We start from the raw sequence: 144,179 nt of genomic DNA on the forward strand, positions 1-144,179 counted from the left end.
TCCCTATAACACTCTGTCTTCCTACATCACCACTGTTCACTATAACACTCTGTCTTCCTGCATCACCACTGTTCCCTATAACACTCTGTCTTCCTGCATCACCACTGTTCCCTATAACACTCTGTCTTCCTGCATCACCACTGTTCCCTATAACACTCTGTCTTCCTGCATCACCACTGTTCCCTATAACACTCTGTCTTCCTGCATCACCACTGTTCCCTATAACACTCTGTCTTCCTGCATCACCACTGTTCACTATAACACTCTGTCTTCCTGCATCACCACTGTTCCCTATAACACTCTGTCTTCCTGCATCACCACTGTTCCCTATAACACTCTGTCTTCCTGCATCACCACTGTTCCCTATAACACTCTGTCTTCCTGCATCACCACTGTTCCCTATAACACTCTGTCTTCCTGCATCACCACTGTTCCCTATAACACTCTGTCTTCCTGCATCACCACTGTTCCCTATAACACTCTGTCTTCCTGCATCACCACTGTTCCCTATAACACTCTGTCTTCCTGCATCACCACTGTTCCCTATAACACTCTGTCTTCCTGCATCACCACTGTTCCCTATAACACTCTGTCTTCCTGCATCACCACTGTTCCCTATAACACTCTGTCTTCCTGCATCACCACTGTTCCCTATAACACTCTGTCTTCCTGCATCACCACTGTTCCCTATAACACTCTGTCTTCCTGCATCACCACTGTTCCCTATAACACTCTGTCTTCCTGCATCACCACTGTTCCCTATAACACTCTGTCTTCCTGCATCACCACTGTTCACTAAAACACTCTGTCTTCCTGCATCACCACTGTTCCCTATAACACTCTGTCTTCCTACATCACCATTGTTCACTATAACACTCTGTCTTCCTGCATCACCACTGTTCCCTATAACACTCTGTCTTCCTGAATCACCACTGTTCCCTATAACACTCTGTCTTCCTGCATCACCACTGTTCCCTATAACACTCTGTCTTCCTGCATCACCACTGTTCCCTATAACACTCTGTCTTCCTGCATCACCACTGTTCCCTATAACACTCTGTCTTCCTGCATCACCACTGTTCCCTATAACACTCTGTCTTCCTACATCACCACTGTTCACTATAACACTCTGTCTTCCTGCATCACCACTGTTCCCTATAACACTCTGTCTTCCTGCATCACCACTGTTCCCTATAACACTCTGGCCTAGAAGGTGAATCGATCATCCTTTGTTCCTAAGCCAAAGGATGACAGGGGGAGGAGAAGATCAGCAGAGGTTGTTCTGGAGCTCCTCTAGTCTACACACGTCTGCCATGAACAAAATAAATGATAAAGAAAATGTGAAAAGACTTGAAATGACTGACATGGCCCGGTCTGATATGAGAAGAACAGAGGCAGGAGAAAGATGACTGACATGGCCCGGTATGATGTGGGAAGAACAGAGGCAGGAGAAAGATGACTGACATGGCCCGGTATGATGTGGGAAGAACAGAGGCAGGAGAAAGATGACTGACATGGCCCGGTATGATGCGGGAAGAACAGAGGCAGGAGAAAGATGACTGACATGGCCCGGTCTGATATGAGAAGAACAGAGAGGCAGGAGAAAGATGACTGACATGGCCCGGTATGATGTGGGAAGAACAGAGGCAGGAGAAAGATGACTGACATGGCCCGGTCTGATGTGAGAAGAACAGAGAGGCAGGAGAAAGATGACTGACATGGCCCGGTCTGATGTGAGAAGAACAGAGAGGCAGGAGAAAGATGACTGACATGGCCCGGTCTGATGTGAGAAGAACAGAGAGGCAGGAGAAAGATGACTGACATGGCCCGGTATGATGTGGGAAGAACAGAGGCAGGAGAAAGATGACTGACATGGCCCGGTCTGATGTGGGAAGAACAGAGAGGCAGGAGAAAGATGACTGACATGGCCCGGTATGATGTGGGAAGAACAGAGGCAGGAGAAAGATGACTGACATGGCCCGGTCTGATGTGGGAAGAACAGAGAGGCAGGAGAAAGATGACTGACATGGCCCGGTATGATGTGGGAAGAACAGAGAGGCAGGAGAAAGATGACTGACATGGCCCGGTCTGATGTGAGAAGAACAGAGAGGCAGGAGAAAGATGACTGACATGGCCCGGTCTGATGTGGGAAGAACAGAGAGGCAGGAGAAAGATGACTGACATGGCCCGGTATGATATGGGAAGAACAGAGAGGCAGGAGAAAGATGACTGACATGGCCCGGTCTGATGTGGGAAGAACAGAGAGGCAGGAGAAAGGCAACAGAGCCACACAGGGTTCACGTGGAGAAGGCTTGTCTTTGTCTTTGTTGTTTGACCATCAAAGGGGGAAGAGTTGCCAGACACAACCTCAGGTCTCTCGAGATGAAACACTCTGAATGTGTCCCAAATGGCACCCTATTCCCTACATAGTGCACTACATTTCTACCTAATTTGAATAGTGCACTACTTTTTTTATAGCCCTGGTCAAGAACAGTGCACTAAATAGGGAATAGGGTGCCATTTGGGATGCAACCTTTGCTATTATTGCAAAGTATGTCCCTGACGTTGCAGTTCATCGGCAACTGGATCTGTGTGTTGCCTTTTCTACTGAGGAGCTGAACTGTGATGAACAGCTGTGAGTCTGGTGCTAACATGAACAGAAGAGAGGGGATACACTGGGGGATGGAATCAATGAACAGAAGAGAGGGTACAGATGTAGGATCTTAATTTGAGACAATTTGATACAGCAGAAAAATTATTCTGCAGCAACAGGAAATGTGAATTATTATGTGGATTATAACGAATAGACATTTTTGCAGAAGTTGATACATTTTTCGTAATGGTTAATCAAGTCGGAAATTTCTACGTGGAAATGACAAACTTCAGAATCCTTTGTAAACCTCAAATACACTACATATTTAAAATGTCCTGTATTTCAGGAAAGTTCTCCTACAACAGGTTGATCAAATTAAGATCCTACATCTGGGGGATGGAATCAATGAAGAGGAGAGAGGGGATACACTGGGGGATGGAATCAATGAAGAGGAGAGAGGGGATACACTGGGGGATGGAATCAATGAAGAGGAGAGAGGGGATACACTGGGGGATGGAATCAATGAAGAGGAGAGAGGGGATACACTGGGGGATGGAATCAATGAAGAGGAGAGAGGGGATACACTGGGGGATGGAAACAATGAAGAGGAGAGAGGGGATACACTGGAGGATGGAATCAATGAAGAGGAGAGAGGGGATACACTGGGGGATGGAATCAATGAAGAGGAGAGAGGGGATACACTGGGGGATGGAAACAATGAAGAGGAGAGAGGGGATACACTGGGGGATGGAAACAATGAAGAGGAGAGAGGGGATACACTGGGGGATGGAATCAATGAAGAGGAGAGAGGGGATACACTGGGGGATGGAATCAATGAAGAGGAGAGAGGGGATGCACTGGAGGATGGAATCAATGAAGATGGTTGAAGAGGTAGAAGTATCTGTTACAGTCAGAGCACACATACGCAATACATACATTAAAATACCCAATAGAACCACTACTGTTCTATAACGGAACATTTAGAATACTAGATGATCTACAATGGAATCTTTAGAACCACTACTGTTCAATAACGGAACATTTAGAACAACAGGTGTTCTACAATGGAACCTTAAGAACCTCTGATATTCTCTCCCCTCTCTCCAGCTTTCCCCTCAAGTGTGTTCGTGTGTGTGTGTGTGTGTGTGTGTGTGTGTGTGTGTGTGTGTGTGTGTGTGTGTGTGTGTGTGTGTGTGTGTGTGTGTGTGTGTGTGTGTGTGTGTGTGTGTGTGTGTGTGTGTGTGTGTGTGTGTGTGTGTGTGTGTGTGTTCCCCTGAATCCTAAGTATGACAGGCAGACAGGCTGTTGTGTGTTAGTTTGTCATTGTTTTTGGCAGATTACTGTTTGACTGAGTGCTGTCTGGCAGAAAGGCAGAGTTGGGGCTGATTCCACATGCCCTACGAGAAAGGGAGTTGGTGACTTGGCTGCACACACACACACACACACACACACACACACACACACACACACACACACACACACACACACACACACACACACACACACACACACACACACACACACACACACACACGCACACACACACGCGCTCCCACAAGTCCTTGGTTGGTTAAACTGTTGTCTCCTTCACAGTCCCACAATTGGTTTATGATGCTCGAAAAGGTCATGCAGTACTTGAAGATAAACTTTACACTTCTCTAAATAATATTCTAAGATTCTGAGAAGGTCTCTGAGTAGGTCCCAGGAAGGTTCAACTGAACATCTATTGACATAGTATTGCTAAATGACAACGATGCTTGGAAAGTGGAGAAGTCATCGAATTTCAAAAAGCAAACCCTGCTGGAGACCTTTATATTTTGGAGACAGCGTTACGTATGCTAGAAAAGAGATCTGCAGTGGCTGATTAAGGATAAATAAGTAAATTATTTAGCCCACAGTTAGCCAAGATAATACACTAGCCAGCTAAGTTTGTTTGGTTAGAAATAGCTTCTACACTATTTTGCTAGCTACAGTAGGCTGACATATTACTTGTCTTAAAAAATTGTGTTTACATTTGACCATTGTGACGCTCATCCATGCATATCCACTTTCTATGTGTAAGCAGTCCCAGAAAAAACTCTAGATGAAGGGCCCTAGATGAAGCCTAGCCTAGAACTAAGACCCAGAGTTTGTCCAGGTCAGGTCACATGGTCCTATGAATAAGCCAGTGTGTGAAATTGGAGTCTGCTGTATTTCAATGGTTGGGATTTCTGCACTATGCAGACCCAGAGAAAATGATAAGGGACAGGAGGATTTGGAATGAATCCAGCCTTATGGAGATAGCAGAGGTAGTGGTACATTGCACGCGTGAGCACACACACGCACACACACGCGCACGCACAGACACACACACACACACTCTCTCTCTCACACACACACACACACACTCTCTCTCTCGCACACACACACACACAGAGCGCTTTTCTGACCTTATTAAGTGAGTCTGCTGCAGCCAAGGTTAGATATTCTGTCTCAGTTGGCTGGGGAGGGTCGAGAGAGGCTCAGAGAGGTTGGTAGTGTGAGTGATGGAACAGTCTGAAGATGTTTAAATTCATCCTACATTCACAGAGGATTACGTTCCGCTCAGTTAGATCGCTCAACATATTCTAATACAGGTTTATTTGACTTTCTGAAGCTAGATGGATAGACTGATACGGTCACTTCAAAATCCTTCCTCACCAAACTAGTTACTTTACGGAATGTTTCCCCCGAAACATTATTACTGATACGTGACATGTCACCGTTTGTGATATGAATAAAGTGAACAGTTAGACAATGCTACATGTCATCAACACGCCTAATGGGCTACGGAAATGACTTGACAAGCAGACGCTCAATGATGGCGATAGAGATACGCCAGACATTTATCACAATGTTGCTATTTCCTTTCCCTGAAGCAGCAGTCCACAGATGTAATGGTTCCACAGTAATATCATTGCCATAGGCTATTGTGGACTAATTGCCATTTTAGCTTCCATTCAATTGGAACATTTGTGAAAGGTCTCCTCTAAACAGACTGGATATAACTGAAATTGGTCGCAAACGAATAAATTCAACTGCACGGTCTTTCTGTATATTTTTCACCCAGTTGAAATGCATTTATTTCCTGAACGTAACTTCAGGGAGTTGCGTTCGCCAGATTGCAGAACTGCTTGAGTCTGTACTTGTCAGAGTCGTGTGTATAGGTGGCAGGGAAGTCAGGCACAGGAGAGTTAAACGGAGTTTAAATGGAGACTTTTAATAAATGTCCACTTAACATGCTCCAAACACAAAAATGTACATACATAAAATAAACATGGGTACGAGGACCCGTCGCGTACCTATACACCAAGAAACTACACTTGACATAAAACAATCTCTGACAAAGACATGAGGGGAAACAGAGGGTTACATACACAAGAGGTAATGGATGGGATTGAAAACAGGTGTGTGGGAAGACAAGACAAAACCAATGGAAAATGAAAAATGGATCAATGATGGCTAGAAGACCGGTGACGTCGACCGCCGAACACCGCCCGAACAAGGAGAGGCAACGACTTCGGCAGAAGTCGTGACAGTACTCCCCAGCTGCTATGAGTACGGTGGTGTACTTTTTCCCTGCTTCAGAAAACCCCCGATTAGATTTGCAGTTCTGCAGCTGACTCCCGAAGAGGATGTCAAAAAATGCTGCAATAGCGGAACGCTGCAACACAATTAGAGGTTTATCACTGTTTTGTAATGGGTTGCTTTTTTAGGGGGGGAATAGATTTTTCAGCCAGCCTTAGCATATACTTCGTAATACCCAGGTTTGGGAATAATCTCAACACAACTCAAGAAATAAATAGAAATTCTCAATTTGTCCTGTAAAGTGTTAATTCTGTAACAGTCAAGTTCAAAGCCCTATATGTATAGCCTGTATCTAATATGATCTGCCCAGTTAACTTGACTGACATCTCTCTACCTTATCCAGATACAGTGCATTCAGAAAGTATTCAGACGCCTTGAGTTTCTCCACATTTTGTTACGTTACAGCCTTACTCTAAAATGTTTTAAATTGTTTTTTTCCCTATCATCAGTCTACACACAATACCCCATAATGATAAAGCCAAAACAGATTTTTGTTTGCACATTTATACAACATAAAAACGCAAATATCACATTTACATAAGTATTCAGATCCTTTACTGAGTACTTTGTAGAAGCACCTTTGGCAGTGATTACAACCTCTAGTCTTCTTGGGAATGATGCTACAAACTTGACACACCTGTATTTGGCGAGTTTCTCCCATTCTTCTCTGCAGATCCTCTCAAGCTCTGTCAGGTTGGATGGGGAGCATTGCTGCACAGCTATTTTCAGGTCACTCCAGAGATGTTCGATCGGGTTTAAGTCCGGGCTCTGGCTGGGCCACTCAAGGACATTCAGAGACTTGTCCCGAAGCCACTCCTGCATTGTCTTGGCTGTGCTCTTAGGGTTGTTGTCCTGTTGGAAGGTGCACCTTCACCCCAGTCTGAGGTACTGAGCGCTCTGTAGCATGGTTTTCATTAAGGATCTCTCTGCACTTCATCTTTCCCATTCATCTTTCCCTTGATCCTGACTAGTCTCCCAGTCCCTGCCGCTGAAAAATGGGAAAGTTTCCTCCAGACGTGACACTTGGCATTCAGGCCAAAGAGTTCAGTCTTGGTTTCATCAGACCAGAGCGTCTTGTTTCTCATGGTCTGAGAGTCCTTTAGGTGCCTTTTGGGAAACTCCAAGCGGGCTGTCATGTGCCTTTTACTGATGAGTGGCTTCCGTCTGGCCACTCTACCATAAAGACCTGATTGGTGGAGTGCTTCTGGAAGGTTATTCCATCTCTACAGAGAAACTCTGGAGCTCTGTCAGAGTGACCATCGTGTTCTTGGTCACCTCCCTGACCAAGGCCCTTCTCCCCCGATTTCTCAGTTTGGCCGGGCGGCCTGCTTAAGGAAGAGTCTTGGTGGTTCCAAACTTCTTCTATTTAAGAATGATGGAGGCCACTGTGTTCTTGGGGACCTTCAATGCTGCAGACATTTTTTGGTACCCTTCCCCGGATCTGTGCCTAGACACAATCCTGTCTCGGAGCTCTACGGACAATTCCTTCAACCTCATGGCTTGGTTTTTGCTCTGACATGCACTGTCAACTGTGGGACCTTATATAGACAGGCTTGTGCCTTTCCAAATCATGCCCAATCAATTGAATTTACCACAGGTGGACTCCAATCAAGTTGTAGAAATATCTCACGGGTGATCAATGGAAACAGGATGCACCTGATCTCAATTTCGAGTCTCATAGCAAAGGGTCTGAATACTTATGTAAATAAGGTATTTCTGTTTTAAAATGTTATAAATTAGCAACAATTTCTAAAAACCTATTTTCACTTTGTCATTATTGAGTATTGTGTGTTGATTGATGGGGGAAAATAATAATTTATTCAATTTTAGAATAAGGCTGTAATGTAACAAAATGTAGAAAAAGGGAAGGGGTCTGAATACTTTCCAAATGCACTGCAGCTCATAAGGTAACATGGCATCAGAAGTGGCATCCGAACCCACACCTAAAGTAACAGCATTGGCTTCAAGTTTATGTTTTAATGAAGTCCAGTTATAGTACTATATTGCATGTAAATATAAAGCCATTCACACTGTTACAGCAAGGGCTAAATACAGTTGAAGTTGGAAGTTTACATACACTTAGGTTGGAGTCATTAAAACTCGTTTTTCAACCACTCCACAAATTTCTTGTTAACAAACTATAGTTTTGGCAAGTCGGTTAGGACATCTACTCGGTGCATGACACAAGCAATTTTTCCAACAACTGTTTACAGACAGATTATTTCACTTATAATTCACTGTATCACAATTCCAGTGGGTCAGAAGTTCATATACACTAAGTTGACTGTGACTAACAGCTTGGAAAATTCCAGAAAAAGATGTCATGGCTTTAGAAGCTTCCGATAGGCTAATTGACATAATTTGAGTTGATTGGAGGTGTACCTGTGGATGTATTTCAAGGCCTACCTTCAAACTCAGTGCCTCTTTGCTTGACATCATGGGAAAATCAAAAGAAATCAGCCAAGACCTCAGAAAAAAATCAGAGACCTCCACAAGTCTGGTTCATCTTTGGGAGCAATTTCCAAACGCCTGAAGGTACCACGTTCATCTGTACAAACAATAGTACACAAGTATAAATACCATGTGACCACGCAGTCGTCATACCGCTCAGGAAGTAGACGCGTTCTGTCTCCTAGAGATGAACGTACTTTGGTGCAAAAAAAAAAAAAAGTGCAAATCAATCCCAGAACAACAGCAAAGGACCTTGTGACGATGCTGGAGGAAACAGGTACAAAATTATCTATATCCACAGTAAAACAAATTCTATATCAACATAACCTGAAAGGCCGCTCAGCAAGGAAGAAGCCACTGCTCCAAAACCGCCATAAAAAAGCCAGACTACGGTTTGCAACTGCACATGGAGACAAAGATCCTACTTTTTGGAGAAATGTCCTCTGGTCTGATGAAACAAAAATATAACTGTTTGGGCATAATGACCATCGTTATGTTTGGAGGAAAAAGGGAGAGGCTTGCAAGCCAAAGATCACCATTCCAGCCGTGAAACACTGGGGTGGCAGCATCATGTTGTGGGGGTGCTTTGCTGCAGGAGGTACTGGTGCACTTCACAAAATAGATGGCATCATGAGGGGGAAATTCTGTGGATATATTGAGGCAACATCTCAAGACATCAGTCAGGAAGTTAAAACTTGGTCGCAAATGGGTCTTCAAATGGACAATGACCCAAGCATACTTCCAAAGTTGTGGCAAAATGGCTTAAGGACAACAAAGTCAAGGTATTGGAGTGGCCATCACAAAGCCCTGACCTCAATCCCATAGAAAGTTTGTGGGCAGAACTGAAAAAGCGTGTGGGAGCAAGGTCTACAAACCTGACTCAGTTACACCAGCTCTGTCAGGAGGAATGGGCCAAAATTCACCCAACTTATCGTGGGAAGCTTGTGGAAGGCTACCCAAAATGTTTGACCCAAGTTAAACAATTTAAAAGCAATGCTACCAAATATTAATTGAGTGTATGTAAACTTCTGACCCACTGGGAATGTAATGAAAGAAATAAAAGCTGAAATAAATCATTCTCTCTACTATTATTCTGACATTTCACATTCTTAAAATAAAGTGGTGATCCTAACTGACTTAAGACAGGGAATTTTTACTTAGATTAAATGTCAGGAATTGTGAAAAACGGAGTTTAAATGTATTTGGCTAAGGTGTCTGTAAACTTCCGACTTCAACTGTAGTTCAGGTCTGTGCTAACTATACTGTAAACCTCATAATAATCTGTCAGCGTGGTTTCATTTGACTCTTTTCTCCATCAATGTGTGCTATAAAAAGTTGATTATTGAACTAGAGTTTAGTCAACTGAGCGATGCATAATTACTGACCTTTTTATAAAGCACATTGCTGAAGAAGTGTCAAATTAAATCACACTGCAAGATTATAATGAGTTTTATGGTATTTGTCACCCCAAGTGTTATCAGTGCAGTTGTAGTCCAGTATTCTAGGCCAAATCCTGGACTCCAGTACCAACAATCCCCCTGGGCCAGGTTCCTTGTCGGCTGGCCCAGTTAGAGGAACATCAGACAGTTCTCACTGGGGATGTACAGTATAGCAGACTCAATGTGGACTTGGCTCAGTTAGAAACTCCTCTAAAGCCTAATTCATAACCTACATAGGTACGGACGCAAGAACTACGATTAGCTTAGCAAAATGGTGATCGTGCGCAGCCCCGCAATTTGTAACTCGACCCAAGTACGCAGGATCGTCATTTTGAGTAGCTAATTGTGTTCTTGTGTTGCATACGTATGTACGTAAGGTATAAATGATCTAATTGCTTTCTATACCAGTGATCTGGACCCATGTTCATAAAGCGCCTCAGGGCTGGACCGGTTTTGCTTTTTAAATTATAATGAATAAGGAAAGAGACCTGATCTTAGATCAGCACTTTAACTCTGAGATGCTTGATTGATGCATACTGTACGGTCCCTGACCTTTTCACAAATCCTACTGTATTAGCCTAACCGGAGTATTATGCAAACGATGAACTGAAAAAAAAGAATCTCATAAATGAATAGTGAACAGCTAGATAAAAACATAATAAAACCCTCAGAAAACCACAGGCTTTGTTATGCTGAGCAATATTCTGTCATCTCTCCATTGAACCTCTTCTTCAAACTGAAGACAAAAACGTGAACGATAAAGAAATATCACAAAACAATAAAGAGTAAGTATGACAACCACTTCACACAGCCAATATTCATTTCAAAGGACACCTAAAAACAAAAGTTGCTACTTTGCGAGAGAGAGGTCCAGTCACACAGACACAGTAACAGTCAGAACAGTTGACTTTTATTGTGGTATATTCCAGTTTACAGCTGTTGCCATGATGTGTGCATCTAACTATTTACAGACTACTACAGTGTGCTGCGGCTCACAGTTCCTGTGTTGAAGGCAAATCCACTGGGTAATCATTACACCGCTCAGGGGAGAAGTTTCCCCTAGGTACAGATCTAGGATCAGCTTCCCCTCCCCAATCCATCGGTGAGGAAAATGCTAAAGTGACCCAAGATCAGCATGTAGAGCACAGGTGTCAAACTCATTCCACGGAGGGCCGAGTGTCTGCGGGTTTTCGCTCCTCCCTTGTACTTGATTGATGAATTAACATCACTAATTAGTTAGGAACTCCCCACACCTGGTTGTCTAGGGCTTTATTGAAAGGAAAAACCAAAAACCTGCAGACACTCGGCCCTCCGTGGAATGAGTTTGACACCCCTGATGTAGAGGCATCTTCGTAGGTCGGCATTTTTCATCCTGAATCTTGTTCTGGAGGCAGCTCTGCAGAGTGGTCACTAGAGGGCGCAGCCACAAAGTAATAAAATCTGATTTTAAACCTAACCCTAATGTTAACCATACTGCTAACCCTAATGCCTAACCCTAACCTTAAATAACATTTTTACAATATAGACAATTTTGACTTCGCATCTGACCTATCTAAGGAGGATTCGCTCAATTCTGCCTCCAGGACAAGACTCATGACAATAAACGTCAACCTGCAGTAACTTCACCCTTTAGGTGGGGGGCTCAACTCCAGTCCTCTCCTAACGGGCAAACCTGACATCAAACTGAGTGGTCCAGTGCTTCATTATCAGGTTATTGTGTCCACTTTTGAACGATTATATCAAACAAGAGAAATTCTAATGTTTACAACCTGAAGTGCGTACTTCCTCATGTACATTTTTGCAGTATGACAACGTTCTCTCCCATTTGTGCTGGGAACACCTGAAGTGGCAAATAAATACTAGCATAAAAGGTTGCGTTCCAAGCCAACTACATTGCAGACGTTGCATTGCATCAACCAACGGTTGCTTGCCACGTCATCGACTGCAGTCAGGCATCAGATTGCTACATCATAGGATCTATCCAGGCGTTTTGATATCTGCCAGGAGTCTGCAATGTAGTCAGCCTGGAACACGGCCTAAATGAACTAACTTGAGAGGGAAACCGAGGAGGACTGGAGTAGAGCATCCCCTGGTTTACGGTTAACTGGGTGACGTGTGTGTGATCGGCCATCTTGGTTTGCGTACTGTCTCTGAGCTCAGGTTCATGAGTGGAGATGTGAATCTCACGTTGTGTCCCAGAACTATGAAATGGCTTCCCCTAATCATCTCCTTCCTTTCATCACCACCGCTACAGTTGATGATGAGACAAGGACGTTCTTCAACACTATTGGGACACAACCTTAATGGCAGGCAGTTCGCATTCAGTGGTTCTAAGGCCTCTTAGGAGACTAGATGGGTAGGCAGGGCTTGAGTGGAGGGACTGTTTCTTTACTTGAATCAGATTCTTACAAGGTGTTACAATGCCTTATAAACATTCATAGCACATTCAAACCACATTGGACTGCAGTCATGGACCGTTACGAAACTGTAAAGTAAAGCAACGAGGCATGGGGCTACTAAGATGTCATACATCCACGATACATCATAACCTATTGTGTCGTATTGATTAATTAATACAACATGTCATAATGCTCTATAGAAGGTGCTATGAATGTTTATAAGGTGACACAGCACTTCATAAGAAGCTTCTGCAAGTGTTAGTGTTTCTGACAGCCTGGGAGATTGGTGCAGTCGATACCGCTGACTGAACTAATACAAGTGTTTCTCCCAGAGGTGCTCAGTTAGTCAACAGTAGAAACATCAAGTATTTACTGTATAAAACACTCTCACAAGGCAAAGAATACCTCCCTACTTCAGAGCTCCCTACTGCAGCTATGTGCTTTTGGCTAGTAGTTAAACTATCTAAAGCAAGGACAGGAGAGCAACATTCAACTCAATTCTGCTCCAGAGACCATGAGAAACGATATGTGTGTTTTGCTCTCTCTGTGAGTAATGCTACTTTCAATACATTCACGTTAGCTCTGTAGTGTTCTATATTGTTTTTACAGTCTACTGTATGTACTGTCTGTTATTCGTCTATTTCAACTACAGTACTTCAATATACTGTATATGTCTATTTAGAAAAGGCATTGCACAAAATCCCATGAATTAAAACTCTGGTTATTATTATTATTATTATAGATAAAGATAAATAATATCTGGTGCACCTCATCACATTCTACCAGATAATTCATCCAAAAATAACTCTCATTAAAATACATTATACAGCAATTATACTAAAATAAAAATATCAGACGCTGTCTACAAAAACAAATCCAGCTGTCGACCGAATACTGTACAGATAATCTGTTTCAGTTAACAAAAACATTGGCTGGGTAGCGGCTTTGTTGTTTTTGTTTGAATTGCAGATTGCCCCTTTAACAAGGAGAAAAAGTGAAATAAATAATGTACTCGTAATATTCTGGAACATCGTACACCAATACAATATACATTTAAATGTAAAAGATATACTGTAGACATTGTGTACATTCCCGTTGCATACCGTCTGTCTTTGATCATAAATACATACATGTCAATAAGTAAATATAGGCAACAATAAATAGAAAAGATCAAACTTGCAGCACTCCCCTCTGAACAAAGTCATTTTGAATGTGTACTGACGATGGCCTCATACCACGAACATAGGCCGGATTCACATTAAACAATACATGTACCTCACTCTTCAAACGTCCACATAGCCAGTCCGAGGGCTGCTCCTGTAATTGGACTGATACCATATTGCTGACACGTATTCAGTTCTTTTACAATTAGCCAGAATAAACAGGGGCAGAGGGAAAGTGTGCGACTTGGAGCACTTCGTAGAGCCCGACTTGGAGCACTTCATGACTTCATAGTGCATATGGGCACGACGATGACCAGGATCACAGTGCAGGCGGCCGCGGCAATCAGCGCTCCAATCTTGCACACCTTGGCTCTCCGAAACGCCGCTTCCTTCCTCTTCAGCAGCGAATCGTAACCCGGCGTGTAGATATCCTCCATCCAGTACTCCAGGTTATTGGGGTTCAATGACTCCTGCGTCTGAAAAGGAAAGAAGGGGTTTGGGGTGGAAAGGACATTTGGAGTTCAAGTCAAACAGTTTTGCCGGGTTGGGGTCATTTAGATTTTTACGCCAGTCAACTCAGAAAGTAAACTGAATTTCAAATTCAAAAATTTAAGAAAATCAATTTTCTTTTCAATTAATTCTTAATAAACTGAAAAAGAAAGGTATTTATGTCAAAAGTTGTAACATAAAAAAAAAAAAAAATCCAATTCACTGCCTGAACTGAGTGACTTCAATTCAAATTGAGCCCAACCCTGGATTTTAAATAGAAAGGCTACGTCCCAATTCTGCACTCTTCTTGCAAAGTGCACACTTGTACACTCCTGGTCATGGATTTAAAATAATTGGATTGTTGTAAACATTGGCCAGAGGGAGCTTTCACCATTGGGAAATGCATTATGGAAAGTGTGCAAGTGCACACTTTGGGAAAGGAGTGGAGAATTGGGACTCAGCCAATGAGGAAGCAAGAGAGAAAGAGAGAGATGGATTTAGTGGATCTGAAAGACAAAGAGGGAGAGAGATAGGGCAGTGAAAGAAGAAGACAGTTAATGAAGGAGACCAAGAGAGAGCTACTCTGAGTCTATCTGATGGCAGAATGAGTAGGGACAGCAGTATTCAAATGATTTCATTCAAGTGTTATTGTAACACGCACAAATGTGTTTCTGCATGACGACTTCCTCACTGTACAGTATACTAGGGCCAAGTTACATTGTCAAGGATTTAGCACCACATTGACTGAAACAGGGCGGTGGGAGAGAGTTTGTAGGTGAAACAGTATGTAGGTATGTAGGTGTGTAGGTGAAACAGAGAGGTGAGTGTACATTTCATGAAGAATGCATTGATTATTGAGGAGTTATTATTATTTCATTCTGGTTGAAACAGGACAACAGGCAAACAGATTGAATTCCCTTCTTATCCCATGTCTCATATGGTTCGTGTGAGTATACTATGGGGGGCAAAAATTATTCTTCCAAGATTGGATTTCTAGCAATCATATATTGATATTTTAATTGACTCTCACATTTCAAAGAGAGATTGTAAGAGAGCGCGATAGAGAGAGAGAAAGGGATAAAACAGGAGAGATAGATCAGAAGAGTGAGAGCAAGCGAGAGAGAGAGACAGAGATATAGAGAGAGCGATAGAGAGAGAGAAAGGGATAAAACAGGAGAGATAGATTAGAAGCGAGAGAGAGAGAGAAATGAGATGAGTGACATGAGAGATGACATGATGACATGACATGAGAGAAAATAAGACAAATAGAGAGAATCAGCGGGAGCCAGCAACCTCATTTTCCACTGCTCTGCATGGACTTGTCCTCTGTGGCTCTCCTCTCAGCATCCAAGATGCAGCAACAACCAGGGTGTTCAGTATAGGTTGGCAGGCTACCACCCATAGAGCTGCAGTCAAAAGTAGTGAACTATGAAGGGAACAGGGTGCCATTTGGGACGCATCCCGTTTCCCCTGGGTCCTGACAAATTTATCGGAATAAACGCCCCTTGAAACTGATTTTGGGTCAGTTTTGCAGATCCCCCATAATGGTTAAGGTTAGGATTCAGGGGGAGTAAAATGATCCTACATTTGTGCCTGAGCGAGATCCTGGGAGACTTCTGACTCTGACACTCCAGCCTTCCCATTTCTCCCATCTGCTTGTTTCTCTGACAACCCTCTCTTGGCTAGCCTCACCCCCCTTCAGGGTTATTGCCTATATGGACCCTGTGGTAAACATTTGCGGTGGTTGGCGAGAATCAATGGCCGCCGACGGTAATCCGTGTCCTTGTGAATGTTAGTTTCCATCTGGCTCCCTGGGAGACATGGGAAGGAGAGGGCAAGCTGTAACATTCTGGACAACAGAGTTGCAATCTGGGATTGGTACATACACTGTTTTACTTTGAAATCAATTACATAACAGATTATTTTTAAGAATATAAATATGATACAGTCGGCGGCCAACGATTCTTGCCAACAACCGCTCAAGTTTATCACAGGGTCCATTATTCCTTTTGAGCTTATATCAACTGTCGTACCCAATCAGAACCCAAAAATGAGCTTGTTGACCTCCATTTGTTGTAAACAATGTTTTACATTTACACTCTTATACAGAGCGATTTACAGGAGCCATTATGGTTAAGTATCTTGCTCAAGGGCACATCGGCAGATTTGTCACCGGCTTACTGGACCAACACTCTTAAACGCCAGGCTACCTGCCACCCAATGTAAATGTAATCACTGTATAGCTGAAAAACAGGATTAGAACTATCACTCTGATCTCATGGATGGTCAGTCCTTGCATCCATAGCGCAGTCTATGAAATTGAGAGTGGTTACATTTCTCCAGCCATATTCCTCAGCTGTTAACCAAAATAGTGGCAGGGTGGGGCTTTGTTGCTAATATGGTGGAGGTTTACTGCAGGGAGAGGGTTGCTTCATTGATTGGTACAAAAGGACGTCTTTGAGCAAAAATGCTGGGGGATTTAATGATGTTCTTGTGTTGATGCCGGCAGGGAGAGAGAGCATCGGAGAGAGAGAGAGAGAGAGCATCGGAGAGAGAGAGAGAGAGAGAGGAGCATCGGAGAGAGAGAGGAGAATAGGAAGAGAGAAAGAGAGAGAGACAGACAGACAGACAGACAGACAGACAGACAGACAGACAGACAGACAGACAGACAGACAGACAGACAGACAGACAGACAGACAGACAGACAGACAGACAGACAGACAGAAAAGCATGTACTGTAAGAAGTTAAATGCCTATCCGTTCATAATTGGAGATAAGATAATAACTCATTCACTGCAGAGTTGATTATCTCTCTCAAAAGAATACTACTGGCCTCATTCACCGCAGAGTTGATTATCTCTCTCAACAGAATACTACTGGCCTCATTCACTATAGTTCAACTTTGAATAAGGAAATCGTAGTGATTTTCTGATCCACATATCACCAAAACCATCGTTTTCTATCTACTGTGCAGTGTGTCGATGCAATGCTTACTTTTTTTCAAATCAATCTCTCTCTCCTCTAGTCATACTCACACTGCTTTCAAATACATCCTGATCCTCCTCTGAGTATTTTATGCCCCTCATTAAGATTCACAACATACATCTGCAGTTCATGGGTATAGGGTTTATCTAAATCCCTCAATATTATGCCTCCCTCTCTGTCTCTCTCGCTCTCTCTCTTTCTCTCTCGCTCTCTCTGTCTGTCTCGCTCTCTGTCTGTCTCTCTCTCTCTCTCTCTCTGTCTGTCTCTCTCTCTGTCTCGCTCTCTATCTGTCTGTCTGTCTCTGTCAGTCTCTTTCTGTCTCTATGTGACTCTCTCTCTCTCCCTCTCTCTCTGTCTCTATCTCTCTCTTTCTGTCTCTGTCGCTCTGTTTCTCTCGCTGTCTGTCTCTCTCTCTCTGTCTCTCTCGGTCTCTGTCTGTCTCTGTCTATCTCTCTGTCTGTCTCTGTCTGTCTATATATGTCACTCTCTCTGTCTCTCTCTCTCTGTGTCTCTGTCTCTCTCTGTCTCTCTGTCTCTCTGTCTGTCTCTCTGTTTGTCTCTCTGTCTGTTTCTCTGTCTGTTTCCCTGTTTGTCTCTCTGTTTGTCTCTCTGTTTGTCTCTCTGTCTGTTTCCCTGTTTGTCTCTCTGTCTGTCTCTGTCTGTTTCTCTGTCTGTCTCTCTGTCTATCTCTCTGTTTGTTTCTCTGTCTATCTCTGTTTGTCTCTCTGTTTGTCTCTCTGTTTGTCTCTCTGTTTGTCTCTCTGTCTGTTTCCCTGTTTGTCTCTCTGTCTGTTTCTCTGTCTGTTTCTCTGTCTGTCTCTCTGTTTGTTTCTCTGTTTGTCTCTCTGTCTATCTCTCTGTTTGTTTCTCTGTCTATCTCTGTTTGTCTCTCTGTTTGTCTCTCTGTTTGTCTCTCTGTTTGTCTCTCTGTCTGTTTCCCTGTTTGTCTTTCTGTCTGTTTCTCTGTCTGTTTCTCTGTCTGTCTCTCTGTTTGTTTCTCTGTTTGTGTCTCTGTTTGTCTCTCTGTCTGTTTCCCTGTTTGTCTCTCTGTTTGTCTCTCTGTCTGTTTCCCTGTTTGTCTCTCTGTCTGTCTCTGTCTGTTTCTCTGTCTGTCTCTCTGTTTGTCTGTCTGTTACTCTGTTTGTCTCTCTGTTTGTTTCTCTGTCTGTCTCTCTGTTTGTCTCTCTGTCTGTTTCTCTGTCTGTCTGTCTGTCTGTCTGTCTGTCTGTCTGTCTGTCTGTCTGTCTGTCTGTCTGTCTGTCTGTCTGTCTGTCTGTCTGTCTGTCTGTCTGTCTGTCTGTCTGTCTGTCTGTCTGTCTGTCTGTCTGTCTGTCTGTCTGTCATTGAACCAATTCCAAACCAATAGGGATAGAGAGATGGATTTTTAGAGGGCAATGAAGGCTCGGAGTCCTGTCATTCCTGATCAATGAGATACAAAAGTGGACTTTATAACTGACTTACCATTGCAAATTGTGTCGGGCTCCTCAACCCATTTGTTTTGGCTGAAACATAATCACTGGCTTACAGACTAATTATCCTCCATCAACAGACGCTTCAGTGTAAGTATACGGGCAATCACTGCAGATGTTCAGTCAGACACACCGACCGATTGACTGAATGCAGGTTTAGAAGAAAACATCTGCGTCCCAAATGACACTGTATTCCCTACATGGTTCACTACTTTTGACCAGAGAAAAGTAGTGCACTGTATAAGAATTAGGGTGTGATTTGGGGCACCACCAGCCCTTTCACCAATGCATCGCAGCACATCACCATTCTTCATTCTATATAATTACCACTCGGCACAGAAACACCCCATTTTCCCTAATGAGGCCATTTATCCCTGTTGAGTTGCTGTATTATTTTGAACTGGGACTGGGAATGTAATTGCATTGCAGGGCAATGCACGGTTCACTGGTGATGCAAGCTGACTTTTTGACTTCTGTGTACTCTCTCTGTCTCTCTGTCTCTCTCTGTCTCTCTCTCTCTCTCTCTGTCTCGCTCTCTCTCTCTCTCTCTGTGTCTCTCTCTCTCTCTCTCTCTCTCTCTCTCCCTCCCCCTCTCTCTCAATTCAATTCAATTCAATTCAAGGGGCTTTATTGGCATGGGAAACATGTGTTAACATTGCCAAAGCAAGTGAGGTAATAATAATATACAAAAGTGAAATAAACAATAAAAATTAACAGTAAACATTACACATACAGAAGTTTCAAAACAATAAAGACATTACAAATGTCATATTATATATATACAGTGTTGTAACAATGTACAAATGGTTAAAGTACACAAGGGAAAAATAAATAACCATAAATATGGGTTGTATCTCTCTCTCTCTCTCTCTCTCTCTCTCTCTCTCTCTCCCTCTCTCTCTCTCTCTCTCTCTCTGTCTCTCTGTCTCTCTCTCTCTCCCCCTCCCTCTCTCTCTCTCTCTCTCCCTCTCTCTCTCTCTCTCTCTCTCTCTCTCTCTCTCTCTCTCTCTCTCTCTCTCTCTCTCTCTCTCTCTCTCTCTCTCTCTCTCTTATTGTGGTCTCTTTCTCTATCAGCCTCTTCTACTCTCTCCATTTCATCTCCTTGCTGACTGTTGGATTATTGACAGATAGCTGCTGGTCTCCCAGGGATACCCCAGTCGACTGAGTACACACACTCACAATCCTGTGCAATCTCAGGCAACCGTTTCCTCTCACACAATCACCCACTTATACACACTTCTTTCACTCCAGGAAAATGTGACTCATCTCAGAGAGAGAATCAGTTTAGAAAGAGACCACCCAGTTAACTCTGTTGTTTTACTGTATGGTGGGGTCCTCTGTGATCACCCAGTTAACTCTGTTGTTTTACTGTATGGTGGGGTCCTCTGAGATCACCCAGTTAACTCTGTTGTTTTACTGTATGGTGGGGTCCTCTGTGACCACCCAGTTAACTATGTTGTTTTACTGTATGGTGGGGTCCTCTGTGATCACCCAGTTAACTATGTTGTTTTACTGTATGGTGGGGTCCTCTGTGACCACCCAGTTAACTCTGTTGTTTTACTGTATGGTGGGGTCCTCTGAGATCACCCAGTTAACTATGTTGTTTTACTGTATGGTGGGGTCCTCTGTGATCACCCAGTTAACTATGTTGTTTTACTGTATGGTGGGGTCCTCTGTGATCACCCAGTTAACTCTGTTGTTTTACTGTATGGTGGGGTCCTCTGTGATCACCCAGTTAACTCTGTTGTTTTACTGTATGGTGGGGTCCTCTGTGATCACCCAGTTAACTATGTTGTTTTACTGTATGGTGGGGTCCTCTGTGATCACCCAGTTAACTCTGTTGTTTTACTGTATGGTGGGGTCCTCTGTGATCACCCAGTTAACTATGTTGTTTTACTGTATGGTGGGGTCCTCTGAGATCACCCAGTTAACTCTGTTGTTTTACTGTATGGTGGGGTCCTCTGAGATCACCCAGTTAACTCTGTTGTTTTACTGTATGGTGGGGTCCTCTGTGATCACTCAGTTAACTATGTTGTTTTACTGTATGGTGGGGACCTCTGTGATCACCCAGTTAACTATGTTGTTTTACTGTATGGTGGGGTCCTCTGAGATCACCCAGTTAACTATGTTGTTTTACTGTATGGTGGGGTCCTCTGTGATCACCCAGTTAACACTGTTGTTTTACTGTATGGTGGGGTCCTCTGTGATCACTCAGTTAACTATGTTGTTTTACTGTATGGTGGGGTCCTCTGTGACCACCCAGTTAACTCTGTTGTTTTACTGTATGGTGGGGTCCTCTGTGATCACCCAGTTAACTATGTTGTTTTACTGTATGGTGGGGTCCTCTGAGATCACCCAGTTAACTCTGTTGTTTTACTGTATGGTGGGGTCCTCTGTGATCACCCAGTTAACTCTGTTGTTTTACTGTATGGTGGGGTCCTCTGTGATCACTCAGTTAACTATGTTGTTTTACTGTATGGTGGGGACCTCTGAGATCACCTGGCAGAGCATGGTGCTTGAAACTCCAGGATCATGGCTTGGACTAATATTGGGGCCACCCATATGAACGATGTACGCCTGCATGACTGCAAGTCGCTTTGATAAAAGCTTCTGCTAAATGGCCTACAGTATGACATCACCTACAGTATGACATCACCATTATTCATGATGGTGAGGGAAGCACCTTACAAAACAACACAAGGATTTCAGAGCAAGAAAAAAATCATCCAGCCTAAAATGATGGAGTACAGTACAACAAATGGTACCAGGTAGAAAATACTGTGTTCCTCTTTAAATAGGTTTGTTGTGATATGATTTAGACGTGTTAACTGTAAACAAGATGGCTAGTTGGCACCCTTAATACAGCTGGCCCTAGAATACAGCAACTAGATCAAATACACAGCAACAAATGACCATTAAAATGGAGTCCACCCATCTGTAGCCAACTAGAGCCAAGAAGCCTAGAGGCAGGTTCCGAAAGTGTCATTTGAGAATTGATTTGTGACATTCTTGAAAGATGAACAAGGTCACCGGTGATATCATTGTGGCTCTGTATCTTCACATGCCACTACACAGTAGGATTGAAAAAGTCCCATGACTCACACACACACACACACACGCACGCACGCGCACACACACACACACACACACACACACACACACACACACACACACACACACACACACACACACACACACACACACACACACACACACACACACACACACACACACACACGCAGCACATGAACACACACACACACACCTCTCAGTTCAGTAAAAATGGACGGTGGAGGTGAGAAAGACAGTGTCAGCGGTTCTCTAGTCATCTGTTTCTCCGAGGTGCTTTCTGCAGGTTGAAGAGGACCTTTGAATCAGCATCCAGGACCAGCATCCCAGGATCTACCAAAAGCTTTTCTATAGAAACCAATTCACTCCACAACATCATTAACTAGACAACAGAACTAGTGGGATCCACCCTGCAGAAGTAATGGAACAGCAATGGAAGGATGATTCTACATCTGTAGTGTGGTCCACTCTGTCTACTGTAATATCCACCCTGTCTACTGTAATATCCACCCTCTCTACTGTAATATCCACCCTGTCTACTGTAATATCCATCCTGTCTACTGTAATATCAACCCTGTCTACTGTAATATCCACCCTGTCTACTGTAATATCCACCCTGTCTACTGTAATGTCCACCCTGTCTACTGTAATGTCCACCCTGTCTACTGTAATATCCACCCTGTCTACTGTAATATCCACCCTGTCTACTGTAATATCCACCCTCTCTACTGTAATATCCACCCTGTCTACTGTAATATCCACCCTGTCTACTGTAATATCCATCCTGTCTACTGTAATATCCACCCTGTTTACTGTAATATCCACCCTGTCTACTGTAATGTCCACCCTGTCTACTGTAATATCCACCCTCTCTACTGTAATATCCACCCTGTCTACTGTAATATCCACCCTGTCTACTGTAATATCCACCCTGTCTACTGTAATATCCACCCTGTCTACTGTAATATCCATCCTGTCTACTGTAATATCAACCCTGTCTACTGTAATATCCACCCTGTCTACTGTAATATCCACCCTATCTACTGTAATATCAACCCTGTCTACTGTAATATCCACCCTATCTACTGTAATATCAACCCTGTCTACTGTAATATCCACCCTGTCTACTGTAATATCCACCCTGTCTACTGTAATATCAACCCTGTCTACTGTCAGTAATATTAACAGCAATGGAAGGAGGAAAATAGGAGGAAAATTCCTCTCTCATTCTCTGTCCCCCCCATCTCTCTCTCATTTCCCCTTCTCCACCCATCTCCCTCTTCTCCTCAGTCCGAACTGCAGATTCAGAGCTGTGAACCCCCCCCCCCCCCCCCCCCCCCCCCTATCAATCCTTACCTGCAGGTCCAGGGCGGACAGCTGCTTGCCTTTCTCGCCACCCGCATTGCGCTTGTACTCCTCGATGGTCCAGGAGGGCTGACTCCGTTTGCCGTCACCTGACAGGCCTGTGAGCCTGAGGTCCGTGTACAGGGGGCTGCCCTTCATGTGGGACTTGACGGAGGGGGGGAAGGGGTGCGGTGAGAACACCTGCTCCACCAGGTAGGAGTCCTTGGGGGGCTTTGAGGAGCGGTGGACCTGGGGGGCGATCTCATACTGGCGCTCCCGCTCTGACTGTAGTGGGGAGGGATGGAGGGGGGGTCAGAGGTTAAAGTGGAAAATTGGGGTAAATGGCCAGTGAGAGAGAGAGAGGAGGGAGGGAGGGAGAGACAGAAAGAGAGAGACAGAGAGAGAGAGAGAGCGACAGAGAGAGAGAGAGAGAAAGAGAGAGAGAGGGAGATCGAGAGAGACAGAAAGAGAGAGACAGAGAGAGAGAGAGAAAGAGAGCGACAGAGAGAGAGCGACAGAGAGAGAGCGGGAGAGAGAGACAGAGAGAGAGAGGGAGAGAGAGAGAGAGGGGGAGAGAGAGAGAGGGAGAGAGAGAGCGAGAGAGAGGGAGAGTGAGAGAGAGAGGGGAGAGAGAGTGAGAGAGAGGGGGAGAGAGAGTGAGAGAGAGGGGGAGAGAGGGCGAGAGAGTGAGAGAGAGAGGGGAGAGAGAGTGAGAGAGAGGGGGAGAGAGAGTGAGAGAGAGAGGGAGAGAGAGCGAAAGAGTGTTGTCATATAAAACTGTCATGCACACACTGTTGAGGTAAGACTAAAACAAGCCAGTACTTCTGTATTCAACCAATGTTTTCATTGCGTGACTGTGTGACCCAATAAAGAGACTATACCAATGTATCAGTGTTTTCAAACACACCGTCTTGCAGCTTGGGAAGTGTGCTGTTTTACCTTACCCCCGGAAACACAGAAACCAGTTTGGTTGAACAGTCCAGTTCCCAGAGTCATAAGAGAAAGATAATGCTACTGTAGATATAGACAGCTAGAAGCCCTGAACACAGCACTGTGTTATAGACAGCTAGAAGCCTGAACACAGCACTGTGTTATAGACAGCTAGAAGCCCTGAACACAGCACTGTGTTATAGACAGCTAGAAGCCCTGAACACAACACTGTGTTATAGACAGCTAGAAGCCCTGAACACAACACTGTGTTATAGACAGCTAGAAGCCCTGAACACAGCACTGTGTTATAGACAGCTAGAAGCCCTGAACACAGCACTGTGTTATAGACAGCTAGAAGCCTGAACACAGCACTGTGTTATAGACAGCTAGAAGCCCTGAACACAGCACTGTGTTATAGACAGCTAGAAGCCCTGAACACAGCACTGTGTTATAGACAGCTAGAAGCCCTGAACACAGCACTGTGTTATAGACAGCTAGAAGCCCTGAACACAGCACTGTGTTATAGACAGCTAGAAGCCTGAACACAGCACTGTGTTATAGACAGCTAGAAGCCTGAACACAGCACTGTGTTATAGACAGCTAGAAGCCCTGAACACAGCACTGTGTTATAGACAGCTAGAAGCCCTGAACACAGCACTGTGTTATAGACAGCTAGAAGCCTGAACACAGCATTGTGTTATAGACAGCTAGAAGCCCTGAACACAGCACTGTGTTATAGACAGCTAGAAGCCCTGAACACAGCACTGTGTTATAGACAGCTAGAAGCCCTGAACACAGCACTGTGTTATAGACAGCTAGAAGCCCTGAACACAGCACTGTGTTATAGACAGCTAGAAGCCCTGAACACAGCACTGTGTTATAGACAGCTAGAAGCCTGAACACAGCACTGTGTTATAGACAGCTAGAAGCCTGAACACAGCATTGTGTTATAGACAGCTAGAAGCCCTGAACACAACACTGTGTTATAGACAGCTAGAAGCCCTGAACACAGCACTGTGTTATAGACAGCTAGAAGCCTGAACACAGCACTGTGTTATAGACAGCTAGAAGCCCTGAACACAGCACTGTGTTATAGACAGCTAGAAGCCTGAACACAGCATTGTGTTATAGACAGCTAGAAGCCCTGAACACAGCACTGTGTTATAGACAGCTAGAAGCCTGAACACAGCACTGTGTTATAGACAGCTAGAAGCCTGAACACAGCACTGTGTTATAGACAGCTAGAAGCCCTGAACACAGCACTGTGTTATAGACAGCTAGAAGCCCTGAACACAGCACTGTGTTATAGACAGCTAGAAGCCTGAACACAGCACTGTGTTATAGACAGCTAGAAGCCCTGAACACAGCACTGTGTTATAGACAGCTAGAAGCCTGAACACAGCATTGTGTTATAGACAGCTAGAAGCCCTGAACACAGCACTGTGCTATAGACAGCTAGAAGCCTGAACACAGCATTGTGTTATAGACAGCTAGAAGCCCTGAACACAGCACTGTGTTATAGACAGCTAGAAGCCTGAACACAGCACTGTGTTATAGACAGCTAGAAGCCCTGAACACAGCACTGTGTTATAGACAGCTAGAAGCCTGAACACAGCACTGTGTTATAGACAGCTAGAAGCCCTGAACACAGCACTGTGTTATAGACAGCTAGAAGCCTGAACACAGCACTGTGTTATAGACAGCTAGAAGCCTGAACACAGCACTGTAGATATAGACAGCTAGAAGTCTGAACACAGCACTGTGTTATAGACAGCTAGAAGCCCTGAACACAGCACTGTGCTATAGACAGCTAGAAGCCCTGAACACAGCACTGTAGATATAGACAGCTAGAAGTCTGAACACAGCACTGTGTTATAGACAGCTAGAAGCCTGAACACAGCACTGGGGGAAGCAAAGAAAATGCTCCTGTTCAGAGTTGGAGAGTTGGCCATTTTTCCAAAAGGAACAAAAACAAATTGCTCTCTGTACTTGCATGTAATGATAAGGCCATTTGAAGAGCATATTGGACTATTGCGGGATAAGAGTAGAAATCAGTGTTCACTAACACAATGAAATCTATCATTTGGAAATTGACTAAGTAGTGCAAGTCTTTAAGTTCATTCAAGTCTACACTCAATATGAACCGTTACAACAATCAATCAAAACAAGACAGCATGTACAGCATGTTTCTATTGGCCAGATGAACATCCATTCATGTTATTGATTCATGGAAGACCTTCTCTCTTCATTCTAGAACACACTTCCATGACAACAAAATACATTTCCCCAAATTACCCCCTTTCATTTTACATTGTTATGTCTGCAATTCCCTCAAATGAACGATTCTCCTCTCCACTGACCAAGATAAACAATGTGAAGAACACGTCACTCTACTGTGCAATCTATTGATTACAAGTCTGGACCAGTAAAAACACATTTACCACAAATACTCAATTCTTCATGAGTGGTTTTAGGCTCTTTACACCCCTCAATGCAGGGACGCATTGGGACTAGACATTTCTAACACACCGGACCATTTTTTCCCTCAACGCCACCATTATTAGCCAAATAATAAGCATTTAGCGCAAAAACCCCAGACCAGCCCATCTGACATTTGCCTGAATTGCCCTATGGCCAGTCCATCTGCATCAACATGAACAGCAACGGGTAACGCCAGCTATCAGAGTCATAGAAGTGACTCAAATCTATTTCTGTCTCTGGTTAATTGCTCATATACACGTTGACAATGTGCCTTTGTCTCTGAATGTATAGGCGGCGACTGTATGTTCCAAATGGACGTCTCTCCAGCCATCTGGAGGGCTGCATTCAATGTTAATTGGAAGTTGATGAATACCAGGCTGTAGGGGGAGAACAGCACAGTGCACGTCTGGATTCAGGAATGCTCCTTTGCAGACAAATCGATGTGTGTATGTGTGTGTGTATGTGTGTGTGTGGTTTGTTTTGCCAAGTAAATCTGCTCTCAGCTCCTGATCACCCAGGCTCCTTGTCAATCAGGCTTATCTATCTGTGTGGTAGGTCTTCTTAGAGGATGTCCCTCAGCTGAGGTTAGTAGCTAGCTGTATCATCTAGGCAGTTGGGGATGATGGCCATGTTTATGGAATCATTCCAGAGACTGGAGAATGTTGTGCCTGCCTGCCTGCCTGCCTGCCTGCCTGCCTGCCTGCCTGCCTGCCTGCCTGCCTGCCTGCCTGCCTGCCTGCCTGCCTGCCTGCCTGCCTGCCTGCCTGCCTGCCTGCCTGCCTGCCTGCCTGCCTGCCTGCCTGCCTGCCTGCCTGCCTAACTACATGACTTACCTAATGAGAGTGACAAGCGAGATGAAAGCTTCAACACCGCCATCACACTTCTCACAATGTTGTTTTGGCACCCTAACCTGACATCCTTATTAACATTCAGGAGTTATACGAGTCTTGCAGAGGCTCTGGTGACAGGAAAAGGAGAGGAGGGAGGTGGGAGGGAGGGAGGGGAGAGGGAGGATCAGGGGACTGCTTGGTTGAAAGAGACGGCGAGGCAGTGGAGAGTGAGGCAGGAGAGGGAAGAACGGGGAGGAGATGGAGGTGAGATTGAGAGAGAAGAACAGAGGGAGGAAAAAGAGAGTGGGGGGTGGAGCAGAGAATGGAGGCAAGGAGCAAAGAGGAGAGGGGAGGGAGGGAGCAAAGAGGAGAGGGAGGGAGGGAGCAAAGAGGAGAGGAGAGGGAGGGAGCAAAGAGGAGAGGGAGCAAAGAGGAGAGGGAGGGAGCAAAGCGGAGAGGGGAGGGAGAGAGCAAAGAGGAGAGGGAGGGAGCAAAGCGGGGAGGGCAGGGAGGGAGCAAAGAGGAGAGGGGAGGGAGGGAGGGAGCAAAGTGGAGAGGGGAGGGAGAGAGCAAAGAGGAGAGGGGAGGGAGAGAGCAAAGAGGAGAGGGGAGGGAGGGAGCAAAGAGGAGAGGGGAGGGAGGGAGCAAAGCGGAGAGGGGAGGGAGAGAGCAAAGAGGAGAGGGGAGGGAGGGAGCAAAGAGGAGAGGGGAGGGAGGGAGCAAAGAGGAGAGGGGAGGGAGGGAGCAAAGCGGAGAGGGGAGGGAGAGAGCAAAGAGGAGAGGGAGGGAGCAAAGCGGAGAGGGGAGGGAGAGAGCAAAGAGGAGAGGGGAGGAGAGGGAGGGAGGGAGCAAAGAGGAGGGAGAGAGCAAAGAGGAGAGGTGAGGGAGCAAAGAGGAGAGGAGAGGGAGGGAGCAAAGAGGAGAGGAGAGGGGAGGGGAGGGAGCAAAGAGGAGAGGGGAGGGAGGGAGCAAAGAGGAGAGGGGAGGGAGGGAGCAAAGAGGGGAGGAGAGGGAGAGAGCAAAGAGGAGAGGAGAGGGGAGGGGAGGGAGCAAAGAGGAGAGGGGAGGGAGAGAGCAAAGCGGAGAGGGGAGGGAGGAAGCAAAGCGGAGAGGGGAGGGAGAGAGCAAAGAGGAGAGGGGAGGGAGGGAGGGAGCAAAGAGGAGAGGAGAGGGGAGGGGAGGGAGCAAAGAGGAGAGGGGAGGGAGAGAGCAAAGCGGGGACGGGAGGGAGGGAGCAAAGCGGAGAGGGGAGGGAGAGAGCAAAGAGGAGAGGGGAGGGAGGGAGGGAGCAAAGAGGAGAGGGGAGGGAGGGAGCAAAGAGGAGAGGGGAGGGAGAGAGCAAAGAGGAGAGGAGAGGGGAGGGGAGGGAGCAAAGAGGAGAGGGGAGGGAAAGAGCAAAGCGGAGAGGGGAGGGAGGGAGCAAAGCTGAGAGGGGAGGGAGAGAGCAAAGAGGAGAGGGGAGGGAGGGAGGGAGCAAAGAGGAGAGGGGAGGGAGCAAAGAGGAGAGGGGAGGGAGCAAAGAGGAGAGGGGAGGGAGGGAGCAACGAGGAGAGGGGAGGGAGAGAGCAAAGAGGAGAGGGGAGGGAGGGAGCAAAGAGGGGAGGGGAGTGAGCAAAGAGGAGAGGGGAGGGAGAGAGCAAAGAGGAGAGGGGAGGGGAGGGAGGAGCAAAGAGGAGAGGGGAGGGCGGGAACAAAGAGGCGAGGGGCGGAGGGAACAAAGAGGAGAGGGGGGGGGAGAACAAAGGTGAGTTTGGGTAGAGAGGCATGGGAGAGTCAGGGAGGAGGGAGGGAGAGGAGCTATAAGAACAGGGGACTGCTGATAAGACAGAGGGGGGATGGCTGGGCTTCAAAGGCCACTGATCAGATGGACTAACCTTTACTGTGGGTCTGCATCTGACCTCTCTCTCAGGACACTCTCTCTATTCACACGGACACAACAGTACTGCAAAAAACAAAACCTCTTCTAACATTAAATATTAACACACCAACGTATCCTCTGGAATGTTAGATACAGTATCTATACAATATGAATGTGTAATGATATGCAATATTGGGAATGAAGAAGACTATGACTGAAGCTTTGAACAAATGAATGGGCCTGTAAGAAACTGATCATTTTTACCAAATGAAGGTTTCGAATGCAACTTGAACTTTTTCAATTGGGGTGGAACTATTTTCATATAATCAGGTAACGTGAGATTTGGGAAGTGGAACTATCATGGAAAATAAATGTATTCATATTGCTGTGGATAAATGTATTGTATTCATATTGCTGTGGATAAATGTACTGTATTCATATTGCTGTGGATAAATGTACTGTATTCATATTGCTGTGGATACATGTATTGTATTCATATTGCTGTGGATAAATGTATTGTATTCATATTGCTGTGGATAAATGTATTGTATTCATATTGCTGTGGATAAATGTATTGTATTCATATTGCTGTGGATAAATGTACTGTATTCATATTGCTGTGGATAAATGTATTGTATTCACAACGCTGTGGATAAATGTATTGTATTCATATTGCTGTGGATAAATGTATTGTATTCATATTGCTGTGGATAAATGTACTGTATTCATATTGCTGTGGATAAATGTATTGTATTCATATTGCTGTGAATAAATGTATTGTATTCATATTGCTGTGAATAAATGTACTGTATTCATATTGCTGTGGATAAATGTATTGTATTCATATTGCTGTGGATAAATGTATTGTATTCATATTGCTGTGGATAAATGTATTGTATTCATATTGCTGTGAATAAATGTATTGTATTCATATTGCTGTGGATAAATGTATTGTATTCATATTGCTGTGGATAAATGTATTGTATTCACAACGCTGTGGATAAATGTATTGTATTCATATTGCTGTGGATAAATGTATTGTATTCATATTGCTGTGGATAAATGTATTGTATTCACAACGCTGTGGATAAATGTATTGTATTCATATTGCTGTGGATACATGTATTGTATTCATATTGCTGTGGATAAATGTATTGTATTCATATTGCTGTGGATAAATGTATTGTATTCACAACGCTGTGGATAAATGTATTGTATTCATATTGCTGTGGATACATGTACTGTATTCATATTGCTGTGGATAAATGTATTGTATTCATATTGCTGTGGATACATGTACTGTATTCATATTGCTGTGGATAAATGTATTGTATTCATATTGCTGTGGATAAATGTATTGTATTCACAACGCTGTGGATACATGTATTGTATTCATATTGCTGTGGATAAATGTATTGTATTCATATTGCTGTGGATAAATGTATTGTATTCATATTGCTGTGGATACATGTACTGTATTCATATTGCTGTGGATAAATGTACTGTATTCATATTGCTGTGGATACATGTACTGTATTCATATTGCTGTGGATAAATGTATTGTATTCATATTGCTGTGGATAAATGTATTGTATTCATATTGCTGTGGATAAATGTACTGTATTCATATTGCTGTGGATACATGTACTGTATTCATATTGCTGTGGATAAATGTATTGTATTCATATTGCTGTGGATAAATGTACTGTATTCATATTGCTGTGGATAAATGTATTGTATTCATATTGCTGTGGATACATGTATTGTATTCATATTGCTGTGGATACATGTACTGTATTCATATTGCTGTGGATAAATGTATTGTATTCATATTGCTGTGGATAAATGTATTGTATTCACAACGCTGTGGATAAATGTATTGTATTCATATTGCTGTGGATAAATGTATTGTATTCATATTGCTGTGGATAAATGTATTGTATTCATATTGCTGTGGATACATGTACTGTATTCATATTGCTGTGGATACATGTATTGTATTCACAACGCTGTGGATAAATGTATTGTATTCATATTGCTGTGGATAAATGTATTGTATTCATATTGCTGTGGATACATGTACTGTATTCATATTGCTGTGGATAAATGTACTGTATTCACAACGCTGTGAATAAATGTACTGTATTCATATTGCTGTGAATAAATGTATTGTATTCATATTGCTGTGGATAAATGTATTGTATTCATATTGCTGTGAATAAATGTATTGTATTCATATTGCTGTGGATACATGTATTGTATTCATATTGCTGTGGATAAATGTATTGTATTCACAACGCTGTGGATAAATGTATTGTATTCATATTGCTGTGGATAAATGTATTGTATTCATATTGCTGTGGATACATGTATTGTATTCATATTGCTGTGGATACATGTATTGTATTCATATTGCTGTGGATACATGTATTGTATTCATATTGCTGTGGATAAATGTATTGTATTCATATTGCTGTGGATACATGTATTGTATTCACAACGCTGTGGATAAATGTATTGTATTCATATTGCTGTGGATAAATGTATTGTATTCATATTGCTGTGGATACATGTATTGTATTCATATTGCTGTGGATAAATGTATTGTATTCATATTGCTGTGGATAAATGTATTGTATTCATATTGCTGTGGATAAATGTATTGTATTCATATTGCTGTGGATAAATGTATTGTATTCATATTGCTGTGGATAAATGTATTGTATTCATATTGCTGTGGATAAATGTATTGTATTCATATTGCTGTGGATAAATGTATTGTATTCATATTGCTGTGGATAAATGTATTGTATTCACAACGCTGTGGATAAATGTACTGTATTCATATTGCTGTGGATAAATGTACTGTATTCATATTGCTGTGGATAAATGTATTGTATTCATATTGCTGTGGATAAATGTATTGTATTCATATTGCTGTGGATACATGTACTGTATTCATATTGCTGTGGATAAATGTATTGTATTCATATTGCTGTGGATAAATGTATTGTATTCATATTGCTGTGGATACATGTATTGTATTCATATTGCTGTGGATAAATGTACTGTATTCATATTGCTGTGGATAAATGTATTGTATTCATATTGCTGTGGATAAATGTATTGTATTCATATTGCTGTGGATAAATGTATTGTATTCATATTGCTGTGGATAAATGTATTGTATTCATATTGCTGTGGATAAATGTATTGTATTCATATTGCTGTGGATACATGTATTGTATTCATATTGCTGTGGATAAATGTACTGTATTCATATTGCTGTGGATAAATGTATTGTATTCATATTGCTGTGAATAAATGTATTGTATTCATATTGCTGTGGATAAATGTACTGTATTCATATTGCTGTGGATAAATGTATTGTATTCATATTGCTGTGGATAAATGTACTGTATTCATATTGCTGTGGATAAATGTATTGTATTCACAACGCTGTGGATAAATGTACTGTATTCATATTGCTGTGGATAAATGTACTGTATTCACAACGCTGTGGATAAATGTATTGTATTCATATTGCTGTGGATAAATGTATTGTATTCATATCGCTGTGGATAAATGTACTGTATTCATATTGCTGTGGATAAATGTACTGTATTCATATTGCTGTGGATACATGTATTGTATTCATATTGCTGTGGATACATGTACTGTATTCATATTGCTGTGGATAAATGTATTGTATTCACATCGCTGTGAATAAATGTATTGTATTCATATTGCTGTGGATAAATGTACTGTATTCATATCGCTGTGGATAAATGTATTGTATTCATATTGCTGTGGATACATGTACTGTATTCATATTGCTGTGGATACATGTACTGTATTCATATTGCTGTGGATACATGTACTGTATTCATATTGCTGTGGATAAATGTACTGTATTCATATTGCTGTGGATAAATGTACTGTATTCATATTGCTGTGGATACATGTATTGTATTCATATTGCTGTGGATACATGTACTGTATTCATATTGCTGTGGATAAATGTATTGTATTCATATTGCTGTGGATAAATGTACTGTATTCATATTGCTGTGGATACATGTACTGTATTCATATTGCTGTGGATAAATGTATTGTATTCACATCGCTGTGAATAAATGTATTGTATTCATATTGCTGTGGATAAATGTATTGTATTCACAACGCTGTGGATAAATGTACTGTATTCATATTGCTGTGGATAAATGTACTGTATTCATATTGCTGTGGATACATGTACTGTATTCATATGCTGTGGATACATGTACTGTATTCATATTTGTCACGTTCCTGACCTGTTTTCTGTTGTTTTGTATGTGTTTAGTTGGTCAGGACGTGAGCTGGGTGGGAATTCTATGTTGTGTGTCTAGTTTGTCTGTTTCTATGTCAGCCTAGTGTGGGTTCTCAATCAGAGACAGATGGTAGTCGTTGTCTCTGATTGAGACTCATATATAGGAGGCTTGTTTTGTGTTGGGATTTTGTGGGTGTTTGTTACCTGTCTCTGTGTTTGTGTTCTGCACCAGATAGGTCTGTATCGGTTTTGCACATTTGTTATTTTGTAGGTTGTTTGTAGTGTTTCACTTGTGTTTGTATTAAACATGTTTAACACTAGCCTCGCTGCATTTTGGTCCTCTCCTTCACCCCTGGAAGAGAACCTTTACAGAACCACCCACCAATCTAGGATCAAGCGGCGTGCAAACGGGCAGCGACAGCAGTGGGAAAAAACCCAGGACTCCTGGACTTGGGAGGAGATCCTGGACGGCAAAGGACCCTGGGCTCAGCCAGGGGAATATCGCCGTCCCAAGGCGGAGCTGGAAGCAGCGAAGGCAGAGAGGCGCTGGATTGAGGAGGCAGCACGTAAGAGAGGCTGGAAGCCCGAGAGGCTCACCCAAAAATTTCTTGGGGGGGGGGCTAAAGGGGAGTGTGGCGAAGCCGGGTTGGATACCTGAGCCAACTCCCCGGGCTTACCGTGGAGTGAGAGGGCGTCGTACTGGTCAGACACCGTGTTATGCGGTAAAGCGCACGGTGTCCCCAGTACGCGTGCTTAGCCCAGTGCGGGCTATTCCACCTTGCCGCACTGGGAGGGCTAGGTTGGGCATCGAGCTGGATGTCATGAAGCCGGCCCAACGTATCTGGCCTCCAGTACGTCTCCTCGGGCCGGCGTACATGGCACCAGCCTTACAGGTGGTGTCCCCGGTTCGCCTGCATAGCCCAGTGCGGGTTGTTCCACCTCGCCGCACTGGCAGGGCTACGGGGACCATTCAACCTGGTAAGGTTGGAGAGGCTCGGTGCTCAAGAGCGCGTGTCCTCCTTCACGGTCCGGTATATCCGGCGCCACCTTCCCGCCCCAGACCAGTACCACCAGTGCCTACACCACGCACCAGGCTTCCAGTGCATCTCCAGAGCCCTGTTCCTCCTCCCCGCACTCGCCCTGAGGTACGTGCCCTCAGCCCGGTACCTCCAGTTCCGGCACCACGCATCAGGCCTATAGTGCGTCTCAGCCGGCCAGAGTCTGCCGTCTGCCCAGCGGTGCCTGAACTGCCCGTCTGCCCAGCGGCGCCTGAACTGCCCGTCTGCCCAACGCCGTCTGAACTGTCCGTCTGCCCAGCGCCGTCTGAGCCGTCCGTCTGCCCAGCGCCGTCTGAGCCGTCCGTCTGCCCAGCGCCGTCTGAGCCATCCGTCTGCCCAGCGCCGTCTGAGCCATCCGTCTGCCCAGCGCCGTCTGAGCCATCCGTCTGCCCAGCGCCGTCTGAGCCATCCGTCTGCCCAGCGCCGTCTGAGCCATCCGTCTGCCCAGCGCCGTCTGAGCCATCCGTCTGCCCAGCGCCGTCTGAGCCATCCGTCTGCCCAGCGCCGTCTGAGCCATCCGTCTGCCCAGCGCCATCTGAGCCATCCGTCTGCCCAGCGCCATCTGAGCCATCCATCTGCCCAGCGCCGTCTGAGCCATCCGTCTGCCACGAGCCATTAGAGCCGCCCGTCTGTCCCGAGCCATTAGAGCCGTCCGTCAGTCAGGAGCCGCTAGAGCCGTCCGTCAGTCAGGAGCCGCCAGAGCCGCCAGCCAGTCAGGAGCCGCCAGAGCCGCCAGCCAGTCAGGAGCCGCCAGAGCCGCCAGCCAGTCAGGAGCCGCCAGAGCCGCCAGCCAGTCAGGAGCTGCCAGAGACGCCAGCCAGTCAGGAGCTGCCAGAGACGCCAGCCAGTCAGGAGCTGCCAGAGACGCCAGCCAGTCAGGAGCTGCCAGAGACGCCAGCCAGTCAGGAGCTGCCAGAGACGCCAGCCAGTCAGGAGCTGCCCTACAGTCATGAGCTGCCCTTCAGTCATGAGCTGCCCTTCAGTCATGAGCTGCCCTACAGTCATGAGCTGCCCTCCAGTCATGAGCTGCCCTCCAGTCATGAGCTGCCCTCCAGTCATGAGCTGCCCTCCAGTCATGAGCTGCCCTCCAGTCATGAGCTGCCCTCCAGTCATGAGCTGCCCTCCAGTCATGAGCTGTCCTTCAGTCATGAGCTGCCCTTCAGTCATGAGCTGCCCTTCAGTCATGAGCTGCCCTTCAGTCATGAGCTGCCCTTCAGTCATGAGCTGCCCTCCAGTCATGAGCTGCCCTCCAGTCATGAGCTGCCCTCCTGTCATGAGCTGCCACTCAGTCCGGAGCTGCCACTCAGTCCGGAGCTGCCACTCAGTCCGGAGCTGCCACTCAGTCCGGAGCTGCCACTAGTCCGGAGCTACCTCTCTGTCCTGGGCTACCTCTCTGTCCTGAGCTACCTCTTTGTCCTGAACTACCTCTCTGTCCTGAGTTGTCTCCTCTATTGTAGAGGGGAGTTGGTGAAGGTTCCTGGACCATGGTCGGGGGCGAGGGTCGCCACTCAAGGGACGCTAAGGAGGTGGACAAAGACAATGGTGGAGTGGTGCCCTCGTCCACCGCCGGAGCCGCCACCGCGGACAGATGCCCACCCAGACCCTCCCCTTGAGTTTTAGGGGTGCGCCCGGAGTTCGCACCTTGAGGGGGGGGTTCTGTCACGTTCCTGACCTGTTTTCTGTTGTTTTGTATGTGTTTAGTTGGTCAAGACGTGAGCTGGGTGGGAATTCTATGTTGTGTGTCTAGTTTGTCTGTTTCTATGTCAGCCTAGTGTGGGTTCTCAATCAGAGACAGATGGTAGTCGTTGTCTCTGATTGAGACTCATATATAGGAGGCTTGTTTTGTGTTGGGATTTTGTGGGTGTTTGTTACCTGTCTCTGTGTTTGTGTTCTGCACCAGATAGGTCTGTATCGGTTTTGCACATTTGTTATTTTGTAGGTTGTTTGTAGTGTTTCACTTGTGTTTGTATTAAACATGTTTAACACTAGCCGCGCTGCATTTTGGTCCTCTCCTTCACCCCTGGAAGAGAACCTTTACAATATTGCTGTGGATAAATGTACTGTATTCATATTGCTGTGGATAAATGTATTGTATTCATATTGCTGTGGATACATGTATTGTATTCATATTGCTGTGGATAAATGTATTGTATTCACATCGCTGTGAATAAATGTACTGTATTCATATTGCTGTGGATACATGTATTGTATTCATATTGCTGTGGATAAATGTACTGTATTCATATTGCTGTGGATACATGTACTGTATTCATATTGCTGTGGATAAATGTATTGTATTCATATTGCTGTGGATAAATGTACTGTATTCATATTGCTGTGGATAAATGTATTGTATTCATATTGCTGTGGATAAATGTACTGTATTCATATTGCTGTGGATAAATGTACTGTATTCATATTGCTGTGGATAAATGTATTGTATTCATATTGCTGTGGATACATGTACTGTATTCATATTGCTGTGGATAAATGTACTGTATTCATATTGCTGTGGATAAATGTATTGTATTCATATTGCTGTGGATACATGTACTGTATTCATATTGCTGTGGATAAATGTATTGTATTCATATTGCTGTGGATAAATGTACTGTATTCATATTGCTGTGGATAAATGTATTGTATTCATATTGCTGTGGATAAATGTATTGTATTCATATTGCTGTGGATAAATGTACTGTATTCATATTGCTGTGGATAAATGTATTGTATTCATATTGCTGTGGATAAATGTATTGTATTCATATTGCTGTGGATAAATGTACTGTATTCATATTGCTGTGGATACATGTACTGTATTCATATTGCTGTGGATAAATGTACTGTATTCATATTGCTGTGGATAAATGTATTGTATTCATATTGCTGTGGATAAATGTACTGTATTCATATTGCTGTGGATACATGTACTGTATTCATATTGCTGTGGATAAATGTACTGTATTCATATTGCTGTGGATAAATGTATTGTATTCATATTGCTGTGGATAAATGTACTGTATTCATATTGCTGTGGATACATGTACTGTATTCATATTGCTGTGGATACATGTACTGTATTCATATTGCTGTGGATAAATGTACTGTATTCATATTGCTGTGGATAAATGTACTGTATTCACAACGCTGTGGATAAATGTATGATTGTATGACTTTGTCAACAATAACATGTCTGAAAGGAACTGCTCATTTAGACTATATTACAATCAATACCCAGAATTACACTCAAAATGTGAGCAGGACAATAATGTGGTGCTGATGTGTTGCCCATCACCCGTAGGCAGCCCTGCAATGGTCTACCCCAACACTATAAGTCTGGTAAATATATAATAACTCCATTATACCTACAGTAATTTAACATTGTCTTATTACTGTGTGGAAGCTACTGGAGTACATTGCACAGCAGTAACTGCCGTGTAGAGAATTGAAGAGGAAGTCAAAGTTGTGAGCCAGGCTTGGTTGTATGGCACCAGTGTACAGGTACACTAGATTCCTCAAATGAGTCTGAGCTGATTCAGAGTGTCATAAACAACTGGTTACCCTCCACCTGGGCAATATGCCAACAGAGGTAAGAAGAGAAGAGAGAGAGTGAAAGATGTATATTTTTGAGATGGTTTATCTGTGGCATTTGGAAATGGCTACGATTGACAGTGAGTCATGGTAATGATGTAATAAGGAGCTGAAGGGAGCCATGCCTTCTCTTCCTGGGTTCTATAGAACCAGGAGTAAAAGTTTATAGCTAGTCAAAAACAAAGTTTGCATAAAAAGCAAGATGACAAATGTATTTGACATTTTATTTTCAAAGCGTTTTTCATCACATATACATCACATATATAAAGCTTTTGCTTACACTTAACAATTTCAAGAATCTTAACTCTTAAGCCTAAAACCTAACATTTTATAGTTCCAGAAAGCTAGAGAACTAGGAGAACATAACAAGTAAATAAGTCAAACATTTCATCATAAATTCATCATCAAATAGCACACATAATATATTTCATAATACATTTAATTTTACATTTCATCATAAAGTTGATTGTAGATTTGCATAAACTACATTTCTGATTTCAAACATTGCCATTTGTGAATTATATTCAGTAGGGTAAATCTAGAACAAAGTCTGAACAAAGTTTTTACTATATTTCTTTGCCATGTTTGGATGAAATAACACTGTTTCATTTAGAAACGTTACATTTAGTGTGTCATTATCATTTTCTATCCACCCCAGACAGGATGGGGTTCTCCTCAGCAAGGCAGTCCCTGGTCTCCAGAGCCACCCGGAGTTTCTGCCAGAAGACTCCGGTGTGCTCCCCAGCTCTGGGCCAGCTCAGGTAGGTGTGTCTCTTCACCAGCTTTCTCATCCGGTGGAAGGGGGAGAGCTGCTGGTCTGGGACCTCCTCCAGAAACACCAGGATCAGAACGTCCTTCTGCTCATCAAACAGACGGAAGCTGGCCACTTGGATCTCCCGGGAGCACCACTCACTCTCCAGGTAGTGACGGCTGATCACGCAGATGGTCTTGCGGCTCCCGTAGATGGCGTCTGTGATGTTGTCTACGATGGGTTTGCCTGGCTGGAAGTCACGGTGATGCAGACACAGCTTCCAGCCTTGGTTTCCCTCCAGCTCTGGCAGAAGTTCCCTCAGGACCCAGGGCTCATCGTGGCCATTGTAGGAGACAAAGGCATCATACTGATGAATCACACGGACGTTCCTCCGCTTTGTGTCATAGAGATAAGCCTGAAAGAGATAGTAGGCGTAGACCACCTGCCATCTCAGGAGATGGTAGATAAAGGACCCCAGCAAGGTTAAGAGGACCAGAGAAGTGGAGGAGATGAAGTAGAAGAATCCTATATCTACTGAACAGTAGTGGGTGTCAAGGTCCAACAGTTTGGTACCTCCTAGACTGACCGGATAGTTGCAGGTAAAGTCATATGCATCAACAACCTGCGTTTGGTTTTCTGTTGTCACCCACTGGATAAACCAAGCATTGCTGCAGTCACAGGTGAAAGTCTTGTCTTGCAGGTCCAAGTAAACTAAAGCAGGTAAAGAACGTATCATTGTCTCACTGACTACTGTAAAGTCATTCTTTCTCACCTGTAAGTAACTGAGTTGAGTGAGGTTGGCTCCTATGAGAAAATCTAAAGACTGAAGTTGGGCTTTAGACAGGTATAGCCTGTTGAGTCGTGGGATCGGGTGAAACAACTCCTTGCTCAGGGCTGTGAACTCATTCAGGCTGATGTCAAGGGACCACAACTGTGGTGTGTTGTTGAATGTGTCTGGGTGAAAGGTCTTAATGTTAAGACTCCTTGCGCTGAACGCCAATAAATTTGTCAGACCATGAAGAAAGTTGGATGGTATATTCAACATTCCAAAAGGATGCTGAGCGGAGACGATCAGGATCTTGAGTGACGGCAGAAGAGAAAAGGGTGGGGATTTAAGTTCACCATAATGTAGATATTTAATACGATTCCAACTCAAATCAAGACTTTCTAAGGCTGTCAGTCCTCTGAACATAGTGGCCCTAATGCTTATTTGACTCATTCTATTCGATGCCAAAGTAAGCATTTTAAGATTGACCAAACCCTGAAAGGCCCCATCTTCCACAGTGTCAATTCGGTTGTCAAATAAAATCAAAGTTTTGAGGGATTGTAGGCTTTCAAAGTCTCCTTTATGGATAGTTCTTATCATATTGCCTCCCAATTGCAAGTTTTCTAGTTTTTGCAAACAATTCTTAAAAACATAACGTAAAGATGGGATACTGTTTCTTCCCAGATCTAGGAGTTTTAAGTCCTGCAAATCTTGAAAATCAGTTCCTTTAATGTCAGTGATTTCATTGTGGAAAAGACGGAGGTATGTTAGTCCTGTCAGATTGGCAAAATCGAATGAGCCTAGTTTATTGATGGTATTGTATCTGAGATCCAAGATTGTCAGCGATTGGATATTATGAGTGGCATTTGGCACAGAAGAAAGCCTATTGTTACTTAGATCTAGAGTAGTCAGTTGCTTCATTGAGCTGAATGACTGATGAGACAGATGAGTAAGAGCATTATGGGATATATCCAATTTAGTCAAGTATGTGCAGGACTTAAGCAGTTCCTCAGAGACAACCCTCATGTTGTTATAACGCAGACGGAGTGTTGTCAGTGTAGTAATATGGCAGGCAATGTTGGCGAGAGCCGTGATCCTATCTTCCCCTAAATGAGACAGTATGAGAGATGATAATGATGAGTTGAGGCTCTGCAGTACCACACTCATTTCCTTCAAAGACATGTGGACACCGCTCAAATTGAGACTTTTCATATTACTCAGAAAAGATCTGTCTGGTACGTCCCATGTCATGCTTCCATTTTGACCAGAGTCAGAGAGGTTTAAATAGTGGAGTTTAGGAAGAACATCAGCTGTGATCCTGAAGATTCTCATTGGATTCTGGGATAAATCCAGCACTCTCAGTCCTATGGACTTATTTGATATGTCCTGTGACTGGAAAAAGGTAAATCCGTTGCTTGCAATGTACAACTCCTGCAGGTGTGTGAATAGCAAGACTGTCTGAACCTTCTTTAGAACATAAAGTTGGTTGCCGGTTAAGTTTAGTACATTTAAGCTAAAGAGATTCTGAAAGGTAGAGGATGAAATGGTTTTGATGTGGTTGTGGTCTAGTCGAAGAACGGAGAGGTTGCCTAGGCCCTGAAACAGGTGGTCTGAGAGGGTGTTGAGTCTGTTATTGGCTAGATTCAGCTCCTGAAGAACGACCAGGTCTGAAAAAGCCTCATCGTCCACATGAGAGATCCGGTTGCAGGACATGTTTAAAGATTTGAGGGCTGAGAGATCTTTGAAATCAAATGTTTTGATCATCACAATGTTGTTGATGGAAAGGTCTAAAGATCTTACTTTTCTTGGAATGTCTTCCGGTATGGCTTGGAGGTTCTTCTTTCCACAGATTACTTTCATGTTGGTATCATTGAGAGATTCACGGACTGTGCATTTTTTCAATGAATAGCCCCTTACTGGATTTACAAGGATCCAGCAACATAGAAGAGTGCACAGAAAAATACTTGGTTGTGAATATGTAGTCCCATTGCGTATTTCCGGCATGGTTATCTTACTTTTCATCAATAGGCTCTTGATGCCAGGTCCCCCTCGCAAAATGGTGTTTCTAAACTCAATGGTCTTTTCCTTTTTAAATAAAGGTTTTTAAATAAAGGATAAATAAAAAAATGTCAGTTCATTTCTGGAGGAAGACGTGGCAAATACCACTTAATTAACACAAAGTTTGGTCCAATTTCTTCTCAAGCTTCTTATGTTCCACCAATGGACCGTCTTCTGAGTATATACTTCTTAGACAATAATCAGAAGACAACAGACTCACAAGTTGTGTGTCTCTCCCTCCAGTATATATTGCCATGAAATACAGAAGCATTCCATCACCTCAAGACGACTCAGTTTTACTTCCAGTCTCCAAAGACCCCTCCCCGCCGTTTCACTTCCCTTTGATCCCTGTGTATTTGTATCTAAGTTTATACAGTTGGTTGGACTAGTTTGGAGTGTATGTGTAGTTCCTAAATACATTTCAAATGTGTTATGTAGAAAACTTGCCTTGTTACCCAAACTCCTTGCTCTAGTCAAACGCTATGCCACGCCCACGTAATGAGTCGGGATGGAAATCCATTCAGTCTGATTGGTCGCAGAAACCGATGGGTTGGGCCAGAGACAGAATATGCATTGCTAAAGCGGCATTTACAAAATTTGTCATTGGCTTTTAAACTCTGAATGGTTAGAAATCATCCAATTGCTGATTACTTTGTTTTGTACAAAATCCACTCATTTTGACATCACCACAAATGCCTTCAGTGATGGCAGCCTCAGACTATGTAACAAATGATAGAGCAGTGGAAGAATTCAGTTTGAGTGTCAGGCAAGTAGAAAACTCTTCAAATTCACACTCTACAGCCCTGGGACACAGGCTCACAAACTCTGACCTTCTAACTCTGACCTAACCTTCAACCCAATCACTCCATTCTGCCACCTCTGGTCTCTTGGCCCTCCCACCTGTACGGGAAGGTGGCTCCTGCTCAGCCCAGTCCAAGCTCTCCTCGGTCCTGGCACCCAATGGTGGAACCAGCCTCCCCCTGAAGCTAGGACATCAGAGTCCCTGCCCATCTTCTGAAAACATCTGAAACCCTACCTCTTCAAAGAGTATCTTTAAATAATCCCTGAACCTGCATGACATGAGCCGCCCTCGCGCTCTCTCCCAACTTGGATAGAAAGTTGTCGATTAATGACAAAAAAGTAAATCCACCCTCAAAACACTAGCTTACTAGAGATTGTTTCATTATGCACTGTACAATCTATAGCTATAATGTATACCGTATTTAGCTGCTATTTATACACTTTTTATAAAAATAACAGCAAATAACCTCGCAATGAGGAATAAAAGATGACATGGAATAGCCTAGCAATGAGGAATAAAAGATGACATGGAATAGCCTAGCAATGAGGAATAAAAGATGACATGAAATAGCCTAGCAATGAGGAATAAAAGATGACATGGAATAGCCTAGCAATGAGGAATAAAAGATGACATGGAACAGCCTAGCAATGAGGAATAAAAGATGACATGGAATAGCCTAGCAATGAGGAATAAAAGATGACATGGAATAGCCTAGCAATGAGGAATAAAAGATGACATGGAATAGCCTAGCAATGAGGAATAAAAGATGACATGGAACAGCCTAGCAATGAGGAATAAAAGATGACATGGAACAGCCTCGCAATGAGGAATAAAAGATGACATGGAATAGCCTCGCAATGAGGAATAAAAGATGACATGGAACAGCCTCGCAATGAGGAATAAAAGATGACATGGAATAGCCTCGCAATGAGGAATAAAAGATGACATGGAATAGCCTAGCAATGAGGAATAAAAGATGACATGGAATAGCCTAGCAATGAGGAATAAAAGATGACATGGAATAGCCTAGCAATGAGGAATAAAAGATGACATGGAATAGCCTCGCAATGAGGAATAAAAGATGACATGGAATAGCCTCGCAATGAGGAATAAAAGATGACATGGAATAGCCTCGCAATGAGGAATAAAAGATGACATGGAACAGCCTAGCAATGAGGAATAATAGTAGTCGTCTTAAGGATAAATTCATCCACTATTTATTGTTGAACTCAGCCGGTAACAGCTTACATAAATGGGCTGCAAGGTCAATTACATTAAATCAAATTCATTCCAACTTGAGAGACTCCCCTGGTCTCCTGAAGCCCTCTTTTTTGTGTGTACATTTTTTCACCACGGCCTGTAGGTTCAGGGTGCGCGCCCGACTGTTTTCTATACTGAGTATTGTCAACCCAGACAGTCTTTCCTGAGACATTGAGCATTATATGTCCATTGCACTGCACACAATTTAAACTTAGTCTTGAATGATGCATGCTAAGATACATTATACCAGAGATAAGGGACTGTTGATATTTGTAACCACACATCTCAAACGCCGGTTCACCAGTATAAACAAAATGGCAAACCATTTGTTGTTGTTGAGCTGTCCAGTATCCAGACGACCCAGAGCTTCCTATACAGTTCATCTCTTTCCATAACGTGTTGAGGCCGGCAGTTAAGGAGAATGAGAGGCTGAATGAAAGATGTTGCAGAACTGCTGTATTTGAAGCATCACTTCCTTCTTCCCAGTTTCCCTGATGTTGCTACGGCGATCAAGCTGTTTTTACCATCCCTGTAACTGTCGCTTCTGCGGAGAGATCGTTTTCTAAACTAAAACTTTCAGTCAGTTAATGTTAAATGTATTATTTTTCAAGCCCTGAGGCACTTTTTCAGTCATATTCCTGAAGTCCAAGAAACAAACACTTAACTTCCTAGTACATATGGAAATTAAATGTAAGGTGTGCGTACTGGCAGCAGAGAAGTCAGGCGCAGGAGAGCAAAAACTGTGTTTACAACGGAGCAGTTTAATAATAAAAACCACCGGAATCAGAACAAACAATCAATGGGTACAAAACCCCTCGCACACCAAATAAACGTGCACATGCACTTACAATAAACAATTCTGGACAAGGACATGGGGGGAACAGAGGGTTAAATACACAACATGTAATGATGGAATTGGAACCAGGTGTGTGCGAAGACAAGACAAAACAAATGGAAAATGAAAAGTGGATCGATGATGGCTAGAAGACCGGCGACGCCGACTGCCGCCCGAACAAGGAGAGGAACCAACTTCGGCGGAAGTCGTGACATTAAAAATGTTTATGAATGTCTTTTTGGAGGGTTACTGTCAAAAGTATTTATATATTTATTAAATTATTAGACATCGGTGACAGGCGCATGGGCCCCCAGAGCTGTGTCCAGTACTAAAGTGATGCTAGCTTAGCTACCTAGCATGCTAGCTCATTGCAAGCATATATAGCTACTGTCTAAGCTATTGAATATTTTGTAGATTTTCATCTACTGTATATACACTACATATAACAATTAACATAGCACGTTGCTATCACCTTATTACCGCTGTGTAAAATATGTTATTTAAGTCCTTTCATAGAAACCCCTTGTACTAGTCCCCTCTTGCTACGTTGGTTTGTGTGCAATAAAGTGTGTTCTGTACATCTGTCTCCTACTGGTCATTACCAGGCCTTCTAATAGAGATGCCGGGATGATTATACCTATATTTAACCCGCACCTCTTTCGGAGACCACCACCAGTTGGTGGCACTCTTTTTCATATGAGAAACAGGTTATCAAATCACTTCATGTTTATGTTATTGCAAACGAAATGTGTTAATCTTGTGTGAAACTTCTGGTAGGGTTTAATTAAGACGAATTCTGATTCTTTGAGGATGAAAAAGAGTTGGTATTGACAGTCACCTAGATATTATTAGAATGTAATGACAGCATAATGACAGCATATTGTAGCCAAATTCATTTTGATCTATTCCATAAGGGTTCCAGAGTCATCAGACAGATGAGTACAGACAGCCGTTTTGCTTCCTGAAGTAAGACAATGGTGTACGTGTTAAGTCCCAACACATGGAAACTGACTGTGAGGAATTTGCTCATTCAGACTCTACTTTGGGAAGTGAACTATTTCTTCACGTGACCCTGGGTTTGGAATGTGGTCAGACAGAGGAACTAACTAACAAGGTTAGGGAGGGATTTGTATCATGAATAGACTTTTAACCTTTCGCATCCCTCCAAAACATTTATTGAAGTAGCTGCAGCTTAGAAATCTTATTTCAAAGGCACAAAACGTTCAACATTCAACCCCCCATTTCCACTTTAGAGGAAGTGATTTGAAACTACTTTTATGTCTTTGTTATACAATGCTGCCAACTCCCAAGAATCCTGACAGGGAAAAAGACTACCTTCACTTCAAAATTACAGAATGTTAATATACAATTCAAACCTCCGCAGTGCACCTGTCAGTGCTGATGAAGCAAAGAATATGATGAAATGGAGTGACTCAGGAGTGTTGGGTACACAAATAAAGTTGGAGTTCAGGGAAGGTGGAAGCAATACGGTGAGAAACGTATCCAGTCTTTTGACCTATCAAAAGACACATACACATGTTTTGGAAAGGTGTGGGGGGGCTCCCACACTGGGCGCCCAGGGAGCTAATTGTTGTGGGGGGTTGAGTGCCTTGCTCAAGGGCACAATGGCAGGCAACGGCATCTAGGATTAGACACCAGCAACCCTCCGGTTGCCAGCTCACTTCCTGCCAGACTTTTCCCACCGGACACGTGATACGAACTGGCAATCCTCCGGCTGCTGGCTCGCCTCTCTAACCACTAGGCTACTTGCTGCCCCAACTAAGAAAATTATGAGAGAGAAAGAGAAAGAGAGAGAGAGAGAGAGAGAGAGAGAGAGAGAGAGAGAGAGAGAGAGAGAGAGAGAGAGAGAGAGAGAGAGAGAGAGAGAGAGAGAGAGAGAGAGAGAGAGAGAGAGAGAGAGAGAGAGAGAGAGAGAGAGAGAGAGAGAGAGAGAGAGAGAGAGAGAGAGAGAGAGAGAGAGAGAGAGAGAGAGAGAGAGAGAGAGAGAGAGAGAGAGAGAGAGAGAGAGAGAGAGAGAGAGAGAGAGAGAGACAGACAGACAGACAGACAGACAGACAGACAGACAGACAGACAGACAGACAGACAGACAGACAGACAGACAGACAGACAGACAGACAGACAGACAGACAGACAGACAGACAGACAGACAGACAGACAGACAGACAGACAGACAGACAGACAGACAGACAGACAGAGAGAGAGAGAGAGACAGAGAGACAGACACAGAGAGAGAGAGAGAGAGGCAACTCATCTAGATGGAGAGGGCATGCATGCTAGTCAGTTATCCATTCAGTGGTCAAGAAGATGCATATGTAACACAGGGCTTGTAGAATGGCAGCTCGAGGTCGAACCCATTTCAATTAACATCCGCTCCATTTGGCTTTGCAGGGAAAGGTCACTGAGAATGAGTGTTACACCTGCAAACTGAGAGTGACATTTCAACATGCTGTTTAAAAGCCCTTAACACCGGGGAAGGGAAGGGAGGGGGTAGAAGAGGGTGCCCATTGGCACAGATCTAGGTTCCGCGTGACCTTCACCTAAACTAAACCATGAAGGGGGAATGTAAATCTGACCTTAAATCATCAGTCTATGGACCATTTCTTCTCCCATGGGAAGGGGGTGGGAGGGTTTGAAGAAACTCTCAGGAAAGGAATCTATTGTAATTCACTGCCCGAGAATTAGTCCGCATTATATAAAAACCAACAATAATCCCCAAACAGTCATTTAGAAACGGATAATTGTTCACAAACAGACCCTATTACCTCTGTCTGTATAACAGCAGTAGACCTACGATATGGCACTCTGATCCATGTAAACCTCACAACAGACTACCTTACAGACTTCCTTGTTAGCGTGTTACCTCCTGCTCTACTGTATATTTGGATGCCAGCTGTTTTTCTGCTAAGCCTGAAATGGCTCTGGTCCCTTCCCCTTGACGAGTGATGAATGATGAGAGTGGTAACCTGAGAGTTCATAAACGCCCCCAAGGAGAAGGATTCAGCCCACAATCCCTTGCCTCTTGTGTTCCTAAATTGACAGTATTAATCTCTCCTCTCATTGGAGAGATTGGTAGAATGCGTCTCATTTCTTTCTGTGAGACGGAAGGGGGATCTGGGTTTGGGATAATTTAGCTCCACTGACGTCTGTGACCCAACTATAGCATCAAATCCTGCCATCGAGCCAATTGCCTGTCTCCTTCGTGTCTGTGTGTGTTTGCGTGTGTGTGTGTTTGCGGGTGCATGCATTCGTGCGTGCGTGCGTGCATGAAATGTGTGTGTGTGCGTGCGTGGGAGATTTGAGGAAGGGAAGCGAGGGAAATGATATCCTTTTCATAGCAACTGTTTAATTAACACTGTTGAATCTCTAGACATTTGTGACAGTACTTCTATGACATCCCGTCTCTGTCTACATGTACATAGGAGATAATGACTTTACATACCGTAAAACTTCATTAATAGCCATTTATTTGCTTTAATCACTGAACACAACTGCCGCTTATTAGAGACAGGCGTCTATTTCCTTCATGCACACAGCTCAATAAAATGTTAAAAAGACAATGATGTTGCTCTCCTTTATCTTCTTTTGCATAATCTTTACAGTACTCACTGAAGTTTACTCATAAGCAATTCACTTAAACCTGGCATTTATTAGAAACACATGTTTATGTACTGAAATATATAGTTGACTGCATTTGAATTACTGTTACAGTGCTATTCGGATTGTTAATTGGATTCGTTCAGACATTTCTTGATTTCTTGTTGTTTTTATTTATTTATTTATTATCATTTGTGTACTTGTATAACATTTTACTACATTGTTAGGAGCTAGAAACATAAGCATTTCTCTGCACCCACTATAATTAATTAATAAGGCCAGAGGAGGTGTGGTATATGGCCAATATACCACAGCTAAGGGCTGTGTACAATGCGTTAAGTACGACGCATCGCAGAGTGCCTGGAAACAGCCCTTAGCCGTGGTATACTGGCCATATATCACAAACCCCCAAGGTGCCTTATTGCTATTATAAAGTGTTTACCAATGTAATTAGAGCAGTAAAAATAAATGTTTTGACATACCCGTGGATTACGGTCTGATATACCATGGCTGTCAGCCAATCAGCATTCAAGGCTCGAACCAACCAGTTTATAACATCTGCTAAACTGTGCACGCAACCAATTAACTTTGATTTGAAATATGTGCTGATGCCAGGCTATTAAAAGGGACAAGTGGCTATTTGAGACTTAATTTAAGTTTTACAGTTTATGTTTGTATGGCTTGTTTGTCATAGTCCTCGGGTTTTCAAAAATGCAATGTCCTCAAAATGCCACGTGATTAGACAGTGTGAGACATGGTACAGCTAATGTTTATATGTGTATGACGCCATTCCATTTGTGCCACTCCAGCCATTATTATGAGCCGTCCTCCCCTCAGCAGCCTCCACTGGTGTAGTTAAGGGTAGTTATTATGAGCCATCCTCCCCTCAGCAGCCTCCACTGGTGTAGTTAAGGGTAGTTATTATGAGCCATCCTCCCCTCAGCAGCCTCCACTGGTGTAGTTAAGGGTAGTTATTATGAGCCGTCCTCCCCTCAGCAGCCTCCACTGGTGTAGTTAAGGGTAGTTATTATGAGCCGTCCTCCCCTCAGCAGCCTCCACTGGTGTAGTTAAGGGTAGTTACTATGAGCCGTCCTCCCCTCAGCAGCCTCCACTGGTGTAGTTAAGGGTAGTTACTATGAGCCTTCCTCCCCTCAGCAGCCTCCACTGGTGTAGTTAAGGGTAGTTATTATGAGCCATCCTCCCCTCAGCAGCCTCCACTGGTGTAGTTAAGGGTAGTTACTATGAGCCATCCTCCCCTCAGCAGCCTCCACTGGTGTAGTTAAGGGTAGTTACTATGAGCCGTCCTCCCCTCAGCAGCCTCCACTGGTGTAGTTAAGGGTAGTAACTATGAGCCATCCTCCCCTCAGCAGCCTCCACTGGTGTAGTTAAGGGTAGTTACTATGAGCCTTCCTCCCCTCAGCAGCCTCCACTGGTGTAGTTAAGGGTAGTTACTATGAGCCGTCCTCCCCTCAGCAGCCTCCACTGGTGTAGTTAAGGGTAGTTATTATGAGCCGTCCTCCCCTCAGCAGCCTCCACTGGTGTAGTTAAGGGTAGTTACTATGAGCCGTCCTCCCCTCAGCAGCCTCCACTGGTGTAGTTAAGGGTAGTTATTATGAGCCGTCCTCCCCTCAGCAGCCTCCACTGGTGTAGTTAAGGGTAGTTACTATGAGCCGTCCTCCCCTCAGCAGCCTCCACTGGTGTAGTTAAGGGTAGTTATTATGAGCCGTCCTCCCCTCAGCAGCCTCCACTGGTGTAGTTAAGGGTAGTTATTATGAGCCGTCCTCCCCTCAGCAGCCTCCACTGGTGTAGTTAAGGGTAGTTATTATGAGCCGTCCTCCCCTCAGCAGCCTCCACTGGTGTAGTTAAGGGTAGTTATTATGAGCCGTCCTCCCCTCAGCAGCCTCCACTGGTGTAGTTAAGGGTAGTTACTATGAGCCGTCCTCCCCTCAGCAGCCTCCACTGGTGTAGTTAAGGGTAGTTACTATGAGCCGTCCTCCCCTCAGCAGCCTCCACTGGTGTAGTTAAGGGTAGTTACTATGAGCCGTCCTCCCCTCAGCAGCCTCCACTGGTGTAGTTAAGGGTAGTTATTATGAGCCGTCCTCCCCTCAGCAGCCTCCACTGGTGTAGTTAAGGGTAGTTACTATGAGCCGTCCTCCCCTCAGCAGCCTCCACTGGTGTAGTTAAGGGTAGTTATTATGAGCCATCCTCCCCTCAGCAGCCTCCACTGGTGTAGTTAAGGGTAGTTACTTATGAGCCGTCCTCCCCTCAGCAGCCTCCACTGGTGTAGTTAAGGGTAGTTACTATGAGCCGTCCTCCCCTCAGCAGCCTCCACTGGTGTAGTTAAGGGTAGTTATTATGAGCCGTCCTCCCCTCAGCAGCCTCCACTGGTGTAGTTAAGGGTAGTTACTATGAGCCCATCCTCCCCTCAGCAGCCTCCACTGGTGTAGTTAAGGGTAGTTATTATGAGCCGTCCTCCCCTCAGCAGCCTCCACTGGTGTAGTTAAGGGTAGTTATTATGAGCCGTCCTCCCCTCAGCAGCCTCCACTGGTGTAGTTAAGGGTAGTTACTATGAGCCGTCCTCCCCTCAGCAGCCTCCACTGGTGTAGTTAAGGGTAGTTATTATGAGCCATCCTCCCCTCAGCAGCCTCCACTGGTGTAGTTAAGGGTAGTTACTATGAGCCGTCCTCCCCTCAGCAGCCTCCACTGGTGTAGTTAAGGGTAGTTACTATGAGCCGTCCTCCCCTCAGCAGCCTCCACTGGTGTAGTTAAGGGTAGTTATTATGAGCCGTCCTCCCCTCAGCAGCCTCCACTGGTGTAGTTAAGGGTAGTTACTATGAGCCATCCTCCCCTCAGCAGCCTCCACTGGTGTAGTTAAGGGTAGTTACTATGAGCCGTCCTCCCCTCAGCAGCCTCCACTGGTGTAGTTAAGGGTAGTTATTATGAGCCTTCCTCCCCTCAGCAGCCTCCACTGGTGTAGTTAAGGGTAGTTACTATGAGCCGTCCTCCCCTCAGCAGCCTCCACTGGTGTAGTTAAGGGTAGTTATTATGAGCCGTCCTCCCCTCAGCAGCCTCCACTGGTGTAGTTAAGGGTAGTTATTATGAGCCGTCCTCCCCTCAGCAGCCTCCACTGGTGTAGTTAAGGGTAGTTATTATGAGCCGTCCTCCCCTCAGCAGCCTCCACTGGTGTAGTTAAGGGTAGTTACTATGAGCCATCCTCCCATCAGCAGCCTCCACTGGTGTAGTTAAGGGTAGTTATTATGAGCCGTCCTCCCCTCAGCAGCCTCCACTGGTGTAGTTAAGGGTAGTTATTATGAGCCATCCTCCCCTCAGCAGCCTCCACTGGTGTAGTTAAGGGTAGTTATTATGAGCCGTCCTCCCCTCAGCAGCCTCCACTGGTGTAGTTAAGGGTAGTTACTATGAGCCGTCCTCCCCTCAGCAGCCTCCACTGGTGTAGTTAAGGGTAGTTATTATGAGCCTTCCTCCCCTCAGCAGCCTCCACTGGTGTAGTTAAGGGTAGTTATTATGAGCCGTCCTCCCCTCAGCAGCCTCCACTGGTGTAGTTAAGGGTAGTTACTATGAGCCGTCCTCCCCTCAGCAGCCTCCACTGGTGTAGTTAAGGGTAGTTATTATGAGCCATCCTCCCCTCAGCAGCCTCCACTGGTGTAGTTAAGGGTAGTTACTATGAGCCGTCCTCCCCTCAGCAGCCTCCACTGGTGTAGTTAAGGGTAGTTACTATGAGCCGTCCTCCCCTCAGCAGCCTCCACTGGTGTAGTTAAGGGTAGTTATTATGAGCCGTCCTCCCCTCAGCAGCCTCCACTGGTGTAGTTAAGGGTAGTTACTATGAGCCATCCTCCCCTCAGCAGCCTCCACTGGTGTAGTTAAGGGTAGTTACTATGAGCCGTCCTCCCCTCAGCAGCCTCCACTGGTGTAGTTAAGGGTAGTTATTATGAGCCTTCCTCCCCTCAGCAGCCTCCACTGGTGTAGTTAAGGGTAGTTACTATGAGCCGTCCTCCCCTCAGCAGCCTCCACTGGTGTAGTTAAGGGTAGTTATTATGAGCCATCCTCCCCTCAGCAGCCTCCACTGGTGTAGTTAAGGGTAGTTACTATGAGCCGTCCTCCCCTCAGCAGCCTCCACTGGTGTAGTTAAGGGTAGTTACTATGAGCCGTCCTCCCCTCAGCAGCCTCCACTGGTGTAGTTAAGGGTAGTTATTATGAGCCGTCCTCCCCTCAGCAGCCTCCACTGGTGTAGTTAAGGGTAGTTACTATGAGCCATCCTCCCCTCAGCAGCCTCCACTGGTGTAGTTAAGGGTAGTTACTATGAGCCGTCCTCCCCTCAGCAGCCTCCACTGGTGTAGTTAAGGGTAGTTATTATGAGCCTTCCTCCCCTCAGCAGCCTCCACTGGTGTAGTTAAGGGTAGTTACTATGAGCCGTCCTCCCCTCAGCAGCCTCCACTGGTGTAGTTAAGGGTAGTTATTATGAGCCGTCCTCCCCTCAGCAGCCTCCACTGGTGTAGTTAAGGGTAGTTATTATGAGCCGTCCTCCCCTCAGCAGCCTCCACTGGTGTAGTTAAGGGTAGTTATTATGAGCCGTCCTCCCCTCAGCAGCCTCCACTGGTGTAGTTAAGGGTAGTTACTATGAGCCATCCTCCCATCAGCAGCCTCCACTGGTGTAGTTAAGGGTAGTTATTATGAGCCGTCCTCCCCTCAGCAGCCTCCACTGGTGTAGTTAAGGGTAGTTATTATGAGCCATCCTCCCCTCAGCAGCCTCCACTGGTGTAGTTAAGGGTAGTTATTATGAGCCGTCCTCCCCTCAGCAGCCTCCACTGGTGTAGTTAAGGGTAGTTACTATGAGCCGTCCTCCCCTCAGCAGCCTCCACTGGTGTAGTTAAGGGTAGTTATTATGAGCCTTCCTCCCCTCAGCAGCCTCCACTGGTGTAGTTAAGGGTAGTTATTATGAGCCGTCCTCCCCTCAGCAGCCTCCACTGGTGTAGTTAAGGGTAGTTACTATGAGCCGTCCTCCCCTCAGCAGCCTCCACTGGTGTAGTTAAGGGTAGTTATTATGAGCCATCCTCCCCTCAGCAGCCTCCACTGGTGTAGTTAAGGGTAGTTACTATGAGCCGTCCTCCCCTCAGCAGCCTCCACTGGTGTAGTTAAGGGTAGTTACTATGAGCCGTCCTCCCCTCAGCAGCCTCCACTGGTGTAGTTAAGGGTAGTTATTATGAGCCGTCCTCCCCTCAGCAGCCTCCACTGGTGTAGTTAAGGGTAGTTACTATGAGCCGTCCTCCCCTCAGCAGCCTCCACTGGTGTAGTTAAGGGTAGTTATTATGAGCCGTCCTCCCCTCAGCAGCCTCCACTGGTGTAGTTAAGGGTAGTTACTATGAGCCATCCTCCCCTCAGCAGCCTCCACTGGTGTAGTTAAGGGTAGTTACTATGAGCCGTCCTCCCCTCAGCAGCCTCCACTGGTGTAGTTAAGGGTAGTTATTATGAGCCTTCCTCCCCTCAGCAGCCTCCACTGGTGTAGTTAAGGGTAGTTACTATGAGCCGTCCTCCCCTCAGCAGCCTCCACTGGTGTAGTTAAGGGTAGTTATTATGAGCCGTCCTCCCCTCAGCAGCCTCCACTGGTGTAGTTAAGGGTAGTTATTATGAGCCGTCCTCCCCTCAGCAGCCTCCACTGGTGTAGTTAAGGGTAGTTATTATGAGCCATCCTCCCCTCAGCAGCCTCCACTGGTGTAGTTAAGGGTAGTTATTATGAGCCGTCCTCCCCTCAGCAGCCTCCACTGGTGTAGTTAAGGGTAGTTACTATGAGCCGTCCTCCCCTCAGCAGCCTCCACTGGTGTAGTTAAGGGTAGTTATTATGAGCCTTCCTCCCCTCAGCAGCCTCCACTGGTGTAGTTAAGGGTAGTTATTATGAGCCGTCCTCCCCTCAGCAGCCTCCACTGGCACTCATTTACTTTAAGTGGCTCTGGATAAGAGCGTCTGCTAAATGACTAATTAAAAATGAAAAGCTGAAATGTCTTGAGTCAAAAAGTATTCAACACCTTTGTTATGACAAGCCTAAATAAGTTCAGGAATAAACATTTGCTTAACAAATCACATAATAAGTTACATGGACTGCATGGACTGATTTGTGAATGACGACCCCATTTTCCAATGCCTCACAAAGAAGGGCACTGATTGGTAGATTGGTAAAAATAATAAAGCAGACACTGAATATCCTTTGCGCATGGTAAAGCTGTTAATTTGGCTTTGGATGGTGTATCAATACGAAGATACAGACATCCTTCCAAACTGAGTTGCCAGAGAGAAATAAAACCACTCAGGGATTTCACCATGAGGCTAACCGTGATTTTACAGTTACAGAGTTTAATGGCTGTGATAGGAGAAAACTGAGGATGGATCAACAACATTGTAGTTACTCCAAAATACTAACCAAAATGACAGAGTGAAATGAAGGAAGCCTGTACAGAATAAAAACATATTCCAAAACATGCATCCTGTTTTCAAAGTAATACTGCAAAAAATGTGTGAAAATAATGTACTTTTTGTCCTGAATACAAAATGTTATATTTGGGGCAAATCCAACATAACACATCACTGGGTACCACTTTCCATATTTTCAAGCATGGTGGTGGCTGCATCATGTTATGGGTGTCCTTGTCATCAGCAAGGATTGGGGAGTTTTTCAGGATAAAAATACACGAAATGTAGCTAAGCACAGGCAAAATCCTAGAGGAAAACCTGGTTCAATCTGCTTTCCAACAGACACAGAGACAAATTCACCTTCCAGCAGGACAATAACCCTAAAACACAAGGCCAAATCTACACTACCAAGACAAGACCAAATCTACACTACCAAGACGACATTGGATGTTCCTGAGTGGCCTACTTACAGTTTTGACTTAAATCTGCATGAAAATCTATGGCAAAACTTGAAAATGTCTGTCTAGCAATGATCAACAACCAACTTGACAGCGCTTGAAGAATTTAAAGAATAATGGGCAAATATTGCACAATCCAGGTGTGCAAAGCTCTTAGAGACTTACCCCAAAAGACTCACTGACTTACTTTAATTGCTGCCAAAGGTGTTTATAACTTGTATTGACTCGGGGGGTGAACACCTATCTAATCAAGATATATTAGTTTACAACAACAACAGCAAAAATTATTGTAGATTTCTTTTTACAATTAAATCAATTTTATCCCCATTTTGTAACATAACAAAATGTGGAAAAATTCAAGGGGTGTGAATACTTTTCTTTGTCTGTTCTTGAACAACGTACAGTGCAGTCCAGCACTTACAAAGGACTTATATAAATGTATTCCATTGTTCTTACCTCGTTGATTACTCTTGTCATGTTTCTGTAATGATAATAATACTACATAGGATTTTAATAGCGCTTTTCTCCCAGAGACGCTTTCTTGTGGTAGAAAATATGCTCTCATATTACATCAAAACAGCCCAAAAAACACAGAGTATCTAATGTTGGTGTAATGTGAAAAGTGTTGGAAATGTAAACCATTTTTCTTACCTCTTTGGCTTTCCTGTGTCTGTCCTTGGTGTCCCTTTCTCGGTCTCTGTCTCTGTCCTTGTCTTTGCCCTCATCCCCATGGTGCGAGGAATACGACACCGTCCTCCAGTCCCGTGGTGAGTTGGTGATGCTCGCCACCTTTGACTCCGTGGCGCTGTTCTCCTCATTGAGTGAGCGTGACGACCTCCGCGTGAACATACTTTTCTTAATTGCCTTGACTCTCAGACTCTCACTGTCTGAGCAGCCCCACTCCACTGATCCGTTGTCCACCTTGATGTTGTGGCCTGTCGTGTGACACTGAAAGACATGGGGCGAGAGGTTGGGGTCGGGGTGAAGGTGATCTGTGGTGGAAGTGGTGGCTAAAGCGTTTTCGCCTGGTCTCCCGTTGGTTTCGGGTTCCTGGATCTTCTCGTCGAGTTTGGTGAGCTTGGAGAGCACCTGCGAGATCTCCCCTCGGACTCCGGACAGAGACTCCAGCTTCTTCTCGATCTCACCTATCCTCATAACAAGCTTGCACACGCTCGATTTGAGCTCGTCGTCCGTGTCCTCTAGGGAGTGAAAGAGGCAGTCCAGCTTGGACTTGGCCAGTTTGACCGTGTTGCATTCGGGTGAGCTGTCGCCGTCAGACTTCATGGTCACCTGAGAGAGAGATCCGATGCTGTTGTAGCACGACGTTTGGATGATGCCCAGCGAGTCGCACACGCTCATGTCGTCAAGGAAGCGGAAGATGTCACTGATGTCATCGCTGATGATCTCAGAGTCCTCTTCCGATTGTTTGCACGAGTGCCTCTCTCTCTCGACGTATTTTGCGTGAGCGGCGGCATAGTCTTTTAGCTTCCTCTGTTCGGCCTGCTCCGTTTGTGTCCCTACGCTGGACGAGCTGTCTATGTTACCTCCTTGAAAAGACGTACTGTTGATGCCTTTCTCTTTAAACATTTTCCCAACCTCTCTTTTGTCGACACCCACCCCGGGACCGCACGCCATTGAAGACATATCCTTTGTTTTCAACCCGTTGGTTTTCTTTGCGAACCCTGAAGGGGAGGCCACCACTTTCTCTTTGGCACACTGGAAGTGCTGCTCATTCTCTTTATTGACTACATTGTGGCGATGGTTGTCTTTCAGCGGTTTCCCGTTCAGAAATGACCTCTCGAAATCCGGTGGCCCTTCTTCAGCATTCAGACTCAGGCTTTTCACGGGCCAAATAGGCTGCTTCCCCGGCCTAGCCGTACTCCTCCGTGTGTTCACGCACTCCGTCACTGTCGTTGGGCCGAAATACGTAGACGCTTGAAGGTCGTCCAGACTCTCGTGCTTCGCTCGCCGTTTGTCCTGAATGGGCGAGTTCATAGTAGGCTCAAAGTAGGGGTTACTGTAGGGCAGCTCGAAGCTGTGGTTGAAGAATGTGGCAGGTTTGTGGAGCTCTCTCCGGTGGTAGCCTCCAGTTGCCCTGATGTTTGGTTTGCACTCTGAGGTGATGACCTATAACGACAATGAGGTAACACTTCATTAAGTTTCTCTTAAACCTGTGTAGTGACAATGTAACAGTATTGTAATATTGTATTGTTTGGCTCTAAGTCACGCTGATAAGAGTATCTGATAACTGACTAAAACCTAAATGTAATAGTTTCATAGAAATTTGGTAATTGTTTTGTAATTGTTTTGAGCATTTTTTGTCATTACACAAGTGACTTTTTTTTTGTTACAGACTCGTTCACTTTTACAACAATAACAACATGTTAATACACTGTTGTGTTAACACATCAGTCAAAACACCCTGCATTATCAAATCAAACAAAGAAAGAGTCAAACTAAGCATAAAGGTGCTGGATGTAACATTAGGCTCAGACCAAGCCTTTCTAGAAAGAAATACGTTTTATAGATTGGTTATTCTCACTGAGAGCTATGTCCATTGAGACATTTCCATTCTAAGTGACATAGGCTATACAGATGTAGGATCTTCATTTGATCACTCTTTGTTGATGAGACTTTTCCTGCGCCAGAGGAAATGCAGATGACCTTCATGATTGACATAAATTCATTAAAAACCTGCACTAACGGTTATATTAACAGTATTCCACTTTTCATTTACCCTCATTTTGACCAGCTTATAGCCTAACCACCAATCAAGCAACATTATGGACTAAACATTAAAATCCTGTTGTTGCAGGATTATTTTGCTGCAACAATGCAGGTCAAATTAAGATCCTACATCTGTAGAACTATGGACCAGCTTCAGGAAGTGGGGGGGTACTGTTTTATCACTTTTGTTTAGTCCTTTAGGTTTCTTGTGCTTTTCTTTGACATTTAGATGGTAAGATTAGCAAACTACGGCACAAATACTTACAGCTAGCACCGTTTAGTAGGAACGAAACAACTCAGAACATGGCACAATAAAGAAAGTAGCTGACCACATATAGCAGTGAAAATTAGACCGAGAACAGTGATAATTGATAACAGATAGTTAACAGTGGAGAAGGCTGCAATGGAAATCAGTCTGACTTTATCTTCAATGTTTGTTTTTTCATGTATTGTTGTTTCAGTGTAGTAATGGGACAACATTAAAACTCAAACTTGTTGGGGGTACTTCCAAACAAATATGTCAGGATAATTATTGTTGCATAATGAATGGTATATAAAAAATGTTTAAAATTTAAACGCTTAATAAAAATAAATAAATCATATATAATTAAAGACCAGAGACACAGACCTGTGGGGAGAACGCTAGCAGGTTGTGAAAATCCTCCTTGAAGATGTTTCTCTTCTGGACACAGGAGTGGACAGAGAAGGGCTCCGTGTGGTTGATGTGTTGCAGGGACTCCTGGTCTGTGGTGGACTCACTGTCAATGTCTATGGGAAAGTAGGTGCTCTGCATCTCGCAGGGCGGCGAGGGAGGACTGCAGCTCGAGTACTGAGGCAGGTGTTGCAGCTTATCTAGCGACGCTGCTCGACATTTTAGATCCTTGTTGACGCCCAATAGGAAGTTAGGGTCCGAGGTCGGGATAAACTGCGGGCTGCAGTTGGATTTCGAGCTTGCGGAGTGGGGATGGGGGTGTGGGCGGGGGTGGGAGGAGTTGTTTTGGGATATGGGGCGATGGTGGGGGTGGTGACCTGCCCTGGAGGGTTGATCCATGAGGTCATAACCGCCGCCCCTCTCATAGTCCTGGTACTTATAAACATCAGTGTCGGACCTGCATGACTCAAACGACTGGTTCTTGTGGAACTTGGGCCTCGGTGGTGCCATCGGGAGCTTATCTTTGGCGATCCCCCCGTTCATTTGGATTAGGTTAAACATAGTGACGATATCCGCTGCCACCATGAGTTTCTTAGACTGCTGGTCCTCAACAGTACATCTCATCTTGTCTTTGAAGAGAGTGGCAGGGAAGGCTGGGTCCAGGCAGGCTGTGTAGAACAGAAGGCTCCGTAGCTTGGCCAAGTGGACCAGGTCAAAGCGGGCACACAGGGACTTACAGAGATCCTGGTAGGACACACTACTGTGTTTAGTGTCTAGTTCCTCCAGGATCCGGACTAGGAACAGGGAGTACTCTGGTAGGGGATCCATGGCATGTGGTGTGGGATGGAGCTAGATGTTGATATCCTCGTTAGTCTCCTATTCTTTAAGTATACTGTACAGGGGATGCCATGGAAATGGAACGTCTCAAATACAAGGGAGACCTGTCCCCCTTATGAGAGAGATAGGAGGATGACCCTGAAGGAGAGAGAGAGAGAGAGAGAGAGAGAGAGAGAGAGAGAGAGAGAGAGAGAGAGAGAGAGAGAGAGAGAGAGAGAGAAAACACAGCAGAGAGAGAGAGCGAGATATTGACTATTGGACAATCACATACTACAATCAAAACATAGCCAAACATTGCATAATCATGAATATAAGGTGTTACATCCCATGTTATTATCCCCAAGCAATAGTTATCCCTGTGCATGTGACTAATAAACTAATGATCAGTCTATTTGTGTTATTGTGAATGAGATAGAAATGAAATGTGGTAATAGTTTGGAGAAGGATTCACTCTTTAGATAGGATCAGTAAAGATTGGTTTTCAATTCCAAATTATATACTATCATGCAGCTATTAAATGTATATACTTTTCAAGAATATTGATTAGGCTACGTTTTTGTCATTGTATACCCACTAGATTCAGTTCAAGAACTCTAAACAGTGTCGTTCCTCAAACAGAAATGGATATCCACACCGTCATAATTCAATCACATTTGCATAACCTCAGATTCACCGCTGAGTACTTCGAAACAGAGAGAATAAAATCCAGATTCTAGTTCTTCCCTGGCGCGCGCGCGCTCATACAGTACATAACCAACAAAGGGACAAATAGACTCACCTAACACACGATTCCATTTGCGCTCATCCGAGTGAGCATTCAAAAGGTATAGATTCCTCAAAGTCACCAAAACAAGGTGGCAGCAATGCGAAGTTGACGCACAACATTCATTCTTCAATTGAACCATACACCATAATATACATTCCAGTCGGACACCGTAGTAAATAACCATCCAAAAGATCCGATTCGATCCCCAGTCACTCCCGTGCGGATAAATCCTTCATTTATCATATTTTGTATTGTATTCCAATAGGTGGACTATGTCTTCACTCCGGGACCGGATTTGCGTTAGCTGTAGGAACCGGGCTGTCGGCGTTCTCACGCGCGCGCGTGTGGCGCTAAAAAGGCACCAGTCGGCTTTGTTTCCACCTAGAATGACGTAATTACACCTTAGCACCAACTGCAAGTCAAGCACAGCGATGGAGACTATATATTCATATTGATTATTGTCCTGTACATTATTCAGCACATTGCGTGTTATAGGCTACTGTACAACATAGCTCATTCTTAAGGTGTTAGAGTTATGTGTATACATTCCATTTAAAAACCGTTCAATCGTTTTTCTCTCTGTTAAATGCGAGGGGAAACATTTTAATGTATATAAATCATACAACACACAGTAGTGTATATGGTTAACTGTGCACTGGTGTGATGTTATATTCGCGCACCTGCAGCAGTGGGGTGTATTAATGGCTGCCAAGGGAAGCCAGGATTTCCCAAATATTTAACCAATAAAAATGATAAAATCATTTATTTCCTCTCTGTGTTTTCATAATTTTCGGTCAATTCGCATGTGCCTTAATCTCACTGGAGAAATCACCCGAGCGAGGGAAACAGCGCCCCTCTGTCTCAGTATATGTAGCCCATGTATCTGATGCTGTATGGACCTAAAGAGTATAACATGTTCCGCCGTAGCATTTGATTGATTGATGCCAGCAATCATTTGGTGAGTGGTGGAAAAAGTACTCAATTGTCATACTTGAGTAAAAGATACCTTAATAGAAAATGACTCAAGTAAAAGTGAAAGTCACCCAGTAAAATACTACTTGAGTAAAAGTCTGAATGTATTTTAAGTATCAAAAATAAATGGAATTGATCAAATATACTTAAGTATCAAAAGTAAAAGTAAAAATCATTTCAATTTCCTTATATTAAGCAAACCAGACGGCACAATAAAAACATGTATTGACGGATAGCCAGCGCCACACTCAGACATCATTTACAAACAAAGCATTTGTGTTTAGTGAGTCCATCAGATCAGAGGCAGTAGGGATGACCAGGGATGTTCTCTTGTGTGAATTTGACCATTATCCTGTCAAAATTTACTTTTGGGTGTCAGAGAAAATGTATGGAGTAAAAAGTACATTATTTCCTTTAGGAATGTAGTGAAATAAAAGTAAAAGCTGCCAAAAATATAAATAGTAAAGTAAAGTACAGATACCACCAAAAACTACTAAAGTAGTAATTTAAAGTATTTTTACTTAAGTACTTTATACCACTGCATTTGCCTTCCCTTGATACATTTTTTATATATAAAATATCTCAACTGTGGGTTGTCCTGGTTCAGCAAAATGCCCCCCAAGGGAGGCTGGTTTGGATTTGGCTTCAGACCAATCAAATAACTTTCAAAGCAAAACTTCCTTTTCAGAAAAATTTGCCTGTTTCTGGTCTGCTTGTGTTGATGTCCTGCAGTAGCTAGCTTGCTAAAATCAACCTTTTCCTAAACCATGGAGAGAGATGGGGATTTGGACTTGTGGTTTTGACTTAATTCTCTGTACAGGCCAATGATTATGACGGTGATTCTGATCTAACCATAAATGTATATGTTGTGCCACTGGCCTGAAATGAATAAAGTTCAATATGTAGCCTAGATGTAGACTAGTAGATTCATGTTAGCTAGCTGCTGGCTACCTTAGCTGGTTCATTGTTGCCCATGCTAGGAAGTTAGGCTAACTAACTAAAATGCTTGCTAGCCTATGACAACAAAAACTAAAAGTGTAATGTATGACAGAGCCGTAGACCCTTTTACCAACATGAAAGAGAGGAGGATGGCATTAGCGTTCAACTAGTGTGAGTCAACATGATGTTTTGCGCACGCACGCACGCACACACACACACACACACACACACACACACACACACACACACACACACACACACACACACACACACACACACATGGTATTTATCAGCATTGATTGGACTAAATTGTTTTGGTATCTTTATGTTTGTTTTCAGTGATTTAAACTAAACATATGATAGCCTTGTTGATTTGATGACGTTTAAATGTTTAAGTGTACATGGTGGTGGAATAGCAGAGGCAGTGGTCCTGTTGTCTTTGTGTTGACTTGCGGTAACTCCGTGGTTCTAAATCACTAGTTGTTGATTTAGTAAACTGTCAAAAACATGAACTTGCTTGACTATGCTGCAGGTTATATAACTGTTTGTTACATGCAATATTTGCTTTGTGGACTTCACCGGACAGATGCTGCTCTCTGGTTTTGTGATGAAACAATGTGTAGGTTAATTTATTCCACCACTGTGACTGTTGTCTTTTTGTCACAGCCTTAGTGTATATCACTGTGGCGTATTAATTAATGGGTTATAGAGCAAACAACGCAAATATCACGACATAGGTTGTAATATGGCTTTTTTACTGGCTTGGCTTCCTCAGTGGTTTTACCCAGACTCCTCTACTGACCTGCCGTGAGGTGGAGTAGGAAGAGTGACTGCTGGAAAACATCTGTTCTTCATTAGTCTGATTTCGAGCTCTGTTCCAATCCCGTTCTACATTCTACAGCCGATGGCAACCCCCTCTCGGCTTTTCTCATTTCCTCCAATACAAAATAGTGATGCTCATTGTTCGAGATCCCAAATGTACAAACTCACATAGTCTTGTCCTCGCTATAGTTATTAACAGTCACATTTCCTTAAAGCCAACCATGCATTCAAGGTAACCTGTATGTGTCATCATGAACATTGCAAAATACAGACGTTCTAATAATTTGCTTCAAGAAATAAAATGCAAAACCTCTTCAGGTCTCTACCATTATTATCCCCAAATGCAAAGTGTATCAATCTCAATTGACAACATAGGAATCAGCTTGGACTGCTCTCCTATATCTGCATCAAAGAAAACATTAGTAAGCTTATAATAGTGGGACTGCTGTTAGGTGAGGGTCTGCAGATAGGTGAGGGCCTGCTGTTAGGCAAGGGACTGCATATAGGTGAAGGACTGCTGTTAGGTGAGGGACTGCTGTTAGATGAGGGACTGCATTTAAGTGAGGGACTGCAGTTAGGCAAGGGACTGCTCTTAGGCGAGGGACTGCTGTTAGGTGAGGGACTGCTCTTAGGCGAGGGACTGCAGTTAGGCAAGGGACTGCTGTTAGGTAAGGGACTGCAGTTAGGTGAGGGACTGCTGTTAGGTGAGGGACTGCTCTTAGGCGAGGGACTGCAGTTAGGCGAGGGACTGCTGTTAGGTGAGGGACTGCAGTTAGGTGAGGGACTGCTGTTAGGTGAGGGACTGCTGTTAGGCGAGGGACTGCTGTTAGGTGAGGGACTGCTGTTAGGTGAGGGACTGCTGTTAGGTGAGGGACTGCTGTTAGGCGAGGGACTGCTGTTAGATGAGGGACTGCAGTTAGGTGAGGGACTGCAATTAGGCGAGGGACTGCTGTTAGGCTAGGGACTGCAGTTAGGTGAGGGACTGCAGTTAGGTGAGGGACTGCTATTAGGTGAGTGACTGCTGTTAGGCGAGGGACTGCTGTTAGATGAGGGACTGCAGCTAGGTGAGGGACTGCTGTTAGGAGAGGGATTGCTGTTAGGCGAGGGACTGACGTTAGGTGAGGGACTGCAGTTAGGTGAGGGACTGCTGTTAGGCGAGGGACTGCTGTTAGGCGAGGGACTGACGTTAGGTGAGGGACTGCAGTTAGGCGAGGGACTGCAGTTAGGCGAGGGACTGCAGTTAGGCGAGGGACAGTGCTGGGACTGCTGTAAGAGCATTCTACCAGACACCTATGTGTATTTGCAACTAACCAAAGTCATACTAAAACAAAATTCAACTAAAAAGGCTGAACCTTGGTTGGAGTTCTTCATTTTCTGGCTGACTGGGCATGCTTTAATTGAGCCAAACAGACTGGAAATCAGTTCATTGAGAGGTGGGGGCCCAATCAGTGTTCAGGGCTGTGCTATAGGCTGTGCTATATGCTGTGTTACCTGTGCTAGGCTGTGCTATAGGTTGTTAGGCTGCGCTAACAGTCTGTGTTAGGATGTGCTAGGCTGTAGGCTATGTTAGGCTGTGGTGGTTGAATCCTACTTCAGACTAATTATATGTGGTGCTGTTCACTTTGTGCATGTGTAGCGAAAGGGGATTTGCAATCACACTCTTGTAATCAGATAGCCCTGGCTGAGGCGTGTAAAGGCCAAGGTCAGCCTCAGGCCTTGAGGATGCCCTCTTGGTTAAAGGTAGAGTTAACAATGCATGAAGGTAACAGCAAAATCAGGCCGATTTCCGCAACAACAAAGAGCATTGAAGTTTGATACTAAACTACTCTGCTAATTTGGTCCTGCAGCTATGACGGTGGAGCAGATTGAAACGCACCTGTGCACATGAACAGATACTCTGTGAGTGGATCGTCTTGCATCGCGCTCATCTGCAACATCTGCGGTGCTGCTCGTGGCAACGTCATATCACTGACTCTCAGTTTAAGACAGTTAAGATGTTGGCTTGGCCAAGGGGAGACCTGGGTTACAGGTTCTTTGTCTCTCTTCCCTGTTTTTATTCCAGCAGTGGTGTGGTGCTCAAGAAGAATAGACTGTCATCCACAGGCTGTCTAGTAGTTGTATACCCTATCCACAGTCTGTCTAGTAGTTGTATACCCTATCCACAGTCTGTCTAGTAGTTGTATACCCTATCCACAGTCTGTCTAGTAGTTGTATACCCTATCCACAGTCTGTCTAGTAGTTGTATACCCTATCCACAGTCTGTCTAGTAGTTGTATACCCTATCCACAGTCTGTCTAGTAGTTGTATACCCTATCCACAGTCTGTCTAGTAGTTGTATACCCTATCCACAGTCTGTCTAGTAGTTGTATACCATATCCACAGTCTGTCTAGTAGTTGTATACCATATCCACAGTCTGTCTAGTAGTTGTATACCCTATCCACAGTCTGTCTAGTAGTTGTATACCCTATCCACAGTCTGTCTAGTAGTTGTATACCCTATCCACAGTCTGTCTAGTAGTTGTATACCCTATCCACAGTCTGTCTAGTAGTTGTATACCCTATCCACAGACTGTCTAGTAGTTGTATACCCTATCCACAGTCTGTCTAGTAGTTGTATACCCTATCCACAGTCTGTCTAGTAGTTGTATACCATATCCACAGTCTGTCTAGTAGTTGTATACCCTATCCACAGTCTGTCTAGTAGTTGTATACCATATCCACAGTCTGTCTAGTAGTTGTATACCATATCCACAGTCTGTCTAGTAGTTGTATACCATATCCACAGTCTGTCTAGTAGTTGTATACCATATCCACAGTCTGTCTAGTAGTTGTATACCCTATCCACAGTCTGTCTAGTAGTTGTACACCCTATCCACAGTCTGTCTAGTAGTTGTATACCCTATCCACAGTCTGTCTAGTAGTTGTATACCCTATCCACAGTCTGTCTAGTAGTTGTATACCCTACCCACAATCTGTCTAGTAGTTGTATACCCTATCCACAGTCTGTTTAGTAGTTGTATACCCTATCCACAGTCTGTCTAGTAGTTGTACACCCTATCCACAGTCTGTCTAGTAGTTGTATACCCTATCCACAGTCTGTCTAGTAGTTGTATACCCTATCCACAGTCTGTCTAGTAGTTGTATACCATATCCACAGTCTGTCTAGTAGTTGTATACCCTATCCACAGTCTGTCTAGTAGTTGTATACCCTACCCACAATCTGTCTAGTAGTTGTATACCCTATCCACAGTCTGTCTAGTAGTTGTATACCCTATCCACAGTCTGTCTAGTAGAAATGCCCTATATGGGTGGTAATTGTCTTCTGATGGTATCGATGTTATGCCTTTGAAGTGTTGCCTACTTCTGTTATCAAATCCTATCAAATCAATACTGTAAACCAGAGCAACATTTTGATGCATGGAGGACACAGAGGGCATTATTTTACTCTGAATCATTCAACATTTAGAGAGAGTTCATTACTATTGACCAGACCATTAGTTTCCCTATAGTTTAGTGGTCAGCATCAGCACAATGCCAGTCAATGAGGTTGGATCCACACTGACTGGAGTGTGTCTCTGGGGGAAATCTCTCTCTGTTTTTCACAAAGTGCTTTTAACAACAACATGGACCTAAACTCCTAAAAGCTCTAGCAAGGAGATGGAAAGGTTGAGATAGAAGAGTCCTCTCCTCCTAACTCCTCATAGCCTCATTCCTTGATGAACAGATGAATCTGTGAACTCATAATTAAAAGAGAACAATTACCTGCTTTCAAATCCAATTTCAGGTGGTTTGTTCTGGGGTGGTTTGAAACACACTTCTAACTGATTATGAATCCGTCAGCTAAGCATCATGAATGATCTGCCTGGAATCATATTAGCAGACGGACTCAGGTGACTTTAATAATGAAGGTTCCCAAGGTATACAGTAGTTGAATCATATTAGCAGACAGACAGACATACTGCTAATGAATGGGGATTTTTCAGGCTGCTTAGAACAGTGTGTGTGTGTGTATGTGTGTTGGAGACTACTTGCCTCAGTAATTTCTCCCTCATTTCACTAGTGCTGGATTTTTTAATCAGATTGCAGGGAAATTCTACTTTCATTTTGGTAAAGGTGCAATTACAGTTTTATGTCTGATGAGATCCCATCAGTTTAGCACCAGGGAAAATAAATAACCTACACACAAAACCTGAATGTCCCATCCAGTCTTTAAAACATGTTCACAGACATACATGGAGAGCTGTAATTTTGAACAAACGATTTGGAGATTCTGGTGATTACAATTCTTTCTGAAGGCAATTGTTAGAAGAAAGGGGCATGAATGATAGTTCATAGTTATAATTTTAAAACACCATTCGTTCTGAGGACTGTTAGGACATAGAAAGAAAAAAGTGTTTGATTCATCAATCCGTTTTGCTTTAGCTAGCGATCCTACAATAGCTCAAGCGAGTATCGCTACACTGGCCCCTCTGAATGGGAAGGCACATCCGGCCGTGCGTTCTGATGGCCACACAGCCGCCATCTCACTTCTGACACCAATGTAGCAAACCGAGGTACAACCTGCATACCTGGTTTAGGTCATCCCTCTTACATGTAATCTGTTACTACCCAACCCTGAAGCTAACCACACACTTCCCGTTTATGACATAAATCATTTACATAATTGTGACACTGAAGTGATGAAAGCATAGTTAATTAAGTCAATGTATATAACCTAGAGCTTGAGGAAGCTTCACTTTGTAATAGCCTTTGCATTCTGATGTGATTGCTTGTACCCAGAGTGCTCTGCATTAAAGTGGTTTGTCTTTTTGTTTTTCCTCTTTATCTTTCAGATGGGACTGCCACCGTTGGTAGCCTGTGTTTTTCTGCTGCAATATACTTTGGGTATGATCTTCTAAAGATGACCTTCCAAAGTTTTCCAACAAGCATCTTTCAGAGATCGTCATAAAGACTGTTGTGTCTACTGTAGAAGGTAAGACATTTGTGTCTTCTTTGTGTTCTATGTACAATCCATGTTACTATTGCCATGGTCATGTAACCTTTGTTTTGTTCTGTTGATTTTTATTTTTTTATTTTTACAATTGCTTAAGACTGTTTCAATGACAGTGTATTGTTCATGTGAAAGCAACCCTCTGCACCCACGTTATGTTAGTCCATTGTATCCGATGATGACTTCCACTTCTGAGTTAACAATGAATTATTTGGTGACTGTAGAGTCCAATCTGAGATCCACAAACTTTATTGCAGGTGGGACATATGCAGTCTGTGTTGGCAGGGACAAGCATGGTTGTATGTCTCCTGAGCTGTGTTTGCTGTTTCTTTGTGCTCCTCTCCTCCTTCCACCTCTGTACACCTCTCTGGCAGAGCTGCCGCTAGGTGGAACGTTTGGTTGCAGCATCCTCTAGGTCTGGGGTTTGATGTTGCACTTCTTCAGCGACGTTTTCAGCTTGTTCTTGTAGTGCTTCATCTGACTTCGGGACAAGTCTCTGAATGTCCTTGAGTGGCCCAGCCAGAGCTCGGACTTGAAAAAGAGACCTGAAAATAGCTGTGCAGCAATGCTCCCCATCCAACCTGACAAAGCTTGAGATCTGCAGAGAAGAATGGGAGAAACTCCCTAAATACAGGTGTGCCAAGCTTGTAGCATCATACCCAAGAAGACTCGAGGCTATAATTGCTGCAAAAGGGGCTTCAACAAAGTACTGAGTAAATTGTCTGAATATTTATGTAAATGTGATTTATTTTTTTATTTTAAATAAATTAGCAAAAAAATCTTTGCTTTGTCATTATGGGGTATTGTGTGTAGATTGATGAAAAAAAATATTTAAGAAATTTTAGAATAAGGCTGTAACAACAAAATGTGGAAAAAGTCAAGGGGTCTGAATACTTTCCGAAGGCACAGTACATACAGTCACTGTGGGGATGATGTCGTCGATGCACTTACTAATGAAGCCGGTGACAGATGTGGTAAACTGCTCAATGTTATCGGATGAATCCCGGAACATATTCCAGTCTGTGCTAGCGATACAGTGCTGTAGCTTAGCATCCGCTTCATCTGACCACTTCCGTATTGAGCGCATCACTGGTACTTCCTGTTTGAGTTTTTGCTTGTAAGCAGGAAGCAGGAGGATAGAGTTATGCCCCAAATGGATGTTTCTGCTCATTAGGCTCAGATAGAGAGAGCTTTTAGAAGTTCTATTGGATAAATCAATTATTCCACCACCCCCCACGGCACTCTTATTCCATTATCACTGCTTGCATCGTTACAGCATAGGCACTAATGTTATACAGTAAGCTAAGCTTACTTGTCGCAGTGCCACAATCAACTGATTGTATTCAAGTGTAGTGTGAGGTGTGTTGCCCTCCCCTCCTCAGTCTCACACACTTTATCCTTTCTATGTCCCTCCATCACTATCTCTTGCTTCCTCTGTGCCTCTCCCAGTATTTCTCACACTCTGTCTCTACTCATTTTAAGTAATTCAGCAGATGTTCTTATCCAGAGCGTCTTAAAGGAGCAATTTTGTTTAAATGCCTTGCTCAAAGGCACATCGGCATATTTTCAGCTAGTTGGCTTGGGGATTCGAACCAGAGACCTTTCGGCTACTGGCCCAACGCTCCTAACCGCTTGGCTACATGCCGCCCAGATACTCAACGCCCTCTCCCCACTCTGTCTTTTGATCTACACTCCCCACTCTCTCCCTACTCTACCCTCTCTTTCTCCCCCCTATCCGTGTGCTTAAAATTCAAGTGACTTATCACCGTGTCGTGGGTTTAAATAACACATCTCTGTGGGCAGAGCTCAAGGTTAAACATCGCTCTACTGGGAAAGATGAATAGTCTTTCTCTCAATAAGTCTGAGCAGAAGGATTCGGACATCATCCATGAACATTTCACCTTAATGATAAAGAAGTGAGTCTTGAAAATGTCCTATTGCCATTTCTAATGATCCTATTACCCACTTTGTTCAGTTTTTTTCCACATTTCAATTTCTATTAATACCTCTCAAAATACTTTAAACAGTCAATAAGGTATTAGGTACAAGTATCATAAAATAAGTATAATGCACAGTTTTACTGGTTCAAAGACAATGGAAATGTTGGGACTAAAAGATTGTGGCTAAATTCAAGTCTCTTGTTAGTCTGGAACTGCTATGGTTTACCAAAGCATCACCCTTCCAAACTGAGCAACTAGGTATTGAACCACCAACACCCCAACAAACAGCATTAGAAGAAACTACAAGCTTCAGATGATGGACAAATCTAAAACGGAGTTGAAAATATATTCAGAATTTTTAATCCTACACTCTTAGAAACCTGAAAGGGTTATTTGGTGGTCCCCACAGGAGAACCTTTTGAAGAACCCTTTTTGGTTCCTGGTAGAACCCTTTTGGTTCCAATTAGAACCCTATTGGGTTCCATGTAGTACCCTTTCCCCAGAGGGTTCTACATGGAACCCAAAAGGGTTCTCCTTTTGGAACCCTTTTTTCTAAGATTATATTAGAGGGGTGGAATTGAAAAAGCTCCATGCTCTATTCCACTGCCTCGCTATTTCCCACCCTCTCTATCTGTCCCTCCCCATCTCTCCCTCTCTCCCTCCCCATCTCTCCCTCTATCCCTCCCCATCTCTCCCTCTATCCCTCCTCATCTCTCCCTCTCTTTCTCTCTCCATCCCCATCTCTCCCTCTCTTTCTCTCTCCCTCTATCCCTCCCCATCTCTCCTTCTCTTTCTCTCCCTCTATCCCTCCCCATCTCTGCCTCTCTCCCTCTCTCTTTCTCTGTTCCACTGCAGGCTGGCAAAGGTCAGTGTGCTCTTTGCTGGGGACTGGGGTTACCATGACGCCCAGGCTTTGTCTTTAAATTCTCCATTCACAAAATAGCTGACTGTACAATTTAGCGTAATTGGGTGAAGTTGCCTCTAGACTCTGATCTTGGGCCAGTTTGGGATTTTCTCCAATAATGCTTAAGGTTATGATTGGGGGAGTGGAAGCTGATCTTAGATCTGTACATTGAGGAAACTTCACCCCGGAGTCAATTTACCAAGCATGCCTGATAGCCTGATGATATTGCTTTTTCAAAGGCATGAAGACTATGTGTGAAGGAAATGTTATGAAGGAAACCCTAGTAATAGAAATGGTAGTGTTGTAATGTCATGAGTGATAGAGTATCAATGACTTACACAGGACAGAGGAGTAGTCATTAGATGATGTAACAGTCTAATACATTAGGGCTGTTCAACTTCGGTCCTGGACAGCCGGAACATATCTAGTTTTCATTCACTCCTTCAATTTTTTATTTTATTTAACCCTTATTTTACCAGGTAAGTTGACTGACACCACATTCTCATGTACAGCAATGACCTGGGGAATAGTTACAGGGGAGATCAGGGACTGATTCAGACCTGACACCGGGTGAATAACTCTCTTGCCAATCAGTGACGTGAATCAATCAATGAACTATCAGGGAAAATAAAAATAAAAATATTTCTGGACTGGATCCATGCCTGCAGATGCATAACCCTGCAAAATGCTATGAAAGTGAATACGGTATTTATAGAGACCTTCGCAGATACCTATACACATGGAAAGTGAATATGCATAAAAGTGTGTCACAATTGCTAAATATAAACACAACTGGAGACACCTCATCATTTTTGGAGACAGGTGTTTGACCTGACACTGCTGCAGAGTGTAGGGGGGATTGCTAACTAACTGTAAACAACCTTAGCTAGCTAGCTTTACCATTATTAGCTGCATACCGTTCTTTGCTAGCAAACAAAGGCTGTCTCCAGTTATGTTGACATTGAGGTTTGTGACAGCTCCACTTCCAAGCATATTGCTCAGAAGTTGGAACCGGATCTGGGAACAGAACTGAAAACTGTAAAATAACAAAAGATTTTGAGGAACAGAAACAGAACCATGAACGAAAGTGATCTCTAGTGTTCTGGAACAGAACAATTATTTTAAAAGCGTGGGAACCGGTTAATAACGTTCTTTTACATTCCTGATTTTTTTTTCAGTCCCACAAAAAACGCCATCAAAGCGCCTATGCTGTCACACCCTGGCCTTAGTTATCTTTGTTTTCATTTATTATTTTAGTTAGGTCAGGGTGTGACATGGTGAATGTATGTGTTTTTGTAGTGTCTAGGGTGGTTGTAAGGTTAGGGGGTTTATTAGAGTAGTTGGGTTTATGTTTAGTATAGATGTCTAGCTGTGTCTATGGTTGCCTGAAGGGTTCTCAATCAGAGACAGATGTCATTAATTGTCTCTGATTGGGAGCCATATTTAAGGCAGCCATAGGCACTAGGTTTTTGTGGGTAATTGTCTATGTCAGTGTGTAGTGGTCAGTGTCAGCACCATTTCGGTATTTATAGCTTCACGGTCGTCTGTTTGTTGTTTTGTTTTTTCTTCTTATAATAAAGAGAAGATGTATTTTTCACGCGCTGCGCCTTGGTCCTCTCTCTCTCCTATAGACGATCGTGACAATGCAAAGCATTCACTCTGTCACTCAGAAACTTCTCCTTCCAGTGTCTACCTGCCAGATAGTTTTCTAGTCTAGTTAAGGATACTATAGTTATCGCGTTTCAAATTTGGATTTTTTTTATCAACAAAAAAGGTAAGGTAAAACAAGCTTGTTAGCTAGCTCTAGTCCAGAGCGTTGAGCTAGCCTCAGCGTTGAGCCAACTCTTGGACATTCAAAGTTCCTCCATATTAGCCGTTCCTCCGTAACTAGGTGTCTAGCTAGCACATAATTATGTAATTCAGTGAAGTAATGATAGGCCTACTTATTTCCTAAACACATAATGCACATCACATCATGATGCCCAGCGCTTCAAGCCTCTTCCATATACATCCCTCTCCCTCACTCTCTCCCCACCCAACAAAACGGCAGTTGCATCTCGCCCAACACTAGCATGTAAACTAGCTTTCCCGGTCCATAGAAAGCTGCTGTATCTGCACTGATTGCTGGAGTTATTTATTGAGCTAAATGTAGAAATGTTGATTTCACAAGTTAAAAAGGGAACAGAAAGGAACAATATGAACGGGTACTTTTGTCTTTCGTACAAGTTCAGAACATTATTATGCTGGTCGGAACACTGGAACGGAACCCCCCAAAAATGTGGTTCTGTTCAGAACGAAACGATTGGAAAATAATGTTGGTTCCAACCCCTGGTATTGCTACTTCTGCTCTGCTCAATTCAAACTTTCTCACAAATCACCCGTTGACATCAATGCATAATTAACTGCAACTCTCATCTCTCCAGCGTAGCACTTCATCATTTATTTCCTTATAGAATCATAGCCGTGGGATCTGTGCTGTAGCACCTCTGCTAAATTGAAATACATTTGGCAAAGTTATTGAATTAGGCCTACTGCTGTCTGTTCAGAAAGAAATTAAAGAAGTCAGAATATTACATCAGGATTAGGCCTGTAATTTAGCCACATAGGATCAATAGCTCCCTTAAAAAATTGCCTAGCTGTGAATTGTGTGTATCCTAAGCACAAGGTGTCAGGAAAGCGCGGCAAATCTATCAGTGAACAGCATGCAGCAGTCAGTGAAACTGGAAAGCTTTTTAGGACTTTAATTTCCTCCTCATATTCTACAGTGTGTGTCTCCACACACCCAGGCCTGGGCTACTGATGGATTCAAGACAATATTTGTTTTATTGATCTCAGATTGTCAGTTTGTCAAAGTAGACTGTCATTTCCATCTTTTGTGCGGTATTAAAAAGATTCTGCTAAGTCTCCAGTCTTGTAACATTATGTAGAATTGTATGGACTGTGTTTATAGACTGTTACATTTTCCCAGACCTCTAGGTTAACAATGTTCCGGTACCTCAGAACACCCCAGGTCACTCCCATCTCGCTCTCACTTTTTGTTCTGGCACATCACAATTTATAAATTAAGCAGTGGCAGTATGTCTCCCTTCTCGTCCATGACAATAGGTTTAGTTCAGCCAGGATCAGACCAGACACTGTGAAATCCGCTTCCCGTGTTTTGACTCCTTGGTTGCATGCCAAATGGCACCCTATTCCCTATTTAGTTATTAAGTGCACTACTTTGACTACAGCTTTGGGCTCTGGTCAAATAGGCTCTGGTCGTGCTCTGGTCAAATTGACAAAGGTAATGCACTACATGGGGAATAGGGTGCCATTTGTGGACACATCCCTGGTATCTCATTAGGATTCTGATACAGGAGCGTAGTGATACACCTTCTGAACAAAGCGTTCGATCAGTGCTGTGTCCGTGTGCAGCTTGTGTATCAATAGCTGGGCTGTCTGATAGTCCTGCTATGGTTCATTACTGACCGTGTGTGTGTGTGTGTGTGTGTGTGTGTGTGTGTGTGTGTGTGTGTGCTCATTAGCGGGTCTATCTGAGGGTGTACACTATGAGACGGACCCTTGTGTTGGAACAATACAGAAAATGATGTGGCTGGGAAGATGCAGTTCTACTCCAAGCAGGGTGGAACCATACATTTTATTCCCCTCACACACACATACATAGGCACTTATACACACGCACACACACCGGCACGCACACACACCGGCACACACACAGGACCTATGGAGAGTGCTGCCAGCATCAGTGGTCATCAAGGAGTCTGATATCTACTCCTTCTGCAACATACACTCATACCATAGCGCCCTACCGTAGCGCCCTACCATAGCGCCCTACAATAATGCCCTAACGTAGCACCCTACCATAGCGCCCTACCGTAGCGCCCTACCATAGCGCCCTACAATAATGCCCTAACGTAGCGCCCTACGATAGTGCCCTACCATAACGCCCTACCATAGCACCCTACCATAGCGCCCTACCATAGCGCCCTACCATAGCGCACTACAATAATGCCCTAATGTAGCACCCTACCATAGCGCCCTATGATAGTGCCCCTACCATAACGCCCTACCATAACGCCCTACCATAGCGCCCTACCATAGCGCCCTACCATAGCGCCCTACCATAGCGCCCTACCATAGCGCCCTACCATAACGCCCTACCATAGCGCCTTACCATAGCGCCCTACCGTAGCGCCCTACCATAGCGCCCTACAATAATGCCCTAACATAGCGCCCTACCATAGCGCCCTACCATAGCACCCTACCATAGCGCCCTACCATAGCGCCCTACCATAGCGCCCTACCATAGCGCCCTACCGTAGCGCCCTACCATAGCGCCCTACAATAATGCCCTAACGTAGCGCCCTACCATAGCGCCCTACGATAGTGCCCTACCATAACGCCCTACCATAGCGCCTTACCGTAGCGCACTACCGTAGCACTCTACCATAGTGCCCTACCATATCGCCCTTCCATAGCGCCCTACAAAGCTCTACCACACCAGCTTCCGACTTACCTAACTTCACTGTTAAAATATACAAACATGAGATAACCAACACTGTGAACGGGGTGAACTGTCGAGGTACCGAGGGTCTCTACCGAACTAGGTTAAATCCGCTTTTAGTTTTAAAGCACCTCATTGCTGCCATATATTACAATTGAATGTTCTGGTGCCGCTCAGGCAATTTAAAATATTGATTGGGGACCTTCTTATTGAGAAATGTAATTGTTTTTCATTAATATTTTTGTTGTGCTGTATTTTAATGACTTGTTTTATATAATATTTGATTTGTCTAATGAAATTATATATGCAGGGCTTCCTTGTGAAAGAGACCCTGGTCTCAATGGTGACTCCCTGCTTAAATAAAGGTCAAATAAATACACACACACACACACACACACACACACACACACACACACACACACACACACACACACACACACACACACACACACACACACACACACACACACACACACACACACACCCTGTATTCCCTGTGTAGTACCTCTAAACGACTGCACCAAATAAGCACATTTCAAAATGTGACTATTTTCTCAGAATAAAAATATTCAGGATGATGAGACAGTTTTGGCAGAAGTAGAAACACAGCTTTTATACAGTGAAAGTAGCTCTTCAAGTATTCAATCAGTGACAGACGAGGAAAACCTGGTCAATGCTGCAAGGCTGCTTGCAATATCGGAAATCTATTTGATTAAAACGCATAGTCACATATGAGCAGCAAGCGATTGAATGCTAAATCCTTCCCTGCCAGAGAGACAGTTCTAGGTTGTATGTCAGCCTACAGCAGAGAACAGTACTAATGCTGGAGCATGTGAGTTTAGACCGCTGGGGCTTCTCTGTTACATCCTCACACCCAGCAGGAGAATATCTTCATGTATTTTTAGAGATCTCCACATCCCCCCTGCTGTCCCACTCTCCTCCCCCCAACAATCAGCCTCATAAATCGCATGTTGAAAGGGGAAGGCCCCACCAAATCCTCTCTGGTCCCACACCCAGGAGACAACTCAGACTAGCAGTCACCTTGGGAAAATCTCGGCACACCAGAGTGTGTATGTGTGTGTGTGTTCTTCTGCGGAGTCCTATAAATTGGGATTTTCATGGCTACTGATGGGATGTATTATTAAAATCCACAGGCCATCATAGCCCTACTGAATGGGTTATCTGAGTGTTTCACAATAGTGACATGAAACAAGTTTAAGATATAACATCCATAACGCTTAAAGTCCTATTGTTTGTCATGACACAGGCAAGCATGCTCACTCTCTCACACACAAACACACACACGTGCATACACACACATGCACGCACTCACACATGTCTATCACTCTGCAGCAGCAGCAGGACCTTGAGTCAGTGAAGCTACAAGGCTAAATCTTAAATGGCACTCTATTCCCTTTATAGTGCACTACTTCCGACCCGGGCCTATAGGGAAATTGGACCCATACAGAGTCTCCCATACCCATGCTAGGTCGTGGGACATACTCATTTAGAGATGCATAGCACTACCACTGACACTATAAGGAACCAATGTTGTCTAAATAGCCATTAGCTGAATGCATTACAACCAAATGGGTTTCAAAGTAGGAATGGATTCTGGAGATGTGGAACCACACATACAATCTTTCATACCTCTCTCTCTCTCCCTCCTACTCCCGTTCCCTCTCTCCACCTCTAATTCAATATTGTCAGAACAGGGCTCTGATAGCTTGTCTGTCATCATATTAGATATTCTTAACGATAGATTACTGTAAAAACTCCCCTCACTCCGTCATCATATTACATATTCTCCTCCTTAGATTACTGTAAAAACTCCCCTCCCCTCACTATCATCACATTACATATTCTCTTCCTTGATGGATTACTGTAAAACTCCCCTCACTCTCCCACACTTCATGAAGCTATAACGAGCAGTGTGTTAGTTCCACACACCACTGCGTATTGAGCAATGTGTTAGTTCTATTGGCTGCTCATGTTTTCAGACACAGAGGTTGTGTTTCAAATGCCATTCTATTCCATCTATTCTCTATGGGCCCTGGTCAAAAGTAGTGCACTAAGTAGGGAATAGGGTGCCATATGTGACGTCGTTAAATACTTAACAATCCTTATTCACTATTCATCTTCTGATAATGTATTATACAGTTAGGAAACGATGCCTGCTCCCTTTGATAAATGACCCACTTAAAAAAAGGGATGTAGTGTGTAAGAGGCTTTACCCACACCAAGATGAATGATACATTAAAATAACTTTTTCTTTCTTGATGCATAGCCGTACCAATGAATCAGATAATTCAAAAGAGTGTTATGTCTTAAGATATACAACCCAGGCCAGAATTCAATCCGAGGTGCGTTGCAGGGCATTTGGCATTTAAAAGGTCATTTCCAATTAAGCCGACATCTGCAGCGATTATCAATGTGATCTTTACAAATACATTGCCTTTAAAAGTCGCATTGTCGACAGTGCTCTACAACACGCCTCAGATTGAATCCTGGCCCTAGTCTGACTCAGGACTGAAGAAATCAGTGGTGTACTTCAGTAGTTCTATTCTAGTATTTACAGGTCATTGTGTTGGAGTAGCTCCATCATCAGCAGACGTGTGATGCTCTACTGGCCTTTTGTATCAGGATGCTTACATTGGCTACTGCAGGGAGAAATGTGTGTCTGTGTGTGATTGTACTTGCCTATGGAGCAGCGAGAGCAACTGCCCCTGCCTACCTTCAGGCTATGCTCAAACCCTACAAACCCTACATTTTTCCCCCTTACTAGCTCTGACTTTGCTGATAGCTACTTTGAGGAAAGCAATACTTCTGATGACTGTGATATGCAGTTGTCCCACCTAGCTATCTTAAGATGACTGTGACATGTGGTTGTCCCACCTAGCTATCTTAAGATGAATGCACTAAATGTAAGTTGTTCTGGATAAGAGCGTCTGCTAAATGACTCAAATGTAAACATATATTGATGGCTGTGGATTTGGCTGCAGCCCAACCATCGAGTGCTTCTAAAATGTTTCCTGTGACAGAGTATTGTCACCAGAGGCAATATGTCCCTCACACATCTCTTTACTCTCTCAGACTAACAAGGAGAGAGGAACACAGTGTGGTGGGAGGAGAGGTAAAGGAAGAGGAGGTATGGGAAGAAATAATGGAAGAGGAAGCATGGGAAGACACAGGAAGAGGTGGTATGGGAAGAAATAATGGAAGAGGAAGCATGGGAAGACACAGGAAGAGGAGGTATGGGAAGACAGAAAGGAAGAGGAAGCATGGGAAGACACAGGAAGAGGAGGTATGGGAAGGCAGAAAGGAAGAGGAGGTATGAGAAGACACAGGAAGAGGAGGTATGGGAAGATACCGGAAGAGGAGTTATGGGAAGACGGAAAGGAAGAGGAGGTATGGGAAAACACAGGAAGAGGAGATATGGGAAGACAAATGAAGAGGAAGTATGGGAAGACAAAAAGGAAGAGGAGGTATGGGAAGATACAGGAAGAGGAGGTATGGGAAGACACAGGAAGAGGAGGTATGGGAAGATACAGGAAGAGGAGTGATGAGTAGACAGAAAGGAAGAGGAGGTATGAGAAGACACAGGAAGAGGAGGTATGGGAAGACACAGGAAGAGGAGGTATGGGAAGACAAAAAGGAAGAGGAGGTATGGGAAGACTCAGGAAGAGGAGATATGGGAAGACAGAAAGGAAGAGGAGGTATGGGAAGATACAGGAAGAGGAGGTATGGGAAGACACAGGAAGAGGATGTATGTGAAGACACAGGAAGAGGAGGTATGGGAAGACACAGGAAGAGCAGTTATGGGAAGACACAGGAAGAGGAGGTATGGGAAGGCAGAAAGGAAGAGGAGGTATAGGAAGACACAGGAAGAGGAGGTATGGGAAGACAGAAAGAAAGAGGAGGTATGGGAAGACAGAAAGAAAGAGGAGGTATGGGAAGACACAGGAAGAGGAGGTATGGGAAGACAGAAAGAAAGAGGAGGTATGGGAAGACAGAAAGAAAGAGGAGGTATGGGAAGGCAGAAAGGAAGAGGAGGTATAGGAAGACACAGGAAGAGGAGGTATGGGAAGACAGAAAGAAAGAGGAGGTATGGGAAGACAGAAAGAAAGAGGAGGTATGGGAAGACAGAAAGGAAGAGGAGGTATGGGAAGATACAGGAAGAGGAGGTATGAGAATATACAGGAAGAGGAGGTATGGGAAGATATAGGAAGAGGTATGGGAAGACAGAAAGGAAGAGGAGGTATGGGAAGATACAGGAAGAGGAGGTGTGGGAAGATACAGGAAGAGGCGGTATGGGAAGACAGAAAGGAAGTGGAGGTATGGGAAGATATAGGAAGAGTTATGGGAAGACAGAAAGGAGGAGGAAGTATGGGAAGATACAGGAATAGGTATGGGACGACAGAAAGGAAGAGGAGATATGGGAAGACACAGGAAGAGGAGGTATGGGAAGACAGAAAGGAAGAGGAAGAGAGAAAAGGGGAGCAAAATAGGCAATGGTTCATTACAGAATGGTTAGTTTCAGCTGTTAAGGTAGGCTACACGCAGAAAAAAAGAGCCTTTTTTGCTTACAGGTTGAACCCTTTTGGCTTCCATGTAGAACCCTCTGTGGAACTGGTTTTACATAGACCCTGAAAAGGGTTCTAGGTGGAACCAAAAGGGTTCTTCAAAGGGGACAGCTGAAGAACCCGTTTAGGTTCTAGATAGCACCTTTGTATCCCCATCAAATCAAGTAGAAATGCAAATCCTCTCCACATCTTGATGGGTTCAGCAGAGGTGAGGAAACACCCCAGCGGACAATATAACATCTAATGCCCTGATGTATTGTTGATCAGGCATCTTATCTCTCACCGAATGGCAGCCAGATTGGTGGGGAATAACATTTAGCCATAACACCCTCTGAAAGGCCACAGCTGCCACTTCCTGTGATAGACACCATAAATCTCAAACAACAAATCGTACACAACACCAATCCATTTCTGCTGTTTTACACTGAGATCGAGGCTGATTCAAATCTTAACAAGGAGATATTATAGGATTGTTCTTGTTTTTCGAGTGTGTAATTTAGCAGGGGCTATTTTGTAAAAGAGACCTTGGTAAATAGAAGGATCTGATGACATTCAGCACTGATGAATATGACCGTCTGAAAATCAAATAATGAAATGAAGTAAAAATGTCACTACACTCATTGGGCAGCGACAATGCACATTAATAAAAAGGTCTGTAAGTGTGCCAATGTTTTTAATTTAGCCAAGACGGCAAATTTTAATCTGTAATCTTTTTTGAGAAAGAATGAACAGTTCTGTAAACACGCACACTCTGTTAGAAAGGTAATGAACACTAACAGTAATGTAAACAACAACACGTCTGTTGATCTATCTCTGACTGTGTCCCATATGACACCATGTTCCCTGTGCAGTGCACTTCATCTGCAAGGTTTCTTTGTTGTGAGGTTGAAATAGATGTAAGATGTAAATGTGAGAACTGATGACTATTGTTCTGGTTTGTGTTCTGGCTACAGACATAGGCTACGTCCCAAATGTCACCCTATTCCATACTTAGTGCTCTACCTTTGACCAGGGTCCATAGGGCTTTGATCAAAAGTAGTGCACTATGTAGGGAATAGGGGGCCATTTGGGGTGTAACATGATGATTTTAATTTTCACACAAATGTTGTTTAGAATAACACTTTGTTTTCCTCTGACTCTGATTATGTTTGATGATAATAGTCTGATTCTGTTTGATGATGTCACGGCTGTCTAAGGGTGAGAGAGTGGACCAAGGCGCAGCGTGTGAAAAATACATCTTCTCTTTATTATTAAGAAGAAAAACGAAACAAAACAACAAATAGACAAACGTGAAGCTATATAAATGAACTAGGTGCACACATGCAACATAGAACATAGACACAGACAATTACCCACAAAACCCCAATGCCTATGACTGCCTTAAATATGGCTCTCAATCAGAGACAATGAACCACAGCTGCCTCTAATTGAGAACCAATCTAGGCAGCCATAGACATAACTAGACAACTACACTAGACACTACAAAAACACATACATTCCCCATGTCACACCCTGACCTAACTAAAAAACATAAAGAAAACAAAGAATACTAAGGCCAGGGCGTGACAGTACCCCCCCCCAAAGGTGCGGACTCCGACCGCACAAACTGACATAGAAAGGGGAGGGTCCGGGGTGGGCCCCATCATGGCGGCGGCTCGGGTGCGGGACGTGGCCCCCACTCCACCATTGTCAATACCCGCTTTGGTAGCCTCCTCCAAATGGCCACCCTCCAAATTAACCCCACTGGATTAGGGGGCAGCACCGGACTGAGGGGCAACACCGGAATGAGGGGCAGCTCCGGACTGAGGGGCGGCAGCTCCGGACTGAGGGACGGCAGCTCCGGACTGGCTGACGGCTCTGGCTGGTCATGGCTGGCTGACGGCTCTGGCTGGTCATGGCTGGCGGACGGCTCTGGCTGGTCATGGCTGGCGGACGGCTCTGGCTGGTCATGGCAGACGGACGGCTCTGGCTGGTCATGGCAGACGGACGGCTCTGGCTGATCCTGTCTGGCGGAAAGCTCGGGCTGATCCTGTCTGGCGGAAGGCTCGGGCTGATCCTGTCTGGCGGAAGGCTCGGGCTGATCCTGTCTGGCGGAAGGCTCTGGCTGATCCTGTCTGGCGGAAGGCTCTGGCTGATCCTGTCTGGCGGAAGGCTCTGGCTGATCCTGTCTGGCGGAAGGCTCTGGCTGATCCTGTCTGGCGGAAGGCTCTGGCTGATCCTGTCTGGCGGAAGGCTCTAGCGGCTCCTGTCTGGCGGAAGGCTCTAGCGGCTCCTGTCTGGCGGAAGGCTCTAGCGGCTCATGGCAGACGGGCGGCTCTGAAGGCTCATGGCAGACGGGCGGCTCTGAAGGCTCATGGCAGACGGGCGGCTCTGAAGGCTCATGGCAGACGGGCGGCTCTGAAGGCTCATGGCAGACGGGCGGCTTTGAAGGCTCAGTCCAGACGGGCAGTTCATGCGGCGCTTGGCAGACGGACAGTTCAGGCGCCGCTGGGCAGACGGGCAGTTCAGGCACCGCTGGGCAGACGGGCAGTTCAGGCGCCGCTGGGCAGACGGGCAGTTCAGGCGCCGCTGGGCAGACGGCAGACTCTGGCCGGCTGAGACGCACTGTAGGCCTGGTGCGTGGTGCCGGAACTGGAGGTACCGGGTTAAGGACACGCACCTTCAGGCTAGTGCGGGGAACAACAACAGGACGCACAGGACTCTGGGGACACACAGGAGGCTTGGTGCGTGGTGCCGGAACTGGTGGTACCGGGCTGGAGACACGCACCATAGGGCGAGTGCGTGGAGGAGGAACAGGGCTCTGGAGACACACTGGAAGCCTGGTGCGTGGTGTAGGCACTGGTGGTACTGGGCTGGGGCGGGGAGGTGGCGCCGGAAATACCGGACCGTGCAGGCGTACTGGCTCCCTTGAGCATTGAGCCTGCCCAACCTTACCTGGTTGAATGCTCCCCGTCGCCCGACCAGTGCGGGGAGGTGGAATAACCCGCACCGGGCTATGTAGGCGAACCGGGGACACCATGCGTAAGGCTGGTGCCATGTAAGCCGGCCCGAGGAGACGCACTGGTGGCCAGATGCGTTGGGCCGGCTTCATGACATCCGGCTCAACGCTCAATCTAGCCCGGCCGATACGTGGAGCTGGAATGTACCGAACCGGGCTATGCACGCGTACAGGAGACACCATGCGCTCTACTGCGTAACACGGTGTCTGCCCGTACTCTCGCTCTCCACGGTAAGTACAGGGAGTATGCGCAGGTCTCCTACCTGACTTCGCCACACTCCCTTTAAGCCCCCCCCCAAGAAATTTTTGGGTAGTACTCACGGGCTTCCAGCCTTGCCTCCGTGCTGCCTCCTCATATCGCCTCCTCTCGGCTTTCGCTGCCTCCAGCTCAGCTTTGGGGCGGCAATATTCTCCTGGTTGAGCCCAAGGTCCCTTACCATCCAATTCGTCCTCCCATGTCCAGAAATCCTGTGTAGATGGGTCCTGTTGCCGCTTGACACGCCGCTTGGTCCGATTTAGGTGGGTAATTCTGTCTCCGCTGTCTAAGGGTGAGAGAGTGGACCAAGGCGCAGCGTGTGAAAAATACATCTTCTCTTTATTATTAAGAAGAAAAACGAAACAAAACAACAAATAGACAAACGTGAAGCTATATAAATGAACTAGGTGCACACATGCAACATAGAACATAGACACAGACAATTACCCACAAAACCCCAATGCCTATGACTGCCTTAAATATGGCTCTCAATCAGAGACAATGAACCACAGCTGCCTCTAATTGAGAACCAATCTAGGCAGCCATAGACATAACTAGACAACTACACTAGACACTACAAAAACACATACATTCCCCATGTCACACCCTGACCTAACTAAAAAACATAAAGAAAACAAAGAATACTAAGGCCAGGGCGTGACAGATGATAATAGTCTGATTCTGCTTTGATGATAATAGTCTGATTCTGCTTTGATGATAATAGTCTGATTCTGCTTTGATGATAATAGTCTGATTCTGCTTTGATGATAATAGTCTGATTCTGCTTTGATGATAATAGTCTGATACTGTTTGATGATAATAGTCTGATTCTGCTTTGATGATAGTAGTCTGATTCTGCTTTGATGATAATAGTCTGATTCTGCTTTGATGATAATAGTCTGATTCTGCTTTGATGATAATAGTCTGATTCTGCTTTGATGATAGTAGTCTGATTCTGCTTTGATGATAATAGTCTGATTCTGCTTTGATGATAATAGTCTGATTCTGCTTTGATGATAATAGTCTGATTCTGCTTTGATGATAGTAGTCTGATTCTGTTTGATGATAATAGTCTGATTCTGCTTTGATGATAATAGTCTGATTCTGCTTTGATGATAATAGTCTGATTATGCTTTGATGATAGTAGTCTGATTCTGCTTTGATGATAATAGTCTGATTCTGCTTTGATGATAATAGTCTGATTCTGCTTTGATGATAATAGTCTGATTCTGCTTTGATGATAGTAGTCTGATTCTGCTTTGATGATAATAGTCTGATTCTGCTTTGATGATAATAGTCTGATTCTGCTTTGATGATAATAGTCTGTGTTTTGATGGCAATATCTGATTTTGCTCTTCTCTGTCTCATTTCAAACAACCCAGACACATGATATGAGTCTGTTTGCATGACATCATCTCAAGCTATAAACAAAACCTATTTTATTCTAGTGATTGTTACGAACACGTATCAGACTTTGTTCATCCTGGTATTATGTGGTTGAGTCATCGTCCATTTAATGCTCTTTACTAAGTATCTTTAGACAAGGAGTCTGCTGAACAACTGTCTGAAATGTAAACACAACAACGTCAACACAACAACAATGTCAACACAACAACAACAACAATGTTGTCTCTCATTGGTGTGACGCTTTAACAATGTAGATCAAAACATGACTGTCTCTGGAAGGCCATACTTAAAAACAACCACAAAGTTGTCCACACAGCATGCACAAATACCACTTTCTGATTGTATCTTCAGAAAACACTAAATGCTGATATATAATAATACGCTGCGTGTGAATTGTGGGTAAGACAGATTTATCTGAGCGGATATTTGAAGCATGCTATTTTCCTCTATTCCCCCTGGTATCATTAAGCTCTGCAAACACACCTACAGAAGCCTCAGTAAGCAAATAATACATCTACTGCTGTTGGAATACAAATGTATTGTTGACGGTGGGATATCTGGTCTGGGCTGGTCGACAGAGAGAACGCTGTTGATTTACAACTATGATTGCATAAAATACATTATTAGTCATATTTAGATTTTAAGGTGCATCCCAAATGGCACTCTATTCCCTTTGTAGTGCCCACCCTTAGAGAACACCCCACTCTCAATTTGCTGCAATAAGAAAAACAAACAATTCATTAACCCCGCTCTGCCCGTCACAGTTGTGAATTATAAATATAGGTTCAGCCAAACCAAGAAGAACTGATAGAGTAGCTGTCACGCCTACTCCCAATCCCCTTCTCCAGAGCCCGACGTCGCTGGTTTATTCATTATTACGCACACCTGCCACCATCGTTACGCGCACCTGGACTCCATCACCTTCCTGATTACCTCCCCTATATCTGTCACTCCCTTTGGTTCAAATCAAATGTTTATTTTATTGGTCACATACACGTCATTAGCGGATCTTATTGCCGGTGTAGCGAAATGCTTGTGCTTCTAGCTCTGACGTTGCAGTAATATCTAACAAGTAATATCTAACAAATTACACAACATATACCCAATACACACAAATCTAAGTAGGAATGAATTAAGACTATATACATATGGACGAGCGAGGCCAAAGCGGAACGGACTAAGATGCAGTAGAATAGTATAGAATACAGTATATACATATGAGATGAGTAATGCCAGATATGTAAACATTATTAAAGTGACTAGTGTTCCATTCCTTAAAAAGTGGCCAGTGATTTCTAGTCTATGCCTATAGGCAGCAGCCTCTAATCTGCTAGTGATGGCTGTTTAACAATCTGATGGCCTTGAGATAGAAGCTGTTTTTCAGTCTCTCGGTCCCAGCGTTGATGCACCTGTACTGACCTCGCCTTCTGGATGATAGCTGGGTGAACAGGCCGTGGCTCGGGTGCTTGATGTCCTGTGAAATCGAGTGCTGTAGGTGTCCTGGAGGGTGGGTAGTTTACCCCCGGTAATGCATTGGGCAGACCTCACCACCCTCTGGAGAGCCTTGCGGTTGAGGGCGGTGAAGATGCCGTACCAGGCTGTGATACAGCCCGACAGGATGTTACTTGAAGAGGCTCTGTTGCGCCTTCTTCACCACACTGTCTGTGTGGGTGGTCCATTTCAGTTTGTCAGTGATGTGTACGCCAAGGAACTTGAAGATTTTCACCTTCTCCACTGCAGTCTTGTCGATGTAGATAGAGGGGTACTCCTTCTGCTGTTTCCTGAAGTCCACGATCATCTCCTTTGTTTTGTTGGCATTGAGTGAGAGGTTGTTTTCCAGGCACCACACTCGCAGACCCCGCACCTCCTCCCTGTAGGCTGTCTCGTCATTGTTGGGAATCAAGCCTACTACTGTTGTGTCATCTACAAACTTGATGATTGAGTTGGAGGCGTACTTGGCCACGCAGTCATGGGTGAACAGGGAGTACAGGTTCTTTCCCCAGGCATTATTGACTCTGTTTCTGTGTTTCATGTCTGTACGCTACTTGTGTTTGTTTTGTTCCATGTTCCGTTGTTTATTAAATTCACTCCCTGTACTTGCTTCCTGATTCTTAGCGTATACTGTACATTACAGAAGCACACGGCCACACACCATCATTAGTGTTGTTCCGACCCACAAACAACTCAGATTAAATCAATAAAAACACAAAGACATCGGTCTACCAAGACACGGACAGCAGCATGCCGTGTATTAGGGAAAGGGGGATACCTAGTCAGTTGTACAACTGAATGCCTTCAACTGAAATGTGTCTTCCGCATTTAACACAACCCCTCTGAATCAGAGAGGTGCGGGGGGCTGCCATAATCGACATCCACGTCTTCGGCGCCAGGGGAACACGGGGTTAACTGCCTTGTTCAGGGGCAGAATGTCAGGGATTCAATCCAGCAACCTTTCAGTTACTGGCCCAATGTGCAAACCACTAGGCTACTAGGCCTGCAGTTTAAAAGCCTCTCCAAACAGGTGGGTCTTAACTGCGTGAATCTCAACTCTGAATCTGCCCCTACAGTATATGAACACTGAAAAGAAAAAACAGATTCTGTCATAGGAAGGAGAGAGCTAATTCATCAGTCTGTCACCTGAGGTGTGTGTGTGAGAGAGAGAGCTGTCTAAAGGGCTATTTGTCATTTGAGTGGCGTGTCAGGAGAGGGGAGAGAGGTGCAGTAGATCTGCAGGCTGTGTGTGTGTGTGATATCACTCAGATTGTTGACAGTCACGGCTGGCTGGGTTTCGATCTCCTCTCCTCCACAGGGCGCCTGGTCCTCATTACCAGCCTGTGATTGGTGGAATTCATTACCAGTGTGGGATTGGAGGAATTAAAGTCACCCAGTTAGTTGCAATATCACTGTACAGCGAGGACATGCCTGTACAGCTAGTGTCCTCATGTTCAAATACACACACAGATATGCAGGCAGAGGGACACAAGCACAAACAGCCACACATTCTCCCTCTTCCCTCAATCAGCCAGTTCCTCCCTCCCTCCCTCCTTCATTCCCTCCTTCCTCTCCCCAGAGAATGGAGGTGTTAATTGCCACAGAGTGAAGCTATGACATAATGTAACAGGCCTGTCCAGCCAGAACAGGGCAGTGCAGTGTTTAACTGACAGACAGAAGACAGACAGGATCTTATTGTTTCTAACATTCTACAATTTCCAAATGTATAGAAATGGTTTGTTCCAACATAAATGGTGCTACAGATTCTAAATAAACTTCAAGTACGTTAGCACACAGTGCAGGTGTCGTTGCAACAGGAAAATGGCACCCATAGAAAGGCTCTACCGATGATCAGATTTCATTATATATTCATTATATATCTATTATATAGAGAACTGTGAGACGGAGCACAGCCAGGCAGGCCGGCACAGCAGGCCTTGTGGAGACATGAAGAGGAAGCACACGTTTCCTTTCATGCATGACAATCCATCAGTCTATAGAAGTGTCCTGTATTCTACATGGCCGTCTGCCCTTCAGGAGGCGTGGGGCCTGTTAATGTTGGGGGAAGAAGAGCTCAGCTTGACTCAGCCCTCCTGGAGAGAGATGGCAAGGGAGGGGAGAGAGAAATAAAAAGGGAGGGAGAGAGACAGTGAGTAGGAGAGGGGCCCCTGCTGCTCACTGTCAACCTTCTCTGAAAAGCCACCAAACCCTACACTCCCTCGCGTCCGCCCTCACACATCAAAAGACAGCTGACGCACACAAGTGTGTGTGTGTGTGTGTGTGTGTGTGTGTGTGTGTGTGTGGGTGTGGGTGTGGGTGTGGGTGTGGGTGGGTGGGTGGGTGTGTGAGAGAGAGAGCAGAGTACTGTAAATAAATGGCGTCTGTCTGTCAGCCTTCATCCGCCTGTCTGTCCATCATGCCAACAAGCACATAATGAATCCTATGCTTAGGGGATGTTGCATGTGGACCTCAGTATTACAGCTCTAATATATGGATTAGTTAATCCAATGACAGAACGTCTGTCAGTTAGCTCAGAGGCCTGACAGCATGGATCAAATCAGATGTATTTAATGAAGCCCTTTTTTAATTCAGTGATTAAATACCCGGCCTAAATCCTGGAAACCAAGCACTGCAGAAACAATGAGCACGTAGAAACAAAAATACAAATAAACATCCCCAATCTCTCTTTCTCTCACACACACTCCCAATCTCTCTCTCACACACTCCCAATCTCTCTCACACACACTCACACTCCCAATCTCTCTCTCTCACACACACACACACTCCCAATCTCTCTCTCTCTCTCTCTCTCACACACACACACACACACACACACACACACACACACACACACACACACACACACACACACACACACACACACACACACACACACACACACACACACACACACACACTCCCAATCACACACACACACTCCCAATCTCTCTCTCACACACACACTCCCAATCTCTCTCTCTCACACTCCCAATCTCTCTCTCACACACACACACACACACACACTCCCAATCACACACATACACACCCAATCACACACAAACACACTCCCAAGCCCTCTCACACATACACACTCCCAATCTCTCTCTCACACACTCCCAATCTCTCTCACACACACACTCCCAATCTCTCTCTCACACACTCACAATCTCTCTCTCTCACACACTCACACTCCCAATCTCTCTCACACACTCACACTCCCAATCTTTCTCTCACACACTCCCAATCTCTCTCTCACACACTCCCAATCTCTCTCTCACACACTCCCAATCTCTCTCTCACACACTCCCAATCTCTCTCTCACACACTCACACTCCCAATCTCTCTCTCATACACTCCCAATCTCTCTCTCACACACTCACACTCCCAATCTCTCTCTCACACACTCCCAATCTCTCTCTCATACACTCCCAATCTCTCTCTCACACACTCACACTCACACTCCCAATCTCTCTCTCTCATACACTCCCAATCTCTCTCTCATACACTCCCAATCTCTCTCTCATACACTCCCAATCTCTCTCTCTCTCACACACTCACACTCCCAATCTCTCTCTCACACACTCACACTCCCAATCTCTCTCTCTCTCATACACTCCCAATCTCTCTCACACACAAACACACAATCTCTCACATGCACACACTGCTGTGTGTGGGGGATTCCAGTGAAGTGACCTCTCTTCTTGCCCTCTGTGTCAGCTTCTATAATCTAGGGCCAATTTCCTCACTGAGTATCATGATGGCATATGACCATCCCAAGCTGTCTGCCAGGACCTCTGTGTGTGTGTGTGTCCTCACCAGTGTGTGTAGCGGCTAGTTGGTAAATGTCTCCTCCCAGCTGTGGTAAAATAGTTCCCTTAACTTTTATCCCACCTTCAGACACAGACCCAAATCTGATATTTTTTCTGACTGTACACACATAGTTTTACATGTGACCCAAAGCAGATTTCCACATTCACACTGATGTAGCCTCTGAAGTAGCACAAAGATGCGATGCTCATTTCCTTTTACTGTTCCTTTAAACTTGGGGTGGTTGTCATGGCAACGGCAGGTTGTGCAACAAAAAAAACACTTCTGAGAAAATCAAATCGTATCTAAGCGTCCAGACAGAGGATGGGGTTTGTATGAGGTATAAATCAGAAGACAAAACATCTGATTTGCTCTTCACACATTAGGTAAAATGTTAGGATCTTAGGTAAAAGATCAGATAGGTATTAGATATGCAAATAATTGGCAAAATAGCTGAATTAGGCTGCCTGTTTAAACACAGCCAGACACAGTCAGGTGGATCCTGATGCTCAGGAAGGAGGACTATGCACAATATGCTGGTGAACAAAGGAGTCGGGTGAAGTAGCCCCTAGACACTTGATCTTGGGTCAGTTTTGCATTTCCACCTCTTAATGGTTAAGGTGAGGATTGTGGGAGGGGGAGCCTGATCCTAGACCTGCACCCCGGACTGGTGAAAAAAAAAAAAAGGAAAGGGTTAAGAGGGCATCTACATCCGACAGGGACATTAATGGAAGTAGACAGGAGAGTTCCACTACGCTGAATACAATTCATCTTCTGTCTGTCACACAAACAGGCACGCATGCACATAGCAGTCTGGAGAGAGTGAGAGGAACAACCCAGTCCCTAGCCACATCGATCGCCATCAGTTTTGATCAGCACCGCCTACATGGAGAGATGATCAATACCACCAAGCGTTATTACAATACCTGTCCAGTTATATTAGACAGACCAACAAAAGGAGCCATTGCCTGCACCCAAAATGGCACCCTATTCCCTATATAGTGCCCTACTCTGGTGAACAAACAGTATAGAGTGCTATTTGCGACGCAGACATTGACATGCTAGAATAATTAAATACAAATTCAATTGGTTCCGTCTATTTTTGTTTTACTATTTATTTCCACCTGATTTTGCACATTTGTTTAAAATTCTTCAGCAAAGATTGTGGATTTGGTTCCCGCTGGAAAAACCCATATGAAAATGTATGCACGCATGACTGTCACTCACTTTGGATAAAGCATCTGCTAAAGTGTATATATTAAGATAAATGATGACTAGAAATGCATGTCAAAGTTGAAATAAATGAATTGAGTTTTAAATCAATGCAGCGAGCTTCCTCTGTTGTACACCACCGATTCAGCGGTTGCAAACAATGTTGCCGGAACAACATTTTCAGTGTAGTTCTGCCCTTTTAAGCAGATGGGAACCCAGGCTAACTGTGTTCACAAGGAGCACGGGCTCATCGTAATCACTAGAATGGATGGAAAGGTATGAAACACGGTTTCAATGCTTATGATACTGTACCATTTATTCCATACCAGACTTTACAAAGAACACGTCCTCAGATATCTCCATTCACAGACGGGCCCTTTGGGATTACAGTTACAGAACTGAAACGGTCCATTACCAGATCTACTCCACTGGGGATATTTACACTGTAGAAAGAAATAGCTACCATCCTCCCTGTGTGTGTGTGTGTGTGTGTGTGTGTGTGTGTGTGTGTGTGTGTGTGTGTGTGTGTGTGTGTGTGTGTGTGTGTGTGTGTGTGTGTGTGTGTGTGTGTGTGTGTGTAAAGCATAATGCCTGTTAAAGGACTAGGGTAGACTATCTTAGGCTGGGTTGAGGAGTGGCTGGCACGTTATCAACAGGAAGGTGGTTTGAAGGGATCGGAGCCGGCTCAGCTCCTGTTTGCGGAGCCAGGGTGGCTCCTGGGAATTGTTCAGGTCATTTTGCTGTGGAGGCATGGATGGCTGGTGCCGTTGCTTGGGCAGGAGGAGGTTGAGGGGGGGATGCGGGTAAGAAGGTTTGGAGGGACTGCTGGTTCTGGAACGGGGTTTCGGCTGAACCAGGTGTGTCAGGATGGCGCCATTGTGCTGAAGTCTGATGGGTTGTGCATGGGTTGAAGTCTGATGGGTTTTGCATGGGTTGAAGTCTGATGGGTTGTGCATGGGTTGAAGTCTGATGGGTTGTGCATGGGTTGAAGTCTGATGGGTTGTGCATGCAGTTCTATGAGGTGTGGGAGCTTTCCTCATACTCTTTGTTCCTTGTGTGCGCCATAGACCAGATTGTTTTGTGTCCGGAAGAAGACAGCAATCAGATCCGGCTGGAAGGACCATAAAGAAAAGGACTAGGGTGAACTGTATCTTAGGCGAGGTTGAGGAGTGATGTTGCCACTATTGTGCATCTGTAAGAATGCAGGAATGATGGTTGAAGAGAAGGTTTCCAGTTTTGGTTATTTTATTACTAAACTAACAAGAAAACACTAGGACACAGGAGCACATTGTCACGTCTGCTCCTGCTCTTCTCTCCCCCTGGCGCTTGAGGGCGCCAGGTTGCCCTGCATCACACACTCCTGCCATCCATCACTCACAGCTGCCTTCCCTCGTCACGCGCATCAGCGTTAGTGGACTCACCTGGACTCACTTATCACCTGTTCTTTTCCTCCCCTATAATTGTCAGTTCCCCAGCTCTGTTCCCTGCTGCTGGACTCACCTGGACTCACTTATCACCTGTTAATTTCCTCCCCTATATGTGTCAGTTCCCAGCTCTGTTCCCCGCTGTTGCATTGTATTGTTTTGTCTTTAGTATTAGTTTGCTGACGCTGTTCCTGTCTCGTTTTATGTCCGTTATTTATTACATGTTTTACTCCCCGTACCTGCTTCGTCTCTCCAGCGTCATGTGACACACATGGGGAGTAGGATGAGATTTGAAGGTTCTGATACAAGTTGTGGTCTGAAGGAAATACGAAGGGGAGATATCTACAACACATTAGTATACAAGACAAAGTGCCATAACTAAGGAGAAACCAAGTATAACAAACATGCTAACCAAACAAGGACATTACCAATATTTATGGAACTCATGAGAAAGATACAGTAGATAGCTATTTCAGACAGCAAAGGAAGTATTCCAAGTATAGCATCATATACACTGAGTGTACAAAACATTAAGAACACCTTCCTAATGCTGAGTTGCACCCCCTTTTGCCCTCAGAACACCTTCCTAATGCTGAGTTGCACCCCCTTTTGCCCTCAGAACACCTTCCTAATGCTGAGTTGCACCCCCTTTTGCCCTCAGAACACCTTCCTAATGCTGAGTTGCACCCCCTTTTGCCCTCAGAACACCTTCCTAATGCTGAGTTGCACCCCCTTTTGCCCTCAGAACAGCTTCCTAATGCTGAGTTGCACCCCCTTTTGCCCTGAGAACAGCTTCCTAATGCTGAGTTGCACCCCCTTTTGCCCTGAGAACAGCTTCCTAATGCTGAGTTGCACCCCCTTTTGCCCTCAGAACAGCCTCAATTCATCGGGGCATGGACTCTGCAAGATGTCGAAAGCGTTCTGTCATGGAAAGAGCCGTTCCTAATGTTTTGTAGACTCAGTGTAAACGGTCTGATTGGCAATAAACATACAATTCTCCCTACACATAAACTGTACTTTGGCGTTAGGTACGCACAACACAGGAAAGGGAATAAGGACTCGGCTACTGTAAACACTAAGGAAAACACAAGCTGCTTTAAACCAGAGGAATGGGAGAGGACTTTTGGTCAGCAGAGTGAGTTCAGGTGAGCTGGTAGGCGAGGGGGCATGTCCAGAGGGTAATTGGGGAGATTTGAAATATTATCCTTCAGAACTGTTATGACATGCAATCTTTTAACTGACAAATCAGCCCCACTCATCTTTGACATCAGTTCTCTCTCTCTCTTTCCCTCCTTCCATCCTCCCATACTATCCACACCTCATAACCACACTACAGTCCCCAAAGACTACCACCAGCCTGCCACACGTTGGTATTTTATTAGGTTCCCCATCAACTTCGGCAAAAGCAGCAGCTACCCTTCCTGGGGTCCACATAAAACATGAAACATGATACAATACAGAACATTAATAGACAACAACAGCTCAAGGACAGAACTACATACATTTAAAAATGGCACTACATATCAATACGTACAAACTATCTAGGTCAAATAGGGGAGAGGCGTTGTGCCGTGAGGTGTTGCTTTATCTGTTTTTTCAAACCAGGTTTGCTGTTTATTTGAGCAACATGAGATGTAAGGGAGTTCCATGCAATAATGGCTCTATATAATACTGTACACTTTCTTCAATTTGTTCTGGATTTGGGGACTGTGAAAAGACCCCTGGTGGCATGTCTGGTGGGGTAAGTGTGTGTGTCAGAGCTGTGTGTAAGTTGACTATGCAAACAATTTGGGATTTTCAAAAACATGAATGTTTCTTATGAAAAGAAGAAGTGATGCAGTCAGTCTCTCCACAACTCTTAGCCAAGAGAGACTGGCATGCATAGTATTTATATCACCCCCCTGATTACAATGAAGAGCAAGACGTGCCACTCTGTTCTGGGCCAGCTGCAGCTTAACTAGGTCTTTCCTTGCAGCACTCGGCCACACGACTGGACAATAATGAAGACAAAACTAGAGCCTGCAGGACTTTTTGATCAGAGCAAATCAAATCAAATTAAATGTTATTTGTCACATACACATGGTTAGCAGATGCTAATGTGAGTGTAGCGAAATGCTTGTGCTTCTAGTTCCGACAGTGCCATAATATCTAACAATAATATCTAACAGTAATATCTAACACGTAATCTATCAATTCCCCAACAACTACCTAATACACTCAAATCTAAAGGGGTGAATGAGAATATGTACATGTAAGTGATGGCGAAGGTGCAATAGATGGTATAAAATACAGTATATACATGTGATATGAGTAATGTAAGATATGTAAACATTATTATTAAAGTGGCTTTATTTAGAGTGCATTGTACACAGTGACTAGTGATCCATTTATTAACGTGGCCAGTGATTGGGTCTCAATGTAGGCAGCAGCCTCTCTGAGTTAGTGATTGCTGTTTAGCAGTCTGATGGCCTTGAGATAGAAGCTGTTTTTCAGTCTCTCAGTCCCAGCTTTGATGCACCTGTACTGACCTCGCATTCTGGATGATAGCGGGGTGAACAGGCAGTGGCTCGGGTGGTTGATGTCCTTGATGATATTTTTGGCCTTCCTGTGACATCGAGTGCTGTAGGTGTCATGGAGGGCAGGTAGTTTGCCCCCGGTGATGCGTTGTGCAGACCACACCAACCTCTGGAGAGTATTGCGGTTGAGGGTGGTGCAGTTGCCGTACCAGGCTGTGATACAGCCCGACAGGATGCTCTCGATTGTGCACCTGTAAAAGTTTGTCAGGGTTTTGGGTGACAAGCCACATTTCTTCAGCCTCCTGAGGTTGAAGAGACGCTGTTGCGCCTTCCTCACCACACTGTCTGTGTGAGTGGACCATTTCAGTTTGTCTGTGATGAGTACGCTGAGGAACTTAAAACTTTACACCTTCTCTGCTGGTCTACTGCCCCCAGATGGTGAGGATAGGTAGCAACACATCTGCCACACTGATCCTCAACACTGGAGCCCCCCAGGAGTGCGTGCTCAGTCCCCTCCTGTACTCCCTGTTCACCCACGACTGCATGGCCAGGCACGACTTCAACACCATCATTAAGTTTGCAGACGACACAACAGTGGTAGGCCTGATCACCGACAACGACGAGACAACCTATAAGGAGGAGGTCAGAGACCTGGCCGGGTGGTGCCAGAATAACAACCTATCCCTCAACGTAACCAAGACTAAGGAGATGATTGTGGACTACAGGAAAAGGAGGACAGAGCACGCCCCCATTCTCATCGATGGGGCTATAGTGGAGCAGGTTGAGAGCTTCAAGTTCCTTGGTGTCCACATCACCAACAAACTAGAATGGTCCGAACACACCAAGACAGTCGTGAAGAGGGCACGACAAAGCCTATTCCCCCTCAGGAAACTAAAAAGATTTGGCATGGGTCCTCAGATCCTCAAAAGGTTCTACAGCTGCAACATCGAGAGCATCCTGACTGGTTGCATCACTGCCTGGTACGGCAATTGCTCGGCCTCCGACCGCAAGGCACTACAGAGGGTTGTGCGTACAGCCCAGTATATCAATGGGGCTAAGATGCCTGCCATCCAGGACCTCTACACCAGGCGGTGTCAGAGGAAGGCCCTAAAAATTGTCAAAGACCCCAGCCACCCTAGTCATAGACTGTTCTCTCTACTACCGCATGGCAATCGGTACCGGAGTGCCAAGTCTAGGACAAAATTGCTTCTCAACAGTTTTTACCCCCAAGCCATAATACTCCTATACAGGTAATCAAATGGCTACCTGGGTTATTTGCATTGTGTTCCTCCCCACCACCCCTCTTTTACGCTGCTGCTACTCTCTGTTTATCAAATATGCATAGTCACTTTAACTATACATTCATGTACATACTACCTCAATTGGCCTGACCAACCAGTGCCCCCCGCACATTGGCTAACCGGGCTATCCTCATTGTGTCCCGCCAACCACCACCCGCATAGTCACTTTAACCATATCTACATGTACATACTACCTCAATCAGCCCGACTAACCTGTATGTAGCCTTGCTATTGTTATAGCCTCGCTACTGTATATAGCCTCGCTACTGTTATTTTTCACTGTCTTTTTACTGTTGTTTTTATTTCTTTACTTACCTATTGTTCACCTAATACCTTTTTTGCACTGTTGGTTAGAGCCTGTAAGTAAGCATTTCACTGTTGTATTCGGCGCACGTGACAAATAAACTTTGATTTGATTTGATTTGTCCCTTCGATGTGGATAGGGGGGTACTCCTTCTGCAGTTTCCTGAAGTCCACGATCATCTCCTTTGTTTTGTTGACGTTGAGTGAGAGGTTATTTTCCTTGCACCACACTCCGAGTGCCCTCACCTCCTCCCTGTAGGCTGTCTCATCGTTGTTGGCAATCAAGCCCACTACTGTTGTGTCGTCTGCAAACTTGATGATTGAGTTGGAGGCGTGCATGGCCACGTAGTCGTGGGTGAACAGGGAGTACAGGAGGGGGCTGAGCAAGCACCCTTGTGGGGCCCCAGTGTTGAGGGTCAGCGAAGTGGAGATGCTGTTTCCTACCTTCAACCCCCTGGGGGCAGCCCGTCAGAAAGTCCAGGACCCAATTGCACAGGGCGGGGTTGAGACCCAGGGCCGCAAGCTTGATGATGAGCTTGGAGGGTACTATGGTGTTGAATGCTGAGCTGTAGTCAATGAACAGCATTCTTACATAGGTATTCCTTTTGTCCAGATGGGATAGGGCAGTGTGCAGGGTGATGGCGATTGCATGGTCTGTGGACCATATGGCGGTATGGGCGGTATGGAAACTGAAGTGGGTCTAGGGTGGCGGGTAAGGTGGAGGTGATATGATCCTTAACTAGTCTCTCAAAGCACTTCATGATGACAGAAGTGAGTGCTACGGGGCGGTAGTCATTTAGTTCAGTTATCTTTGCCTTATTGGGTACAGGAACAATGGTAGCTATCTTGAAGCATGTGGGGACAACAGACTGGGATAGGAGGCGATTGAATATGTCCATAAACACACCACCCAGTTGGTCTGCGCATGCTTTGAGGACGCGGCTAGGGATGACGTCTGGGCCAGCAGCCTTGTGAGGGTTAAAACGACATATCCTTGAGTCTCTGGAAAAGAAAACCTCCCAATCCACTCCTGAGAGAGACCAAGTCTGACAGGTAACATTTATCGCCACTTTTCAACCTGCTTGACAGAGAGAGAGAAGGAAGAGGCTGTGGAATGAGCAAGTGGATGATAAAATATATGAAAACCGTGGAGCAGGTCCTAATGGAGGAAGGGGTCAAAGTGCACAGGAAGTGGCTAAAACGCACTCCAACTTTTACTGTGTCCTGAGATTTATCTCCACATTTCACATCTCCACTCATCACAGAGAGAGGGAGAGAAAACGAGAGAGAGAACGCATCCTTCCCCTTTATCCTCTCCCGCCACCTCACCACAAAGCCGTTAATGAGAGAAAGCCAGACGGCCAATGTATAGAGTTAGAATGAGTAGAACCGACATTCTCATTTAGTGCTATACATGAACTGTGTTGGGTGGACTGGCAGACATATTGGGTGTATCATTTGGAATACAAATGGGACATTGTATAGTGACGCCATGTTGGATTTTGATAAATACCTTGGATTTTAGAGCCATGTTTTTATGTCCGTTCTGCAGACTCTATTACTGAATATATTGATGTGATGCTGAAGTAAGCAGTAGACATGTACGGCTGTCAGACAGAATATCCAAATATACTGACTATGAAACAGACTCACCAAGGTGTGATCATACTAAAAGTCTGTTGATGCTCCTTTCCAAAGATTCTGCCACAACTTCTTTGTTTTAGATTGCTGCTAAAGCGTACATACATTCTAGAATTCTGCTGAAGCTCTCTTGTTTGAAAATTTTGCCAATGTTCTCTCATAGAACTTTGCTGAACTTTTTAAGTCTACAATTCTGTTGAAGCTTTCTCATTATGGAATTCTGTCAACATTGTCTCGTATAATTCTGATCAAATTCTACTGAAGCTTTCATATCTAGAATTTTGTTGAAGCTTTCTCATTATAAACTCTTCCAATGTTCTCATAGAATTCTGCTGAAGCTTTCATGTCTAGAATCTGACTGAGGCTTTATTGTTCTAGAATTCTGCTGAAGCATTCTCATTTAAGACTTCTGCCAAAGTTCTCTCATAGAATTCTGCTGAAGCATTCTCATTTAAGACTTCTGCCAAAGTTCTCTCATAGAATTCTGCTGAAGCATTCTCATTTAAGACTCCTGCCAAAGTTCTCTCATAGAATTCTGCTGAAGCATTCTCATTTAAGACTTCAGCCAACGCTCTCTCATAGAATTCTGCTGAAGCTTTCTCATTCAAGACTTCAGCCAACGCTCTCTCATAGAATTCTGCTGAAGCTCTCTCATTCAAGACTTCAGCCAACGCTCTCTCATAGAATTCTGCCGAAGCTTTCTCATTCAAGACTTCAGCCAACGCTCTCTCATAGAATTCTGCGGAAGCTTTCTCATTCAAGACTTCAGCCAACGCTCTCTCATTGAATTCTGCGGAAGCTTTCTCATTCAAGACTTCAGCCAACGCTCTCTCATTGAATTCTGCGGAAGCTTTCATCCCTAGAATTCTGCAGAAGCTGGTTGGTTCTGCATGAGCCCATTTGAACTGTTTCTAAAGTCAGCGGTTTTAACAACACAATAAAAGAGGATAAGAAAATACATTTCAGAAACATAACATCGTATTAGTCTCCATGTAAAATCACATTTTATTATGTCAAAAATAAAACGAATCAACTTACAGTAGACTTTAAAAATATATATATTTCCAATCATTCAGATTTGTACTCAGATTTCTGTTAAGGTCACATTTGTCTGTGAATCTTGGAGTATCACTGTATAACAGTACAGGTATAGAATGATTATAAGGCACATTAACAAAAAAACTAAAATGGTTAAATCCCTGTAAAACAACACATTCATTTATTTAAGTATTAACAGTTCAAAACGTATTTTAAACTGAATCAGCACCATAAAATACATGTAGTGGCAGTTTATGTACCAAACATATGTGCAACTACAATAACGTACAGTACAGGAATATTTAAGCATATTTGCACTATATCAGTAACATAGCAGTTGAAGCAGGTTGCAACAATTACTCATAAAAAAGCAGCTACTTTTCTGTATTAAATAATCACCCCAAAAAATGTTAATCCACAATTACATATGTGAACACAGCAACAACAACAACAACAGAAACATACAATACAGAGAACGTGAAACAAGGCTGCATTCCACAGTAGTGAATTATGTCGTCAGTTAGCACCATTCAAACCCCATAGGCTGTCTGGAGAGCCAGGACTGAGGCCTCTATTCAACACACACACAAACACACACCAACGGAAAGGGGTCAGGACTTTGAAATGTGATCCCACACTTGAGGTCAAGCCCACTGCACCTGTATGGTATATTCACAGTCTCCATAGCCACAACTACAGGGTCTCCATAGCCACAACCACAGGGTCTCCATAGACACAACCACAGGGTCTCCATAGCCACAACTACAGGGTCTCCATAGACACAACCACAGGGTCTCCATAGCCACAACCACAAGGTCTCCATAGCCACAACTACAGGGTCTCCATAGCCACAACCACAGGGTCTCCATAGACACAACCACAGGGTCTCCATAGCCACAACCACAGGGTCTCCATAGACACAACCACAGGGTCTCCATAGCCACAACCACAGGGTCTCCATAGACACAACCACAGGGTCTCCATAGACACAACCACAGGGTCTCCATAGACACAACCACAGGGTCTCCATAGACACAACCACAGGGTCTCCATAGCCACAACCACAGGGTCTCCATAGCCACAACAACAGGGTCTCCATAGCCACAACCACAGGGTCTCCATAGCCACAACCACAGGGTCTCCATAGACACAACCACATGGTCTCCATAGCCACAACCACAGGGTCTCCATAGACACAACCACAAGGTCTCCATAGACACAACTACAGGGTCTCCATAGCCACAACTACAGGGTCTCCATAGCCACAACCACAGGGTCTCCATAGACACAACCACAAGGTCTCCATAGCCACAACTACAGGGTCTCCGTAGCCACAACTACAGGGTCTCCGTAGCCACAACTACAGGGTCTCCATAGCCACAACCACAGGGTCTCCATAGCCACAACCACAGGGTCTCCATAGCCACAACCACAGGGTCTCCATAGACACAACCACAGGGTCTCCATAGACACAACCACAAGGTCTCCATAGACACAACTACAGGGTCTCCATAGACACAACCACAGGGTCTCCATAGACACAACCACAGGGTCTCCATAGCCACAACCACAGGGTCTCCATAGCCACAACCACAGGGTCTCCATAGACACAACTACAGGGTCTCCATAGACACAACCACAGGGTCTCCATAGACACAACCACAGGGTCTCCATAGACACAACCACAGGGTCTCCATAGCCACAACCACAGGGTCTCCATAGCCACAACCACAGGGTCTCCATAGCCACAACCACAGGGTCTCCATAGACACAACCACAGGGTCTCCATAGACACAACCACAGGGTCTCCATAGACACAACCACAGGGTCTCCATAGCCACAACTACAGGGTCTCCATAGACACAACCACAGGGTCTCCATAGACACAACCACAGGGTCTCCATAGCCACAACCACAGGGTCTCCATAGACACAACCACAGGGTCTCCATAGACACAACCACAGGGTCTCCATAGCCACAACCACAGGGTCTCCATAGCCACAACTACAGGGTCTAGGCATAAGTTGGAATGGTATCATATTCTACCTGTAGGTACCAGAGTTGAAACAAGACCAACATGCCTCGGCCCCTCTATCCGTAACCAGTATCATTCAATTGCAGGCCATAGAGTTTTATAGAGGGCCCACTTGCCACAAATCCTATTTTAGCATCGACATCACCATTGAGGAGTTACACCTTTTGAAGTAGTCAACTTGGTGGGACTTTTTCAGTCACAGAAGCCATTATGGCAACGATGCAAATATGTGCCATCTGTCTAACGCTATGGGCCGGCCTCAGCTGTTTAAAGAGATTCTCCGGTAGTTTTGTATACTTTTTTGCCAGTAGTTCTGAAAGTAACATTCAAGAGCCATAAGTGGTCCATGAAAACTAAGTCACATACAGTACGTGCTCTCTCTCTCTCTCTCTCTCTCTCTCTCTCTCTCTCTCTCTCTCTCTCTCTCTCTCTCTCTCTCTATCTCTATCTCTCTCGCGCGCTCTTTCTCTGCTGTGTCCGCTGAGCCGTTGGGCCCACCCTCCAACCTCATTGAATAACTAGGCACGCCTCTTGCTAGCTGTCACTCAAATGTGAGGGGCTGAAGCTTATTGGCTAGAACTCAAATTGCTAGGAGGCTGGCCCACGGGGGGGAGAAATGTCAGGAAAATGGCTTGGCACAGCTTCAAACTAGGAATTTCTGGCTAATTGAGGCAAGACAGTAATTCTGCTCATAGATTATGCATTTATGAACTACACATTGACACATCCAGTCCAAAGTGGGAGGGTTACAAAATACTTTCTTATTCACCAAAGTGCCGGAGCATGTCTTTAACCGTGATGTTTTCTTTACAAGTCTGTCTTCAAAGTGTGAACAGTGTGACCTTTTCAATGAAGATCTCACCACTGACGGCTCGTACCACAGAGACATGCATCGATTACACACACGCATGCCAACACACACACACACGGTACTGCCAGGGTGGTGTTCTGAACACGTAGGTAAACAGTACCATGTTAGATTGTTTGATTGATTAATGGTTCCCTGCTCTGAAGGGTTGGGAATGTGGGACTCAGGAGTTCTGAGAGCTGGGCTGTATGTTTTCTCTGTTCTGACTGGGCCCATATCAGCTCTTATCCCAATACTGGGGGCTCTGCCTGGGGGCCAAGGTCTCTTCCTGGGGACTGCCTGGGGGCCAGGGTCTCTACCTGGGGGTCAGGGTCTCTTCCTGGGGTCTGCCTGGGGGCCAGGGTCTCTGCCTGGGGGCTTCCTGGGGGTCAGGGTCTCTACCTGAGGGCCTCCTGACCTAGGGGTCAGGGTCTCTACCTGGGGGTCAGTCTCTACCTGGGGGTCAGGGTCTCTACCTGTGGGCTGCCTGGGGGACAGGGTCTCTACCTGGGGGTCAGGGTCTCTACCTGGGGCTGCCTGGGGGTCAGGGTCTCTACCTGGGGGTCAGGGTCTCTACCTGGGGGTCAGTCTCTACCTGGGCGTCAGGGTCTCTAATTGGGTGCTGCCTGGGGGACAGGGTCTCTACCTGGGGGCTGCCTGGGGGACAGGGTCTCTACCTGGGGGTCAGGGTCTCTACCTGGGAGACAGGGTCTCTACCTGGGGGCCAAGGTCTCTTCCTGGGGGACGGGGGACAGGGTCTCTAACTGGGGGCTGCCTGGGGGTCAGGGTCTCTAACTGGGGATCAGGATCTCTACCTGGGGGACGGGGGACAGGGTCTCTAACTGGGGGCTGCCTGGGGGACAGGGTCTCTACCTGGGGGCTGCCTTAAATCATAATCTGTAAAACGTGAACACAACTGCAGATTACTCCTTTAAATCAGAATCTGTAAAACGTGAACACAACTGCAGATTACCCCTTTAAGTCAGAATCTGTAAAACGTGAACACAACTGCAGATTACCCCTTTAAATCAGAATCTGTAAAACGTGAACACAACTGCAGATTACCCCTTTAAGTCAGAATCTGTAAAACGTGAACACAACTGGAGATTACTCCTTTAAATCAGAATCTGTAAAACGTGAACACAACTGCAGATTACCCCTTTAAGTCAGAATCTGTAAAACGTGAACACAACTGCAGATTACCCCTTTAAGTCAGAATCTGTAAAACGTGAACACAACTGCAGATTACCCCTTTAAGTCAGAATCTGTAAAACGTGAACACAACTGCAGATTACCCCTTTAAGTCAGAATCTGTAAAACGTGAACACAACTGCAGATTACCCCTTTAAATCAGAATCTGTAAAACGTGAACACAACTGCAGATTACCCCTTTAAATCAGAATCTGTAAAACGTGAACACAACTGGAGACACTTGGTCATTTATGAAAAAAGAATGTCTGATAACTAACTGTACATTATTTACAGTCAGTTATCTACTGCACCATCATTTTGTAGCAAACATAACGCTGCCTCCATTAATGTTTACATGTTGATGTTTGTGACGTCTACGTTTGCCACACTCATGCACAAGGGCAAGCTGTTGAAATCAGTGTAAGCCTCACATTGTGTTTGAATTATTGTTTAACAGTTCAAACCAATTTCAAGTTTGATGATGTATGGAAATGTTAACAAGCACCAGGTTTGGAGTTAGTGTAAAGTTTGAAACCAGAGACTAGTTTACGTCACGTTTGGTACATTGTCATGACGACGCACACCTCAAGCACCCAGGGAGGACAACAGACATACACCTGACACAGGGATTTGTGTTTTACAATGAACCTAACAATAGAGCTGCAACCTGCTTCACCCAGATAGCTCAGTTGGTTCATGGAGCGTCGTTGGAGCAAGGTGTTAAAGACACTGGGTTGTGGATTCCACTCACATATACAGTACTTAATACACTGGATGTGGTTAACTGTAGGACGACAGTAACTTAAGATACATCTAATTTTCTCTTAAGTTACACCCCCACCACTGCACTGTCTCCAACATTGGATCCTCAGGAGAGAGACGGATGCTACATGGGCTGTCCAAGGCCTTCAGGTGAGCCTGGGGAATAGTGGGTCTCCTATCGTTAGCTTGATCATTTCAATGTAGAACTACAGTACCTTACAACGGCTCCTGGCTAGTTTTAAATAACAACAACCGCCAAAAAATGACAATGACATCAACAAACAACAACAAAATGCAAGTACACATAGTCTATCGTGGAACTAAGGGACAAATCCTAACTTGAGATCCAAACGTGTAACCAAGACTTAGCTTCTGGGTTGACGTCAATGCGGAATTCACGTTATCTCAAGACATCAAGTTACGGTTTGTCCCTAACAGAAGAAACCAGGGTCATGTTCATTACAGCACACAACGGAAAAACGTTTTCAAACGTTGCAACGGAAAAAAGAAAATGAGCGTTTCTTATTGAACAAGTTCAAGTAGTCCCTACCTGTTTCAGTCCATCTGGTGCCTAATGAACACGACCCAGGCCTCTTGGCCCAGTCTAGTGAGTGGCCAGCCAGTGGCTTGGTGAATACAGGGCCAGCTGAGCTAAACACAAGAGAATATGCAGTCCCACTTTATCTGGATAGTCACCTACAGATCTCCATACTCAGACTACGTACAAACTACCATTTGGATGTATTACATGTCAACTGCACCTCTGTTAACATGCAATAACAAAGTACTTACAGGTCTTTCAATGTACGTGTGTGTAAGTACTGTATGTATGTCACAGGTGGCTGGTGGCACCTTAATTGGGAAGGATGGGCTCATAGTAACGGATGGAACAGAATAAATGGAATGGTTTCAAACACATCAAACATTTGATAGCATTCCATTCACTCCATTCCAGCCATTATTATGAGCAGTCCTCCCCTCACCAGCCTCCTGTGATGTACGTACATTCTATCTATGTAAGTAAGGGAAAGGGGGATACCTAGTCAGTTGTCCAACTGAATGTATTCAACTGAAATGTGTCTTCCGCATTTTACACAACCCCTCTGAATCAGAGAGGTGAGAGGGGCTGCCTTAATCGACATCCACTTCTTCGGGCCCCGGGGAACAGTGGGCCTTGCTCAGGGGCAGAACAACAGATTTTTACCTTGTCAGCTCAGGGATTTTATCCAGCAACCTTTCAGTTACTGGCCCAAAGCTCTAACCACTAGGCTATCTGCCACTCCAAGTAACATAGAATTACTCATATTCAGCCACCCTAGCTGTATTCTTAGATTCGGCGTGTGCATTTGAAAATCGGACATGTTCTGATAGTTCACTGAGCATCTATAGACAATCTGACAACAATGAACTTTCCACATAAAGTGTTATCACATATGTTAACGCTAATGTTAAATCACACTGTACAACAAACGTTGACGCGACAGGCTACCCACCGAGAGACTCCCCAGACTTCGAAGTCCCTCGCTTTGGTTTACAGCAATAAAACAAGTTAAAGAAGGTTTTCAAGTCTTCATGACAACAGCAAGCTTATGATCCCACTTGAAATGGTCTCTGCACTCATTTCCACTTCTTTCTCCAAAATTGAATGTCCTATAATTAATAATAAGAATATGAATAATTCAGTAAAAACATCTGTAACTCTTTACTTAAAGCCTGCCGGCATAAAGACCTGCCATGAAACCCTTACAATATATTTGTACCATCTCCTGAAGCAGGCTAAATAACAGCCATTTTGAGTCGGTTAACATGCTGATACATAGTGCGACATATCATATCATAAGCCTTATTATAACACATTATAAAGGCTCATTCATGCTTATAACGACTTAACAAGCATTATACCCGCAAGCTTAAAGTCAAGTGTTACAGAAGGATCTAAAATCGTAGCGCTAGGTGAAGTGTGTGTCTGTCTGTGTACAGTATGTGTGTGAGTGCTTTCATCATTAACTCTTGTGGGGTGTTTTGTTGGCGTAGAAGTCTCTGCAGGTGTCACAGCAGCGCTGGTACCACCTCATGTCCTGGCACAGGTTCTTCTCTCGGATCACACGGCAGTACACAGTCCACTGGTCTCCTGTGCACTTGTAGGTCAGAGCAGCTGGAGAGAAACAGGGGCACAGGGACACAGAGGAACAAGGGCACAGGGGCCACGTCAACAGACAGAGAAACACAGTACACACATGTGCACCCACTTATGTACACACACACACACACACACACACACACACACACACACACACACACACACACACACACACATACACACACACACACACTCTCTCTCTCTCTCTCTCTCTCTCTCTCTCTCTCTCTCTCTCTCTCTCTCTCTCTGTCTCTGTCTCTGTCTCTGTCTCTGTCTCTGTCTCTGTCTCTCTCTGTCTGTTTCTGTCTCTCTCTCTCTTTCTGTCTCCCTCTTGCTCCCTCTCTCACAAACACACACACACACAAGCACACACAAACTATGTTACCTAATCTGGGGGAGGTGATGGTGTTGACGTTGACTTTGTCATTGCAGGCCTCCTGGTGACAGGGCCGGTAGGTGGGTGGTCTGAACACCACGGGGCAGTCATTACCGTGGCGACCTGTCACTCTGTGCATACATTGGACCACTCTGGACTGCAGGCCCTTTCCACAGGATGACGAGCACTGGAAAGATCCAATCACTTGAGTTACTTTCTCTTCCAAACTCGAGAGGAAGTATTTTGACATTGAGAGCCATTTGTAACAGTCTTCCATGTCTATGTCCTAGACTTTTTAGGACATAATCACTTCCTAATACGTTTACCCCTCACATTTTAGGTAATTGTAATCTTCCATAGACCTAGTGTGCATCCCAAATGGCACCCTACTCCCTATATAGTGCACTACTTGTGACCAGAGCCCTATGTACCCTGGTCAGAAGAAGTGCTTAATATAGGGAATAGGGTGCTATTGGAAACACATCCCTATTGTTTATAGGGGGCCAAATCACTTCATGACTGAATGTGAGAAGAGACTGGACCTGAATAACAGATAAAGGTGTAGTGTGGTATTTACTAGTGGTGAGATAATCCCAAACAGGCCTAATTACAGATGGAGGCTGTGTTCTATGTTTGAATAGACTGATTTACGAGTCCTAAATACCCTGTCAGAGTGCTTCGTCTCAGTAGTAATATATGCTCTGAGGCTAAGATCCATCTCTGTCCTCAGGCTCTTCCCCTAGCTCCTATCTCTTCAGTGATCACATATCTGAAAGGACTAGATAGGTCTAAGTAACAGTATAGGTGTGACCACCACTTTGGCTAGGGGATGGAGCCATCACCATATAGCTTAGACCTACCCAAACCAATCAGATCTGTGAAGAACGAAGAGGTATGGGGCTTGGAGAAAGGACTGGAGGTAAGAGGCTTGGAAAAGGGGCTGGAGGTAAGGGGCTTGGAGAGGGGGCTGGAGGTAAAGGGCTTGGAGAAGGGGCTGGAGGTAAGGGGCTTGGAGAAGAGGCTAGAATAAGAAGCTGAAGGTAGGGGCTGGAGGTAGGAGCTGGAGGTAGGGGCTGGAGGTAGCTGGAGGTAAGGGGCTGGAGGTAGGAGCTGGAGGTAAGGGGCTAGGAGAAACCAACATGGAATGGGGCCAAAGAAAGAGGACTTTGATATTCTAAGCTTGGAAACACCAGAGGCGACAGACAACGGATTCCCATTGTACACAGGCCTGTGCCTTGGCAGCCAACAGCTATAGCCTCGTCCAATGATTAACACTGAACAACAGTGGTTCCCAGGCCCTCGATTCAAGCGGGCGGATTTACTATTCGCTTCACAGAGAGGCAATTAGTGGAAGCCATTTCAATAGCTATTGTAAACGGCCCGGTGTTCTACCAAAGGACTTGTTGACTTGACACTGCTCTCTCCTTACTGCTGTGAGGAGAGCTGAAACGATCCGATTATCATGATCCCACATCTCTATAGGTAATTATAATGATTCTCAAAAGGTTTTTTCACCAAGCTTTCATTATCGCTGATGAACATGATCACAATGAGATAAGTCTATGAGATAAGGCCCTGGAGAGACACACACACACAGAGGAAAGCACGCACATACTGCCAAACACAGACAGACACACACACCACTGCTAAAACACAAACAAACTAATTAAAACACAAACAAAGAGCCAGAGAGAACATTATCTGAAACATCATTAGGAGACAAGCTGATGGGGACACGATCATAGCAACACTCCCATAAGACTTTACCTGTATCCCAAATGACACCTATCCCCTATAGAGCCCATAAGGCTTTGGTCAAAAGTAGTTCACTATAAAGGGAACAGGGTGGCATTTGGGATGCAGCCTAGCTCTAATATCATAGCCACCTCCCTCGAGGCATGACCTCCTCATAACTCACAACAACACCACAATTGAATCAGCAGCTTATCTGAATGCTATTCTAATACATGCTAATAGACTCATGGTCTGATAGTGGTGGGAAGAGAGGAGATGAGGTGAGCCGGTCAGTTTATTGTCCAGCGTTGGGGAGTGGGACAGAGGAGTCATTTGAGGACTTTAAAGGGGCAATCAGGGATTCTAAGAACAACAACAATGGACACCACACCACTTATCTGAGTCATTCGTTTTAAATTCCAGAATTCCCCTTTAACATCATTAGGAGAGAAAATTAGGTAAAACATTCAGGATGGTTAGAGGGTTGGGGGGGAGTAACACAATTAGCACAGGGTCAGAACAACACACCAGATATAAGCCCGGCACTAAATGGCGGCCAACAGTTATTTCCTGTTATTAGATTTCCAAAATGAGAAACTGACCAAGACGCTGGCACCTGAACGTCCTTTCATCAGGTACGTGACATAGAACTTTTCAGACAGAAAATGGGTGGCATGGTGCAAAGTGAAACCCATCCCCAGCTTTCTCCACCATTCCCAGCTTTCTTCCCCAGCAACATCTCCCCCAGCCCCATCCCCAGCTCTCTCCCAGCCCTATCCCCAGCTCTCTCCCAGCCCTATCCCCAGCACTCTACCAGCCTCATCTTCCCCAGCTCCATCCCCAGCTTTCTCCCAGCTCCATCCCCAGTGCTCTCCCAGCTCCATCCCCAGCTCGCTCCCAGCCCCATCCCCAGCTCTCTCCCAGCCCCATCCCCAGCTCTCTCCCAGCCCCATCCCCAGCTCTCTCCCAGCTCTCTCCCAGCCCCACCCCCAGCTCTCTCCCAGCCCCACCCCCAGCTCTCTCCCAGCTCCACCCCCAGCTCTTTCCCAGCTCTCTCCCAGCTCCATCCCCAGCTCCACCCCCAGCTCTCTCCCAGCTCTTTCCCAGCTCTCTCCCAGCTCCATCCCCAGCTCCATCCCCAGCTCTCTCCCAGCTCCATCCCCAGCTCTCTCCCAGCTCCATCCCCAGCTCTCTCCCAGCTCCATCCCCAGCTCCATCCCCAGCTCTCTCCCAGCTCCATCCCCAGCTCTCTCCCAGCTCCATCCCCAGCTCCATCCCCAGCTCCATCCCCAGCTCCATCCCCAGCTCTCTCCCAGCTCCATCCCCAGCTCTCTCCCAGCTCCATTACAGAACACCTGACAGTCCGATCAGAGGCTCCTCTACTAGGTGTGTTAACAGGGAAAGGTCAGTGTCGGGTGGCTTTCATTTAAAAGCCCTTTTAAAAAGCCTGTTAGAATATGTGGAGGTAGAGGAACAGTAGTCAGTGGCTGCGTCCCAAATAGCACCCTGTTACTTACAGTAGTGCACTACTTTTGAACAGAGCCCTATGGGGCCCTGAACAAAAGTAGTGCACTATATAGGGAATAGTTGTGCCATTTGGAACACACAGTGTTGTGTAACTGGAAAAGAACACCTTGGGAAGATTAAAGGAATTCCGGCAGCAGCTCTGTCAGAATGTCTAAATGCCGGACTGAAGTCCCTTCTCAGTGAGAATGGTGAGGTAGGGTGCGTCTCAAATGGCACCCTATTCTCTTTATAGTGCACTACTTTTGAACAGAGCTGCATGTGCCCTGGTCAAAAGTAGTGCACTGTATATGGCAGTGTTTCCCACGTCATCGGAGCCCAGGGAGCAGTTGTTGTTGGGGGTTAACTGCCTTTCTGTAGTGCTCCTGAATGAAGGGATACTTACTACTAACAGTGTGTGTGTGTGTGTGTGTGTGTGTGTGTGTGTGTGTGTGTGTGTGTGTGTGTGTGTGTGTGTGTGTGTAAACAAGGGGAGTGTGCAACTTCTTGGAATAAAATGCAGCTCTGTAATAGCCAGTTTGGATTAACAAACCCCCTCTAGAATGTTCTGATGAAGGATTAGTGGAGATTACTGTTAATGAGAACTGGGCTATGGCGTCTACACCGTCTGCACACACAGACAGACAGACAGACAGACAGACAGACAGACAGACAGACAGACAGACAGACAGACAGACAGACAGACAGACAGACAGACAGACAGACAGACAGACAGACAGACAGACAGACAGACAGACAGACAGAGACACACACACACACACACACACACACACACACACACACACACACACACACACACACACACACACACACACACACACACACAAACCTTCAGATGTTCTCCAGCTTGTCTGATGATGACTGAACCAGATGTGCTAACGCAGCCCCCTCACAGAGCTCCAGGTAGACATTGTACCGATCTAGGATAAGCTTACCCTGCGCCTTACTTTAAGTCCTTACTTTAAGCATCAGGGACGGAAACTCAAAACTGACCTTAGATCAGTTTCATGGAGAAACTTAATCCTATTCCCTCATGTGGAATCATAGGTAGAAGTTGTCCCTAGCCACTGATACATTCTAATAGTTATGGATAGGATTGGAAATAATGCAATCTGATCCTAGATCTGTGGTTAAATAAGGGCAGATGAGAGGGGTGGACGCACCTTCCTCAGCATCCTGGGGGGAAACATACACTCACTGTCTCCAGTTCCACACAGGGAGAGAAATGTAATGGTCCTCCCCCTGACCTGCTGTCGTGACCCCGAGACTTAGACCTGGCGCCTCGGGTTGGAAGTCGGCTCTAAAACCTCCTAAAGAATTGCAGATCAAGGATCAGATTGCATTCACCCCGATCCCAACCTTAACCGTTAGAATGGTGAAATAAGATCTGACCCTGTATCAGGCAGCTGAACATGACACTCCATATGATAAATGACATGCATGTCAAAAACAGACTGACTCAGTTTGTAGGATTGGGAAATGGAGACGCGCTGCTGATTTTCAGTTCGGTAAACTTGTTTCCAAGACCGTTCCTTGAGTACAACCCAGCCTTTTCACTTATTTGATTTACCAGTAAACTAATACACTAGATCTGACTGGGCAACTAATCATCAGGCCCCTGATTAGTTGAATCAGCCAGTGCTGGAATCAATGGAACAGGTGGAACTGGGGTTCATCGAGGAGAGATTTGGCAAAGACTGTCAGATAACACTAGTGTAACTAAGTTGGAATGGCCAGGTTACCTCCATACAATGCAAATCACTTCCCTGTGCTTTGAGTTGGAGTAGTTTTTATCATAATGAACTGGCTGAATACAGTGCTTTAACAACTGTGTGATAATGACGTACCCTAACCATTAAGACATTTTGACATACAACTAGCAAGTACTGTCACCATCCCTAAAATCACTATGCTGATTGGCTGACAGCCGTGGTATATCAGACAGTATACCACGAGTATGACAAAACACTTATTTTTACTGCTCTAGTTACGTTATTCTGTGTGGAGTATTGTAACCGCCCATATAGTAGCTTTTTAGTTCCCCTTTGGGGAGGATATCTTTACAATTTGTACATTTATTAACTAAGATATGGGTGTTTTAATTCCTGGCAGTACATTACAGAACAGAACAGAGCAGCTGAATGAGTTAGTTGAGGTTACAATCACACAGGATATGTCCCAAATGCCATCCTTTTCCCTATATAGTGCACAACTTATGATCAGGGTCCATAGGACTGTAGTCAAAAGTAGTGCACTATATAGAGAATAGGGTGCCATTTGGGACTCATCCGTGAGAGGAAACACTTTGCATTACTCAGAGCTTTCATTCATCCTGAACTCTCAGCTTTGAAATTATCTCTAAAGAGACAAGCAAACAAACAGAATGATTAGTGAACATGTTTTGTAAATGGAGGGTTTTTGCCCACTGCAGAGCCCAGCAGACGAGTATATAGTTCAGCTCGGAGGATGACGCAGCTCCAGAGTAGCCGACTGGCGCCTACTGTAGTTCAAAGTGTTAATAAGGAGGTTTGCTTGTATGTACCATCCCGGTCTGAGGACTTTACTGTGTGTGTGTGTGTTCCTTCATGTGTCTGTGTGTAGTACGAGTACAGGAATAAAGGTTGCCACCTCTCCCCTCACAGCCAGCCACAGCAGGCAAGGAGGTCAATTACATTTCAGGAATTAAACTACACTGTCCATTCTCATCCACAGGAATTGAAATGGACTTGAGCCTGTTTCTATTGCCCTGCTCTAGTTAGACAGATGGGAAGAGAGACTGGTGGCTGGGAAGGTGTGAGGGCCAAGGTGCCTTAGTCCATTCCTCCAGCAGAGAGAGCGTGAGAGTGTGTGTGTGTGTGTGTGTGTGTGTGTGTGTGTGTGTGTGTGTGTGTGTGTGTGTGTGTGTGTGTGTGTGTGTGTGTGTGTGTGTGTGTGTGTGTGTGTGCACTATAAAGGGAATCGGTTGCCATTTAGAATGCAGGCAGACAGTGATGCAGGTGCAGTCGGGCTATCTGTCAAGATGCCCACATCAGGACTGGCACAGCGTTGGCACCATGTTGGCATCACCTACACCGCTGTGTCACAGGGAGGGATTAATCAATTGGAAGGGGGCATCTGGGGTGAGAGTCCTCTCCATCTCTGTAAATAGATATTTGATTAAAAAGAGAGTGTGTGTGTTTCATTTATGTGTGTGTATGGCCCATACCTTGGACCAGTCCCCAGTCTTCCACTCGTAACATTTGGAGTGGTCCTCACAGGGCTCCTGGTCAGCAGGCTGAGAGAGGGGGTCACAGCTCCCCTGGGGGTTGGTGCACCTCACTATCCTCCGACGGACCCCACTTCCACAGTCTGAAGAACACTGGGGAGAGGAGGGAGGGAGAAGGGAGAGGGAGACCAGGGGAGGGAGGGAGGGAAGAAGAGATTGGAGGGAGGGAAGAAAAGGGGGGAGAGAGGGAGGGAGATGGAGACGAGGGAGAGAGGGAGGGAGAGGAAGAAGGGAGATGGAGACAAGAGGGAAAGGGAGAGAGGGAAAAATTGGAGTTGAGGGAGAGGGACAAAGGGAAGGGACATATAGAGGAGAGAAAAGGGAACATGAAAGAGGGAGGAAGAGGTGGAAAATAATTACAGTAGAGAGGGAAGAGAGGGGATGGAAAAGGAGAAGAAAAAGAGTGGAGGTAAGATGAGGTGAGAGGAGGAGTGTGAGGTGGAGGAAGAGAGGGAGAAGAAGAGGGAGGTTAGAGTGATGTCAGGAAAAAGAGAGGGAGGAACATGAAGTGAAAAGAAATATGAGGATAGAGAGAGTGTGTGAGAGGGAGTGAGAGAGAGAGGGCAGAGAGAGTGTGTGAGAGGGAGCGAGAGAGGGCAGAGTGTTACTCATTATAGAAGCCTCCTGTGGTGGTTCATTAGCTCCCCTCTCCAACCCACTCCACCTCCTCTTCAGTGGAGCGAGGGGAGAGAGAGAGAGAGAGAGACAGAGAGACAGAGAGAGAGAGAGAGACAGAGAGAGAGAGAGACAGAGAGACAGAGAGAGAGACAGAGAGAGAGAGAGACAGAGAGAGAGAGAGACAGAGAGAGAGAGAGAGAGAGAGAGAGAGAGAGAGAGACAGAGAGAGACAGAGAGAGAGACAGAGAGACAGAGAGAGAGAGAGAGAGACAGAGAGACAGAGCGAGAGAGAGAGAGAGACAGAGAGAGAGAGAGAGAGAGAGAGAGAGAGAGAGAGAGAGACAGAGAGACAGAGAGACAGAGAGAGAGACAGAGAGAGACAGAGAGAGAGAGAGAGACAGAGAGACAGAGAGAGACAGAGAGAGAGAGAGAGAGAGAGAGAGAGAGAGAGACAGAGAGACAGAGAGAGAGAGAGAGAGACAGAGAGAGACAGAGAGAGAGAGAGACAGAGAGACAGAGCGAGAGAGAGAGAGAGACAGAGAGAGAGAGAGAGAGAGACAGAGAGACAGAGAGAGAGACAGAGAGAGACAGAGAGAGAGAGAGAGACAGAGAGACAGAGAGAGAGAGAGAGAGACAGAGAGAGACAGAGAGAGAGAGAGAGAGACAGAGACAGAGAGACAGAGAGAGAGAGAGAGACAGAGAGAGAGAGAGAGAGAGAGAGAGAGAGAGAGAGAGAGAGAGAGAGAGACAGAGAGACAGACAGAGAGAGAGAGAGAGACAGAGAGAGAGAGAGGTGACAGATGTCTATATTATGCAGTTCTACTGCAGCGCTGCTCCTACATGATTCTGCATCAAACTTTGAGGAAAGTCAGTGGTTTACTATTTCTCTCTCTCTGTGTCTCACTCACACGGGCACTTGCATAGACACGTGGACACACACAGACGTGAGGAAACACTCAAACACGCATCCACGAATAGTCGCATAGAGCACACCCCACCCCCACCACAACAGACCTTGGACCACTCAGAGGCCTCCCAGGCAGTGAGGCAGTGGCGTCCCTCGCAGCCCTGCAGGGCGGGGGGTTTGCCCCCCTGGCAGTACAAGTCCCGTGTGTGGATAAGGGATCCGTTCTGCAGCTGGTACACACAGCCCACCTCACGCAGCTGGAGACCCTTCCCACACGTCACCGAGCACTGGCCCCACTCCCCTGTCACCCACCTGGAGAGAGAGAGAGATGTGGAGAGGGGGAGAGGAGAGAGAGAGGGACGGGGAGAAAGATAAAGAGGGAGAGAGAGGGAAAGTGAGAGAGAGAGATGTGGAGAGGGGGAGAGGAGAGAGAGAGGGGGAGAAAGATAAAGAGGGAGAGAGAGGGAAAGTGAGAGAGAGAGATGTGGAGAGGGGGAGAGGAGAGAGAGAGGGAGGGGGAGATGATTTGCATTTGTATTTATTATGGATCCCCATTAGTTCCGGTCAAGACATCAGCTACTCTACCTGGGGTTTATTATGGATCCCCATTAGTTCCTGTCAAGGCAGCAGCTACTCTTCCTGGGGTTTATTATGGATCCCCATTAGTTCCTGTCAAGACATCAGCTACTCTTCCTGTGGTTTATTATGGATCCCCATTAGTTCCTGTCAAGGCAGCAGCTACTCTTCCTGGGATTTATTATGGATCCCCATTAGTTCCTGCCAAGACATCAGCTACTCTTCCTGGGGTTTATTATGGATCCCCATTAGTTCCTGTCAAGGCAGCAGCTACTCTTCCTGGGGTTTATTATGGATCCCCATTAGTTCCTGTCAAGACATCAGCTACTCTTCCTGGGGTTTATTATGGATCCCCATTAGTTCCTGCCAAGACACCAGCTACTCTTCCTGGGGTTTATTATGGATCCCCATTAGTTCCTGTGAAGGCAGCAGCTACTCTTCCTGGGGTTTATTATGGATCCCCATTAGTTCCTGTCAAGACATCAGCTACTCTTCCTGGGGTTTATTATAGATCCCCATTAGTTCCTGTCAAGGCAGCAGCTACTCTTCCTGGGGTTTATTACGGATCCCCATTAGTTCCTGTCAAGACATCAGCTACTCTTCCTGGGGTTTATTATGGATCCCCATTAGTTCCTGTCAAGACACCAGCTACTCTTCCTGGGGTTTATTATGGATCCCCATTAGTTCCTGTCAAGGCAGCAGCTACTCTTCCTGGGGTTTATTATGGATCCCCATTAGTTCCTGCCAAGACATCAGCTACTCTTCCTGGGGTTTATTAAGGATCCCCATTAGTTCCTGTCAAGACATCAGCTACTCTTCCTGGGGTTTATTATGGATCCCCATTAGTTCCTGTCAAGGCATCGGCTACTCTTCCTGGGGTTTATTATGGATCCCCATTAGTTCCTGCCAAGACAGCAGCTACTCTTCCTGGGGTTTATTATGGATCCCCATTAGTTCCTGCCAAGACAGCAGCTACTCTTCCTGGGGTTTATTATGGATCCCCATTAGTTCCTGCCAAGGCAGCAGCTACTCTTCCTGGGGTTTATTATGGATCCCCATTAGTTCCTGTCAAGACACCAGCTACTCTTCCTGGGGTTTATTATGGATCCCCATTAGTTCCTGTCAAGGCATCAGCTACTCTTCCTGGGGTTTATTATGGATCCCCATTAGTTCCTGCCAAGACAGCAGCTACTCTTCCTGGGGTTTATTATGGATCCCCATTAGTTCCTGCCAAGACAGCAGCTACTCTTCCTGGGGTTTATTATGGATCCCCATTAGTACTTGCCAAGACACCAGCTACTCTTCCTGGGGTCCAGCAACATTAACATTTCATAACACTTTTCACAACACATTAAGTGTGTTCCCTCAGGCCACTACTCTGCTACCACAGATACACTACCAGTCAAAAGTTTTAGAACACCTACTAGGGTTTTCTTTATTTTTTACTATTTTCTACATTATAGAATAATAGTGAAGACATCAACACTATGAAATATGGAATCATGTACAGTAGTAACCAAAAAAAGTGTTAAACAAATCTAAATATATTATATATTTGAGATTCTTCAAATAGCCACACTTTGCCTTGATGACAGCTGTGTACACTCTTGGCATTCTCTCAACCAGCTTCATGAGGTAGTCACATGGAATGCATTTCAATTAACAGGTGTGCCTTCTTAAAAGTAAATTTGTGGAATTTATGTTCTTCTTAATGCGTTTGAGCCAATCAGTTGTGTTGTGACAAGGGGGGGGGGGGGGGGGTATACAGAAGATAGCCTTATTTGGTAAAAAAATAAGTCCATATTATGGCAAGAACAGCTCAAATAATCAAAGCGAAACGACAGTCCATCTTTACTTTAAGAGATGAAGGTCAGTCAAGACTTTGAAAGTTTCTTCAAGTGCAGTCGCAAAAACCATCAAGAGCTATGATGAAACTGGCTCTCATGAGGTCCGCCACAATAATGGAAGACCCAGAGTTACCTCTGCTGCAGATGATACATTCATTAGAGTTACCAGCCTCAGAAATTACAGCCCAAATAAATGCTTCACAGAGTTCAAGTAACAAACACATCTCAACATCAACTGTTCAGAGGAGACTGTGTGAATCAGGCCTTCATGACGGAATTGCTGCAAAGAAACCACCACTAAAGGATACCAATAAAAAGAAGAGACTTGCTTGGGCCAAGAAACACGAGCAATGGACATTAGACCGGTGGAAATCTGTCCTTTGGTCTGGAGTCCAAATTTGAGATTTTTGGTTCCAACCGCTGTGTCTTTGTGAGACGCGGTGAGGGTGAACGGATGATCTCCGCATGTGTATTTCCCACCGTAAAGCATGGAGGAGAAGGTGTTATGGTGTGGGGTGCTTTGCTGGTGACACTGTCTGTGATTTATTTAGAATTCAAGGCACACGTAACCAGCATGGCTACCACAGCATTCTGCAGCGATACTCCATCCCATCTGGTTTGGGCTTAGTGGGACTATCATTTGTTTTTCAACAGGACAATGATCCAACACACCTCCAGGCTGTGTAAGGACTATTTACCAAGGAGGAGAGTGATGGAGAGCTGCCTCAGATGACGTGGCCTCCACAATCCCTCGACCTCAACCAAATTGAGATGGTTTGGGATGATTCGGACCGCAGAGTGAAGGAAAAGCAACAAGTTCTCAGCATATGTGGGAACTCCTTCAAGACAGTTGGAAAAGCATTCCAGGTGAAGCTGGTTGAGAGAATGCCAAGAGTGTGCAAAGTTGTCATCAAATCAAATGGTGGCTACTTGAAGAATCTCAAATATAAAATATATTTTGAATTTGTTTAACACTTTTTTGGTTAAACAAAGAGCAGTTTGAAAATACAGTCTGAAATTTCAGCCTCTTCTGGTGGGATGGAGTTTTGGCCTGGTGACATCACCAGTAAATTAGTTAATAAGAAGAACAAGAGTTCCAAACCTCTCTTCTGAAAACAGCTAGTTCTCAGTTTCCCACTCCCCACTCAGTCCTACAGTCCTACAAAATTCTTGCTTGAGTAATTGCTCTGTGCTAAGAAGCTATTTTAGCCATTTTAATTGAAAACAATCACAGTAAGGTACTTAATTGTTACCTGGAAATGATTGATGTTGAGATAAAAATGGCTGCATTGGACCTTTAAGTGTTCTCTGTGTTAAACGAGTGGTTCGCTATGCAACACAAAACACAGACATAAACTGAGCAATTGAAATACACTTAATTTCTCATTCAAAACAATAAACAGCGCCAACACACTATACTCCTAGTATTAAAAACCACCAAGCATATTTTGTAAACTACGATGTCACCAATGAAGTAGTGTTGACTAATCCACTGGGTCGTGATCAGTAGGGCACATCGTAGCAAAACGTTTTGAAACAGAAAAGGAAAAAGAACCTTTCTTATTGGACCAAGTCCAGGTAGTCCCTCCCCAGTTTCAGAGCATCTTCTTCCAATTGGTGCCTGATGAACATTACCCTGTAGATGTGACAGAGTTTGGGGTTTGGGGTTTACAGCACCAGGCCTTGTGAAATGAGGTCGGAAAGAGTTACAGCCAAACACCTGGGGCCTCTGGAAAACTGGGCCTCTATTTTCCATGTGATGTAGTAATAAACTAAAGGAGTAGATGGAGAGGTCCCAGTCTGTCTGTCCATCTGTCTGTCTCTCTGTCCGTCTGTCTCTCTCTCTGTCTGTCTCTCTGTCCGTCTGTCTCTCTCTCTGTCTGTCTCTCTGTCTGTCCGTCTGTCTCTCTGTCTGTCTTTCTGTGTGTGTGTGTGTGTGTGTGTGTGTGTGTGTGTATGTGTGTAGTGTGCATGCGTGTGTGTGTGCATGTGTGTGTGTTCTGCTTCCATGTCCATGTCTTTTATCCCTCCTCCTCTTCCTTTCTTTACAGCAACGTCCTGATACTGTCCACTTCCATTCAATATTTGGCTGTACCTAACAAGTTCTGCCTATATGGTAGAGATGCAGCTGACTGATCCACTGAATGGATGCAAAGGGGAAAGGGGCTAAGAGACTGCAGAATATATCCACATCAATGTATGTCTTAGAAACGTATAACTGGGCTGGCTCCAAATACAGGGAGTCTTTGTCTACGTCCCAAACGGCACCCGGTTAGTGCACTACTTTTGACCGGGTCTCGGTCACATGTAGTACACTATTAGGGAATAGGGGGCCATTTGGGGCAGGTCCTTTTTCTGTTGCCCAAAAATATATACAATGTCTATGGGGGCTGTCGTATAAAGTCAGCAACGTATTGACAGAATACACTCAAGAATAATTTGAAAGGAATCTTTTTCAATGAAAATAAAGTTAAATTAACAGAAATATGGAACCCCGTGCTCAACTTTCCAGCTAGAATATAGATGGGCTCAAATTCTAGAATCTTTAGAATCTAGATTCTAGAGGCTAAAATCTAGACAGAGTGAAACCACAGTTCAGTGAGTGTAACATAAGGGGATTTGTAGCCTCACTCCTCAGCCTGAAATGTGCCCACTCACGTTGACTAATAGCTAGCTTTTTGGTGGCACAACTGACTAAAAACATTTCAGGAGGGCAGTCACATGAATCTGTGAGGCAGAGGTCCCAGTTGCTTGTCTCGGTGTGAGCTGAAGCGGGAGGAAGTGGAATGGCTCTCCTGGGGAACTACAGTCGTTCCGTGTATTTGAACCAATCCTGAGCTAGCACACCTGATTCAACTTGTCAACTACTTATCAAGCCCATGTTTCCGTGAATCAGGTGAGCTAGTTCAAAGCCTCAACAGAAGTCTCTACCCTGAAGTTTGAGTGATATACAAGTACATTAGTGGGAGTCAGTGTGAGGCCGGTTCAATAGGCCAGACGGCACTCTGCCTTTTATGTGGATAAGGTAATAAGGCACTTTAAACCACGTACATCTCGCACCCTATTCCCTATATAGTGCACTAATTTGACCAGTGCCCTATGGAAGTAGTGCACTACATAGGGAATAGGGTGCCATTTGAGATACAGCCCAGTTTCTTTGAACAGAGAGATCAGTGGTCTGGTTTAAATGCATCAGCAGTACAGCTCAGAAACATTCCTTGCTGCACGTTCCTCTAATGTAAAACTCTGCCTGAGTAGGACATGAAACACTGTGCATGCTGACAGGCACTCGACTGCACATGTATTCTGGATCCTCCTTCTATAGCCAATTCAACTCAATGGAGCTATTTTGTTATAATCACTCAGAAACAGGATGATGTAATATTTTCATCATTCTGTTTCTCATTCAACTATTCCTGATACAGTGTGTGTGTGTGTGTACATGTGTGTGTGTACATGTGTGTGTGTACGTGTGTGTGTGTGTGTGTGTGTGTGTGTGTGTGTGTGTGTGTGTGTGTGTGTGTGTGTGTGTGTGTGTGTGTGTGTGTGTGTGTGTGTGTGTGTGTGTGTGTGTGTGTATATACCCATGATTATAAGTGTATGTGTGCATGTGCTTGTGTTTGAAGTGTGTCTCACCTGTACTGACAGGGGTGTGAGTTGCAGCGTCGTACTTGGGGTAATGGCCTGTTCTCTGGTTGGCAGAGGCTGTCATTCACCAGAGTCATGCTCTTATTGACCAGCCTCATACAGGACACCACTGTCCTCCTCTCTCCTGGAAACACACACACACATGCACACACGCACAGTTATAATCTGAGGTATACAAACACAAACAAATGACATTGAGAGAGAGAGTGAAAAAAATAGAGAGAGAGAGCGAGAGAGAGCGAGAGGGACAAAGAGAGAGAGAGAGACAAAGAGAGAGAGAGAGAGAGAGAGAGACAGAGAGAGAGACAGAGAGATGCTGTCTCAAAAAACCTTCAAACTGTTTTACACACACTAAACACATGGAGTTCAAGCCTCTGTCTCAACCGGCATAACCCTCCAGTGAACTACATCATAGCCTGGTCTAATGCGAAGGTAATTACACAATAAAACTCATTTAATTAACACTAAATCAGAGGACTGAAGTCCTATATTTGGAGCTGAGCTGGCCCCTATCCAAACCACCACTTGCTGGGTAAGGCCCCGACTACTCTGTGTGTGCGTGCGTGCGTGCGTGCGTGCGTGCGTGCGTGCGTGCGTGCGTGCGTGCGTGCGTGCGTGCGTGTGTGCAGGGCTCGAGATCTGGGCTTTGTTCCAAGTTTATGAAAATCCATCCTTTCTCCCTCCCTCTGGTCAGAAGTTGTGCACTATATAAGGACTAGTGTGTTTGTGTTATATTGTGTTAAGTGCACTACAGTATATAAGGACTAGTGTGTTTGTGTTATATTGTGTTAAGTGCACTACAGTATATAAGGACTAGTGTGTTTGTGTTATATTGTGTTAAGTGCACTACAGTATATGAGGACTAGTGTGTTGTGTTATATTGTTTTAAGTGCACTACAGTATATGAGGACTAGTGTGTTTGTGTTATATTGTTTTAAGTGCACTACAGTATATAAGGACTAGTGTGTTGTGTTATATTGTGTTAAGTGCACTACAGTATATAAGGACTAGTGTGTTGTGTTATATTGTTTTAAGTGCACTACAGTATATAAGGACTAGTGTGTTGTGTTATATTGTGTTAAGTGCACTACAGTATATAAGGACTAGTGTGTTGTGTTATATTGTTTTAAGTGCACTACAGTATATAAGGACTAGTGTGTTTGTGTTATATTGTGTTAAGTGCACTACAGTATATAAGGACTAGTGTGTTGTGTTATATTGTGTTAAGTGCACTACAGTATATAAGGACTAGTGTGTTTGTGTTATATTGTGTTAAGTGCACTACAGTATATAAGGACTAGTGTGTTTGTGTTATATTGTGTTAAGTGCACTACAGTATATAAGGACTAGTGTGTTGTGTTATATTGTTTTAAGTGCACTACAGTATATAAGGACTAGTGTGTTGTGTTATATTGTTTTAAGTGCACTACAGTATATAAGGACTAGTGTGTTGTGTTATATTGTGTTAAGTGCACTACAGTATATAAGGACTAGTGTGTTTGTGTTATATTGTGTTAAGTGCACTACAGTATATAAGGACTAGTGTGTTGTGTTATATTGTGTTATGTGCACTACAGTATATAAGGACTAGTGTGTTGTGTTATATTGTTTTAAGTGCACTACAGTATATAAGGACTAGTGTGTTGTGTTATATTGTTTTAAGTGCACTACAGTATATAAGGACTAGTGTGTTTGTGTTATATTGTGTTAAGTGCACTACAGTATATAAGGACTAGTGTGTTGTGTTATATTGTGTTATGTGCACTACAGTATATAAGGACTAGTGTGTTGTGTTATATTGTTTTAAGTGCACTACAGTATATAAGGACTAGTGTGTTGTGTTATATTGTGTTAAGTGTACTACAGTATATAAGGACTAGTGTGTTGTGTTATATTGTTTTAAGTGCACTACAGTATATAAGGACTAGTGTGTTTGTGTTATATTGTGTTAAGTGCACTACAGTATATGAGGACTAGTGTGTTGTGTTATATTGTTTTAAGTGCACTACAGTATATAAGGACTAGTGTGTTTGTGTTATATTGTGTTAAGTGTACTACAGTATATAAGGACTAGTGTGTTGTGTTATATTGTGTTAAGTGCACTACAGTATATAAGGACTAGTGTGTTGTGTTATATTGTGTTAAGTGCACTACAGTATATAAGGACTAGTGTGTTTGTGTTATATTGTGTTAAGTGCACTACAGTATATAAGGACTAGTGTGTTTGTGTTATATTGTGTTAAGTGTACTACAGTATATAAGGACTAGTGTGTTTGTGTTATATTGTGTTAAGTGCACTACAGTATATAAGGACTAGTGTGTTTGTGTTATATTGTGTTAAGTGCACTACAGTATATAAGGACTAGTGTGTTTGTGTTATATTGTGTTAAGTGCACTACAGTATATAAGGACTAGTGTGTTTGTGTTATATTGTGTTAAGTGCACTACAGTATATAAGGACTAGTGTGTTTGTGTTATATTGTGTTAAGTGCACTACAGTATATAAGGACTAGTGTGTTGTGTTATATTGTTTTAAGTGCACTACAGTATATAAGGACTAGTGTGTTTGTGTTATATTGTGTTATGTGCACTACAGTATATAAGGACTAGTGTGTTTGTGTTATATTGTGTTAAGTGCACTACAGTATATAAGGACTAGTGTGTTGTGTTATATTGTGTTAAGTGCACTACAGTATATAAGGACTAGTGTGTTTGTGTTATATTGTGTTATGTGCACTACAGTATATAAGGACTAGTGTGTTTGTGTTATATTGTGTTAAGTGCACTACAGTATATAAGGACTAGTGTGTTTGTGTTATATTGTGTTAAGTGCACTACAGTATATAAGGACTAGTGTGTTGTGTTATATTGTTTTAAGTGCACTACAGTATATAAGGACTAGTGTGTTGTGTTATATTGTGTTAAGTGCACTACAGTATATAAGGACTAGTGTGTTTGTGTTATATTGTGTTAAGTGCACTACAGTATATAAGGACTAGTGTGTTTGTGTTATATTGTTTTAAGTGCACTACAGTATATAAGGACTAGTGTGTTGTGTTATATTGTGTTAAGTGCACTACAGTATATAAGGACTAGTGTGTTGTGTTATATTGTTTTAAGTGCACTACAGTATATAAGGACTAGTGTGTTGTGTTATATTGTGTTAAGTGCACTACAGTATATAAGGACTAGTGTGTTGTGTTATATTGTTTTAAGTGCACTACAGTATATAAGGACTAGTGTGTTTGTGTTATATTGTGTTAAGTGCACTACAGTATATAAGGACTAGTGTGTTGTGTTATATTGTGTTAAGTGCACTACAGTATATAAGGACTAGTGTGTTTGTGTTATATTGTGTTAAGTGCACTACAGTATATAAGGACTAGTGTGTTTGTGTTATATTGTGTTAAGTGCACTACAGTATATAAGGACTAGTGTGTTGTGTTATATTGTTTTAAGTGCACTACAGTATATAAGGACTAGTGTGTTGTGTTATATTGTTTTAAGTGCACTACAGTATATAAGGACTAGTGTGTTGTGTTATATTGTGTTAAGTGCACTACAGTATATAAGGACTAGTGTGTTTGTGTTATATTGTGTTAAGTGCACTACAGTATATAAGGACTAGTGTGTTGTGTTATATTGTGTTATGTGCACTACAGTATATAAGGACTAGTGTGTTGTGTTATATTGTTTTAAGTGCACTACAGTATATAAGGACTAGTGTGTTGTGTTATATTGTTTTAAGTGCACTACAGTATATAAGGACTAGTGTGTTTGTGTTATATTGTGTTAAGTGCACTACAGTATATAAGGACTAGTGTGTTGTGTTATATTGTGTTATGTGCACTACAGTATATAAGGACTAGTGTGTTGTGTTATATTGTTTTAAGTGCACTACAGTATATAAGGACTAGTGTGTTGTGTTATATTGTGTTAAGTGTACTACAGTATATAAGGACTAGTGTGTTGTGTTATATTGTTTTAAGTGCACTACAGTATATAAGGACTAGTGTGTTTGTGTTATATTGTGTTAAGTGCACTACAGTATATGAGGACTAGTGTGTTGTGTTATATTGTTTTAAGTGCACTACAGTATATAAGGACTAGTGTGTTTGTGTTATATTGTGTTAAGTGTACTACAGTATATAAGGACTAGTGTGTTGTGTTATATTGTGTTAAGTGCACTACAGTATATAAGGACTAGTGTGTTGTGTTATATTGTGTTAAGTGCACTACAGTATATAAGGACTAGTGTGTTTGTGTTATATTGTGTTAAGTGCACTACAGTATATAAGGACTAGTGTGTTTGTGTTATATTGTGTTAAGTGTACTACAGTATATAAGGACTAGTGTGTTTGTGTTATATTGTGTTAAGTGCACTACAGTATATAAGGACTAGTGTGTTTGTGTTATATTGTGTTAAGTGCACTACAGTATATAAGGACTAGTGTGTTTGTGTTATATTGTGTTAAGTGCACTACAGTATATAAGGACTAGTGTGTTTGTGTTATATTGTGTTAAGTGCACTACAGTATATAAGGACTAGTGTGTTTGTGTTATATTGTGTTAAGTGCACTACAGTATATAAGGACTAGTGTGTTGTGTTATATTGTTTTAAGTGCACTACAGTATATAAGGACTAGTGTGTTTGTGTTATATTGTGTTATGTGCACTACAGTATATAAGGACTAGTGTGTTTGTGTTATATTGTGTTAAGTGCACTACAGTATATAAGGACTAGTGTGTTGTGTTATATTGTGTTAAGTGCACTACAGTATATAAGGACTAGTGTGTTTGTGTTATATTGTGTTATGTGCACTACAGTATATAAGGACTAGTGTGTTTGTGTTATATTGTGTTAAGTGCACTACAGTATATAAGGACTAGTGTGTTTGTGTTATATTGTGTTAAGTGCACTACAGTATATAAGGACTAGTGTGTTGTGTTATATTGTTTTAAGTGCACTACAGTATATAAGGACTAGTGTGTTGTGTTATATTGTGTTAAGTGCACTACAGTATATAAGGACTAGTGTGTTTGTGTTATATTGTGTTAAGTGCACTACAGTATATAAGGACTAGTGTGTTTGTGTTATATTGTGTTAAGTGCACTACAGTATATAAGGACTAGTGTGTTTGTGTTATATTGTGTTAAGTGTACTACAGTATATAAGGACTAGTGTGTTGTGTTATATTGTGTTAAGTGCACTACAGTATATAAGGACTAGTGTGTTTGTGTTATATTGTTTTAAGTGCACTACAGTATATAAGGACTAGTGTGTTTGTGTTATATTGTGTTAAGTGCACTACAGTATATAAGAACTAGTGTGTTTGTGTTATATTGTGTTAAGTGCACTACAGTATATAAGGACTAGTGTGTTGTGTTATATTGTGTTAAGTGCACTACAGTATATAAGGACTAGTGTGTTTGTGTTATATTGTGTTAAGTGCACTACAGTATATAAGGACTAGTGTGTTGTGTTATATTGTGTTATGTGCACTACAGTATATAAGGACTAGTGTGTTGTGTTATATTGTGTTAAGTGCACTACAGTATATAAGGACTAGTGTGTTTGTGTTATATTGTGTTAAGTGCACTACAGTATATAAGGACTAGTGTGTTTGTGTTATATTGTGTTAAGTGCACTACAGTATATAAGGACTAGTGTGTTGTGTTATATTGTGTTAAGTGCACTACAGTATATAAGGACTAGTGTGTTTGTGTTATATTGTGTTAAGTGCACTACAGTATATAAGGACTAGTGTGTTTGTGTTATATTGTGTTAAGTGTACTACAGTATATAAGGACTAGTGTGTTGTGTTATATTGTGTTAAGTGCACTACAGTATATAAGGACTAGTGTGTTGTGTTATATTGTGTTAAGTGCACTACAGTATATAAGGACTAGTGTGTTGTGTTATATTGTTTTAAGTGCACTACAGTATATAAGGACTAGTGTGTTGTGTTATATTGTGTTAAGTGCACTACAGTATATAAGGACTAGTGTGTTGTGTTATATTGTGTTAAGTGCACTACAGTATATGAGGACTAGTGTGTTGTGTTATATTGTGTTAAGTGCACTACAGTATATAAGGACTAGTGTGTTGTGTTATATTGTTTTAAGTGCACTACAGTATATAAGAACTAGTGTGTTGTGTTATATTGTGTTAAGTGCACTACAGTATATAAGGACTAGTGTGTTTGTGTTATATTGTGTTAAGTGCACTACAGTATATAAGGACTAGTGTGTTGTGTTATATTGTGTTAAGTGTACTACAGTATATAAGGACTAGTGTGTTTGTGTTATATTGTGTAAAGTGCACTACAGTATATAAGGACTAGTGTGTTGTGTTATATTGTGTTAAGTGCACTACAGTATATAAGGACTAGTGTGTTGTGTTATATTGTTTTAAGTGTACTACAGTATATAAGGACTAGTGTGTTTGTGTTATATTGTGTTAAGTGCACTACAGTATATAAGGACTAGTGTGTTGTGTTATATTGTGTTAAGTGCACTACAGTATATAAGGACTAGTGTGTTTGTGTTATATTGTGTTAAGTGCACTACAGTATATAAGGACTAGTGTGTTTGTGTTATATTGTGTTAAGTGCACTACAGTATATAAGGACTAGTGTGTTTGTGTTATATTGTTTTAAGTGCACTACAGTATATAAGGACTAGTGTGTTGTGTTATATTGTGTTAAGTGCACTACAGTATATAAGGACTAGTGTGTTGTGTTATATTGTGTTAAGTGCACTACAGTATATAAGGACTAGTGTGTTTGTGTTATATTGTGTTAAGTGCACTACAGTATATAAGGACTAGTGTGTTGTGTTATATTGTGTTAAGTGCACTACAGTATATAAGGACTAGTGTGTTGTGTTATATTGTTTTAAGTGCACTACAGTATATAAGGACTAGTGTGTTTGTGTTATATTGTGTTATGTGCACTACAGTATATAAGGACTAGTGTGTTTGTGTTATATTGTGTTAAGTGCACTACAGTATATAAGGACTAGTGTGTTGTGTTATATTGTGTTAAGTGCACTACAGTATATAAGGACTAGTGTGTTGTGTTATATTGTTTTAAGTGCACTACAGTATATAAGGACTAGTGTGTTGTGTTATATTGTTTTAAGTGCACTACAGTATATAAGGACTAGTGTGTTGTGTTATATTGTTTTAAGTGCACTACAGTATATAAGGACTAGTGTGTTTGTGTTATATTGTGTTAAGTGCACTACAGTATATAAGGACTAGTGTGTTGTGTTATATTGTGTTAAGTGCACTACAGTATATAAGGACTAGTGTGTTTGTGTTATATTGTGTTAAGTGCACTACAGTATATAAGGACTAGTGTGTTGTGTTATATTGTGTTAAGTGCACTACAGTATATAAGGACTAGTGTGTTTGTGTTATATTGTGTTAAGTGCACTACAGTATATGAGGACTAGTGTGTTTGTGTTATATTGTTTTAAGTGCACTACAGTATATAAGGACTAGTGTGTTTGTGTTATATTGTGTTAAGTGCACTACAGTATATAAGGACTAGTGTGTTGTGTTATATTGTGTTAAGTGCACTACAGTATATAAGGACTAGTGTGTTGTGTTATATTGTGTTAAGTGCACTACAGTATATAAGGACTAGTGTGTTTGTGTTATATTGTGTTAAGTGCACTACAGTATATAAGGACTAGTGTGTTGTGTTATATTGTGTTAAGTGCACTACAGTATATAAGGACTAGTGTGTTTGTGTTATATTGTGTTAAGTGCACTACAGTATATAAGGACTAGTGTGTTTGTGTTATATTGTGTTAAGTGCACTACAGTATATAAGGACTAGTGTGTTGTGTTATATTGTGTTAAGTGCACTACAGTATATAAGGACTAGTGTGTTGTGTTATATTGTGTTAAGTGTACTACAGTATATAAGGACTAGTGTGTTGTGTTATATTGTTTTAAGTGTACTACAGTATATAAGGACTAGTGTGTTTGTGTTATATTGTGTTAAGTGCACTACAGTATATAAGGACTAGTGTGTTGTGTTATATTGTGTTATGTGTACTACAGTATATAAGGACTAGTGTGTTTGTGTTATATTGTTTTAAGTGCACTACAGTATATAAGGACTAGTGTGTTTGTGTTATATTGTGTTAAGTGTACTACAGTATATAAGGACTAGTGTGTTTGTGTTATATTGTTTTAAGTGTACTACAGTATATGAGGACTAGTGTGTTTGTGTTATATTGTGTTAAGTGCACTACAGTATATAAGGACTAGTGTGTTTGTGTTATATTGTTTTAAGTGCACTACAGTATATAAGGACTAGTGTGTTGTGTTATATTGTGTTATGTGTACTACAGTATATAAGGACTAGTGTGTTTGTGTTATATTGTTTTAAGTGCACTACAGTATATAAGGACTAGTGTGTTTGTGTTATATTGTGTTAAGTGTACTACAGTATATAAGGACTAGTGTGTTTGTGTTATATTGTGTTAAGTGCACTACAGTATATAAGGACTAGTGTGTTTGTGTTATATTGTGTTAAGTGCACTACAGTATATAAGGACTAGTGTGTTTGTGTTATATTGTGTTAAGTGCACTACAGTATATAAGGACTAGTGTGTTGTGTTATATTGTGTTATGTGCACTACAGTATATAAGAACTAGTGTGTTTGTGTTATATTGTGTTAAGTGTACTACAGTATATAAGGACTAGTGTGTTGTGTTATATTGTGTTAAGTGCACTACAGTATATAAGGACTAGTGTGTTTGTGTTATATTGTGTTAAGTGCACTACAGTATATAAGGACTAGTGTGTTTGTGTTATATTGTGTTAAGTGCACTACAGTATATAAGGACTAGTGTGTTTGTGTTATATTGCGTTATGTGCTCATGGGTTTCTACTATATGGCTCAGAAATGACTAAATCTAGCTTCCCACCAGAATATTTATGTCACAGGTTTCATGTTCCTACATCGTCCCAAAATCCTGTGGTGGGAAATGTTTTATGAACACTGTGTACAGGCTCCCTGACGGTTATGCCAACCCCGACCCCATCCCTTAGTGTTCTTCTCAGAGCGACAATGTGTTGGCAGAATTCATTTGGAGGGGAAACGACTCATAATATTTACTCTAATAGCCGAAAGATACTGGAAGAGTAATAATGAATTCTGGTTACCAAGGAAACAGAGATTTGTTCCACACACACAGTGAGACGCGAACTCTCCTATGAGGACTTTTCCTCATATTTGAATCTCTCCAAAAGTGGGCAACAAAATGTCAAGTAGAACTCTATGCTAAATAGGTTTACGCACATAATATTTGCCAGGGGTACAGGGTCCCCAGTGACTCAGTTGGTAGTGCATGGTGTTTGCAGGGGTACAGGGTCCCCAGTGACTCAGTTGGTAGTGCATGGTGTTTGCAGGGGTATAGGGTCCCCAGTGGCTCAGTTGGTAGTGCATGGTGTTTGCAGGGGTACAGGGTCCCCGGTGACTCAGTTGGTAGTGCATGGTGTTTGCAGGGGTATAGGGTCCCCAGTGACTCAGTTGGTAGTGCATGGTGTTTGCAGGGGTACAGGGTCCCCGGTGACTCAGTTGGTAGTGCATGGTGTTTGCAGGGGTACAGGGTCCCCAGTGGCTGAGTTGGTAGAACATGGTGTTTGCTGGGGTACAGGGTCCCCAGTGGCTCAGTTGGTAGTGCATGGTGTTTGCAGGGGTACAGGGTCCCCAGTGACTCAGTTGGTAGTGCATGGTGTTTGCAGGGGTACAGGGTCCCCAGTGACTCAGTTGGTAGTGCATGGTGTTTGCAGGGGTACAGGGTCCCCAGTGGCTCAGTTGGTAGTGCATGGTGTTTGCAGGGGTACAGGGTCCCCAGTGACTCAGTTGGTAGTGCATGGTGTTTGCAGGGGTATAGGGTCCCCAGTGACTCAGTTGGTAGTGCATGGTGTTTGCAGGGGTACAGGGTCCCGAGTGGCTCAGTTGGTAGTGCATGGTGTTTGCAGGGGTACAGGGTCCCCAGTGACTCAGTTGGTAGTGCATGGTGTTTGCAGGGGTACAGGGTCCCCAGTGGCTCAGTTGGTAGTGCATGGTGTTTGCAGGGGTACAGGGTCCCCAGTGACTCAGTTGGTAGTGCATGGTGTTTGCAGGGGTATAGGGTCCCCAGTGACTCAGTTGGTAGTGCATGGTGTTTGCAGGGGTACAGGGTCCCCGGTGACTCAGTTGGTAGTGCATGGTGTTTGCAGGGGTACAGGGTCCCCAGTGACTCAGTTGGTAGTGCATGGTGTTTGCAGGGGTACAGGGTCCCCAGTGACTCAGTTGGTAGTGCATGGTGTTTGCAGGGGTATAGGGTCCCCAGTGACTCAGTTGGTAGTGCATGGTGTTTGCAGGGGTACAGGGTCCCCAGTGGCTCAGTTGGTAGTGCATGGTGTTTGCAGGGGTACAGGGTCCCCAGTGACTCCGTTGGTAGTGCATGGTGTTTGCAGGGGTATAGGGTCCCCAGTGACTCAGTTGGTAGTGCATGGTGTTTGCAGGGGTACAGGGTCCCCAGTGGCTCAGTTGGTAGTGCATGGTGTTTGCAGGGGTATAGGGTCCCCAGTGACTCAGTTGGTAGTGCATGGTGTTTGCAGGTGTACAGGGTCCCCAGTGGCTCAGTTGGTAGTACATGGTGTTTGCAGGGGTACAGGGTCCCCAGTGACTCAGTTGGTAGTACATGGTGTTTGCAGGGGTACAGGGTCCCCAGTGGCTCAGTTGGTAGTGCATGGTGTTTGCAGGTGTACAGGGTCCCCAGTGACTCAGTTGGTAGTGCATGGTGTTTGCAGGGGTATAGGGTCCCCAGTGACTCAGTTGGTAGTACATGGTGTTTGCAGGGGTACAGGGTCCCCAGTGGATCAGTTGGTAGTGCATGGTGTTTGCAGGGGTACAGGGTCCCCAGTGACTAAGTTGGTAGTACATGGTGTTTGCAGGGGTACAGGGTCCCCAGTGACTCAGTTGGTAGTGCATGGTGTTTGCAGGTGTACAGGGTCCCCAGTGGCTCAGTTGTTGTTTGCTACAACAAACTAACTGCTAGCTGGCTACAAAAACGAACCACTAGCTGGCTATAACAAACTAACTGCTAGCTGGCTACAAAAACTAACCACTAGCTGGCTATAACAAACTAACTGCTAGCTGGCTACAACAAACTCACCACTAGCTGACTACAATAATTTAACAGCAAGCTGGCTACAACAACCTAACTGTTAGCTGGCTACAACAAACTAACCAACAGCTGGCTACAATAAGCCAACCACTAGCTGGATACAATAAGCTAACCACTAGCTGGCTACAATAAGCTAACCACTAGCTGGCTACAATAAGCTAACCACTAGCTGGCTACAATAAGCTAACCACTAGCTGGCTACAATAAGCTTCACCCTTGACATTGTTAAAGCACTCCAAACGAGTGAACAGACAAAACAATGAAAGTTGTAACCTAAACCAGCACAGACCCTCTCATCAGTCAAGGTTGAAACTCCTATCACAGCTAAATGACATATGTTACCGATGATTCAGACTGAACAACGCATTATAGCTAATCAGTCACTGGACAGCGATAAAACCGCTGATGTGATGGTGCTGTTTTCACTCTAATTATGACCAGACTTGCTTCGAGAGTTACTTCAGTTCATAAAACTAAATAGTTTTACAAAGTAATCAACCTTTAAAAAATCATGTAATTGATGTAATAGTGTTGAGATGAGTGCAAAAGCACATTGAAGTACAACCTACTGATAATTGTAACTTATTTTTGCATCCTTTTTCCCCACTGGTTGAGATACAGCATCAGTTGAATTTATAGTAAAGGGTCATCTACTCTTAAGGGTTAAAACAACATTAACTAGCCATCTATCCATCCACTTCACATCTACTGCTAGATGATGGTAAAATACTATTGCTCTGAATTAATAAAAATAACGCTTTTTCCTCAAAGTTAATTTTTAATATCACCAGAATCAGCTCTAGATATTTGCAGTCTCAACAATCTATCCAACTAACCCTCCGACACAGTCTCTAACCCAAGCCTCCAAGCCCCATCCCACTACCTCAGTCCCAACAATCAATCCAACTAACCCTCCGACACAGCCTCTAACCCCAGCCTCCAAGCCCCATCCCACTACCTCAGTCCCAACAATCAATCCAACTAACCTTCCGACACAGCCTCTATCCCCAGCCTCCAAGCCCCATCCCACTACCTCAGTCCCAACAATCAATCCAACTAACCCTCCGACACATCCTCTAAGCCCAGCCTCCAAGCCCCAACCCTCTCTACCTCAGTCCCAACAATCTATCCAACTAACCCTCCGACACAGCCTCTAACCCCAGCCTCCAAGCCCCATCCCACTATCTCAGTCCCAACAATCTATTCAACTAACCCTCCGACACAGCCTCTATCCCCAGCCTCCAAGCCCCATCCCACTACCTCAGTCCCAACAATCTATCCAACTAACCCTCCGACACAGCCTCTAACCCCAGCCTCCAAGCCCCATCCCACTACCTCAGTCCCAACAATCTATCCAACTAACCCTCAGACACAGCCTCTATCCCCAGCCTCCAAGCCCCATCCCACTACCTCAGTCCCAACAATCAATCCAACTAACCTTCCGACACAGCCTCTAACCCCAGCCTCCAAACCCCATCCCAGTACCTCAGTCCCAAAAAACTATCCAACTAACCCTCCGACACAGCCTCTAACCCCAGCCTCCAAGCCCCATCCCACTACCTCAGTCCCAACAATCAATCCAACTAACCTTCCGACACAGCCTCTAACCCCAGCCTCCAAGCCCCATCCCACTACCTCAGTCCCAACAATCTATCCAACTAACCCTCAGACACAGCCTCTATCCCCAGTCTCCAAGCCCCATCCCACTACCTCAGTCCCAACAATCAATCCAACTAACCCTCCGACACAGCCTCTAACCCCAGCCTCCAAGCCCCATCCCACTACCTCAGTCCCAACAATCTGTCCAACTAACCCTCCGACACAGCCTCTATCCCCAGCCTCCAAGCCCCATCCCACTACCTCAGTCCCAACAATCAATCCAACTAACCTTCCGACACAGCCTCTAACCCCAGCCTCCAAGCCCCATCCCACTATCTCAGTCCCAACAATCTATTCAACTAACCCTCCGACACAGTCTCTAAACCCAGCCTCCAAGCCCCATCCCACTACCTCAGTCCCAACAATCTATCCAACTAACCCTCCGACACAGCCTCTAACCCCAGGCTCCAAGCCCCATCCCACTACCTCAGTCCCAACAATCAATCCAACTAACCTTCCGACACAGCCTCTAACCCCAGCCTCCAAGCCCCATCCCACTACCTCAGTCCCAACAATCAATCCAACTAACCCTCAGACACAGCCTCTATCCCCAGCCTCCAAGCCCCATCCCACTACCTCAGTCCCAACAATCAGTCCAACTAACCCTCCGACACAGCCTCTATCCCCAGCCTCCAAGCCCCATCCCACTACCTCAGTCCCAACAATCAATCCAACTAACCCTCCGACACAGCCTCTAAGCCTAGCCTCCAAGCACCAACCCTCTCTACCTCAGTCCCAGCCGAATGGCTCCAGCCTCACCAACCAGGTGTAACCTACTAACCCAACCTCACTAGCCTCAACAGTATATATGTGTGTTTGCTCATGTGAGTGTGTGAGAGCAACAGCCCATCTGCCCTCTCCCCATCCCTCGTTGCCCCAGGCAGCCATCCAGCCAGGCTGTGTTTGATGTTTGTTGTGGAGCCCTGGTCCTGGCGAACCCTCAGCGCTGGGCAACCAGCCCCAGATTAGTGCATCAGCATGGAGCACAGACGTGACGCTCCACAGTCAAGATTAGAGACCCATATCTAACATGCAACCCCACTGGACAGCAGCAGCAGCGGTGGAAGGGAACTGAAGGGGGGTGGGGAACTGAAGGGGGGTGGGGGAACTGAAGGGGTGTGGGGGGTACTGAAGGGGGCTGGGGGAACTGAAGGGGGTAACTGAAGGGGATGTGGGGAACTGAAGGGTGGTGGGGGGGACCTGAAAGGGTGGAGGGTAACTGAAGGGCGGTGGGGCGGAACTGAAGGGGGTGGGGTGGGGGGTGGGGGAGGAACTGGGGGGGACTGAAGGGAGTGGGGTGGGGGGTGTGGGAGGAACTGGGGGGTACTGGGGGGGTGGGAGGAACTGAAGGGGGAGGGGGTACTGGGGGGGTGGGGGGAACTGAAGGGGGATACTGGGAGGGTGGGGGGGAACTGAAGGGGGAGGGGGGTACTGGGGTGGGTGGGGGGGAACTGAAGGGGGAGGGGGGTACTGGGGGGGTGGGGGGGACTGAAGGGGGGGGGGGGGGTACTGGGAACTGAAAGGGAGGGGGTAAGTCACAATGCATGAACCCAAGGTCAACAACTATCAGAAACCCTGCCAAGACTCTCCTTGGGATGTGTGTCAGTGTGTGTGAGTCATACCTCCTCCACACTGTACGTTGCAGTATTGCCAGGAGCTGTGTGTCCAAAGGTAGAGGTGCTCTGGTGCTCTCTGCTCCTCACTGACATCATCACGTTCAGTTACGTTCAGAGACACTGTGTACTCATAGTGTATCCCGTAGGTCTGGTCATGGAACAACAGCACCTAGGGGAAAGGGAGTTACGTTCAGAGACACTGTGTACTCATAGTGTATCCCGTAGGTCTGGTCATGGAACAACAGCACCTAGGGGAAAGGGAGTTACGTTCAGAGACACTGTGTACTCATAGTGTATCCTGTAGGTCTGGTCATGGAACAACAGCACCTAGGGGAGACGGAGTTACGTTCAGAGACACTGTGTACTCATAGTGTATCCCGTAGGTCTGGTCATGGAACAACAGCACCTAGGGGAAAGGGAGTTACGTTCAGAGACACTGTGTACTCATAGTGTATCCCGTAGGTCTGGTCATGGAACAACAGCACCTAGGGGAAAGGGAGTTACGTTCAGAGACACTGTGTACTCATAGTGTATCCTGTAGGTCTGGTCATGGAACAACAGCACCTAGGGGAGACGGAGTTACGTTCAGAGACACTGTGTACTCATAGTGTATCCCGTAGGTCTGGTCATGGAACAACAGCACCTAGGGGAAAGGGAGTTACGTTCAGAGACACTGTGTACTCATAGTGTATCCCGTAGGTCTGGTCATGGAACAACAGCACCTAGGGGAAAGGGAGTTACGTTCAGAGACACTGTGTACTCATAGTGTATCCCGTAGGTCTGGTCATGGAACAACAGCACCTAGGGGAAAGGGAGTTACGTTCAGAGACACTGTGTACTCATAGTGTATCCTGTAGGCCTGGTCATGGAACAACAGCACCTAGGGGAAAGGGAGTTACGTTCAGAGGCACTGTGTACTCATAGTGTATCCCGTAGGTCTGGTCATGGAACAACAGCACCTAGGGGAAAGGGAGTTACGTTCAGAGACACTGTGTACTCATAGTGTATCCTGTAGGTCTGGTCATGGAACAACAGCACCTAGGGGAAAGGGAGTTACGTTCAGAGACACTGTGTACTCATAGTGTATCCCGTAGGTCTGGTCATGGAACAACAGCACCTAGGGGAGACGGAGTTACGTTCAGAGACACTGTGTACTCATAGTGTATCCCGTAGGTCTGGTCATGGAACAACAGCACCTAGGGGAAAGGGAGTTACGTTCAGAGACACTGTGTACTCATAGTGTATCCTGTAGGTCTGGTCATGGAACAACAGCACCTAGGGGAGACGGAGTTACGTTCAGAGACACTGTGTACTCATAGTGTATCCTGTAGGTCTGGTCATGGAACAACAGCACCTAGCGGAAAGGGAGTTACGTTCAGAGACACTGTGTACTCATAGTGTATCCTGTAGGTCTGGTCATGGAACAACAGCACCTAGGGGAAAGGGAGTTACGTTCAGAGACACTGTGTACTCATAGTGTATCCTGTAGGTCTGGTCATGGAACAACAGCACCTAGCGGAAAGGGAGTTACGTTCAGAGACACTGTGTACTCATAGTGTATCCTGTAGGTCTGGTCATAGAACAACAGCACCTAGGGGAAAGGGAGTTACGTTCAGAGACACTGTGTACTCATAGTGTATCCTGTAGGTCTGGTCATGGAACAACAGCACCTAGGGGAAAGGGAGTTACGTTCAGAGACACTGTGTACTCATAGTGTATCCTGTAGGTCTGGTCATGGAACAACAGCACCTAGGGGAAAGGGAGTTACGTTCAGAGACACTGTGTACTCATAGTGTATCCCGTAGGTCTGGTCATGGAACAACAGCACCTAGGGGAAAGGGAGTTACGTTCAGAGACACTGTGTACTCATAGTGTATCCCGTAGGTCTGGTCATGGAACAACAGCACCTAGGGGAGACGGAGTTACGTTCAGAGACACTGTGTACTCATAGTGTATCCTGTAGGTCTGGTCATGGAACAACAGCACCTAGGGGAGACGGAGTTACGTTCAGAGACACTGTGTACTCATAGTGTATCCTGTAGGTCTGGTCATAGAACAACAGCACCTAGGGGAAAGGGAGTTACGTTCAGAGACACTGTGTACTCATAGTGTATCCCGTAGGTCTGGTCATGGAACAACAGCACCTAGGGGAAAGGGAGTTACGTTCAGAGACACTGTGTACTCATAGTGTATCCTGTAGGTCTGGTCATGGAACAACAGCACCTAGGGGAAAGGGAGTTACGTTCAGAGACACTGTGTACTCATAGTGTATCCTGTAGGTCTGGTCATGGAACAACAGCACCTAGGGGAAAGGGAGTTACGTTCAGAGACACTGTGTACTCATAGTGTATCCCGTAGGTCTGGTCATGGAACAACAGCACCTAGGGGAGACGGAGTTACGTTTAGAAACATTGGCTTGTTATGTTCAGACACAATGTCCCGATAGTGTATACCATAGAGATGGGCTGAGAGACTGGGTCATGCTCAGAGACACAGAGTGAGTGAGTGAGGAGAGAGACATAATATATAGACATCATATGACATTTAAAATGTCTTTATTATTTTGGAACTTTTGTGAGTGTAATGTTTACTGTACATTTTTTTCAGTTGCTTTGCCAATGTAAACATGTTTCCCATGCCAATAAAGCCCCTTGAATTGAATTGAGAGAGAGGAAGGAAAGAGACTTAGAATTGTTTTCTTTAATGAGCCATCCTCATGAACTTAAAAACACCTTATTACCCCCACCCTCCTAAAACCATAGCACCAAACCTTAGCACAACCACAATAACAGTACAATGCACAATCCAGATCCACATTACAGACGTACATTTAACCTGCCCTCTCTAGCAGAACATACAGCCTCCCCCAAGCCCCCACTCATCCTGAAATACTTTGTAAAGCAAGGAGAGAGATGTCCACCTCTACAAGGCAGCAATCCCAACTTTTGCTAGGACCCTGAAGGATGTTACCTTCAACCGCAGCCCCAGAATCTCAAAGGTTACAGAGAGCTGGTAGTCCCATCCACCAAACTACCAGGTGTGTGGTATAGAGGAGACAGACCCACTGGTGGCCCTCCAGTTTACAGAGAGCTGGTAGTCCCATCCACCAAACTACCAGGTGTGTGGTATAGAGGAGACAGACCCACTGGTTGCCCTCCAGTTTACAGAGAGCTGGTAGTCCCATCCACCAAACTACCAGGTGTGTGGTACAGAGGAGACTGACCCACTGGTGGCCCTCCAGGTTACAGAGAGCTGGTAGTCCCATCCACCAAACTACCAGGTGTGTGGTATAGAGGAGACAGACCCACTGGTTGCCCTCCAGTTTACAGAGAGCTGGTAGTCCCATCCACCAAACTACCAGGTGTGTGGTATAGAGGAGACAGACCCACTGGTGGCCCTCCAGTTTACAGAGAGCTGGTAGTCCCATCCACCAAACTACCAGGTGTGTGGTACAGAGGAGACTGACCCACTGGTGGCCCTCCAGTTTACAGAGAGCTGGTAGTCCCATCCACCAAACTACCAGGTGTGTGGTATAAAGGAGACAGACCCACTGGTGGCCCTCTAGGTTACAGAGAGCTGGTAGTCCCATCCACCAAACTACCAGGTGTGTGGTATAGAGGAGACAGACCCACTGGTGGCCCTCTAGGTTACAGAGAGCTGGTAGTTCCATCCACCAAACTACCAGGTGTGTGGTATAGAGGAGACAGACCCACTGGTGGCCCTCCAGTTTACAGAGAGCTGGTAGTCCCATCCACCAAACTACCAGGTGTGTGGTACAGAGGAGACTGACCCACTGGTGGCCCTCCAGTTTACAGAGAGCTGGTAGTCCCATCCACCAAACTACCAGGTGTGTGGTATAAAGGAGACAGACCCACTGGTGGCCCTCCAGTTTACAGAGAGCTGGTAGTCCCATCCACCAAACTACCAGGTGTGTGGTATAGAGGAGACAGACCCACTGGTGGCCCTCCAGTTTACAGAGAGCTGGTAGTCCCATCCACCAAACTACCAGGTGTGTGGTACAGAGGAGACTGACCCACTGGTGGCCCTCCAGTTTACAGAGAGCTGGTAGTCCCATCCACCAAACTACCAGGTGTGAAACAGGGAAGAGACTCAGGAGGTATGCTAATTTGGTATAGAGCAGCCCTAACCCACTCTATTAAATTAGTCAAAACAGGAACATTTTACATATGGCTATAAATTAATAAGGAAATTATCTCAACACAGAAAAATGTCCTCATGTGTGCTATCTATATCCCCCCAATAAAATCCCCATACTTTAACGATGACAGCTTCTCCATCCTAGAGGGGGAGATCAACTATTTCCAGGCCCAGGGACATGTACTAGTCTGTGGCGACCTAAATGCCAAAACTGGATAAGAACCTGACACCCTCAGCACATAGGGGGACAAAAACCCACCTGGAGCTGATAGTATTTCCTCCCAAATATGCCCCCCTACACACAACTATGACAACATAACCAACAAAAGCAGGTCACAACTCCTGCAGCTCTGTAACACACTGGGTCTGTAATATAGTCATTGGTAGGCTTCGTGGTGACTCCTATGGTAGGTACACCTACAGCTCATCCCTTGGCAGTAGTACTGTAGATTACTTTATTACTGACCTCAACCCGGAGTCTCTCAAAGCGTTCACAGTCAGCCCACTAACATCCCTATCACATCACAGCAAAATCACAGTCTACTTGAACAGAGCAATACTCAATCATGAGGCATCAAAGCCAAAGGAAGATTGAAGGAAAGTAGTGTTGAAACCTACCAAAAAACAATTAGGCAACAACAAATTCAATCCCTTTTAGACAACTTCCTGGACAAAACATTTCACTGTAATAGTGAAGGTGTAAACTTGGCAGTAGAAACCCTAAGAAAGAAATTGAGAAACCTATCTAACCAAAAACACAGAGACCAAGAAAACCTGAGTCTATGCCTTCACTATGGTGAATCACTAAAACAATACAGAAATACACTACGGAAGAAGGAACAGCACATCAGAAATCAGCTTAATTGAAGTAATTGAAGAATCCATAGACTCTAACCACTTCTGGGGAAATTGGAACACACTAACTAAACAAACAACAGCACAAAGAGTTATCTATACAAAATGGAGATGTATGGATAAACCACTTCTCTAATCTTTTTGGCTCCATAACAAAGAACAGCAAAAACATATACATGATCAATTACACATCTTAGAATCAGCTAATAAAGACTACCAGAATTCATTGGATTATCCAATTACATTGAATGAACTACAGGACAATATACAGACAATATACAGACCACAAATTTAAATTGGCTATACTTAAATTATTTAACATCATCCTCAGCTCTGGCATCTTCCCTAATATTTGGAATAACTACCGTGGGATGTGCGTCAACAGCAACCTTGGGAAATTCCTCGGCATTATAATTAACAGCAGACTTGTACATTTCATCAGTGAAAACAACGTACTGAGCAAATGTCAAATTGGCTTTATGCCAAATTACCCTACGACAGACCACGTATTCACCCTGCACACCCTAATTGACAAACAAACAAAAACCAAACCAAAACAAAGGCAAAGTCTTGTCATGCTTTGTTGATTTCAAAAAAGCTTTTGACTCAATTTGGCATGAGGGTCTGCTACAAATTGATGGAAAGCGGTGTTGGGGGAAAAACATAAGACATTATAAAATCCATGCACACAAACAAAAGTGTGCAGTTAAAATTGGCAAAAAACTCAAACATTTCTTCCCACAGGGCCATGGGGCGAGACAGGGATGTAGCTTGAGCCCCACCCTCTTCAAAAGATATATTAATGAATTGGCGAGGGCACTAGAACAGTCTGCACAACCCGGCCTCACCTTACTAGAATCTGAAGTCAAATGTTTACTCTTTAGCCTCCCGGGTGGCGCAGTGGTCTAGGGCACTGCATCGCAGCGCTAGCTGTGCCACCAGAGTCTCTGGGTTCGCGCCCAGGCTCTGTCGCAGCCGGCCGCGACCGGGGGGTCCGTGGGGCGACGCACAATTGGCCTAGCGTCGTCCGGGTTAGGGAGGGTTTGGCCGGTAGGGATATCCTTGTCTCATCGCGCTCCAGCGACTCCTGTGGCAGGCCGGGCGCAGTGCGCGCTAACCAAGGGGGGCGGGTGCACGGTGTTTCCTCCGACACATTGGTGCGGCTGGCTTCCGGGTTGGAGGCGCGCTGTGTTAAGAAGCAGTGCGGCTTGGTTGGGTTGTGCTTCGGAGGACGCATGACTTTCGACCTTCGTCTCTCCCGAGCCCGTACGGGAGTTGTAGCGATGAGACAAGATAGTAATTACTAGCGATTGGATACCACGAAAATTGGGGAGAAAAGGGGGTAAAAATAAAAAATAAAATAAATAAATAAAAGTTTACTCTTTGCTGATGGTCTGGTGCTTCTGTCCCCAACCAAGGAGGGCCTACAGCAGCACCTGGATCTTATGCACAGATTCTGTCAGACCTGGGCCCTGACAGACCTGACAGGCCCTGACAGACCTGGGCCCTGTCAGACCTGGGCCCTGACAGACCTGGGCCCTGTCAGTAGTCCCAGACCTGGGCCCTGTCAGACCTGGGCCCTGACAGACCTGGGCCCTGTCAGACCTGGGCCCTGTCAGACCTGGGCCCTGACAGACCTGGGCCCTGACAGACCTGGGCCCTGACAGACCTGGGCCCTGTCAGACCTGGGCCCTGACAGACCTGGGCCCTGTCAGACCTGGGCCCTGTCAGACCTGGGCCCTGCCAGACCTGGGCCCTGTCAGACCTGGGCCCTGACAGACCTGGGCCCTGTCAGACCTGGGCCCTGACAGACCTGGGCCCTGTCAGACCTGGGCCCTGTCAGACCTGGGCCCTGACAGACCTGGGCCCTGTCAGACCTGGGCCCTGACAGACCTGGGCCCTGACAGACCTCAGACCTGGGCACTGACAGACCTGGGCCCTGACAGACCTGGGCCCTGACAGACCTGGGCCCTGACAGTAAATCTCAGTAAGACAAAAATAACGGCGTTCCAAAAAAGGTCCAGTTGCCAGGACCACAAATACAAATTCCATCTAGACACCGTTGCCCTAGAGCACACAAAAAACTATACCTACCTTGGCCTAAACATCAGCACCACAGGTAACTTCCACAAAGCTGTGAACGATCTGAGACAAGGCAAGAAGGGCATTCTATACCATCAAAAGGAACATAACATTTCATATACGATCTGGCAAAAAAAATTGAATCAGTTATAGAACCCATTGCCCTTTATGGTTGTGAGGTCTGGGGTTCACTCACCAACCAAGAATTCACAAAATAGGACAAACTCCAAATTGAGCCTCTGCAAGCAGAATTCTGCAAAAATATCCTCTGTGTACGTAAAACACCAAATAATGCATACAGAGAAAAATTCGGCCGATACCCGCTTATTATCAAAATCCAGAAAAGAGCCGTTAAATTCTACAACCACTTACAAGGAAGTGATTCCCAAACATTCCAAAACAAAGCCATTACCTACAGAGAGATTAGTGGCCGACCGAAAATTAAGGAAAGCTTTGACTATGTACAGAATCAGTGAGCATGGCCTAGCAGAGGCCGCCATAGGCAGACCTGGCTCTCAAGAGAAGACAGGCTATGTGCACACTGACAACAAAAATGAGGTGGAAACTGAGCTGCACTTCCTAACCTCCTGCCAAATGTATGACCATATGAGAGACACATACTGTATTTCCCTCAGATGACAGAGACCCACAAAGAATTCCAAAACAAATAAAATTTGATAATATCTATTGGGTGAAATACCACAGTGTGCCATCGCAGCAGCAAGATTTGTGACCTGTTGCCACAAGAAAAGGGCAACCAGTGAAGAAAAAACACCATTGTAAATACAATCCATTTATGTTTATTTATCTTCCCTTTTGTACTTTATCTATTTGTACATCATTATAACAGTGTACATAGCCATAATATGACATTTGAAATGTGTCTATTCCTTTAAAACTTGTGAGTGTAAAGTTTATTGTTAATTTTTGATTGATTATTTCACTTTTGTTTATTATCTATTTCACTTGCTTTGGCAATGTAAACACGTTTCCCATGCCAGTAAAGCCCTTAGAATTGAATCGAGAGAGAGAGAGAGAGAGAGAGAGAGAGAGAGAGAGAGAGAGAGAGAGAGAGAGAGAGAGAGAGATGGAGGAGAGATGGAGGAGAGAGGGAGCATTCATTCATTCTCTATAATCCCTGCCAGTGATGTAAAGATGTATGATCCAGTGGAGGCTGCTGAGGGGAGGTCGGCTCATAATAATGGCTGGAACGGCGCGAATGGAATGCCATCAAAACATATGTTTGGTGTATTCGATACCATTCCACCTATTCCGCTCCAGCCAATGCCACGAGCCCGTCCTCCCCAATTAAGGTGCCACCAACCTCCTGTGGTATGATCTTCATTTGATCAGGAAATGTAAAACTTGTAGTGCATTTAAGGTTTAAAAGGGCATCTGAAGTTTGAACATTTCCACTTTGATATTTCAGACTTGATTTTCCATTACCAAAAATGTATCAATCCCTACAAATGTTTGTATATAATCCACATAATAACTGACATTTCCTGTTGCTGCAGGAATATTTCCCTACTGTAGCAAACTGGCTCAAATTAAGATACTACATCTGTATCACATGATGCCTCCAGAGGGCCATTTGGGTTGGCAGGTAGCCTAGATGCTAGAGTGTTGGACCAATAACCCACCTGGTTGCTGGATCAAATCCCCAAACTGACAAGGTAAAAATATGTCATTCTGCCCCTGAACAAGGCAGTTAACCCATTGTTCCCTGGTAGGCTGTCATTGGAAATAAGAATTTGTTCTTAACTGACTTGCCTAGTTAAATAAAGATTACATTTAAACTAACACCAACTTCCTCCCTTTGAAGCCCAATTTCCATGCTCTTTATCTCTTCCTCTCTCTCTGTCCCTCTCTGATCTCTGTCATGTGGAGTAGACTGAGGAGGGTAAATGCATCAGCTCAACATGCATTTACATGATAGGGATACACACACACACACACACACACACACACACACACACACACACACACACACACACACACACACACACACACACACACACACACACACACACACACACACGCACACACACACACACACACACACACACACTCTCTCCTC

General features: G+C 44.6%; 3 protein-coding genes across 3 annotated transcripts in view; all 3 read right to left on the reverse strand.

Annotated features, from left to right (window-relative positions):
• Positions 1–13,929: 13,929 nt before the first annotated feature.
• On the reverse strand, positions 13,930–59,236 carry minar1 (membrane integral NOTCH2 associated receptor 1). The gene is made up of 4 exons (XM_039000364.1): positions 58,385–59,236; positions 55,681–57,156; positions 23,020–23,286; positions 13,930–14,127 (listed from the first exon to the last, which is right to left on the reverse strand). The coding sequence occupies exons 1-4, from the start codon at positions 59,234–59,236 to the stop codon at positions 13,930–13,932; spliced, it is 2,793 nt and encodes a 930-aa protein (XP_038856292.1).
• Positions 38,703–41,603, reverse strand: LOC120057064 (toll-like receptor 13). Its single transcript, XM_039005452.1, has one exon. The coding sequence runs from the start codon at positions 41,601–41,603 to the stop codon at positions 38,703–38,705; it is 2,901 nt and encodes a 966-aa protein (XP_038861380.1).
• A 43,032-nt stretch (positions 59,237–102,268) lies between the features above and the next one.
• Positions 102,269–144,179, reverse strand: part of adamts17 (ADAM metallopeptidase with thrombospondin type 1 motif, 17) — a 177,456-nt gene continuing 135,545 nt past the window's right edge. The window contains exons 16-23 of the mRNA XM_039000368.1: positions 135,011–135,173; positions 120,518–120,653; positions 114,566–114,770; positions 112,874–113,026; positions 106,420–106,597; positions 105,903–106,049; positions 102,659–102,756; positions 102,269–102,478 (exon numbers count right to left, since the gene is read on the reverse strand). Coding sequence (XP_038856296.1) covers positions 102,269–102,478; positions 102,659–102,756; positions 105,903–106,049; positions 106,420–106,597; positions 112,874–113,026; positions 114,566–114,770; positions 120,518–120,653; positions 135,011–135,173 — 1,290 coding nt within the window. The remainder of the gene's footprint in view (positions 102,479–102,658; positions 102,757–105,902; positions 106,050–106,419; positions 106,598–112,873; positions 113,027–114,565; positions 114,771–120,517; positions 120,654–135,010; positions 135,174–144,179) is intronic.

The sequence above is a fragment of the Salvelinus namaycush genome, chromosome 1 (genome assembly GCF_016432855.1).
Source record: "Salvelinus namaycush isolate Seneca chromosome 1, SaNama_1.0, whole genome shotgun sequence".
Taxonomy (NCBI): domain Eukaryota; kingdom Metazoa; phylum Chordata; class Actinopteri; order Salmoniformes; family Salmonidae; genus Salvelinus; species Salvelinus namaycush.

What these genes read in the sequence shown, in the direction of transcription:
- minar1 (XM_039000364.1), bottom strand. Translation starts at nt 59,236, where the DNA reads ATGGATCCCCTACCAGAGTACTCCCTGTTCCTAGTCCGGATCCTGGAG. An exon ending in TGCTAGCGTTCTCCCCACAG is followed by an intron (nt 57,157 to 58,384) that starts GTCTGTGTCTCT and finishes TTGTCGTTATAG; the next exon opens with GTCATCACCTCAGAGTGCAA. An exon ending in GACACAGGAAAGCCAAAGAG is followed by an intron (nt 23,287 to 55,680) that starts GTAAGAAAAATG and finishes CTACAGTCAGAG; the next exon opens with CGGGAGCGCCAGTATGAGAT.
- LOC120057064 (XM_039005452.1), bottom strand. Translation starts at nt 41,603, where the DNA reads ATGAAAAGTAAGATAACCATGCCGGAAATACGCAATGGGACTACATAT.